We start from the raw sequence: 144,179 nt of genomic DNA, 5'->3' as shown, positions 1-144,179 counted from the left end.
CACCAGCATCCCGACTGTGCAGGAGCTTCTCGGTGAAGACTCATGTTTCCCCCTGACCGACCAGCCAGAAGCGACGGACCCGGCCCGACCCTCCAGCTGATTTTCTTTTTGTAGTCCCTTTAAGCTTTTCCTTATTTTTATCACATTTTCAAACTATTGGTTTATTTGCCTATGTCACCGAGATGTGGTGAACGAACAATTACCTTTATTTGTTTGATTGGTAAGCTATTTTAACCTGTTGAATGAATTTCTATCTATCTGTATGTTTTGCTTGGATCATGCCAGTGTTTTGGCCATTTAATGGAATGATACCCCCAAAACCTATTGCGCGGTGCTTTGGAGAATCCGAGAGCGCCAATGGTTTTAGCATTTGTAAAGGGTTAGGGTTCCCGTATGTTCGGTGATTGTGATTCTATCGAGGGTGATGTTCTGGTTTTTTTTTTTTTTTTTAATCTTTTTATTCTTTGATGGTGATAAGGCTTTCACCCGCTTGGCGAATTGAGATTAACCGAGTGCCAGGTTTCTGTCCTTGGTATTTTTAGTGATAAGGTTTCAACCTGCCCGGTGATTTTAGCCGAGCCGAGGGCCAGGTCCCTGTCCTTTGAGAGATTAGTTATAAGGTTTCCACCTGATCGGTGATTTTAATCGAGCCGAGGACCAGGTTCCTGTCCTTAGAGATTTTAGTTATAAGGTTTCCACTTGATCGGCGATTTTGATCGAGTCGAGGACCAGGTTTCTGTCCTTAGAGATATTAGTTATAAGGTTTTCACCTGATCAGCGATTTTGATTGAGCCGAGGACCAGGTTTCTGTCCTTAGAGATATTAGTTATAAGGTTTCCACCTGATCGGCGATTTTGATCAAGCCGAGGACCAAGTTTCTGTCCTTTGAAATATTAGTTATAAGGTTTCCACCTGCTCGGCAATTTTGATTGAGCCGAGGACCAGGTTTCTGTCCTTTGAAATATTAGTTTTAAGGTTTCCACCTGCTCGGCGATTTTGATTGAGCCGAGGACCAGGTTTTTGTCCTTACAGATATTATTTGCAATTCTCTTGGTGTGCAGTCACGGAACCAAAAATAGCATATACAAATAAGTTCATCATAATCTTTATTTTAGCGAAATACAAGTTCTGGCTTACACGGATGATCATGCGTAGAATTTCTTTAAGTTGTTGGCATTTCACGGCTGGGGAAGCGGCCTCTTGTCGAGGTCTTCCAAGTAGTAGGCCCCTGCACCCGCGATGGCTGTAACTCTGTATGGTCCCTCCCAGGTTTGAGTAAGCTTCCCTGCAGCTATGTCTTGCATGTTTCCCACAACCTTTCTTAGCACTAGTTCTCCGACACTGAATTCCCTCCCCTTTACATTTCGGTTGTATCTTTGGGCTAGTTTCTGCTGATATTCGGTGAGCCGTATGGTCGCGGCCTCCCTGTATTCTTCTAGCCAATCCAAACGCTCCATCATCAAGTTGGCGTTCTGGACGGGGTCAAACCCTGCGACCCGTGTGCTGCATAAGCTCACCTCGGTTGGTATCACTGCCTCTGCTTCGTACGTCAAAGAAAACAGGGTCTCCCCCATGGATCTTCTGGGGGTCGTGCGGTAAGCCCACAATACACTGGGTAGCTCTTCTGCCCATCTTCCTTTCGCCCCGTCCAACCTTTTCTTGAGCTCGTTCAAAATAGTCTTGTTCACTGCCTCAGCTTGGCCGTTGCTTTGTGGGTAAGCCAGGGTTGAATACTTGTTCCTGATGCCGAGTTCGCTGTAGAAGGTCCGAAAAGCTTTACTGTCAAATTGTAGCCCATTGTCTGTTACTAGCGAATTTGGCACCCCAAACCTTGTGACTATGTTTTTCCATACAAACTTTTTCACATTAGTATCCCGGATATTGGCCAAGGCCTCAGCTTCCGCCCATTTTGTGAAGTAATCTACAGCCACCAACACAAAAAGGCGGTTCCCCGTTGTTTGGGGGAATGGTCCGAGGATGTCAAGCCCCCATTGTGCGAACGGCCACGGGCTGATCACGGGATTTAGACAACCCGCAGGCTGATGGATCAAAGGGGCGTACTTTTGACACTATTCGCAGCTCCGAATATATTCAGCGGCATCCCTCTGCATCTGCGGCCACCAAAACCCCTGGGTCATTGCTCTGTGTGCTAAAGATCGTCCCCCAACATGGCCACCACACACCCCCTCATGTAGCTCGGTCAGAAGCTCTCTGACTTTCTCGGGATGTAAGCATAAAAGGTAAGGGCCTGCAAAGGACCTTCAGTACAATTTGTGGTCCGAAGATAGCCAGTACCGGGGACCTACCCGACGAATCTTATTGGCCTCGTCTTCATCCTCCGGCACTTTATCCTCGGCGAGGAAATCTATGATCGGGTTCATCCAACACGGATTAGCCATTGCTACCTGCGCCACCTCTACTCTGGCCTGGTCGGGGATACTCTTCACACTGATACTTGGCTCCCTTATAAGTTCTATTGTGACTAGTCGTGGCATGTCTTCGGTAGCCGATGAGGCTAACATGGCAAGTGAGTCGGCATGTTTGTTTTGTGATCGAGCTACCTAGGACACCTTTACTGTTCCAAATTGACCAATAATCTGCTTGGCCGCACTCAGATAAGCTTTCATTCGAGAGTCCTGAGCCTCGAAGTCTCCCGTGATCTGATAAACAACCAGCCGAGAGTCCGAGTAAATCTCAACATCTTTCGCGCCCATATGCAATACGGCCCTTAGACCGACCAGTAGGGCCTCATACTCGGCTTTATTGTTTGAGGCTTTGAATCCCAATCTGAAGGAATGTTCCAATCGTATGCTCTCAGGGGTGATTATGACAATACCAGCCCCGACCCCCAGAGCGTTTGAAGCGCCGTCCACAAATACCCTCCACGGGCGAATTTCTGCACTACAGATTACCTTGCCATCTTTCTTGGGTGTGAATTCTGCGATGAAATCCGTGAGAACCTGTCCCTTCACCGAGCTTCTAGGTCGGTATCTTATGCCAAACGATCCCAACCGAGTCCCCTATTTGGCAATTCGGCCTGTGAAGTCAATCTCTTTAACAGTGACTGTAATGGATACTCGGTGAGGACGAACACTGTATGTGCTTGGAAGTAATGTGGCAACTTCCTAGTGGCATGTACCAGGGCTAAAACTAACTTCTCCAAAGGCAGGTACCTTGTCTCGGCATCTACCAAGGTTTTGCTTATGTAATACACTGGCATTTGTACTCCTTGGTCCCTTAGTAACACAGCACTTACGGCATGCTCGGTGACTGAGAGGTACATAAACAAATCCTCCCCGGGCTCCGGGGCCGTCAACCTTGGCGCCTTTGCCAAGTATTCCTTCAGCTCTCGAAAAGCCTCATCACATCCCTCGTCCCAACGAAACCCCTTCCACTTCTTCAGAAGTTGATAAAACGGCCGGCAGCGATCAACAAACTTGGAGATGAATCGGTTCAGGGCGGCTAACATTCCAGTGAGCACTTGCACCTCCTTAGGATTGCTTGGTGGTTTAAGGCGGTTCACGGCCTCTATTTAGTCGGGGTTAGCCTCTATTCCCCGAGTAGAGATCAGATAACCCAGGAACTTGCCAGCCCCCACTTCGAAAGTGCACTTCTCGGCATTCAGGCGCAATTTGTGCTACCATAGTATCTCGAATACTCCCCGGAGGTCTTCCGTATGCTGTGACTCTTTTCTGCTTTTTACCACCATGTCGTTAATATAAACTTCAATCGTGCATCCAATTTTTTCTCGGAACATTCTCGTCATCATTCGCTGGTACGTGGCTCCGGCGTTCTTCAATCCAAACGGCATGACCTCGTAGTGATAGTTTGCATTCGGGGATATAAATGCTATCTTTTCTCGGTCCTCGGGTGCCAAGGCAATCTGGTGGTAGCCCTAGAAGGCATCTAGGAAGCTCATCCTCGGGTGCCCATACGTGGCGTCTACTAGTTAATCAATCTTGGGCATTGGGAATGGGTCCTTGGGACACGCCCTATTCAAGTCTATGAAGTCCACACAAACTCTCCATTTGCTGTTCTTCTTCTTCACTATGACAGTGTTTGCTAGCCATCTCGGGAAGAATATTTCTTTTATGACTCCGGCCTCCTTCAGCCGCTGGACCTCCAGGTTTACTGTGTCGACGTGTTCTTTTGATACTCTTCTCGGTTTCTACTTCTTCGGGGGAAATGATGGGTCCACGTTGAGTTTGTGGACAATGAACTCAGGATCTACGCTGGGCACTTCATATGGGTTCCATGCGAAAACATCTACATTCTGCAAAAGGAACAACATCTCTACCATTTCCCGGTCATTCATGCTTGTACCTATTTGGAAATACCTGTAAGTATCTGGAAGAATTCTAACCTTTAATACCTCCTCGGCCACGTCCGCCCCCGTTTCCCCTCGGGGCTTCTGTAATTGCTATGAAGTTTCTTTCTTGGCATGTTCAGCTTGCCTGAGCTGTTCATTTTTCCCTCTAACCGCGGTGACAAGACACTGCCTCGCCACTTGTTGGTTCCCCCTCACCTCGGCAACTCCATACTTAGTGGGAAATTTTACCTTCACATGGAGGGTGGATGGAACAGCCTTCATTGCGTGAATCCACGGCCTTCCCAGAATTGTGGTGTACGGTGAGAATGATCGGACTACTATGAAGGTAACTATAACTCCCTTGCCTTCCATGTCCACCGTGAGAGAGATTTGTCCCTCGGGAATTACGACTCTCCCGTCAAATGAGACCAGCGGCGTGTCATATTTCGCCAAATCCTGGGTCTTCAATCCGAACCCTTCGAAGAGGTCCGGGTACATGACGTCAACCCCGCTCCCTTGGTCGATCATTACCCTCTTCACTAGGAACCTGCCTATCCGGGCCGTTACCACCAAAGCATCGTCATGAGGTTGAACCGTTCCTTCCAAATCGTCCTCTCCGAACAAGATGGTTAGACGTTCAACTTTCTGCTTCTTCTCGGCTGAATCTCCTCCCGTGCAAGCCACTGTTAATACCCTTTTTGTTGCTGCCGTTCCTCTTAGTGCAGCATGGATGACTTCGATTACCCCCAATGGAGGCGGGAGGGGGTTCCTTTTCTGTTGGATGCCCTGTCCGGCTTCTCGGTCAGTGGAGTCTACTACAAACTCTTTCAGGTACCCTGCCTTTACTAGCTGCCCGAGATGATCTTTTAATACCCGACACTGCTCGGTGGTGTGTCCTTTGTCTCTGTGATATGTGCAGTATAGGTTTTGGTTCCTTTGAGACGGGTCGTCCCCCATTTTGTTTGGCCACCTGAAGAATGACTCGTTCTTGATCCACTCCAAGATTTTGTGCATGGGTTCTTTAAACGCCATATTAACCCATTCGACTTGCACCTTTGGTTCCTGTATTCTGAAGTCTTTTTTAGGTTTTGTCGGTACAATGACTTACCGAGATCTCCCAATTAATGGAGCTTTCCCCCTGCTCTGCAGCCGGTCGTCCTCCAGGCGTTTGTACTCCTCTATGCATCTCATCAGTTGCCTCATATCCTCGGGGGGTCTCTTCATCAACAACTCCCGTAATTCAGAGTCTTCGGGGAGCCCCATCCTGAAGGTGCTTGCCGCGATTTTTTCATTCCTTCCACCAATCTCATTGTAGAGTTTCCAGTATCGGCTGGCATAACTCCGAAGGGTTTCTCCGACCTTCATCTTCATGGAAAGTAGCGCGTCAACCGGTTGTTGCACTCAGCTGCATGTCACGAATCTACTGCTGAACTCTTAAATCAGCTCGGCGAAGCTATGTATGGAGCCTTTCCGTAACCCATTGAACCATCTCAGGGCCGTTGAGCCGAGGCTAGAGGGGAATACCTTACACATCAATGCATCATTGTGTGCATGCAAAGACATCATGTGGATGTAATGACTGACATGCTCCACGGGGTCTGTCTTCCCCTCGTAGGAATTGAATGGCGATCGCGTGAATCTGCTCGGCATAGGGGCCCTTTCAATTTCATCGGAGAACAGCGACCGGGCAACCATCCGTAAGGCTCGGCTCATGGCGTCCATGGCAGCATTGTGGTGTTGCCGTTCCTCTGGCGATTTTGACCCTCGGTCACCATATCCATGAGACTGTGAACGGTCCCGCTGACGACGTGGCTCCCGGGAGTGCCGGTGTGACTCTTGAGAGTGTGATCGGTCTCGGAATCGTTGCGTACCAGATCGGCTGGAGCCCTCATCGCCCCGATTTCTCCTTTGCTGGGGGTTGCGGTTCCTTTCTTAGCGCCGACCCCTTGCTTCTAGCTCCAAATCCATTACCAATCTGCGCAGCCGTTCCAGCTCCCGGTCTCTATCATCATACTGCCGATGCGCCGAGACGCCTGAAACAGTTCGGTGTGTCTGGGCCGACCCTTCTCCCAATCCGGACCTTTCCTCTCCTCTGGGGTGCCCCCTATCTTCCCGTCGTTTCTGCTTTCTCTCCCTCCACGTCGATCCCCGAGAAGATCCTATGGAACTGCTCGGTGCGCGCCCTCCTGAACGCTCCTCGGACATTTCCCTTGTTTGAGTCTCGGTCGAACCACAGCTTCGTAGGAGAGCCCCACGGTAGGCGCCAATTGTGGGACCAGGAATGAGGCTGTTGGGCCTTAACTCTCTTGGGCTCATAATTTATTTGTAGTGGGCTTAAGGATTTCCTACTCTGGGTCGTTCTCGGCAGAGAAACTCAAAGCAACACTCAGTTTCTTCTTCTCCTTTGACTGTTTTCTCTCTATTTTTCTGAACCCCCCTCTTCCTTCCAAACTTCTGCTATTTATAACCAAGGTTAGTGGTGAGATTACGATTTCAGCCTCTGTTAGTGCTATTGAAGGTCCAATATTATATGATTTAAGTGGATTTTTAGGTGAGAGTGGGGTGCAACAATTATGGCCTTGGAACTTGGTTCCAACTTAGTTGATAGTGCTCGGTAATGCAGTTTACCGAGCATATCATGATTTACCCGGATACAGTTAATACGCTTGTAAGGGAAAGCTTATGCCAAGCACACATCAGAATTCAAGGCCCAAAATTGGTTTTTGCACTAAGGCAGATCCGAGAAGGGCTTAGGGCAATGGGGCTGTTCCCGTTGGGCCTGGGCCCAAGGGCCTATATGGGTCTTCGGATCTCGGGGCCGTACAAAAGTAAATAAAAAAGATATAACAATAAACACTAAATTATCCAAATCATGCTATGTAATAGAATAATATTATTTTTATATACTATCTTTAATTATTTATAATGCAATAATAAAATTACATTTAACAATCAAAGAGAACAAAAAGAAAACTTAAAACACAAAAATAAATATCATCAACCCAAATTAGAGTTCTAAAAACCACAAAAATTTATCAACCTAAAGTAGAGATGCAAGAAAAATAAAAACAAAATCCACCAAATTAAAAATTGAGAGAGAGAGAGAGTAAAGAAAAAAAAATCCAAAGGAAATGGACAAAGAAAAAAATCAAATGTCATTAGTAGATGTTAATTGGAAAACAAAGAGGCAATAAGGAGAAGTAAAAAATGAAATAGAGATGTTCATATGGAGAATATTAAAAACTTTACAGTGTAGAAAAATAAACCGTTACGTTCACTTAAAAAATTAAGAAATAAAAATTAAATCAATAATCAACAATTAAATACAATCATAGTACTAAATTTAAACTAAAAACTAACCAAACTTTAATCATAGAAACCATATTTTCAATCATAACTAAAAAAGTGATGTTCTCCCATAATAATTGAAATTGCATAAGAAATAAAGTTAAAAAAAATTTTAAAATCCTTTTAAAATTGCATAAGAAATAATATATATATATATATATATATAATTTTCATACACTAATACTTTTTGAAAATCTCAATTAACGTCTCTGTTATGCAAATCGTCGATTAGAAAATATGCAATAGTAAGAAGCGTTACAAATGAGATCATAAAAAAAGATAAAATTAATTAGTAACTATTATTATGGAGTAGTAGTCTATGATTTTATGCATCTAAATAAGTGGAATATATAAAGTTTACTTAAAGGTATATGTAAAGGTATATTTTAAAAAACGTTGTAAGGTTTTAAAAAATATATTTAATGAGATCTTCAAAAAAAAAATTTTATCACGCGCAATGCACGGGTTTGCGACTAGTAAGTTTTAAAAACAAGCTTCTATCAATTGGAATATGTTTGTAGGGTAGGGATTTGTTGCAAACTAAGTTACAGCAACTCTTGCAAAATGCACACATGTCAATGTTTTAAATAGACTCCATTTTTGCAAAAGTTGCTACAACTTAGTTTGTAGCAAATCTTTGCCCTTTTTATTATTACTACAATTTTTTTTACCCCTATCCACGGAATCAAATAATTTTTTATGGGAATAAAAAAATTTTCACAAATTTTTTTAAATTTATTGACGTGACCTATTGTGATTGGTACATAACAAAAGTAGTGTTAGTGAAATCCCATAAAAATTGGTCTACGTCAAAGTTATGTCTCTAATATTGCACTTTTAAAAATAAGCTACGACTTTGAAGGTTTCAGTGAAATCCCATAGAAATTATATGTGCAATTAAATATCATGATAATAATGTGTAAGGTTAAATTTAATCAACCATGTGTTGGCTTTATTCCGTGCCAAATTTGCTAGTAATATAGTACTTAGAAACCCTGTATTTAGGTGGGAATCATGTAAGAGCAGTGTGTGAGAGAGTGTGAAGAAATGCTCAAGACTGTGCAGTGAAGCAGGAACTCGCGGCTGGATCTCACGGGAGGCTCGCAAGCCGCCAAAAGTTGCACACGCGCAAAGCATGTAGGGGAGCTGAATAGTCATGCCAGCTGGAGCACTATAGGACAAAAATCTAGACTGGCCATTTAGCTAGCTCGCAGCTTGAACTCGCGACTCAGTTAAGTCACAAGGTCAAGTCGCCAGCCAGCCCTGTTTGTTTTGGAAAAATTGACTCTTCGCATTCCATTCTCACACCAGTATAAATACCCCTCATTCCCACAAAATATGTGTGGCTATTCAGAAAGAAATACCCTAAGAGAGGTTTTTTCAAAACACCCACCCAATTAGAGAGAGCTACTAATTCTTAGAGAGAAATCTTTGTAGTCTCTTCTTATTCCCTCTCTCATTGTCATACCTATTGAGAGGAGATTTCTATCCAAACACTACCCACACCCATTTAGAGTGTTGAGAGTTTTTGGAGCTTTGAGAAGCATTGAAAGATGCCAAGGATGGCGGATGCTATGGATTATAGCGGAATCTGGAAAACTAGAAAAGAAAAAGGTTCGGCGCAACCTCGTTGGAGCAATAAACTTGGAGGGCTTAGGTACATCGGGTAGATTAGGCTTGGAGGGTCTATTACTGTTCATGTATCCCAACTACATTTTCTAGTGGATTATTGGCCGCTTAGAGGGCGGCGGAGAGGTTTTACGCTGAGGGCTTCGGTTTCCTCTTCGATAACACATCGTGTGTTGTCCTTGTATTTGCATCTCTCTTCCATTTATTTTTGCCTTTTATTTTCTGCTGTGGATGTGATTTTAAATTGGCTTAGATTGTTTTCCAATTCTGTTTTATAGCTTTTGTTCATTTTCCGCACACTAGTTGTTTGACATAAAACTTGAATTGGTTAATTTGTAAATTGGGGGTCTAAACGTTCAAGGATGTTTATATACATATTTGAACTTTCAATTGGTATCAAAGCGGGTACACTTGTTTTTGTTTTATTACCTAAGTGTGATCCTTGACCCCTTGTGTGTTTTGCCATGGATAATGCTTTGTATGCTTCTATGGATATTGTTGATTGTAACATGCCATGTGTTTGTGAAAATGTCTCTATGAGTGTTAATCCTCATAATTGTGATGACATGTTACTTGAATCTATGGGTGTTGTTGACAAACTCTTAAAGAAATGAGCTAAGAAGTTTCAAAAGAATTTGAGCAAGTTAGTTTGTGAAAAGGATGATTTGATTGCTAAACTCAATGAATCCAACAAATTGGTTGAGAATATAAGAATCTTGCTGAAATTTCTCTTGAAAAGCTGAAAAAGTTTGAATGTTTAAATAAGGACTTGGATGCTAAACTTGTTTTGTCTAACAAACTTGTTGATGATCTTAAATCTGAAAATGAATCTCTTAAGATGCATGCCAAGTGTTTGATTGCTAAACCTGTTGCTAAAATGGAAGAAAATATATGTTGCAATCATGTTGTGGTACCCGATTTTGTGCCTATTGTGTGTTCTACTTCAAAGGACAAATCGGTGTACATTCCTCCACACAAAAGAAATCAAAATGTGGAGAGAAAGGCTCTTAAGCCTAAGCCTCTGTTTAGGTCCCAATCTAGGGAATTGAGTGGATCTAAATTTGTTCCTACTTGCCACCATTGCGGTGTGATCGGTCACATAAGACCCCAATGCCCCAAGTTAAAAAGAGAACAAACCTTTGTTGTTAGATCCCTTCCCAAAAAGCCTAATGGACCTAAATACATTGTTTGTCACCATTTGTGGTACCTTTGGTCATCTAAGACCTCATTACTCTAAGTTTCAAGCTCTTAAGAGAATCAAAAGAAAAGAGAAACTTGAGCTTTTTGGAAGTTGTGCTTTGAAAGCTAAACCGGATTGGATGGAAAATGGTAAGTTGTTAAAGAAAGTGGTTAATGCTCTTACCTCTTTGTCTATGTGCATCTCCGGTTTTCATTCTTCCAACCCTCGTCTCACTTCCCATGAGATACTCATTCCAAACAATCATTCCGTTTGGATGAGGAAGGGTTCCTATGGTTGAGCTTTTGCTCTTTTGGTCTTTGATCTAATTCTTTCGATTTTTGTAGGACCCTTCATGCATTTAATGTCATATCTTCATGCATTTTGTGCATCTTGCATTTATTTGTATGCATTGTTTTGTTTTTTATCTTATTTTTATATTTTAGTTTTGTGTGAGTAAAAAATCTAAAACCACATAAAAAGTAAAAAATTCCAAAAAGTTTGATCGTATATGTTTGAGCACATATCACATGTGAGTTTGGCCTTGTACATTTGTACAAATGGCTTTGTGCATTTACGAGCTTAGCTTGTTAGTTTTGCACTTATATCTTTGTGGGAAAAATCTTTACATCTTTGTGTGATTGTTGTAAATCGATCTTCAAGTTTGTCATGAATGATTAGTCAATAGTCATGTTGGTTTTGATATATGCGTAGACTTGTGCTTATATCTCTTCCCACTCTTTTATTTTTATTGCTTAAAGAGTTCAATAAATGTAAATCTCAAAATGAAAAGAGATAATGAGCTACAAAAGCCGTCGCACATACTAGTATTCGACTAGGAAAAAGGGAAAGAGACTTATATGAAATTGTATGATGCCCAAAAAGCCAAAGGCTTGTTCATCAATTGAAATATCACAAATTTTAGTCATCGATCTCAAAATGAGATGTTTTGATTCAAAATGATCAAATGTTATGAAATGTAAAGAAGCCAAATGAAAAGCTTCATCGTATGTAATCGTTTTCTTGTGGGAGGTCATATATGTTCATTTTTATAATTGAGATAGACCACTTGGCTTAGTACTATTTGTATATGACTTGATTGAATTGATCATTGAAGTTTCACTCTAGACTAAGGACTATTCCACATTTGATACACACACACAACACACATGCCTAACGTTCAATGAATGTCTTATTCATTTGTTAGATTGTACTTGTCTAAATGTGATGTGTGTGTGCTCAATCTTATATGAATTAATCCAAAAAGATTTTTGATCATTTTATATGTTTTTGGAAGTGATTTTTATCACTCTTTATGTTCTTGTTTAGTGCTTACTTTGTTTTTCAATGTTTAAACATGTTCTGTTTTGAAAAACAAGTGTCAGAATTTTTGGCTACTCATTTTGGCTACTTGCGTGAGCTGCCAGTTTTGGCCACTCATTTTGGCGACTTGCAAGTTGCGAGTTTAAGCTGCGAGTTCATACAGAGGGGTTTCGCGGCTCTCTCGTAACTTGGCTCGCGGCTTGCGACTCGCTAGTAGCGAAACACCCAAAATCAGCTTTTTAAAGAGTTTTTTCGTGGGAAACTTGTTTTGAACCTCTTCCATCCTCTCTAAAACCCCTCTTTCAATATTTTTACATCAAAACCCAACCAATTTGAATGGTTTTTTTTTTTTTTTTCATTCCATTAACAATTCTAAGGTAATTATAAACTCTTTTCATTAATTTTGATCCTTAGATTATGTTTTGGAGAGTTTTGTGCTCTTGGTTGGGATTTTCATCATAGGGGTTGGGAAAACTTATTTTTTTGTCAAATTTCTACATGGGATTGGTTTCTTTTGCTGATTTGCATTAGATGTTGGCTCCTTGTGGCAGAAAGAACATGTATTAAGGGTGGATTTCATGATGTTCATGCATTGTTTCACATTATTATTCATAGTGTGCATGCTAGGTGTTTGATAAAATGTCTCTTAGACATTTTCTCACTTGTTTGGACTCCGATGAGTACCAAACTTTGGGGTTTCTCATGTTTCATCATTAGGAACATGTTTGGTTCATTGGTTGTGTATTTAATACACCTTGCCCCACATGTGCATTTTTCATGCATTGGTCATGCATTGTACTTAGCCACCTCTTGCACACACCCTTGCTACCTTTGTCATGCATTGGTCTTGACCTTGCTTCTTCATCCTAGCATGTCATGTCTACCTTATGCTCTGTAGCATTTTACATTGTCTTAGATTTGAGTTTCATTTTCTCACTCATCTCACACCCCTTATGCATCATTAGCATTGTTCGTACCTTCATCTCTTGCCCTCATTTCTTCTTGACCCTTTGTCTATTCCTGACAAAAAGGGGGAGAATATACCAGAGTATTTTGCCATTTCTATATGACTCTTGTGCACATCCTTAGGGGGATAAATTCTATTTCTCATGTACATTTGTAAGGGGAGAGATATTCCATAGGAGAGATGCATATACCAAGGGGGAGAAGACATTGAGATAATAAGAAAACTTTGTTTTGTTTTGTTTGTTTCTCTTTATGTTTGTTTTCTTGTATTGCATCATGTTTGTGTTTTGGACATGCATATATCCCTATGCTATTGTGCTCCATTGAATGCTTGTTCGGATGATAATTTGCTTTGCTATGTGATCATTGTAGCCATTTCTATTTGACTATTTTAGTGTATGATCAAGTTGCTCACATGTCTCATCATGTTTACTTGATTGTAATTTACTTGTTACATTATATTTGTCCTTTTATTACTTGCTTTACCTTGAGGGTCTAATGTATTTTGTGCAAGTGTTTCAGGTTACAAGTATATATGTTCCAAGTGCATCACAGCTTCTCATCACTTTGAAGGGGATAAACTTTATGCACTTTTAGCTTATATTGTTTAAGTTTTTATTCAGTATTTTGTGGTTTGTGCCCATGTTGTTTCTGTAAGCTTTTAGAGTTTGTTTTCATTTCTGTAGGCTTTATGGTTTGTACCATGCTTTATGCAACCTTTATGCTTTGTTAAATCAGTACTTCTATCTAAATGTCATGCATTTTCTGGTTAAGTACTGTCACTCTTGTGCCCTTGTAGGATTGTTCCTAGATGCATATACTTAGTGTATTATGCATTGGTTGAGTGTTGGGCATACAAGTAACTTGCATTGTTCTTGTTTGCTTGTATGTTCAAGTGTTCATTCCAAGTGTGAATGAGTATTGTGGTCACTACCTTGTAGTGATTGCTTTGTTGATCTAGCCATGGTTTGTTTCTTAACTCCATTTTTACTTGATCACATATAGCTTGCTTCATATGCATTTCATGCTTTTCTGCATACAATGATCATGGTGTATTGTTGTGTTTTAGGAGATTCATGTTCATATGATTCAAGAGATTCACAGCTTCTAGATTTATGTGTGAGTGAGTTTTGCCATTGTTCCCAAACTCACGTTTAAGTCTAGAGTATGTTTTAGGGTGTTTTGTCACGGAATAGCCAAAGGGGGAGATTGTAAGGTTGAATTTAATCAACCATGTGATGGCTTTATTCCATGCCAAATTTGCTTGTAATACAGCACTTAGAAACCCTGTATTTATGTGGGAATCATGTAAGGGTAGTGTGTGAAAGAGTGTGAAGAAATGCTCAAGACTGTGCAGTGAAGCAGGAACTCGAGGCTGGATCTCGCGAGAGGCTCGCGGCTTGCAAGCCGCCAAAAGTTGCACACGTGCAAAGCATGTAGGGGAGCTGAACAGTCATGCCAGTTGGAACACTACAAGACAAAAATCCAGATTGGCCATTTAGCTAGCTCGCGGCTTGAACTCACAACTCAGTTAAGTTGCGAGGTCAAGTCGCCAGCCAGCCCTATTTGTTTTGGAAAAACTAACTCTTCGCATTCCATTCTCATACCAGTATAAATACCCCTCATTCCCACAAAATATGTGTGGCTATTCAGAAAGAAAAACCCTAAGAGAGGTTTCTTCAAAACACCCACCCAATTAGAGAGAGCTACTCATTCTTAGAGAGAAATCTTTGTAGTCTCTTCTCATTCCCTCTCTCATTGTCATACCTATTGAGAGGAGATTTCTATCTAAACACTACCCACACCCATTTAGAGTGTTGAGAGTTTTCAGAGTTTTGAGAAGCATTGGAAGATACCAAGGATGGCGGATGCTATGGATTATAGCGAAATCCGGTAAGTTAGAAAAGAAAAAGGTTTGGCTCAATCTCGTTGGAGCAAGAAGCTTGGAGGGCTTAGGTACATCGGGTAAATTAGGTTTGGAGAGTCTATTGCTGTTCATGTATCCCAACTACATTTTCTAGTGGATTATTGACCGCTTGGAGGGCGGCAGAGAGGTTTTACGCCGAGGGCTTTGGTTTCCTCTTCGATAACACATCGTGTGTTGTCCTTGTGTTTGCATCTCTCTTCCCTTTATCTTTGCCTTTTATTTTCTGTTGTGGATGTGATTTTAAATTGGCTTAGATTGTTTTCCAATTCTGTTTTATAGTTTTTGTTCATTTTCCGCACATTAGTTGTTTGACATAAAGCTTGAATTGGTTAATTTGTAAATTAGGAGTCTAAACGTTCAAGGGTTTTTATACACATATTTGAACTTTCATAATGCAAAGACTATAAGGTTGAAATTAATCCACCATTTTGTTGGCTTTATTCCGTGCCAAATTTGCTCGTATTTCAGCAATTAGTAACCCTGTATTTAGGTGGGTTTGTTGTAAGGGTAGTGAGTGAGATAGAGTGTTGAATACTCAAGAGTGTGCAAGAAAATAGAGTCTCGTGGCTGGATCTCACGGGTGAGTCGCAGCTACAAGCCGCCAGAAGCAGCACACGTGTCAAGCATGCCAGAAGTTGAACCGTCATGCTAGCTGGAGCACTACAGGACAAAATAGGACAACTGGTCATTCTATTATTGCGCGGCTAGATCTCGTGACTCAATCAAGCCGCGAGCCCAAGCCGCGAGCCACCCCTGTTTTGAAAAACCTGACGTTTCACATTCTTTTCTCACCCTAGTATAAATACCCCTTATACCCATAAAAGAAAGAGAGTTTTCAGAGAGAATTTTGAGAGAGAAACCCTAGAGTAAAACAAGATTGATTCATCTACAATCTTTACATAAAAGTCTTTTCAAATTTCTCAACTCTCTTCCTCTCCATTGTTAAACCCTTGAGAGGCATTTTACCAAAACCTTTTTCTCACCATATACATTACTGTGAAAGGGCTGTTTGGTGTTCTGGAAAGCAGTTAGGAAGGAACCAATTTATATTGGTTGATGCTATGGTCAAGTAGCGGAATCTAGGAAGTTAGAAAAGAAATAGGTTTGGCGCAACCTCGTTGGAGCAAGAAGCTTGGAGGGCTTAGGTGCACTGGGTAAATTAGGCTTGGAGCGTCTATTGCTGTCCATGTATCCCAACTACATTTTCTAGTGGATTGTTTACCGCTTGGAGGGTGGCAGAGACGTTTTACGCCGAGGGCTTCAGTTTCCTCTTCGATAACACATTGCATGTTGTCCTTATGTTTGCATCTTCCTTCCCTTTTATCTTTGCCTTTTATTATCTGCTGTGGGTTGTGATTTTAAATTGGCTTAGATTGTTTACCAATTCTGTTTTATAGCTTTTGTTCATTTTCCGCACACTTGTTGTTTGACATAAAGCTTGAATTGGTTAATTTGTAAATTGGGGGTCTAAACGTTCAAGGGTGTTTTTACACTATTTGAACTTTCAATTGGTATCAGAGCAGGTACACTTTTAGTGTTTCATTACCATAGTGTGATCCTTGACTCCCTATTGAGATGGATCGATCTCAATCCCTAAATGCACCTCCATATTATGATGGCAGTAATTATGCTTTTTGAAAGGTTCGCATGAGAGCATTTCTGTGTTCCATTGATGAATCTGTTTGGGATGTTGTTGAGATAGGTTGGACCAGACCTGAGGCAACCAAATCCACATGGGATAAGGCAGCACTCGCTGCATCTAATACTAATAATAAAGCACTCAATGCTATTTTCTGTGGTGTGTCTCCAGATGAATTTCACAGGATCTCTCACATTACTGTTGCCAAAGAAGCATGGGAGATATTGAAGACCACTTACGAAAGCAAGAAGAAAGTAAAAGACACCAAGCTGCAGGTGCTAACCACTCGGTTTGAGGAGTTAAAAATGAGTGAGGATGAGTCCTTTAACTCTTTCTATAGCAAGCTAAATGAGGTGATTGTAAGCAAGTTCAATTTGGGAGAGAAAACGGAGGATTCTAAAATTGTAAAGAAGATCCTTCGATCATTGCGGAAAAGTTTTCGTGCCAAAGTGACAGCGATTAAAGAGAGCAAGGACCTTGATGACATAAAAGTCCAGGAGCTGGTTGGTTCTCTTCAGACTTATGAAATGTCACTGCCCAATCAACGGAAGAGTAAATCTCTTGCTCTTAAGACCATTAATGAAAAGGTGGAAGACCATGACTCATCGGAAGAAGATGTGGTTGACAAAGATGTTGCATACCTTGTAAAAAATTTCTGAAAATTCTTGAAATTCAAGAATAATGGCAAATTTGGTGATAAAGGAAAATTCCAAAGTTTAGGAAGAGAGAAAAGGGAATTCAAAAAGAAAGATGGAAAAGAATCCCAATCTACACAAGGTGTCACTTGTTTTGAATGCAACGGGCATGGACATTTTAAGAAAGAATGTCCGAATTATTTAAAATCGAAAGGCAAAGTGTATGCCACGACATTGAGTGACTCGGATTCATCTGACTCAGATTCTGAGGAAAGTTATGACGAAGAAGGGAATTATTCAGCTTTTATGACTATTGCCCATGTTAAGTCTTCAGACGAGTTGAATCTGCTTGTACAAGAGCTTGGAGTACATAGTGATGAAGAATCATTTGGAGCTGTTGAGGAATCAGATGCAGAAGAAGATGAAAACACAGCCAATCTTTAAGACAATTATAACTCATTCCTAGAGAGGTCGGGTGAGTACACAAGGGTAGCAAAAGCAGCTGTGAGAAAGATGAAGAAGGCAGAGGAGGACTATAAAAGTCTCCTAATTCGCTATAAGGAGGCCAAGTGTGAGATAGAAATACTAAATGGTGAGCTGTCAAAAGCCTACACAAAAGTGAGATTTCTTGAGCAAGAGGTTGTGCAAGTAAATGCCAAGATAGAGAGGGTCTCCACAAAGAAGCTAAATGATGTTATTTCATCTCAAAAGCATTTTTCAGACAAATTCGGGTTGGGATACACCGGAGGGAGTAGCTCATCTGGCAATGTCACAAAAGAAGAGAAGTTTATACCGGCTAAAGAGCCAGTTGAAGTTGAGCCTACTGCTAAGTAGCCCAAGATAGAGGAGAAGAGGAACGTGGAGAACGAATGGTTGTTGAATCCCTGCAATCAATTTGTGGGCAGGTCTGAATCCCGAGCCAAATCTCGTCCATGACCACAAAGGGGTCCTAGATCAAACTATGTGTGTCATCACTGCGGACTTCAAGAGCATACTCGACCAAATTGTCAAAAGCTGAGAGCAATGAATAGTGCAACTCCTCAAAGGTCACAAGGACCTAGAAATGATAGGAGCAATTGGGCTGGTGAACCATTAAGAGATCAAAACGGTGATCCCGAAATGATGAACGTGATGAAGATGATTGGTGCATTCACCAACTGCTTGGAAAGCTTCACACGAAAGTTTGAAAGCCCTAACTCCCGTACCCAATCCTATAAGGAAATCACCTCAAACGCAAGTGACGTGTGGGTGAAAAAGAGTACTCATGCATAAGTATTACAACATGTCCATGCATCAATACTTCCTATACTTTGTGACGGTATTTGATTGTTTGCTTATTGATTATGTTGGTGGATGTTTGTTTGTCTATTTGTGCACACTTTTGTTCTTTTTTGTTTTTGATCAATCTTTTTCTTCTTATGTGTGAAAAATCCATAAACCACATAAAAAAAAATAGAAAATCAAAAAGTTTGATTGACATTGTTGAGTTTTGTCTCAAAACTTGTTTTGCCTTGTACCTTTGTGCTAATGGCTTTGTGCATTTTCGAGCGTAACTTGTTTCTTTACACTCTTATCATGGTGGAAGAAATTTTGAAATCTATGTGACTGTTGTAAATAGATTTTCAAACTTGTCATGAATGATTAGTGAATGGTTATGTTGATCTTGAGACTTGCATAGACTTGTGCCTATATATCTTCTCACTCTTTATTTTTTTGCTAAAAAGAGCTCACCAAATATAAATCTCCAAATGAAAAGAGATATTGAGCTGTAAAAGCCTGTCGCACATACTAGTATTTGACTAGGAAAAAGGGAAAGCGAGCAAAAAATTTATGTGAATGATTATTCAAAAAGCCAAAGGCTATCTCATCAAGGTGAAATATCAAATATCACTCTCACAATGAGAAGTGATTGTCTTAAAAGGACTAAAAAGATCAAATGTTATGATTGAATGTGGAGTCAAATGTAAAGCTCCAAGTTATGTTATCAAGTTTTGTGGGAGGTCATATATGCATACTTCTATAATTGAGACGGGTCACATGATCTAGTGCTAATTGTGTATGCCTTGGTTGAATTGATTATTGAAGTTTCACATTAGACTAAGGACTATCTCATTGTTGATATCCACACACAATACACAAGTTTATGTTCAATAAATGCCATATTCATTTGTGTGATTGTACTTGATGAAATGTGTTTTCACATGCTCAATCTTTGTTGATTCAAGCACAAAAATATTTTTGAGTGTTTTAGGTGTTTTTGGAAAGTATTTTGTTCTTCAAAAACTGAAAATTTCAAAAAACATTTTTGCCCTGTTTTGGCGACTTAGTCGCGGGTAAGTCAAGTCGCATGCCACAGTCGCGAGCTCGCGGGTCAATTTTGGCGACTTATTCGCGAGTGGAAGGTCTAGTCACAAGGGGTACACAGAGATTTTCGCGGCTCAGCTCGCGGCTCCCTCGCGAGTAAGACTTCTAGTCGCGAAAAACACTTAGAAAATTTTTCAAAACTTTTGTCTTGAAGTGTTTTGGCGGGTGGATCTGGCGACTATCTGGCGACTTACCTCAGCCGCGAAAAACGCGTGTTTTGCACAATGAAGGAAATTTTTAAAATCTTTTTCAGTTTTCCCTCGAACTTTTTATGACTGTTCATCTTCTCTCTCAACTGTCTCCTTCCCAAACGCTCCGTGTAACCCATTTTGAACTCCATTTTTGCTTCCTTTCAACTCAAAATCTTCAAGTAAAAGGTATGGGTTTTCTTTCTCGAACTCAGTTTTTCCTGATTTTGTGTTTTTCCCTCTTGAATATTCGCATTTTTGTCTGATTTGAGTTAGGCTTTTGTTTCGGCTGTTGCTCTTTGTCCGTGCTTAGCTAGTGGAGGCTATTGATTTATTTTGAACTTGTTTAAGTTGTTGGTTTTGGTCTTCATCATGTGCTTAGCTAGGGTTTGTTATCTGTCGATTACCCATCTTGTCTAATGTTATTTTGATGAGTTGATTCAAAATGTTCTTGTTTTGTTTGTTCGGTTTACTGTGTTAAGTATGTGCCTGTTCATCTAGTGTGTGCATCTGTCTTATGTTCTCTAGGTCATTTTATACTCATCAAAATGTATGTATCATTGACATATATTTGTCTTTTGGGTGATTTCAATCTCTGCTGCTTTAATACTCTCCTGCATAATGCTAGTTGTTCTTGAGTATCTACCTTTAGGTTCATTCGTATGTGTGGTTGATTTAAGTTATGAGGCTTGTCCTTTCATTTTTGTCTTTGTTACTAACAAAGTACTGATTTGTTCTACACATGTATTGTACTATGTTGTTGTGGCCTTTTCTGATTGTTCACAGATGGCTCCTTCATTCCCAAAGAAGAAAACTCCTGCAAAGAAAGCAGATAAGAGAATGAAAATGGACCCTAACCTGTTCAAGTTTGTTTCCCATTTTGAGAGATACAAGGATTTCTTCTTAAAGGTAGGAATCATTCAAGAAAGGTTGTGGATTTGGAGGATTCGAGAGACACTTTTATCCCTAGCTGTTTTGAAGGGAGAGGATGGGAAAAACTTCTGTGTGATCTCCCAGTTGTGTGTGAACCCCTGATTAGGGAGTTTTATTCCAATGCTGTGATAAGGGAAGATGAACTAAGCTGCTGGGTTAGAGTTAAGGAATTCACTTTAGATGCACATGACATTGATGATGTGCTAGGTCTTGAGGGGTTAGAAGATCAAGAGTTTGTCAACTACAAGGATAGGATTCTGTCTATTGAAACTGTACAATAGAAGATAGGTGGACAGAGAGAAGGGAAGTGCCTAAATACCACAGCTTTTCCAGTGGACATGAGGTGTCTCACTATTATCATAATGTTTAACCTATATCCCATAAGGAAGTTGACTACAATTAATAGTGCAAGAGCAATTTTTCTGATGGACCTCAAGGAAAAGACATTCATTAACATCAGTTCCCACATATTTGACACTATTGTGGATGAGACTAGAACCACTTCTAGGCCTAAACTGATCTTCCCTAGTCTGCTCATGAGGATCATTAGAAAGAAGGGTGTTACAATCCCTTGAGACATCAATCCCATGTCCACACCTTCTGCAATTAACAAGCTAACCTTCAAAAGGATAAGTGTTCGGCTTCCAGGTGAAGAAGATGAAGGTGATGAAGGAGAGGGTGTCCCAATGGAGACTGAGGTAGAGGCAGCAGGCCAGGCATAAACCTCAACACCCAGGAGGAGTGGCAAGAGGACTAGAGCATCAACTTCTTTAGATACACCTCCAAATGCATTTCAGATCATTTTGGAATGACTTGATGGAATCAGAGGGGTCTAGACCGAGCACTCTGAGAGGATAGCAGCCATGCAGGACCAGATTGATATTTTGTCAGCAAAATTTGACAACTTCACCATCCAGCATGGACAGTGACCCTTTGGCCATTCCGATCAAAAATGGGGAGATATATAAAGTTTTTTGTTGAGAAGCAGAGAAGCAACTCTTAAGGGGGAGTAATATGTTGAGGGGGAGTAGTCAAAAACAGTGTCCATCTTGTTATCTTTGTTTATATTTTTGGATTTTTATTGTTGCTATGGGTTTGATACACTGTGGTTTCAGTGTATGTTGTGTTTCTAACTCTTAACACATGGATGGTTTTGAAACTTGGTTTACTCTTTATATATATATATATATATATATATATATATATATATATTGTTGATGTTATTCAGTATATATTGTTTTTGTACCCATGTTGCTTTTGTAAGCTTTTAGGGTTTATGTTCTTTTCTTGTAGGCTTTATGGTTTGTACCATGCTTTATGCAGCCTCTATGTTTTTGTTAAATCAGTACTTCTATCTAAGTGTCATGCATTTTCTGGTTAAGTACTGTCACTCTTGTGCCCTTGTAGGATTGTTCCTAGATGCATATACTTAGTGTATTATGCATTGGTTGAGTGTTGGGCATACAAGTAACTTGCATTGTTCTTGTTAGCTTGTATGTTCAAGTGTTTATTCCAAGTGTGAATGAGCACTGTGATCACTACCTTGTAGTGATTACTTGTTTGATCAAGCCATGGTTTATTTCTTAACTTCATCTTTGCTTGATTACCTTACGCCTGTTTTATATGCATTTCATGTTTTCTGCATACAATGATCATGGTGTATTGTTGTGTTTCAAAAGTTTCATATTCATATGATTCAAGTGCCTCACAGTTTCTAGAATTAGGTGTGAGTAAGTTTTGCTCAACTGTTTCCAACTCACATGTTAAGTCTAGAGTCTGTTTTAGGGTTTTGTTAAGGAATAGCCAAAGGGGGAGATTGTAAGGTTGAAATTAATCAGTCATTTTGTTGGTTTTATTCCGTGCCAAATTTGCTCGTATTTCAGCAAATTTAGATGGGTTTGTTGTAAGGGTAGTGAGTGAGATAGATGGTTGAATGCTCAAGAGTGTGCAAGAAAACAAAGTCTCGTGGCTGGATCTCGCGGGTGAGTCGCGGCTGCAAGCCGCCAGAAGCAGCACACGTGCCAAGCATGCCAGAAGATTGTTCCTCAACTCTCTTCCTCTCCATTGTTAAACTCTTGAGAGAAATTTTACCAAAACCTTTTTCTTACGATATCAATTACTGTGAGAGGGTTATTTGGTGTTCTGGGAAGCAGTTAGGAATGAACTAATTTACATTGGTTGATACTATGGTCAAGTAGCGGAATCCGGGAAGTTAGAAAAGAAATAAGTTCGGTGCAACCTCGTTAGAGTAAGAAACTTGGAGGGTTTAGGTGCATTGGGTAGATTAGGCTTGGAGGGTCTATTACTGTCCATGTATCCCAACTACATTTTCTAGTGGATTGTTTACTGCTTGGAGGGCGGCGGAGAGGTTTTACGCCAAGGGCTTTGGTTTCCTCTTTGATAACACATCGTGTGTTGTCCTTGTGTTTGCATCTTCCTTCCCTTTTATCTTTGCCTTTTATTATCTACTGTGAGTTGTGATTTTAAATTGGCTTAGATTGTTTACCAATTCTGTTTTATAGCTTTTGTTCATTTTCCGCACACTTATTATTTGACATAAAACTTGAATTGGTTAATTTGTAAATTGGGGGTCTAAACGTTCAAGGGTGTTTTTACACTATTTGAACTTTCAAAGATAAAACTTATATATAGTATTTTAGGTATTGTTCTTTAGGTTCCTCTCTTAAAATTCAGTCATGTGGTTACTTAACTAAAAAATACACTTTCATCCCTTGAGAAAAAATCCACATGCCAGAATCTTAACAGGAGAACCTAAAAAATAGCATCTAAGTAATGTACTTAAGTTTTGCCCATAATACAAACTTCTACTCTACCTTTTTTTTTTTTTTTCAGAAGGGACTACTCTACCTTTTTTAATTGAAAAAAGTATGTTGATGTTAATTGAAATTCAGGGATGTAATTAATAAGAGAGACCAACAATGTACACAGGTAGAACATGTCTTACTAAGCACCAAAGGCAATGAAAGAACATAATCTCCAAACACATGATAATCAAAGATATAGCAAATAAGAAACTACAATGCGAAAGCACTGAGAAGAAAGTAACGCAAACGACCTAGAGCAGAACAATATAATGCAAAACCACCGAAAAGAAAGTAACGCAAACCCGATCAAGTTTCTACAGGGAAAATCAGATGGAAGAGTAGAAACGAAAGATAGCTTTAAAAGAAACAAATTTCTGCAGAAAGGAATGTTTCTCTCTGTTTGCTTTCAAATGGAAATGATTCATTTCACAGTAATTAATTTTTTTCAAAATGTTAAACCACAAAAGAACAATTTTTTTTTTTTTTTTTTGAAACTATAAGCAGGCTGGGGAATGAAGTAATGACCCATTATATAATGGAAGTCCACTTTTTCTTTTACATGAATGAAAATTTTAGTGGAAAAGATAGCTAAAATAAACAAAGAATATATTACAATATAATCTTTTAAATAAAAAAAAAAAAACATGTACAGTCAGCTCATCCTCTATATATATATATATATATGAACCAAAAAATAGATGAATAATTTCATATGCACAGTCACATCAAAGATCTTACCGGTCCTCCTATCTCCAAGAGAAAGCTAAATCTACAAATTAGCAACAGCTCTTTAGAAATCCGAGGAGAAGTTTAAGAAGAGCATTCACATTGATAGAACTAAAAGTTTAGCTATTTGGTACCTATAAAAGTCATTTTATCTATTTTACCTCTTCACTTTACAATACACCTAACATCAATAGATCTATATTTTTAGCTATTTGATTAAAATAATACAAATAACTCATTAGAATAATAATAAAGAATCCACCACAAACTTCAGTAACCAACCACAACCACCTCTACCATCACCCACAACCACCACCACCACCATCAATCCACCAATCTACCCACACAACCACAACCACCACAATAGCCCAGAGCCAAAAAAAAAAAAAAAAACCCAAGCAAGGCATCCAGCCACCGAACCAATCACACCACAACCCACCAAGGGTCGACAACGAGGGCAAGATGGGTTGGTGGCATGGGTCTGCGGCATGGGTTAGTAGCATGGGGATGGGTTGGCGGCAGTGAGAGGAAGTAGAGAGAGAGTTGAGAGTTCTGAACGATAAAGAAATAGAATTAAAATAATAATAATAATAATATTTTAATAGGAAGTGGGAATAAAAAATTAATTTTTTTTTTTTTTAGCTTTCAGCTATAGTGCACAGCCATATATAGTTGTGCATTATAGCTGTGTAGGTAAAAAATTTACCTATATCACCACCAATGTAGCACCTTTTATGCATATGGTGGTGCTAACAATAGCTTTTTAGCACCACCATTGTGGATGCTCTAAGTAAAAAAACACAAAGCAACCACTAGCGGCTCCACATGCAAGCCAGGTGGTCACAAGACCACCCTGACTTGCAAAAAATTACATGTATACACTTGCCAAGAAATTATTATATGTTAAACTAACCTATTATAACCACCCTAATAAAAATGTTGAACATCCTGACTTGAGATTTACAAAAAGTTGGGTTCAACAAAAATAAAAATATTGCTACATTCACAATATTTTCACAATATTTTTACAACAAATCTAATGTGGTAAGCTGTTATTAATTCTAATTTGGACTCAACAATGATATTATTTTTTTACTCACTAATAATAGTTTTTTGCATAAAAGTTATTGTAAAAATGTTGTGGACATAACATTACTCAAAAATTAATTCTGCATCCCAAAAATAATCCTTAATCCCTTTTATAAAATTAAAAAGAAAAGGCTTAAATAACAACAATAAATATTAGCCCAAATAACAACAAACATAAATCAAACAAAAATAAGACAAGACCAAACAATATCAGGTGATCAAATTATTCAACAAAAAACCTATTATAAAATAACAAAGAAAAAAATTGCTAAATATTCAAATTTGTAATTTGTTCAACCTATTCAATAAAAATAATTTCTAATTTCATTTTTCCCTAAAAAAATGATACTAAGAAAAATATTGTAGTTGTCAGTTCTCTTTGATGGTGATGACAATTATATTCTTTTTGGCTTTATAGTTGCAACAATTTTTCTCTCCTTAGTGACTCAACTCACAGTTGTAACAAATATTCAAATTATCACTTTATTAAATTTTATATAATTTAAATTTCTTAATGACCAGTTTTAAAAAAAATTCTTAAAACCGCTGCCAAAAGAAACCCTTCTTCTTGCTAAAGCTAATCTTTTGGAAGAAACTACGAAAAGTAAAAGCGAGTGAAGGTATTATTAATGTAGCACAATAATTAATAAGGGAAAATAGATGATGAGGAATCATGTGGACTTGCTTTTCGGGTCATTGCACTTCAAGACAAGAGGAGACATCAATCACTGGAATCACCTCAACTTTAGTGGGAAATTGTCGTGGTGGGGTAAAGATGGCTGGCTTTATAGTCAAAAAGTGAAGGAATTAAACATGTATTTTATTAAAGCAGCTAATCTAGATTAATCATGAAAGGGAACCTTTAACCAACTTAGCTGGACAAGATATTACATAGTAGAATTGAAATAACATGAGATTTATTATGCTCCTCTCTTTCTTTTGTTCACTATCACTTCATTGATGTTCGGCTTAATTTCCATCATTCCATTTAATTTTCATGTCTCTCATTACTCAAATCATGGACTAATTAGCTTCATCTTTTGCCTTAAGTTACGGATATCACCGTACATTCTTGGTGCGATGGTCACTCCACAAATATAAATGCTTGTGGGGTGGGGAGAATAAGAGTTAGAGTACAAGTTTCCAAAAGAGAGCTTCACACACATATACACTTAGATTAAGCTAGACTTGTATAAAAAAAATAAAAAAATAAAAAATAAAAGTTACGGATATCAACATGTCATCTTCTCAACCCACCATAACGCGTGGTACTATTAAACACTTGAGGAAAATACAATGCAAATGAGGAAAACGCTGGGAAATTGTCGTGGTGGGGTAAAGTTGATTGGTGGAGGTCAAAAAGTGGATGAAGTGCTCGTGTTTTATTTTAGTAAATAATCAAATATTAACATGAAATGAAATAGCATGAGATTTTTTATACTCCTATATTTCTTTTGCTCCCTATAACTATCAGTGCGTTAACTGCCTTGTGCATCATTTTCTTTCCTCAAAGCTTTATTGATGTTTTGCTTTCAATTCTTGTATTTGCTTCTTTTTCAGCCTCTTTGTAGCCTGTCTTTCTCTCTTCTTCTTGCACAGCAATCTGCACATTGTTGCTGATAAACCCATAATGCGTTATGCCGTTAATGAAAATTACTTAAAATAAAAGGATTAAGGTACAAATTGGGTTTTTTTTTTTTTTTTTTTTTTTTTTTTTTTTTTCTCATAATTTAAATAGCAAGTACAAAGGATTAAAATACCTTAAAATTGGGTTTTTTTTTTTCTTTCATTTTTTTTTTCCACATTGGTATTTCATATCTACTTTTATGTGTTAAAATCATGGTTTTAAAAACCGAACCGGTTAAAGAACCATAAAAGAGACTGATTATCGGTTTTTAGGTCTAATCGGGATCGGACTGATGGTCGAACCGATGACGCAATAAATAATTTAATTAATAAATATATAATTATAAAAAATAATTTTAAATATATAATAATTTTATAGCTGTCAATATTTACTGTATATATAACATTTTAGAAGTATTTTTATGTCAAATTTAACTCAAATTAAAAAAAAAAAAAAATAACCTAAACAAACTATCAAATAAAAAAGGTTATGGTTTTCACGTTTTATGAAAATGGGTTTAAGGTTTTATATTCATATATAATTTCGTTTACTTTTAAGTTTTAACAAAACCATTATTTATTTAGAAAAATATTTACCAACGTTAACATAACTCACACCTAAATATTTCTCCCAAAAATATTAGTATTTATTATGTAAATATTTTAGGCTTGTCTTGCAAAATGCAACAAGCCACTGTTTTGTTATTTACGAAGTGTAAATAAGAATATGAGAGTCACAAAGTGCCCATTTGTTTCCACATTTTGAGCCCAAAAAGGGTTTTTTGAAAAAAGCCAGGCCTAAAATTGCATTTGGTTAAGCCCAAAACGCAACTTTTTGATAAAAGTTGCGTTTTGGGCATAGGCCAAAAACGTGTACTAAACGCGGAAATTTTATGGACCTCTGAGGGTCCATAAATGAAAACGCGCACTGCACGTTTTGATGGGTTACCGTTGCTGAAGATAAAATTACGGAAATACCCATGAATTTATTCAATTCTCTCAACGCCTAACCTCACGCCCCTCATCTCATCTCTCTGCTACAGAACAAACACTACAAACACAACAATCTTTCTCTCAAACATCTCTAAACTCAAGCATAATCAGATTACCAGAATACAAACTCAAAAACACAGTTTTAAAATTAATCAAATCATACCAATAAAAGCAAAAAAAAAAAAAAAAAAAAAAAGACAAAGGACAGAAGCCAGCTGACCCATCTAGACTGGGTTGGGGACGAAGATGAGGAACAGCACGAAGATGAGAGCTCCCTGGAATGTTCTTGAATGAGGGAGAAAAGGAAAATTTTCTTATCACAAAGAGAGTTTTGGAATCAAGTAAAAAAAAAAAAAAAGAGAGAGGGAGCTAGAGAAAGAAAGAGCTCCTGGAACGTTCTGATGAATGAGGAAGAATGAGGGAGAAAAGGAGAGTAAAAGAGGGGTAGAGATAGTGGACAGTGTGTGGAGGAGAAAAAAAAGAGAAAAAAAAATAAAACGTATGGTTGAAAGTGAAATGAAAAAAGGAAAAATAATATAAAAAATAAAAAATCCTAATTGAGAAATGCTATTGTAATATTTTCACAATATTTTCATAATAAATTTTAAGTAATAGATTGTTATTAGTTAATATTGGTTAGTAAAAAAATAATTTCAGTTGTGGGTTCAAATTAGAACTAGTAACAACTTTCCACATAAATTTTGTTGTGAAAATATTACGAAAAATGTTGTGAACGTAACACTTCTCATAATAAATTTTACACAGTAATTTGTTATTGGTTCTCATTTGAACCTACTAATGACATTATTATTTTTCTTATCTACCATTAACAACTTGTCATATAGACTTTATTGTGAAATTTTTATAAAAATATTGTGTTCATAACTTGCATTAAGAGAGATAATTAAAATAAAAAATTCACTTATATATATATATATATTGTCCTTTTTGGTAATTTATAACTCAAACCTCCACTTTTATAAGTGCTAGCCAAACACTCAGCTTTTACAAAAAAACACTTTTTAACAGTTTTTACCAAACACTCAGTTTTTTAAAAATGCACTTTTTGAAAACTCCACTTTTTCATTATGCACTTTTACAAAAAACTGAACCAAACTCACCCAAAGTGGTCTTCCACCTGACCATCAGGCATCAATGTGGCCAATCAACATCCAACCACGTTGATGCTAAACTTTTAAAAAAACATAAAGTCTTCTCCTCTGCCTCTCTTTAAAAAGTAGATCTAGAAGAAGTTAGAAAATTACTTAGAGCTCTCTCTCCGAAGAAGTACCAGTGGCAGATTTAAATTGCTCTCACCTTCAAGCCTGATAGTTCATCCTCACTCCTCGCCCAAACCAAACAGATCTGAGATATTTCCTAACCATTTTCTCACATTTCTTCTCACAACTCCTTAAACAAATATGAGATTTGAAAGTCCATAACCTCTCATTTGTCTCTCTTTCTCTAATCTATCTCTCCCTCTCACCTTTCTGCCAAGATCTAAGATTCTCAAAATGAGGAAGAAAAATTGTTTCATTCCCATCATTCAAAGCAACAAAGTAATTGCTACACCAATGAGAGAGGCCGAATGGGGAAGAAATCAAGAGAAACAAAGTCATTTTCTCTGTATTTTGCAAAACCGATTTGAACACGCTGGTTTCCAGTTTTACGGTTGAACCAGCCGGTTTTTATTATTTACTGATTTTAAACTCATTTTTGGTTTTTTACCATACCGAACCGGATTGGAGACCGGTTCCCGATTGAACCGATCGGTCCAGTTCGATTTTTAAAACTATGGTTAAAATGTAAACATTCTTGTATTAGTGGTAGATATGCATGTGTGTGAAATTCAGAATGCAAACTCGTGTGGATTTGCTATTCAGGTCATTGCACCGCAAGAGACATCACTGGAATCACCTCAACTTTAACGAGAAATTGTCATAGTGGGGTAAAGATGATTGGCCTTATAGTCAAAAAGTGAATGAATTATACATGTGTTTTATTAAAGTAACTAATCAAGTTTAATTATGAAAGGGAACCTTTAACTTACTTAGCTTGACAAGATATTACATGGTAGAATTGAGGAGAAATTATTGAATACTCATGCAGTACCATAAATCCATACTCTCTCCCCTCTTACATAATGATTCACTAATTCTAGTCATGGTATGACCCTCAATATATGTGAGATGGGGAGTATGTACTTATAGTACTTCCAAAATATTTAGTAATTTTCAAGAAAGATATCATGAGATTTATTATATATGTTCCCATTCCCGTATTTTTTTCCGTTCATCAATACCATTACTTCATGAGTTTGAATTCAGTAAGGATGGGGTGTAAAACCCATGTTTTACACTATCCAATAAGAGATTGTCACGTCAACATTTTATTTAAAATTTAATACATCTATTAATATCTCAATAAACTCCTAATTTGGTTAGATTTATATATGGGTATTAGAATTGATTGGGTGTGGTTGTACTTATTTTTAAATATGTGATGAGATAATATGACATGTTGGGATTGGAGAGGTAAAACATTGGTTTGACACCAAATCCTTACAGAATTTAATCTCTTATTTCATTGATATTTGTCTTTCCTTCATTCCATGTATCTCATCACTCAAGCCATAGTCTAGTTAGCTTCATCTTTTGCCTAAGTTTACGATTATCAACATAACGTGTGATGCTATTGATAAAAAATTCAAACACTTAAAACAAAATGAATAAAGTATATTTTAGGACTTACATAAGTTAAAATTTTGGATTGTTTTTATTTTAGCCATTTCTATTCAAAATGCTCATTTTAAACCTTTATGTTTGATTTAATTTCTCCATATATAATAATTTCTCAAAAAATAAAAAAGAAATAAAAATCTGTCACGTGTGATCATTAAAAAAGAAATTATTTTTGTAAACCTATTCATTTCATGGGTGGCATGAAATGCCACCCACCACATTTATTAGGAGGAGAAGTTTGAGGAACTTGTAATGTGCAGGAAAAATATTAGAGAAGCACCGAGAGTAATAGAGATATGTATACCAGTTTTAGGAATAATATGCTGTGGTGAATAACCACTAGACAAGAAGCAATTTATATATAATATCATCCTCATATTTTATTTCTTGCCTATATATTTTCTCTGTTTACAACACGCTATCAGCATGAAGTTCTAACCAGATCTTTATGCTTTAGCATAATCGTCTTGGACATTAGGGATCAACAATGATACGTAGAACCACTGAAAATTCCCATGGACACCCCTCAATGAATCAGAAGATTCTTTCACCACGTGATTATTTATGTAGTGCCTATTTTCAAGGAAAATTAATTATCAAACCATCACCATAAAAAATTGGTATTGAATCTCCATCTTTCTTAGAAAGAATTCAAGGAGATATTTGTAGACCTTTTGTTTTTTAGAAGATGATATTTGTAGACCTATATATCCACCTTATAGACCATTCTAATATTTTATGGTGTTAATAGATGTATCAACAAGATGGTCACATGTTTATTTAATTTCTACTAGGAATGTTGCATTTGCTAGAATGCTTGCTCAAATCATTGGTTGTGGGCACAATTTCCTGATCATCCAATTAAGAAAATTCGCTTAGATAATGCAAGTGAATTTACATCTCATGCATTCAATGACTACTACATGTCAATTAGAATTGATGTTGAACACTCTGTTACACATACACACACTCAAATGGTTTAACTGAATGATTGATCAAGAGACTTCAAATGATTACTCGTCCTTGGCTTATGAAAACAAAATTACCTATTTTTGCTTTTGGACAAGCCATATTACATGTTGCATCATTAGTTCACATTAGACCAATTGCTTACCATAAAAACTCTCCAATGCAACTTGTTTGTGGTCAACAACCAAATGTGTCTCACTTTTGAACTTTTGGTTGTGCTATATATGTTCCCATTGCACCTCCATAACACACTAAAATGGGTCCTCAATGCATATTTGGAATTTATATTGGTTTTGATTCTCCATCTATTGTTAGATACCTTGAACCTTCAACTAGTGATGTTTTTAAGGCACGTTTTCATGATTGTCATTTTGATGTAAAACTCTTCCTGATATTAGAGGGAGAAAATTCATTGCCAGAAGCACGACGAGAGATAACTTGGAATGCTTTGACGTTATCTTATCTTGATCCTTGTACAAAATCAATATGAACTTGAAGTTCAGAGGATTATTCATTTGCAAAGTATTGCAAATCAATTACCAGATGTTTTCATTGACAATAAGAAAATTATGAAATCTCACATTCCAGCTGCTAATACCCCAGCAAGGATTGGAGTGTCCATAGGACAATCCATTAATTTAGTAGCAAATGACTCTAAACCATGCCTAAAGCATGGAAGACCTGTTAGTGCTAAAGATAAAATTCCTAGAAAGAGAAAAATACAAAAAAAAAAAAAAAAAAAGCCGCAACTCCTAAAGAATCTACACTCATAAAACAGGCAACAGAAATAGTTGATCTATCCAAAATTATTAAACAAAATGAGCCTGAAAATGAGCCTTCTAAAAAGGACTCTCCTAAAAAGGAGCCACCTGAAGGGTTATCTCCTGAAAAGGATCAAGTACCTGAAAATAATGAGATCTCAATACATTATATGAGTATAGGAGATATATGGGATAGAAATAAAATTTTTGTCGACAGCATATTTTCATTCAAAATTGCCATTGACATTACCGGATGTAATGATCTTGAAATGGAACCACAATTCGTCAAAGAATGTCAACATAGAAATTATTGGCCAATGTGGTTAGAGGCAATTCAGCAAAATTAAATTCACTTGTAAAACGTTAAATATTTGGTCCTGTAGTTCAAACACTTGAGGATGTAGTGCCTGTTAGGAATGGAAATAGGTCGGGTTCGAGGCGAGTTTCTTTATACCCGAACCGCCCCATTTAATAAACAAGTTTTTTTTAAAACCCAAACCTGCCCCCATCGGGCCTTGTGGTCCCCGTGCCATCATGCCCAGCCCAAAATCACAAACACAAATTTTAGATTATGATTTTCCCTTTCAAAATCACAAACACAAATCCTAACAAAAACACAAACATAGAAATCACAAACACAAAAATTTAGATTTATGATTTTTCCTTTCAAAATAACAAACACAAACACAAATCCTAACACAAACACAAACACAGAAATCACAAACACAAACACAAACTCACATGATTGAGATGAAATGAACATAGAAAAAAATAAAAATAAATAAATAAATAATAAAAAATATGGAGAAGGAGGTGGAGACACATGGAGGAGGGAGCGAGGCTATGGGGCTGATTGAGGCCATGAGGGGGGCTGGCGATGATGCATGGATGAGGGAGGGCTTAAGGGGTATGGCCGACAACAAGGGAACGAATAAGGGTATGACCGGCAGCGGTGATGCAAGGATGAGAGTAATGAGTGAGGGTGAGAGTGAGAGTGCATAAGGGTGAGGGAGGGTGGAGACTGGGTTAAGGCAATGAGGCTGAATAAGAGTTAGGGTGAGTGAGAGTGGGTGAGAAAAGGGAAGGGAGAGGGGGGGTGGCTAAGGAGAGTGAAGGAAGATGAGGGTTAGGAAATTAGGTTTATATATATATATATATATATAGGTATTTTGGTAATTTTACTTTTAATCGGGTCGAGTCTAGGTCAGGGTGCGGCCCATTAAGGTCGAGTCGGGCTGAGTACCTGCAGGTTAGATAAAAATTGCCATCCCTAGTGCCTATCAGATATAAATAGGTATTTGTACAAAAGCATAATGAGAAAAATGAAATTAATAGGTACAAAGCACCACTTGTGGTGCAAGGTTTCTCACAAAGACCTAACATTTATTATAAGGAAACATATGCTCCTGTAATGGATGCAATTACATTCAAATTCTTGATTAGTTTGGTTGTAATAGAAAATTTAAACATACATTTAATGGATGTGGTCACAGCAAATATATATGGATCATTAAATAATGATATATACATGAAAGTCCCTGAAGGATATAAAATGCTTGAAGCATATGGCTCCACATCCTGAAGCATGTATTCTATCAAGCTACAAAGGTCCTTATATGGATTAAAGCAATCCAGACCCATGTGGTATAATCACCTCAGCAAATATTTATTGAAAGAAGGATTTGTAAATAATCCAATTTGTCCATGCATTTTTATTAAAAAATCAGAATCCAAATTTGCTATTGTTGCGGTATACGTTGATGATTTTAAATCTTGTAGTGGCTCTAGAAGAGCTCAAAAAAATCGCAAATTATTAAAGAATAAGTTTGAGATGAAAGATCTTGGTAAGACAAAATTTTGTCTTTGACTGCAATTTGAACATCTTCCAAATGGAATTCTTGTTCATCAGTCAACATACATAGAAAATGTCTGAAAACAATTCCTAATGGATAAAGCTCACCCCTTAAACACTCCAATGGTGGGTAGGTCACTAGGTCTCAAAAAAGACCATTTTTGTCCCCTAGAATAAGGTGAAGAAATGTTTTTTGTCCCCAAGTACCATATCTTATTGCAATTGGTGCTCTAATGTATCTTGCAAATTGCACACGGCTTGACATAGCCTTTTCAATAACTTTACTAGCAAGATATAGTTCTACACCAACTCAAAGACATAGGAATGGAATCAAGCATCTATTGCGCTACCTTTGTGAAACGACTAACTTGGGATTGTTTTATCCAAAAGGATTAAATCCACAGTTGATTGGATATGCAGATGCAGATTATCTTTCTGATCCAAAGAAAAGCCGATCAGAAATAGGGCATTTGTTCACTTGTGGCAACACTGCCATTTCATGGAGATCTATCAAGCAGACATTATATGCTACTTCCTCTAAACACTCAAAGATTATTTCAATTTATGAAGCAAGTCATGAGTGCATTTGGCTAAGATCAGTAATTCAACATATTCGAGAAAAATGCGGCTTATTATCAATCAAAGATAGCTCCATGATCTTATATGAAGACAATGCTACTTGAATTGCTCAAATCAGAGGAGGATATATCAAAGGTGACCAAACCAAGCATATCTCACAAAAATTCTTTTATACACATGAGCTCCAAAAGAACGGTGAAATTGATGTCAAGCGAATACGATCAAGTGATAATTTGGAAAATCTATTTACTAAATCATTACCGGCTGCAACATTTAAGAAGATAGTGCACGACATTGGAACGTCGATAAACTTCCTTGTTCTAGGGTGTGGAAGGCAATGAAAAAGGGTTTGGCGGTTTTTAAAAAAGGCAAGAGATGGATTCTGGGAGGAAGTAGTAAGCTTAGTTTTTGGCATGATAATTGGACCATGAATGGCCCTTTGAGATTAGCTATCCAAGGTCCACTATTGGAGGAAGAAGAAAATTTGCTTGTAAAGGATTTTAATGGGCCCGGGAGGTGGGATTGGTCTAAATTGTCCTTCCTTCTTCCTAATGCTATTCTTATGGAGCTGAAGTCTATTCCTCATACCACTTTGGTCTCTAGTATGGAAGATAGGCTGATTTGGAGTGGCACGAGTCATGGGGACTTTGACCTCAAATCAGCTTATTATTTGGCTATGAACTTTCAAGACCCTCCTACTCTTTCCTCGAGTCAGTGGGTTTGGAAAATGGAGACATTACCGCACATTAAGTTCTTCATTTGGATGTGCCTTCATGATAGCATTGGAGTGGGAGTGTGTCTAGCTAGAAGGGGTTTAAAGGATTTGGAAACCTATTAAATCTGCCAAAGGGAACCTGAGACTATTCTGCATGGGCTGCGTGACTGTGTGGTGGCAAAAAACATTTGGGCTCAGCTGGGAATTAAAGCTAATGATGGGTTTTTTGAGGAAGATATGCTTTAATGGTTTAGCATAAATTGTAAAGATTCATTGTGTCGTGCAGGAAGTCATACTCCTTGGAGAATTATATTTGCTTTTGCTGTTTGGATGATTTGGAAACAGAGGAATGGCATGGTTTTTAATAATTGCTCCTACAAAGCTAACCTCCACAAGGATATTCTCTTTTGTGCATTAAAGTTTCAATATTGTGTTTTAAATCCTAAGCAAGTTGGTGCGCAAAGGGTGATGCAAATTTGTTGGGAAAGGCCACAGCAAGGATAGATTCGCCTCAACATTGATGGTGCTTCCAGTGGTAACCCGGGTTTGGCTGGTGTGGAGGTGTTTTGAGGAATGAGCATGGCGAATGGATAAAGGTATTCTCAAGAAACATAGGAAAAGCTACCAGCTTTACTGCGAAGCTTTGGGGCCTTAGAGATGGCCTGACCCTCTGCAAAGTCCTTAACTTGTGTGATGTTGATATCCAAATTAATGCTAAAGCTGTTATTGAGCTCCTTGCTAACCCCCTCTATTCTAATACTGTTGTTACTCATATTGTTGATGATTGCAGGTGCTTACTTAGTCAAATTCCCCAAGTTAGGCTCAATCATTGCTATCGCAAAGCAAATGGTTGTGCAGATTTTCTTGCCAAGAAAGGGATTACTCAAGATGGAGACTTTTTTGTTTATGTTGATCCTCCTTTGGAATTGCTTGAGCTTATAAACTCGGATTTCTCAGGAATGCGTCATAACAAGCTTTGTCCTGATACTTTGTTGTCCCTTTAGCTTTGCTGTTAATGAATTGCAGTTTATCAAAAAAAAAAAAAAAACAGACATGTGTCGTCTTAAAGATCTTTGAAGATATATATATATATATATATATATATAATCATGAGGGGGAATAAATGATCAAAATGATATGTGCTTATTGTACTCTTTTTCCTTCGTTTAAGTTTTTTCCTATTAGGTTTTCCTTAGCTAGGTTTTAATGAAGCAATTTAAAGGTACTAAAAAGCTTACTAGAATACCGTACTCTTTTTCCTTCACCACTAGTTTTTTCCCATTGGGTTTTTCCTTGACAAGGTTTTAATGAGGCATATTCTTAACGAGTAGTCATCCAAAGGGGAGTGTTGTAAACCTATATAAGAACTTTTGCTACCATTGTAATGTGCAGAAAAATATTAGAGAAACAACAAAAGCAAAAGAGAGATATGTATATCAGTTTTAGAAATAATATGTGTAGGGTGTAAATGATTTATGGGCCAAGCCGAGGAGGATTATGGCCCAAGTTCAACGAAATAGACTTTGGGTACCGCCGAGGGTAGTTCAGTCCTCGGCAGACCCAAAGTTCCCCCTCGTAAAGAAGGGTAAAAATGGTATAAAACTGAAACTCGGAAAAAAGATCTAAAATATCCAGGGAAAGCTGCCCTTACTGCCATTCAATGCTCTGAACCTGACAAAGCCGCATTCTTTGGCTTTTACAACCACCCCCAACGACTTTGAATATGGGCTGATGGGACAAGTATCAATCTAGGAAAGGTTGATCCAATACGTGGACGAAGGACAATGAACGCAGGCAAATATAAAAGGAAAAATAAGCAACCTAAAGAGGAGAGGCTGGGAAAAATGGCCAAGAAACGAGAGCCACCCAGCCCACCTCCATGAGAAGTACTCTAGGGGTGACGATCATTTAACCTTGTATGAACCCCCTGAAAAACCCACCGCCTATCGATCAAGGCCTAGCCTTTCAAACCCACGCTCTACAAATGATATTGTTAGGGCCGTTTTACGTGCGAACCCGACACTGTTACGGTCCGCCACGAATCGTGACCCTACAATTGGCGCCGTCTGTGGGAAAGGCTTGCGTGTTGGCGCAGGCGGTAGGTTGAAACACTTCCTCTGTTATTTCTAACCGTTGGTTATAGAGTTCAAGTATAAAATCTCACTAGGGGCTACGTTTCTTGACGAGGGGGTTAGCTGAAGAGCTGACTCCCCTAAAAGCTAAAGCTCCTCGTACAGAACAAGCTAGGCGCTTGGTAACGTTAACCGTATAGATAAACTCAAGGGGCTTGGCTGAAGAGCTAGCTCCCCTAGAGCTAAAGGCGAGCCAAGGCCCCATACAAAGAGAAAACTAGGTTTTGGACAGAACCAAGGCATTGCATGGTCCTCGGACTCAAGCCTCTGGGGAAACCAACTACCTGGATGTAATGAAAACTAGGTTTTGGACAGAACCAAGGCATGGCATGGTCCTCGGACTCAAGCCTCTGGGGAAACCAACTACCTGGATGTAATGAAAACTAGGTTTTGGACAGAACCAAGACATTGCATGGTCCTCGGACTCAAGCCTCTGGGGAAACCAACTACCTGGATGTAATGAAAACTAGGTTTTGGACAGAACCAAGGCATGGCATGGTCCTCGGACTCAAGCCTCTGGGGAAACCAACTACCTGGATGTAATGAAAACTAGGTTTTGGACAGAACCAAGGCATTGCATGGTCCTCGGACTCAAGCCTCTGGGGAAACCAACTACCTGGATGTAATGAAAACTAGGTTTTGGACAGAACCAAGGCATTGCATGGTCCACCGGACTCAAGCCTCTGGGGAAACCAACTACCTGGATGTGAAAAACTAGGTTTTGGACAGAATCAAGGCATGGCATGGTCCTCGGACTCAAGCCTCTGGGGAAACCAACTACCTGGATGTAATGAAAACTAGGTTTTGGACAGAACCAAGGCATTGCATGGTCCTCGGACCCAAGCCTGTGGGAAAACCAACTACCTGGATGTGGAAAACTAGGTTTTGGACAGAACTAAGGCATTGCATGGTCCTCGGACTCAAGCCTCTGGGGAAACCAACTACCTGGATGTAATGAAAACTAGGTTTTGGACAGAACCAAGGCATTGCATGGTCCACCGGACTCAAGCCTCAGGGAAACCAACTACCTGGATGTAATGAAAACTAGGTTTTGGACAGAACCAAGGCATGGCATGGTCCTCGGACTCAAGCCTCTGGGGAAACCAACTACCTGGATGTGGAAAACTAGGTTTTGGACAGAACCAAGGCATTGCATGGTCCTCGGACCCAAGCCTGTGGGAAAACCAACTACCTGGATGTGGAAAACTAGGTTTTGGACAGAACCAAGGCATTGCATGGTCCTCGGACCCAAGCCTGTGGGAAAACCAACTACCTGGATGTGGAAAACTAGGTTTTGGACAGAACCAAGGCATTGCATAGTCCTCGGACTCAAGCCTATGGGAAAACCAACTACCTGGATGTGGAACCAACTATGGCACGTAAACCTCAAAATCCATCCAAGGAGGACTCCTAGTTCACAAATGGGTTAATACCTTGAATGCATAGATTCCACAATCTGCCCTCGAGTCCCTAGTGTCAAAAGGGTTGATCCGGTACGACGCAATTCATTGCCCAAAAACACAATCAAAGTCCTTCGCTACTTAGCTACCCTCTCAGACGAATTATTTAGAGATTATCGTTCTCGGACATTGGTCTAGTATGCATCGCGTAGTACTCAGCGCTTATCCCGGTTAGTTCCAAGAATTCAATTTATTGAAAGTTATCATTGTTATACTTGATAATATTTGTGAGTTTGAATTAGTAGGAACCTGTATTAAAGCATTTTTTCTGCTCGGAAAATCCTTAAGAGCAAGCTTGCATTTCATATTCATGCATAAAGTAGTTGTTACGGAGAAGAAAGATATGTATAGAGAAATGGACTCATGTTCTATTAAGAAAAAGGAACAGTACAGTGTACAATGAAAAGCTGAAACAAGCTTACACTAAAGCTGACTACATAAGTAAAGGAAAATACAAGCGAGTGGAGAGAAAGCCGTGGGGACAGCTCAGAGGAGAGGTTGGCTACTGCGCCAAGTTATTGTCTAAGGAAACTATTCCTCGACACTTCTGCATGCCCATAACTCAGGCAGCAAAAGAACCTGACCTCAGGCTAACACCGTCTACAGAAAAGGCGCAGGGAGCCGGAAGTTGGGAAGCCCCCGCAAGAATTTGCCGGTTACAAGGTAGACAGTGCTGATGGTGGAAACTCCTTCTTCGGACATACCAAAAATCTGGCATGACCAGAACCTGCTTCGGATTTTGACTGAAAGGAGGGGAGACACCCTCCCCCCTCCGTAGAAATGTAAATTTCTCTTTAAATTTATGCTTTCTTGGCCCGTGCATCACTCCTTCGAGTCTCGGGAGGACACGGCGCTTCCGCGGTGGAGAAAATTCTTTTTCCCTAACCCTCGCCTCAAACATGATTTCCTAAAGGAGGAAGCTGAAGGATTTGTGCGTAGGAAAAGTAACTTTCTCTCCTATTTATATCAAAAGATAAGATAGTGGCATTTAATTCACGCAGCGTCCCAAGGAACGCTACAGACAAAATGTCTCTGGCTCGATTTCCAACGTCATCTGCAACCCTGAAGTTAGAGGAGTCTCGAGAAGGCGCACCTCGAATACTGGGACGCCCAGAAAATATCGCGTGGCCTGAGAATACAGAAATACCCCTTAATTTTGGGCCCAGTCAACTCACGGCCCAGGCCCGATTTAGCACAAGGGCCCGGGGACAGAACCTAGGTCTTGAATGGTCCTCGGACTCAAGCCTATGGGAAACCAAGTATGAAAGATGAAAATTACAAGTGTTGGACAGAACCTATGTCTTGCATGGTCCTCGGACTCAAGCCTATGGGGAAACCAAATACTTGGGTAAGTAAAGGTTTGAATTTCGTAAGATGGGCTACTTGATAAAAACGTCAAGTCACTTCGTCTACGGCTTAAACACCATAGAAGGTTAAGGCCAATAAGGGGGTAAGGAAGGTGGTGGAACGCCCCAGCATTTAGTCGTATAAGAGGGCTGTTCATTTGGCAGGGGATATGTCCTCGGACGGATATTTCTCACACGGCGTCAAGCCTTCGGTTCTCTCCTCGGCTAGTTCCGGGTAAGTACTATTTTTTACGGGTCGGCCTTATTGTGCCAAGCACTTCTATCAAAGCTATGGCGACATCATTTTATTATCAAATATTTTGGTTTTAGTCGTCATTGAGTTAGATGCTATATTATTGTGCCGAGCAGTGCTTGCAAATTTATGAAAACATAAAGACATAATATGCGAAACAAGGTAGACAACAATCTTTATTGATATGAAAAATTGCTACAACATACAAAAAGGGGCTCAAACGAGCCTATACAAAATGTAAACTGCCTAAGCAACCATTACATCTGTAGTACAGAAAGGTAAACTGTCAAGCGTCTTTTAAACTCGTCTTCAAAGTTTCTCCAATCTCTGCCTCATTGCTGCTCATACTAAGAGAGGGACTCACTTTAAAAAAGAAAATGAATGAAGAAGAAGGAAATAGTAAGGAAGAAATCAATGACGAAGACGAAGGGGATGAATAAAGAAAATGGAGGACATGAGTAAAGAAGGAGGAGAAGAAGAGAGAGGGATGAAGAGACAAAGAGAGGAGCAAAAGATAGAAAAGAAACAGTATCAGGGCGGAACTGGTGCTGGGAAGACAATAAGAAGAGGGAGGGGGAGGGCACCAAGGAGCAAAAGAGGGAGAAGCAGAAACGCTTAGCCCCTGCCTCAGCCCTGACTCCTAACACGCCGGTGCCATATTAGGTACGCTCGTGAGGAGCCGGGTGGTAACGGTCTTGGGTGTTCCCGACTCCGTCACGTCGAAAGTTTGACGTGACGAGTCCCTGCTTCGGATTTTGATTGAAAGAAAGATGAGGTTGATTTTGAGTCTTCGCCATCCTTGTCCCGATCGAGCCATGATAAGCTTTATCGGAACGTGGCGTTTTTGGGAGGGGTGGGGCTTTTGCATCCCTTGTTGTTATGGTAAAGTATTTTACGATTAAGCATATAAACCAGCGAGTAAACCGAATCCTAAGGGAGGCTAAGTATTCCAGAGTCGCAGGTGGATGAAAAGGGATTTTTGGTAAAAACAATAACCTCCTCCTGTCCTATTTATACAGAGGGCGGAGCGGGAGGCATTTAATAGGTTCAGATCTCCAAAGGAATCAGCAAACCCAAACACGCCGGTTCCACTTCTCCACCCCATCAGAATAAACCGTCGAATTAAAGTAGTCTCGTAAATAGTGATTATTCAAAGCTCATTTTGGATACCCCAAGCGATAAGAACGCCTCAAGCGCGAAATTAAAAACTCGTAGACCGGTGAATCTCTTGGGCATATGAGGAAACGCCAGCGTGTTTAATAGGCCGAATGGATTGGGCCACAGGAAGAAGTTTGGCGTCACCAAAACCCCCCTGTCCAGCCCAGGGGTTGGACAGCCGGGTTTTGAGGGGCTAATGTAGGGTGTAAATGATTTATGGGCCAAGCCGAGGAGGATTATGGCCCAAGTTCAACGAAATAGACTTTGGGTACCGCCGAGGGTAGTTCAGTCCTCGGCAGACCCAAAGTTCCCCCTCGTAAAGAAGGGTAAAAATGGTATAAAACTGAAACTCGGAAAAAAGATCTAAAATATCCAGGAAAAGCTGCCTTTACTGCCATTCAATGCTCTGAACCTGACAAAGCCGCATTCTTTGGCTTTTACAACCACCCCCAACGACTTTGAATATGGGCTGATGGGACAAGTATCAATCTAGGAAAGGTTGATCCAATACGTGGACGAAGGACAATGAACGCAGGCAAATATAAAAGGAAAAATAAGCAACCTAAAGAGGAGAGAGGCTGGGAAAAATGGCCAAGAAACGAGAGCCACCCAGCCCACCTCCATGAGAAGTACTCTAGGGGTGACGATCATTTAACCTTGTATGAACCCCCTGAAAAACTCACCGCCTATCGATCAAGGCCTAGCCTTTCAAATCCACGCTCTACAAATGATATTGTTAGGGCCGTTTTACGTGCGAACCCGACACTGTTACGGTCCGCCACGAATCGTGACCCTACAATATGTTATAGTTGATGACCACTAGACAAGAAGCAATTTAAATATAATATCACCCTCATCTTTTATTTTCTTGCCTATATACTTCATCTATTTACAACAATTATTGTATTGTGACGTAAAGTCAAAATTGGCTGCCTCTAAAATTTTGGTGTCATAAATTCCAGGGTTCACATTAAATTGGGTCCTGCTTAGGTTATACATTTCAACAAAACCTCACTGAATAAACCCAAAAATGACGGTTGACTAATGTTACGGATAACCAAACATCTTCCTTCAAATCTCACATAGCTCTACAAATGATGTGATCCACTATGAGGACTGTATAATTTCTCCTCTACAAGGGTTCTCACAGCTAGAACCCATCTTAAAATACACCTTTCTCTTCTTCTTCTTTTTGGAGAAATTTTACACCTTTCTCTTTGCAGGTTGCATCAACAATTTTCTCGAAGCACATGTTGCTCTGCTGCCCCGATGAACATATTTTACTCTCTTTTTTTAGAAACGATTTGATTATACATTTGGATCAGTGTTTAACAAGTAATAATCAATCATAATTTGTTAAAAGTTCAGCTATGATCATAAATTTGGATGAGCTTTTGACAAAAGAAAAAAATAAATCCTTTTTAATGCTCCATAACATATCCTTAAAAGCACATCCTCTTCAGTATCTAGCTCAAATTCCCTTCAAAATCCTAGACCCATTTTTTTTTTTTTTATGTGAAAATTAGGATTTCATTTCTTATGTGAAAAAGCAATTACATCATGGATAAGAGCTTGCTCAATGAAGTAAGGGTTCTCTTCAATCCATGTACTAAAATCAGCAATTCCTTTAGCATGTTTGGCTAATAAGTGTGCTGGACTATTTCCTTGTCGTCTTACATGGGAGAATTCAACTCGTCTAAAATCACTACACAGTGCATTCACACCTACAATAATGGGTTCCACAGAGGATGGTGGGCTTGATATTTCACAGAGTGCATTGTAGATAGTAATGGAGTCCCCTTCCAAGACCAGCTCTTGAATTCCAATGTCTTTTGCGAATAGAAGTCCTGCCTCAAAAGCTTTAGCTTCTACCTCTAATGCTCCCAAAGGTGCCATAATCTTCTTGCTTAGAGCTGCCTCCACCCGTCCTTCCTCATCTCGAATAATTACGCTGATACCCATTGCACTCTGTGACGAGAAAACGGCTCCATCGACATTAACCTTGAACATCGGGGTTTGTGGTGGTGTCCAGAAGCTCCTCCACTCCGGCCTTGGCCTTGGTTCACTTGGTGACACTGTTGTAGCTGTAAACTCCGCTAGGTATGTTGTTGCCCATCGGATTATTTCACTCCCTGTTTTCTGTTTCCCTCCATTCCTTACCTCATCTCAATTACACCAAAGTGCCCAAGCTATGGTGACAATCCGAGCAAGTTTGTCTTCCTCCACCTTATCAACCATTACCAACTGCCATAAAAAATCATGGAAAGACACGCACTCCTCTCCACCCGTTGGTGCAACAACCTTTGAATATGCCTAAGTGTCCTTTGCTTTTTTACAACTCCACAATACATGCCCCGTCGTCTCCACCTTGGTGCAACACTCTTCACAAATGCCATGCTGTAATACTTTTCTTTTCATGAGATTAGCCTTTGTGGGCAAAATCTCCTTGCAAACTCTCCACACAAAGTGCCTCAATTTGTGCGGTACTGGTAGGCTCCATATTCTCCTCCAAAATTGTCGCACTTGACTATTGTCTGAGCTGGTCCCCACGGTCTCAAGTTTGCTGAGGTTTACAGCTAGGGAGTAGGTGTTGCGCACACTAAAGAGTCCATTTGAAGATGCTGCCCAGATTATCTTGTCACTTGGGCATCGAGCACTTAATGGAAAACCCTTGATTACCTCTGCTTCATGTGGATAAAATAGAGCATCAACAACCTCAGAATTCCAACTATCAAATTCAGGCTTTATCAGTTCACACACCCTTGTTTTCGGGTCCAAGAATAACCTTGGTGAGCAGACTTTATGTGTGGGTGCTGTAGGTAGCCATTTATCCTCCCAAATCCTTATGCTCCTACCATTGCCCACTCTCCACCTCAAACCCTCACGTACAATTAATTGAGCAGCCAAAATACTCTGCCAATTATATGATGGATTATTGCCAATAGAAGCATGGATGAAATCAGAGTGTGGAAAGTATCTAGCCTTGAGCACTTGGTAGACAAGGGAATTGGGCTTAGTTTGGAGTCTCCATCCTTGTTTTGCAAGAAGAGCCATGTTAAATTGCTTAATTTTCTTGAAACCCATACCACCACAAGACTTAGGCTCGCATAACTTGTCCCAACTTAACCACGCTATTTTCTTTTCGTCATTCTTTTGCCCCCACCAGAAGTTCCGGATCATGCTTGTCAAATCTTCACAAAGGGAGTCAGGTAATTTGAAACAGCTCATTGTATAGGTCGGAATAACTTGCGCCACTACTTTGATAAGGATTTCTTTTCCAGCTTTGGATAGCATATTCTCTTTCCACCCCGCCAATTTCTTTCCAAGTTTCTCCTTGATGCTTTTGAAAGTGCTTTGTTTGTTTCTCCCTACCAGAGAGGGTAGGCCAAGGTGCCGCTCATGCTGTTTGATGACTTGTGCCCCAAACCTGATTTTAATCTCCTCTTGAACCTCACTAGGAGTGTTCTTGCTAAAAAATAGTGAAGTTTTTGCTCGATTCAACTGTTGGCCAGAAGCTTGCTCATATATATGTAGAATACGTTGGAGTGAGTTGCATTATGATAAAGAGGCCTTGCGGAATATCAAGATGTCATCTACAAAAAAACAAATGGGAGAGCTTTGGTCCTCCCCTGCAAATTGCTATTCCCTCCATGTTTCCATCTGCTATTGCCTTTTTTATCAATGTTGACAAACCTTCTGCACACAAGAGAAAGAGGTAAGGTGATAGAGGGTCTCCTTGACGGATCCCCCTAGTTGGTATAATATGTCCTTTTGGACTCCCATTGATCCTTATAGCATAGGTTACAGTTGTTACACATTTCATGATTAACTTCCTCCATTTTCCATCAAAACCCAATTTTTCCATTATTTTATCTAGACACTCCCACTCCACCCTATCATAAGCCTTGCTCATATCAAATTTAAGTGCCATCTCCCCCACTATCCCTCCTTTTTTCTGACTAATATCGTGCATGGCCTCAAAAGCAACAATAACATTATCAGTGATAAGCCTACCATTTACAAAAGCACTTTGAGTATCACTAATTATTGTAGGGAGAATCTTTTTTAGTCTATTAGCTATTGCCTTTGAAGCAATTTTATATACTACATTACATAAGCTAATAGGTCTAAAATCAGTCACTAGTTTAGGATCATTAATCTTTGGGATCAAGACAATGTGTGTTTCATTAAAATTGGGAGGAAAAACACCAAGATTAAGGAAGTCAAGTACCGTTTTTGTCACCACATAACCACTTATTGACCAAAAGTGCTGGAAGAATAGAGGAGGCATGCCATCCGGGCCTAGGGCTTTTTGTGGGTGCATTTGCTTCAATGCTTGCTCCACCTCCCTTGCTGTGAAATCACTTGTGAGCATATGGTTCATTGATGGTGATACTTTCGTCTCCACTACCTCTAGTATTTCATTGAAATTTGTCAGGCTACTAGTGGTGAATAAATTTTTGTAATAATCCACCACAATTTCTTCAATAATCAGCTCCTTTTCTTGCCACACTCCATTTGAATCCATCAAACCTTCAATCAAGTTTTTCTTGTACCTTGCCGAAGCTTTGGTGTGAAAAAACCCTGTGTTCCTGTCCCCTTCTTAGAACCATGTAAGTCTAGATCTTTGGCGCCACATTGCATCCTCCTTATCAAGCCAACCATTCAGCTCTATTCTTGTATTTCGCATGAGCTGTACAATGTCCGGTGTTGTGGGTTGAAGTTCTATCCACTCAAGGCGCTTTTGCAAGTCAGAAATCTTCCTACCAACGTTACCAAAATCTGTTTTATTCCATCCCTCCAATCTGGTCCGGCATATCTCCATGCATTTTCCAAGTGTGTAATCTGCTCCCAAAAATAAACCCTCATCCCAAGCAGCTTGCACCACCCCTTCACACCGTTGATCCTTTAGCCACATCGCTTCAAACCTAAACATTTTCTTTTGTCTTCTTTTATGGGATTTTTTCACCATTCGTAGAGCCAACGGGGAGTGTTCAGAAGCTGAAGAAGTGAGGTGAAACAATTTGGCTGTAGGGAAGAGAGCCAACCACTCCGGAGTTGCCAAAGACCTATCAAGCCGTTCTCGAATCTGTGAGCCATCTGCCTTCTGGTATATCCATGTGAATTTTTGGACCAATGTAGTCAACCTCTCTGAAGCCACAGAAATTGATTGTATCTAAGAAATTCTGCATCTATTGTCTCGGCCTAGTGCTGCCTCTCTCTGTTTCTGACAAGCTAGTCAACTCATTAAAATCTCCTATTGTTAGCCATGACAAGTTTGATGTTCCTTTCAGGTGCTTTAGCTTGGACCAAGATTCGGGTCTCTTCCTTGTATCTGGATTGCCATAGAATCCAGTGAGGTGCCACTTCCCTATTCCAATTCCTCTATCGACCACAGCATCAATATGTGTTTGAGAGAAAGTTTGGACATCCACAATTGTATCTTCCTTCCACAACAAAGCTAATCTGCCACTTTTACCATTACTTGGCACGATAAAACCATGCTTGAGCTTGCATTTCTCTTGAACATTCTTCATCCAGTCATTGTTCGATTTTGTCTCCATTAAGAAGACAATTGTGGGCTCTTCTTTTTTAACAACCTTTTCCAAGGCTTTAATTGTCTAGAGATTCCTAAGCCCCAAACAGTTCTAGCTTAAGAGCGTCATTGAGCCCAACGGCGTTGTTCAACAACCTCCGCCGCTTCAAGTTGGGTGATCGTGACATCACAAAGAGTTTCTATTTCTATCTTCATTCTTCTCTTTTTACCCGAGTCCTCTGTTTCATCATGTTGGAGAGAACTACATTTACGTTTAGGGCCATAGGGCTGATTTGGATACTTCCCCACGTCAGCATTTACCTCTATTTGCCTCTGTAATTTTTGTTTCATGGTACGTGCCTGACTTTTTGTATTTTTACTCCTACCCCGTGCCTTGTTTGCCCTAGTACTACCATTACCCACATGCGGCTACTCTCCACTGCCAGCTGTGAAATTAATAATTGGGTTGAACGTTGCATCAATTGCGCCTGTGATAATTGCCTCCTCAATTCTAGCCTTCTCACCAACATCCATACTATTAGGCTTAACTACAGGCACTTTATACTCCAAATTAATTCTTTCCATCTCTGAATATTTTCCTGGTTGGATTGTATTATGGTCCAAAGTAACCACTTCAGAGTTGATAGTGCAATCAATGCCCCCATTTAATGCGCCATGATTCTGAGATTGGCTGAGCGAAACATCACTGCCCATGCGGTCCACGCCGCCGGAAACTCCGCCACCATGTTCTTCAGTTTCCATGTGCGTTGCTACGGACTGTCCACCAGCTCCACCGTGTTTATGGTTCCTATCACATCTCTTACTGCTCCAGGCCTGCCTTTTAATGACTCAGTATTGTATTGCGTGGTTGTCATCGAATTTGCTATACGCTCAAAACCTTGTACCTCCACCACCGCCCTCCTCACCGGATTGAATTGTGGCGCCCTAATCCATGGTCCAAATTGTTGGTCCACCGCTGTTAACGTGCCTTTGCTGTTGAGCCACAACACACAGTCCTTGTCGTCGTGGGATAACAACCCACACCAGTAGCAGATATTAGGGAGGCGTTTGTAGAGGAAAGAGACCCATTCCTTCTCCGTTTGATCCCATGATACCTTTCTTCCACGGCAAAGGGGTTTTGTTATGTCCACTGCCACCCTAACACACATAAAATTACCCCTTCTCATCTCCGCATCATCTTTAGGTTTAGCAATAGTACCTAAAGTTTTTCCTAAGCTGAGCGCTGCTTCAGTAGTCAACAATGAGTGTGGCAGGTTATGCAGTTGAACCCAGAATTTTGCTGTAGTGAAGCTAAGATCTTGTGTTGGAGTTGTGCCATCATATTTCTGTAGAGATACTAGGTGCCTGTCAAAAGCCCATGGTTCTCCTTGCAACACCTTTCAGCATCTACTTCTAGTTTGAATGCTATTAGGAGCACGTTATTACCTGCATCGCTGACCTCAAAACTTCTCCTGGTACGCCATAGAGGTCTGAATGTCCGTGCCACAGCCTCAATATTCAGTGAACGCCTTGTAAAAAATTTCACCGCTAGCACCGACCCTTTCTTCTTCTTATCATTTGAAAGATCAATGTTAGTTTCTTCCACCTCGGTTAAAGACAACTTCTTCTAGCTTTGGGCGAGGTCCACCATTCCTAGACCTAAACTGTATCCCAAACCCCACGAAGAAAATTCACTAGCCCTAATAGTAACGTTGTTACTATAGGGGACAAACACTTCCACTCTCAGGAGGGAAGAAGACTATGCTACAGGGAGGAGAGAAGGATAACACCTGCTCGCCCTGCTAAGAACTTAGTGTATAAATCACTTTACATTACACAATGGAATCTCAAAACCCAGACCCATTTGATCAAAATATCAATCAATCAAACCCCCCCCCCCCCCCCCCCCCACAAAAACAAAAGTCTGTTGGTTGGTGATGAAAAAAGAATAAGAAATACAAAAAATGCTCCATAACATACATGAGAAAATTGTGGCAACATCTTGGTAGATGACCCAAGAACTTCTCAACTAATTAGTCCCAAAAGAATTGAAAACATGATGCAAAGAAGTAAAGCCAAATTGATGATCAAAGAAGCTTATATCATTAGCATATTTGTCAACAGATTATCAAACAATATATACAGAACATGTCAATTAGGAATAGGTATGAAAGATATTCACAACCACTAAATATCAGCATGCCAGAAGTGTGCACTGTGCACCACTTTTGTACACAAACCACAGGGTGTAGAAAGGTGTTTCCAAGGATAGAGGGATCCTAGATCTGTGATTCTGCAACCAAAAAAAATATAAATATAAAAAGCAAGACAGATCAATTGGAATTATGGTCTCTGCAAAAGGAATGTTTTAATCCAGAGGAGATCAAGTATTTCCCCAAATTTAGCATCATAAAGTAGAACAAAATGCACCCAGGCACATAACTTATCTACTGCATGAAACCATCATTCCAAATATTTAGTAGTTTCAAAAAAAAAGCTTCACTAGTGCTCAATGTGGTAGTCAGCATAAACCTCTAACCGTAACCATTGGAAGTTTCTAACATGAGATGTGTTTGGATTGGCGTCCATGGTGCTGCATTTGCGTTTTTTTTTTTTTTTGATGTGCGCATTTCACATTTTTGTCAGTGGCGTTCACTAGAATGACACTGTTCAGTGGGTCCCATGTATACAAACCTCTTTATTCAGTAACTTTTTAATTAAAAATGGGTCCCACGACACTATTCACATATTTAAAAATTATTTTACTACTGTTGATGACAAATTTTTCACACCTCATGGCTTCATTTCATTGGCGACCCGCAACATGTCAATATTATCACGGATTTTGGGAAAACCTCTTTAAAACCCAAAAGAGCCCATATTTACACAAGAATGCATCAAAACCCATGGTTTAAGCTCATGGCACATCATCTCATTTTTGGCTCATGATCCGAGCTCATGAGTCTCATCGGGGGAATTTTGGGAGTCGTGGTTTGGAGGGCTAAGAAGTATGTTCAGTAAAGCTCTAGTGGTTCAAAGTTGATAAATGAAAGCATGTTGCTTGGTGTGTCTTCCCTAATTCCCTGAACTCTAACGGGTTAGTGTGCAATAGGTAAAATTTGGGTAAGCCTCTCATATCACATAACACTTAAAATGATAAAACTCTCCATGCTCTTTATATAAAAATTAATGTCCATCATATAATATAAGTTTAAAGATGTAATTATAGTATTTCATATCAATTATATTATTATCATCTAAATCAATTTCAAGCATATGGCTAAATATATATTAACATCTCATATCTAGCATTAAATGCTCTCTTTACTCTCCAATATTTGGTTAAAATGCAAAAGGACCATGATTACATCTCTAAAACTTCATCAAATATATTTTCCAAAAGAGAAAACTTAGCGGAAAATACCAAGAACGGCTCCAACGGAAGCTGCAAACAGCTTCTGCAGAAACTGTAACAGCTCCAGCAGGTTGACACATGTCCTAAAAATGACATCACTTGCTCATTAATGCCTAATCTCAGCAGCTTGCTGTCATACCCAAAGAAATAAAAGGATCTCATAAAGATTATCTTACCATTTTTAGCTAAACCATGAATTTAATGCCAAGTATTGTCCTCCAAGCAAAGGATGTCATCCACATGACATCATCCAGCTGTGTCACCAACATTAAGTCTCAAACTTTCTTCTTTTGGTTAAAAAACAAAAGACTATTTACTTTGTCAAAGGCTTTTCCTCATTTGCTATTTTTTCCTTCAATTAAGTTCTGATCTAGTTACAAAACTTGGCTCTATATAAAGAGGGCCAAGCTACACACTTAAGGAGGATGGATCCCTCTCTCATCTCCCATAATCTGAAACTCCCTTCATTTTGCTGCCATATCTCTAAAGATCTCCATATTTTTCTTCATCTCTCTTACAAATTCATTCTTCATAGATAACAACACAACATACATATTACAACACCATTACCCATTACTCATCTTTCCCACACTCCATTATTCTGAAGTATCATCATCTTGCTGCTCATAAACACATCCCCATCTTTTTCTCCATTTTCTCTTGCAATACCTCACTTCTTAGAAAGCAACATAACCAATGTCATAATACAAAAAACAATCCCAGCAACAGCCTTTACTACATTTAACCCTCATTTATCTATCTCATACTTCCATTTATTTTACAAAACACATTCCTCACAAAATACCCAAACATACTTCTCATATATCTCTAAACTCCATGTCTCACAAATTATACATATACAAGATCCATGTTCAACAAAGTATCTACATATAATTCTCATACATATTACAAACACCATATCTCACAATATATACATATTCCTTACCATCTCCACACATCTTAAAATATATCAAACACTCTTTCAAAAACTTATTACTAAAAGCCCTTTCTCATGAAAGGAAAAAACTTATAAAATCCAAAGCCCTTCTTATGAAAGGCAATATCACTCATATTTGACTAAAAAACTAAAAAGAGTATTACATAGAGAAAGTCATTTAAGTGTATGATGAAAGAGGATAAACTTAACCAACCTATGCACACGGTTGGACATACTCTCTCTCCCTCCAGTTGCACCCATTTTTCCCTTCAAACATGTAGTCACCATGAAAGGATTCACTTCACATGTTGCTAAAATGTTAAGTCCACTGGTGTTGTTCGGCTGGAGCTGCAAAGTCTGAAGGTTGCTGAAATGCTAAGTCCACTAATGTTACGGCTGGAGCTGCAAACTATGAAGATAAGTCATTATATTTTACCTTCAAACTTATATTATCAAGTATATTTTGTTCATTATTATTATACATATACAAGATCCATGTTCAACAAAGTATCTACATATAATTCTCATACATATTACAAACACCATATCTCACAATATATACATATTCCTTACCATCTCCACACATCTTAAAATATATCAAACACTCTTCCAAAAACTTATTACTAAAAGCCCTTTCTCATGAAAGGCAAAAACTTATAAAATCCAAAGCCCTTCTTATGAAAGGCAATATCACTCATATTTGACTAAAAAACTAAAAAGAGTATTACATAGAGAAAGTCATTTAAGTGTATGATGAAAGAGGATAAACTTAACCAACCTATGCACACGGTTGGACATACTCTCTCTCCCTCCAGTTGCACCCATTTTTCCCTTCAAACATGTAGTCACCATGAAAGGATTCACTTCACATGTTGCTAAAATGTTAAGTCCACTGGTGTTGTTCGGCTGGAGCTGCAAAGTCTGAAGGTTGCTGAAATGCTAAGTCCACTAATGTTACGGCTGGAGCTGCAAACTATGAAGATAAGTCATTATATTTTACCTTCAAACTTATATTATCAAGTATATTTTGTTCATTATTATTATACCACTCAATTAATGTCATTATACTGCTGAAATCTTACTAGCTCATCAACATTATAAGGCTAGAGCCACAAACTATGAAGCTCACCCACATTATACGGCTAGAGCCACAAATAACACGAAGAACAAAGTGATGCTACACAGTTGAGTCAGAAACATAAAAGATAAGTCAATGTTTTCTCCATCTTTGAAATTACATTATTGAGTATATGTTAACTCATTATCATTTTACCATTGTCTCACCATTTAATAAACATACACATTAATAAATTGATATACCACCAATGGACATATATTACTTGGACATAAACCATTGTTGGACTTGTATCATTTGGACATATACCACCAATGGACATAGATTACTTGGACATGGACCATTTATTATGATGAACATGAACCATGAACCGCAACTAGACATTCACTATTGAACTCATCCCATTGTTGGACATTAGACACCTAATTAAACACTTTCTAATATTGGACATCACTTAGCGAACATAATAATAACGTATCAACTCACCATTTAATCAAAGCTATCATGCTAAGCATATTATTTATTTATTTCAACTATTATCATGATTCTAAGACTTTGGGTTTTATCTATTTTGTAGGCTTAAAAAATACACCGGTAGCCATTGGTCTATGTGGCCCAATGTCAAGTTCCGGGTTGACCTTCCCAAAACAAATCCGGGCCTAGCAAAGCCACACCTCCAAAGGCATGTGGCTACACGCACAAAAACCGCCCTCGACAACTACAATGTTTTCAGTTTTCAGCTTTCAGCAAAAAAAACGCTATCCAAACGGACCCTAAGTGCTTCATTTTCTTCTTCTTCCTTCTTTTTTAATTTTTTTTCCTATTATTTTAAAAAAATAGTATTAAAACTTTTTAAAAATAGTTTATTAACAAAAAAATATTCTTTTTACTTCTTTCATGGAAAATATGTCTGAAAAAGACAGCTTAGGGATGTTGTTTTTATTTTATAAAAGTTCTTAAAGGAATTGAGTTCAAGTCCAAGAATATTTATTTATTTTTGAATTACAAGTCGAATTGAGTTTATCAATAATAACTTAATTATTTATAAATTATAACTTAATTATTATATATTATAAATAATAAAATAATTAAGTTATTATTGAACAAGTTTGAATTTATTTGATAGTTAAATGAAACAAACTTTGATAAACTATTTTTTTAAGCCTTTAAAAATTTATGCTAATAATTAATATAAATAAATTAAATTTAAATTATATTATTTCACTACTTAAATAAAAATAAATTTTTTTAATGAATTTTTAAAAATAGATTTACTATCCTTGTATTGTATAGAATTATTTATAATTTTTACTAAGAAATGAATTATTTATATTATGAATAAATTATAAATACTAATTTTGATATCTTAGAATTTATTTACAAATTTACATAACCCAAATTCATATTTATAGAAGTACAATTTATATCTGTATACATTTAAATAGAAAATATTACACATGTTTAAATTGAGTCTCATACTTACAAATTTGTTCTCGAACACGAGCAGCTCTACTTGTATGTGTTGTCAAAAAAAAAAAATTATATATGCAAAAAAAAATTATATAAATAATTATTTTAAATTAATATGTTCTAGGACCATCCTGACTTGAAAATATTGTATATATATACTTTAAAAAATATATATTATTTACTAAATTAACCTATTTTGATCATTCTAATAAAAATGTTGAACACTTTTACTTGAGACTCATAAGAATTTGAGTTCAATAAATATAAGAGTAATGCTACTGCTACAATATTTTCACAATAAATCTTATATGGTAAGTTATTATTAATTCTAATTCGGGTTCAATATTAACATGTTTTATCCACCAATAATAGGCTAATAACTTGTTACATAAGATTTGTTATGAAATTATTGTAGTCATTTTATTATTCTTATATCAGCATTTTCAATTTGCACTTTAAATTTTATTGGTCTTTTTTTTTTTCTTATTCTCATTGTTAATACAAAAAATTGTAATATTTCATGTATTTGCGTTTTTTTTTTTTTTTTGTGACGTTGATATATTCAAATTGTCTCTTTATTAAATTTTGTATAATTTAAGTTTATTAGCGACCACCCTAAAAAAATTCCTAGAACCGTCATTGTTCATGAATTAATTATTATATTTAAACTTGGATCGTTTAGTAGTGGACCATAAACTTAGATTTGAGCTTAATTCAATTGTTAAATAAACGAGCATAAATAATTTTTTTCCCAAGTCAAATCCAAGAATTTTATAAATAATTCGGTTCATTTACATCATTACATATATCAATACCAATCTTTTTTTTTTTTTTTTTTTGAGAAAATACCAATCATTCTTAAAACACGAGGACTAACCCATGCATCAGGGGTCACACATGGATGTTTTCTTTTGGTAGAAAAATAAACTTTCATTAGAAACTATAAAATAGAGTAATGATTGAGTTTCAATTCGTTTTATTGGTAAAATTTCTTATTGTCAAATAAAATAATTGAGTTCAAATCTAACTTTATTAAAAAAAAAAAAAAAATTATTAATCTCTTGGCTCAATGGTACAAAGTAAATAGACCTATTTCTCATGGAGTAAACACTATTTTGTACATAGTTCTATGTTCTAACCATTAATAACACCTATGTCATCATAAAATAAACCAAGAACAGAGAAACATCAGGATGATTTAAATAGACAATAAAGTCTACAACCTGAATAGTGAACACAGCAATATAGTGTTACAGTGTTAGATAGACTAATACAGAATCCACTTCTTTCTTTGAACACAGTACCATGCAACTAGATTGGAAATGAGTGCCCAAATTCATATATGCATATATTCCATATTTCAGCTTTGAATATGTAAGTCTTGTACTTGAGTTTAGCCAAACAGTTCAGATAATATCTGAACAACAAAACGTATGCATATCCAAGGTAGAGCACAATGCACAAACACAGTCGTAGGAGAGGCAAGTGAATTCACAAGAGAGTTCTTCTATGGACAGCTGGATGCATACTTTTGCACATACTTTGACACAGCTTCCACATTTATTAATGTACGATTAGATTACATGAGTTACACATGGGGACCCCCCACGGGTACTTGTGAAAATTAATCCAATCACCAATTAGACGTGTACCAGTTGTGGCAAAGTGTGCAAAAAGTGTCTTTGGACTTTTTGATTCACAAGGTTATCAATAATTCAAACCTATACTGAACAAGCACTTGATAGATCTAGAGCAGAATGCATACATACAAATGCTCAAAATATTATTCTGATTCTATTACAATTACATGTTGACAGTACAATTAGCGATATTTCAGGCATAAGGTAGAGCAGAATGCATATACAAATCCTCAACATATTATTCTGATTCTATTACCATTACATTTTGACAGTACAATTTGCGATATTTCAGGCATAAGGTGGAGCAGAATGCATATACAAATCCTCAACATGTTATTCCAAGTCTACTGCCATTACATTTTGACAGTACAATTTGCAATATTTCAGGCATAAGGTAGAGCAGAATGCATATACAATCCTCAACATGTTATTCTAAGTCTTCTACCATTACATGTCAACAGTATGATTTGTGATATTTCAGGCATCAAGGTCATTAAACTCATCCCATTTTAAAGCCGAGAATGAATAAAAACTCTTTTCTTATCCATTTTTGGAAGATGCAAATCCTTGTTGCCTTCGTTTGGTGTCTTCTTCTGAAGCTCTGGATTCTCTGATGTACTGACAGATTTGGCTGATATCTTATTTCCTTGCTTTGCTTTATGCATGTCTTCTTGAGTTTCCTCCATCATAGCTTGCAGCTCCTCCATTACTAATTTAAGATCTTCAGACTTCTTGTCATTTAAAGAGGGTGAAGGAGGTTGATGCTTGAACGGTTGAACCCTTCCTGCACAATCTGATGCACCTGCTTCCTACCTGCAATATTCAAGTGCGAGGAAAGAATTTAAAGGTTTGGACACAGAAATAATGGTGTATGACAATATACATCCTTATTAATTTTAAAGCTAAAGATGCCGTTAATGAAGATGACAGAGGAGATCTATTTACAAATGACAGTATTGATAGTTGCAAATTCAATAAAACAACTCTGATACATTAAACCAAACATAGCCAAAGATGGAGTGATAGCTCTACAAGAACAAAAGAACCAAAATGATAATTGTAAAGTTCAACTTGATTTGGATCATTAGTATATCCAAGTTGACTACCTGTTGTCTAATCAAAAGATGTGATCTTGCATTGTATACTTTCTAAAGTTGAACCCATAACCCATGCTAAGAAGATGTATTAGACCATACAGGTATGAAATCTACTCAGCTCAATAAAATCTATTCCAGCTGACCAGGTTTCTAGACATAAACCTTCTGCTTGGTCAAATAATGGGTTAACACATGGACTCCTCAGAATCACTAACAAGCATTATCATTTGGATAGTCAATAAATTCTTAATAATGCAACTGCAAAGAAAGCAATATCATCAAATATACACAGAAAATAACAGCTTCATGTGAAAAAAAAAATCCATTTAATGTAGGACAAAGTTTGGCTACAAACTTGGTTGTAGTTTAAGCTTACAACTAATAATAGGAAGATGACATATATACTTGTCATATGCAATGCACATGACTTACAAAACCACATTTAAGTGATTGTATACGATCATTTTATGCGAGTCATGTGCATTGCACATGTCATCTTCTAATTGTTGGTTGTAGCTTAGCCAAACTTTGTCCTTTAATGTAGAAGTAGCAGTCTTCTCATCGTTTTGAAGGTCATCCACATGGGTATGGGATAGGCTATGTTCTAAGCTTGAAATTTTGCAGCATGTCCCATTTTTAGGTTTAACAAAAATTGGGCAGCTCTCAACGATGCAATGTGCAGTGTCTGAGAGGAGCTTCAGAATCTTATAATTTTTTGAAAGTTATGTTGTAAGGAACCGAGGATTTAGGTACAGATTGGTTTCCTGAGATGATGAGTTGATGACTATGACTAAAGAATTACTACTGCATAAGACTGGCATTTTAAAACTAGTTTCAGCAAAGAAGCAGATATTCAATGAGAAACCATCAAAGAGTGCCTGGGATATACCAACATCTTGGGGAATTTATACTTTACAGAAATGCATAGCAAAATCATTAGGCTTATGCATCTCTAAAGAAGTTTATGGGGCAAAGGATTCACATTAGCCGGAGTAAATTCTTAGCCAAATTCTAGCTAAAACTCCTCTTTTTTACTATTTTTGCTACCCACTTTTTCAACTACACCCCTATTGGACTCTATTCTTTCTCTGTTCCGTTTATTAATTTTTCTGTAAATGAATATGATTTTAGAACAAGTTCATACCAACACATATATGCCTCTGATTTTTCCCCCCTTATAAGTTCGCCTCTTTCTCGCATTTTATTTTACTCACCCTCTTTCACCACCACCTCTCCCTTTCCATTTCTTTCTCAAAGTCTCTCTTATCCTTGGATGTAGCTACTTTCTAGCAATGGATCATCACCAGCACAGATGTGAGTCCCAAGCCTGAGACCAATCAAACAAAGAGCCCACAAACAAGGCCAAAAGCTAATTACCCAAACTCTCCACATCTTCAAATGTGCGATTATTACACTCCCTCCACATGCACCACATCAAACATAACAGAGATACAGAAGATCATCACTGACACAGATTTAATTAGCTGGGGCTATCGCAGTTTGGCAGCATGGGTGGAGGGGTTTCGAGTTGCTAGTTGAGTTCGTCCTTGCTGACTGTCTCTTCCACATGCTTCTTGCACCACTATAACACCATGCCAATGGAATCATGTCATAAGTGCAGCCATCCATGATCCTATTCTCGACGATTAGCATTTTAATTAATACTTATAAAGAAGTAAAATAGCTGGTCTAATAGGGGCATCAAATAAATAAAAATGATTAGCTCACAAGAAACAAAGTAAAAATAAGAATAAGATGAAAAGAAACAGATGTGTGATACCTCCAGTCCTAGTCAGTAATTGGTTAGCCCAAGTAAACCTGGAGTTGTTGAATTTGTTAAGTTATTGTTAGGCAGTTTAGTTAGTATAAAAATTGAATTTGTTGAGCTTCTAAATGTGTAAATTAGAGAGGAGAGACTCACACCCCTATATATAGGGCCAGGCTTTTCACGTTGTTTTGTGTAGTAATTGTTTCACTTCTGTAATAATATAATTTCTCTCGGCTCTTTATTCTTCATTACTCTGATTCTCTTTCTATTTGTGATTTCTCCAGACACTTGCTGTGCTATATCAATGTGAGCTTGAGGAAGAGAAACTAGACAAAAGTGGGATATTGATGACTGTGTTTAAATAAATAGAACTAACCTTAGAGTGAACAGAGCCATACCCAGTTCCTAAGAACATCTCACACTGTTCATTGAAGTTTACGCAAAGGTGAAGGATATTTTAGAACGATTCGAAAACAAAATTGAGCATAAAGCAGAATCATACAAATGCTTTTGGTAAACACTATATTATTTTACCAATATTCACCTATAAACTGTACACCAAGATGAATTTCTCTCAATCAACGCCTCACCATTTGTGGGGGGCAGAAGCTTATAAAAGAACACACACACAAAAAAAAAAAAAAAAAAAAAAAAACACCCAATAAAGAATGATATACTTTATGTTAAAATTCAGTGGTAGAAGATATATCAACAAAGACATTCGAAAAATTCAAAGAGCAAGATTAGTAACCTGAAGGGGCTATAATTAGAAAAAGGACTCTCAATGCAAAGTAAACAATTTGAACACATGTCCAAGTTGGTCTAAAATTCTTAAGGGGAAAATTTTCTTAAATTACAAATAAAAGTGTGATGGAAAGAAAGAAATTATCAACATGGGGATGTTATACATATCGTGTGAATTGACAAAAGGGTTGAAGTAAATTCTTGGCATTGGGATGGTCCCACTCCAGTGATTCCCACCATTGTTCTGGAAATGCTTTTATTATTTGAAGAGAGGGATGTGGGGATGGTTGACCATCAAGCAGGGGCAGTGAGAGAGGGATCCGCTTAAGCTTCCGGCAATAACGTACTATTATTTCTGGAGGGAATCACAAACTAGTACTGCATTATCATTGCAGATGATCTTCAATTGAGGCAGATCCCACAATTGCAAACACCTTAATTTAGGGAGAGTGAATATGGTAGTGCCAAGCCCTTTGTCCTTATTTTCTTCTACTTCATTTTCATCAGATGCTGCAGCCACTATTTCTTCAATTTGGCGACAATCTTCTACGTGAATCTCTTCCAAGTTTTGGAGGCACATCAACAACCTAGGCATGAATAACTTCTTTATATTTGGACAGTTATATATTCTAAATTCTTTGAGACAGGCTAAGGTGCCTGATGGTGGAGATTGTGATAAAGCTGTGTCACACCTAATAAAGTCACTTAAGTTTTGCAAAAATGCAAGCCGTAGTGACTCAAGGCTTTGGAGAGTGAGAATGGAAGAGGGGGATGAATAATGAGACAGCACATGCTCTACTCTATTGCACTTCCTAATTACACAGGCCTTCAAGTTATTGGCATTTTTCAATGATGAAATACCACATAAACTTCTTACATCATTGCACTCTTGAATATATAGGAACTCAATATCTTCTGGGAGCAAAAGGGGATCTTCTCCTCCACCTCTACTTGTACTTAAACTGCACCTTTTTAAGATTACACATTTGTCAAAGGTGTCACTTTCAATTGGTGTGACATCTGGGTCATCTAATCCCATTTGAAGTAGGTAATTGCTAGGTCCTCCCACTTTTAAGGATTTGACATATACGTTAAAGTTTTGGAGTTCACTGAATTGTCCGCTAAAAGTTTCCAATCTTTTCAAGTATGCTTCCTCCTCTCCATTCACTTTTAATGTTTCAGATGATCGGTAAACAACAAGATATTGGAGATGAGAGAGTTTAGTGAAAGTCCCAACAGGTAACATCTTTAGATTGGGTGCATAGAGTGTTAGAATTATGTGCCCTCAAAAACAATACTGTGCATTTTTATTTGATGATAAAATTCTATTTTCACATTCATAATTTTTATAGGTATATTTCATTGTTTAAATGTGGCATGTGATGTCACCTCTGTAGGAAAAATCATGTTAATGGTTAAGGAACCAAAGACAGGGAGTAATGATTTTTCATATATTATTAAATTGTTCTAGGCTGTGGATATTAATTGAATATTACCATTGAAGCCTACACTTATTGTGCTGCTATATGATAGGATGAGTAAAATATATAAATGCTCAACAATGAATCCACCAGTCTCTAAAGAAGATAGTATATTCAGTTGATTTTCATATTGAAGTTGGACTCAAAACAAAACCGGCCGGTGACATTTTTCAAAAATGTTTTTTCATATATATATAATATTGTATATATATATATATATATATATTTAAAGAGTTTTTATAAATATTTTGGAGTCCAATAGAAATTATGAAATCAAGAAATTAAGGGTCACATAAGCTAGGGACATAACAATGATATTTATCCAGTCCTAGTGGCTTGTGGGAATATAGTATGGTGGAAGGACATAGATATAAAATTGTATGAAATGGGACCTCATTTGTAAATCTCTAATCTTCAGGGGTCAATTGCAATGTGTTGATGGACATTATTGCAATATGTAGAAGTTCAGATATTTTCTTGATATGATTGAGAAAATTAAGAAATAATTTTGGAAAGAGTTTCAAGATAAGTCAATAACGTTCAAAAAGTTATTGATAAAATCCTACGGCTGAAGATTAGGATCCCTAAGGATCCCACGTCCAATCTCTCTCTAGGGTTTTTAAAAGTCTACTATAAAATAAGATTTTATAATATCATATTTAGTGGTTGGCCATCAGAACTACTGTGTGATACTGCAGTCTTCTGAAAACTCAAAAGAAATAGAGAGAGAGACGTGAATACCTTAGGAGGCAACACGCTTGGGTTGCTAAGAGAGGTACGCAATTTTATTCTATTTAGAATCCATGGTTGTGTGGTACAACGATCTTTAAATGAAAATATGATTTTGTTTTATATTGTTTCCGCAAAAGCTTTCAGTGGTATCAGAGCAAACCACAATTAATCATGGATTTTAAATTATTATTTAATATCAATATGCTTGCCGAGATATGTTTCTTATATGCCGTGATTGATATACATATGTGATATGTTAAATATTTTCATTCGGTGAAGTGGAGAACATCAATTAAAATACCTTGCTTTTGTGCGCCGCAGTAGTGTTGTAAGCCTCCAAATGCTTTATAGATTAGGTTTCATGTGTAGGCTTCATGGATTGTCTCTTATGCCTTATATATTGTATATTGCTTTTGTGCGCCGTAGCCTATACATGCTTTACAGATTGTCCTTTTATGGTTTCATATGTAGGCTTCATAGATTGTCTTTTATGTTATAGATTGTCTTTGATAGATTGTCTATTATGAACCTACATGCATGTATATGTGCTTATCTGTGTAACCTATATTGATATATATTGGTTCATTGACTCACCCTTTTATATTGATAAAATCTTGAGTATTGCCGAATTAAGGTATTGAATCTCAATTGGTGGGAGTTGTGTTAGACACATAAAGAATGATATTTAGTGCATTGACTCACTTTACAGTTACATCCCAGTGTTGATATATGCTAAGTGCTAAATAGGATAATTTTATAGAATAATTCCTATGGCCCTCCATTGTCGGTGAATAAAGGTTCTTTTAAATTAAAATTTTGTTGAAGCCAAAAGGATAGACTTGATTTTGGTTTAGTAGTTCCTCTTGTTTACTTCTTGGGAAGACAGGTGTGTGTATGACTGGTGGGAGTGTGGCTAAAATAGCAACATAATCATACTAGTACATATATCACACTTAGATAATGGTTTGCACTTATCCAAATAAACATGACCACTAAAATAGTGTAAAACATGTTTGATTTGGAGGCCAAAAGTAAATCGGGAGTCATAGATAAATTAAATAAAATTAGAAACATGAGATGAAATTATGATGAATAGTATCTATTTGCCTTTATATGGTGTGCACAGTATATTTCAAAAGAAATTATTGGAGCATGCAAGGTAAGGGTTCCCGATGCCCACTTCGAACTATTTATGAATATAATTGTTATATTCTGTTCTGGGAATCTATGATATTTTGTTCTTGTGGGAGGTACCATTAGTTATTCAAAAACCTGAATATGATGGATATATGTATGTGAAAATATTATTTTGTATTATTTTGCAGATTCATTATGACCAATTTTAATCCCTTAGCTAAGATTTTGGATGAAAATCGATTGTCTGGACCAAACTATGTAGATTGGAAAAGGAACCTAATCATTGTTCTTACTGCTGATAAGATAGCTCATGTCCTTAATACTGAGGCACCAGAACTTGCTTTAGCTGATGCCACTGAGGCGCAAAGAGATGCATTTAATAAGTGGCATGAGGCTGATGAAATGGCTAAATGCTACATAATGGCCTCTATGACCAATGTGTTGCAAAAACAATGCCAAGGCCTAGTTACAGCACAAGATATGATGTTGCACCTCAAAGAGATGTTTGGAGAACAAAGCAGAAGTGCACGGCAAACTGCTATGAAAAATCTCATGTCCACCAAAATGGTGGAAGGAACTCCAGTTCGGGAACATGTCCTGAAGATGATTTCTTTCATCAATGAACTGGATATGCTTGGTGCAGAAATTGATAGTGAGACCCAAGTTGATGTGATCCTAGCATCTTTACCTGATTCTTTTAATCAGTTTATCATGAACTATAACATGAATAAGATGGTAGTGACATTGTCAGAGCTGCTCAATATGTTGAAAGCAGCTGAGGATCTCATCAAGAAAGAAAAGCCTACTGTAATGTTGGCTGAAAAATCTGATTCTTCTTTTAAGTTTAAGCCTAAGGGTAAGAACTTTAAGAGAAAAGGGTCTTAGTCATTCAATAAGGCTCAAGGTGACAAAGTGAATAAGGACACTGAGAAAAAGAAAGCAAAAGGAAATTGTTTCCATTGTGGTAAGCCTGGTCATTGGAAGAGAAACTGTCGCCATTATTTGGCTTCTCTGAAGAATGACAAACCTGCAGAAGGTATGCCTAATTTGCTCGTTATTGAAACAAATTTAATGGATGGTCCATTTGATTCTTGGTGTGTAGATTCTGGTACAATCTCACACATTTGCAATGTGTTGCAAGGGTTCAAGGAGACCCGAAGGCTAAATGAAGGGGAGGTGATCCTAAAGATGGGGACTGGTGCAACTGTTGCAGCCACTGCCATTGGAACCTTTTATTTAGAATTATCTTCTAGTAGAACTCTTGTTTTAGAAGATTGCTTATATGTGCCAGAAGTGCGAAGAAATTTAGTTCAGTTTCAAAACTTGGTTGTTCAGGATATTCATTTCTTTTTACTTCTAAACTTGTTGTTAAGTTTAATAATAAATTTGTAACTTCTGGCATTTTACAAGATGGTCTTTATTTTTTGAGTTCTATTGATAATTCTATTAATTGTGTTGAGAATGATATTGCTACCAGTGTGTTATCTCTTAAAAGAAAAAGAGATGTTAATCCTACCTATTTGTGGCACTTAAGGCTTGGTCATATCAATATTGACCGAATCAATAGATTGGTAAGGGATGGGCCATTGAATCTTTTGAAGGTAGAGCCTTATCCAATTTGTGAGCCTTGCTTACAAGGGAAAATGACCAAAAGTCCCTTTACAGGAAAGGGAGCTAGAGCCACTGATGTATTAGGATTAATACACACTGATGTTTGTGGTCCTATGAATCACATGGCAAGAGGTGGTTTCTATTACTTCATTACTTTCATTGATGATTATTCTAGGTATGGCTATTTGTACCTAATGAAACATAAATCTGAATCCTTTGAAAAGTTCAAAGAATTTCGTAATGAGGTTGAGAAACAAGCTGGAAAATGCATAAAAGTTCTTCGCCCTGATAGAGGAGGAGAATACCTCTTGGATCAATTTAAGCAATATCTAAAGGAAAATGGGATTATTTCTCAATTGACTCCCCCTGCCACACCTCAACATAATGGTGTAGCTGAAAGAAGAAATAGAACCTTATTAGATATGGTTCGTTCTATGATGAGCATGTCAGAGTTGCCAATTTCATTTTGGGGTTATGCTTTGGAGACTGCTGTTTATTTATTAAATAGAGTCCCTACCAAATCAGTTCCTAATACCCCATATGAGTTATGGACTGGTAAGAAACCAAGTCTAAATCACTTAAAGATATGGGGTTGTCCAGCACATGTTAGAAAGTCTAATATGGATAAGCTAGGACTTAGGAGTGATAGATGTCTATTTGTTGGCTATCCCAAGATGTCTACTGGTTTCTATTTTTACAATCCTAGTGAGCAAAAAGTGTTTGTGAGCAGGAATGCTATTTTTCTTGAGGAAGATTATAGCCTAAATGAAAGTAGAGCAAAAGTTTCTCTTGATGAACAAATTGATAACCCAATGGCTGAGTTGAATGAGTATAATGAAGAGCAAGTAATAGTGCCTACTGAACCAAGCAAAATACAAGAAACTCGACGTAGTAAAAGGACTATCAGGCCTCCAGTTAGACTCACTTTGTTAAATGAGATTTATCTAATGGAGTCAGAGGAGCATGATAATGACCCTTTTACTTATCAAGAAGCAATGACTGATAAGGACGTTGAGAATTGGAAAAGGGCCATGGAATCAGAGATGGACTCAATGTATACCAACCAGGTCTGGACCTTAGTAGACAAACCAGAAGGTATTAAGCCTATTGGTTGTAAATGGGTCTACAAAAGGAAGATAGGACCTAATGGTAAGGTGGAGACCTATAAAGCTAGGCTAGTGGCAAAAGGGTATAATCAAAAGGCTGGAATTGATTATGAGGAAACTTTTTCGCCAGTAGCCATGCTAAAGTCCATAAGGATTCTATTGTCAATTGCTGCACATTATGATTATGAGATATGGCAAATGGATGTTAAAACAGCTTTCTTGAATGGACACATTCGAGAAGAAATTTTTATGGACCAGCCAGAAGGTTTCATATCTCATGGTCAAGAATCAAAAGTGTGCAAGTTGATGAGATCTATATACGGCCTAAAGCAAGCATCACGCAGTTGGAACATCCGTTTTGATGAGGCAATCAAATCGTTTGGTTTCTCACAAAATATGGATGAACCCTGTGTTTACAAAAAGGTTAGTGGGAGCACTATTACATTTTTAGTTCTTTATGTAGATGACATACTACTCATTGGCAATGATGTAGGAGCAATGTCATCTATAAAAATATGGTTATCTAGTCACTTTGCAATGAAAGATCTTGGTGAAGCGTCCTATATACTCGGAATCAAATTGTTTAGAGACCGAAAGAAAAGGTTATTGGGACTTTCACAAGTCAATTATATTGACAAGATATTGGCTAGGTTTAGCATGCAAGATTCCAAGAAAGGGTTTTCACCTTTTAGACATGGAATTCATCTCTCTAATCAAATGTGTCCTAAAACACAAGAAGAGAGAGAGAAAATGAGAAACTGTCCTTATGCTTCGGCTGTAGGAAGTCTCATGTACGCAATGCTTTGCACTAGGCCAGACATTTGTTATGCAGTGAGCATTGTGAGTAGATATCAATCCAATCCAGGTTCTGAGCATTGGACAGCAGTGAAATATATCCTCAAATATTTAAATAGGACCAAACATTATTTCTTGGTGTTTGGTGGTGAGGATTTGACTGTCCAAGGGTATACAGATTCTGATTTTCAATCTGATATTGATGATAGAAAATCAATTTCTGGATTTGTGTTCACTCTTGGCAAGGGAGCAATAAGTTGGAGAAGTTGCAAGCAAGATACTACTGCAGACTCTACTACAGAAGCAGAGTATATAGCTGCAAGTGAAGCTGCAAAGGAAGCTGTGTGGATTCGCAAGTTCATTCAAGAACTTGAAGTTGTTCCTTCTATTGAGTCACCCATTACTATCTATTGTGACAATAATGGGGCTATTGCAAATGCAGTAGAACCAAGGGCTCATCAAAGGACAAAACATATTGCACGTAAATATCACTTGATACGTGATATTATACAAAGAGGTGATGTAGCAATAACAAAGATTGCCTCTGCCAATAATGTTGCAGATCCACTCACAAAGGCATTGTCTCAAAAAGTGTTTGAGAAACATTTGGAAGCAATGGGTATTAAATACATGTATGATTGGTTTTGAGTGCAAGTGGGAGATTGTTAGAATTATGTGCCCTCAAAAACAATACTGTGCATTTTTATTTGATGATAAAATTCTATTTTCACATTCATAATTTTTATAGGTATATTTCATTGTTTAAATGTGGCATGTGATGTCACCTCTGTAGGAAAAATCATGTTAATGGTTAAAGAACCAAAGACAGGGAGTAATGATTTTTCATATATTATTAAATTGTTCTAGGCTGTGGATATTAATTGAATATTACCATTGAAGCCTACACTTGTTGTGCTGCTATATGATAGGATGATTTACTCCATCATTGAAGTAGTGACTTTAAGCAAACAAGTGGGTGTAATGTAACAAGTACATACACTGAATTGGATCTGATCAAGAACACCTTATGGAGTGATCATTGTTATTTAAAAGGTTGTTCTATCACAATTTTTCTATTGTCTTCAAACATGAGGGGTTTGTGTGTATTTATTTATTATGCACATAACTTTGACAATGTCAACTGGTGATGCCAATTTTAAAGGCTATATACAGACACATTGGGTTATGTATGTAATGAGTAAAATATATAAATGCTCAACAATGAATCCACCAGTCTCTAAAGAAGATAGTATATTCAGTTGATTTTCATATTGAAGTTGGACTCAAAACAAAACCGGCCGGTGACATTTTTCAAAAATGTTTTTTCATATATATATAATATTGTATATATATATATATATATATATATTTAAAGAGTTTTTATAAATATTTTGGAGTCCAATAGAAATTATGAAATCAAGAAATTAAGGGTCACATAAGCTAGGGACATAACAATGATATTTATCCAGTCCTAGTGGCTTGTGGGAATATAGTATGGTGGAAGGACATAGATATAAAATTGTATGAAATGGGACCTCATTTGTAAATCTCTAATCTTCAGGGGTCAATTGCAATGTGTTGATGGACATTATTGCAATATGTAGAAGTTCAGATATTTTCTTGATATGATTGAGAAAATTAAGAAATAATTTTGGAAAGAGTTTCAAGATAAGTCAATAACGTTTAAAAGTTATTGATAAAATCCTACGGCTGAAGATTAGGATCCCTAAGGATCCCACGTCCAATCTCTCTCTAGGGTTTTTAAAAGTCTACTATAAAATAAGATTTTATAATATCATATTTAGTGGTTGGCCATCAGAACTACTGTGTGATACTGCAGTCTTCTGAAAACTCAAAAGAAATAGAGAGAGAGACGTGAATACCTTGGGAGGCAACACGCTTGGGTTGCTAAGAGAGGTACGCAATTTTATTCTATTTAGAATCCATGGTTATGTGGTACAACGATCTTTAAATGAAAATATGATTTTGTTTTATATTGTTTCCGCAAAAGCTTTCATAGAGATCCAAGTATCTGAGGTTGACCAACATTTCCATACCATTAGGTACTTCACTAATTCCTGTATGCCAAAGATCCAACCTCTTCAAAGCAGAAAGCTTTGCTAACGAAGGGACATGTTCTATTTTATCACATTCTCTAAGCAGCAGCGATGTAAGATTCTCCAAGTGGGAGAGTGAATTTGGCAAATATTCAATGCCATTATATGATAGATCGAGAACCTTGAGCCCATGCATATGCACAAAAAAAGAATCTGGTATTCTTCTTAGACTATTATGTTGAAGCATCAACGTTGAAAGTTTAGGACACCTTGGTGATAAACTAGAAGGAATTACAGATATTTTGTTGTGCATCAAAGAAACCTTCTCTAGATCCTTTGTCCATTTTTCTTCATCTGGTATATTCTCCAACCCAATGCCAGCTTCTACCATGAATCGAGGACTCACAATCACAATTTGGAGTGCCATGTCCCTAACTAAATCATGCATCTTGACGCACTTTTTCTCATTGGGGAAATCTTCTATAATGCCCTCCAATAAGCAAGAATTTTCAAGTTTATTCAGAATAGTGTGACCCCTGTCAAACTCTACCTGCCTGCTCTTCATTCTGTCAATGAAACCTTCATCAATAAACCTTTCTATCAACTCCTCTCTTTTAATTTTATAATCTTCAGGATATAGTGAGCAGTATAGAAAACAATGTTGCACTTTTGAATCATTCAAGCTCCAATAGCTAAATCTCAGTACTTGAAAAACCTCAGTTTCCATGTCATCTTGTCCCAGTTTTGATTCTTTCAAAATCTCCAATGCATTCCTCCATTCACAGATGTCATCCACTCCTCTCATGCTTCCAGCCAGTACGGTTATGGCAAGTGGCAGACCTGCACATTCTTTTGCAACAGACCTTGCAATATCTTTTACTTCAGGAGGAAGTGAAATTTCATTTCCAACTTTCTCCAAAAATAAGCTCCAAGCTTCTTCCTTTGAAAGGGGCTCCACTTTGATTTTCACTTGGCAACCCATCCTTCGACACACATCTAATGATCTCGTGGTTAAAATCAATTTGCACCCATTGACTCTGACAGGAATTCTCACCTTCTCTAAAACAAAATGATTCCAAACATCATCTAAAATGAGCACAGATTGTTGTCTTCTCATCAAAGCCTGGGCCAATTTTGCTGCCCTTTTCTTTTCATCATCCATGTTCGAAAGGTCTAGATTCAGTATTTTTGCAATATCATTTTGCAATTTATGAATGCTAAAATCTTGTGATACTGTGATCCAAAAAACATGATCGAAAGTGTTTGGATTTTCTATAAGTTTGTTATGGATATGAGTCACCAAGGTTGTTTTCCCCACTCCCCCCATTCCATAAATGCCAATGATTAAGACCTCATCCTGCATTAGACATGTCCAAATCTTATCCATATTTGTTTGAAATGTTTGACCCACCAATTTTGTTGTCAACAATGCATCTCCTTTGGTCTCATGTGCTTCAAAGGTGAGCCCTCCAGGAAATCTTCCTTGATCCACAAGTTGTGTCACTTCTCCAGTCAGCTCTTCCACTCGTTTCCACAACTGTACACACCCAAGCAATCTCCTTTCTTCCAGTGTTTGCTCCAGGCTATGAACTTGCCTGCTTATTCTCTCTACATTTGTCAACCAATTTTCAACTTGCCGCCTTCGTTTCTTTAAATATAGTGACTCTGCATATTCTAGTTCTTTATTTATGTCAGCTTCCCTGCTGCTCAGATCTTCCAATTTCCTTTTTAGTTTTTGCATCTTTTCATCAAGGCTATTGCAATAGCATAGCTGTTCCCCCATGTCAATTATTTTTCCCAATTTCGCCATACCTAATACCAAAAAGGCAAAATTTACTCTTTCACATTGACTTGGGAATGAAATCAATCTAAAAGAAAGTTTGTACACAACAACACATTGTTTCCATGTGAGATATTCCATACACACAAACACAGAGGGATCAACATATTAAGCAAAAGAATAGGAGAAGTACTTTTTTGAAAGGTTGACAACATGCCTATTAAGAGGGAAGATGAAGTAAAACAAAATTTGATATTAAGGACTAATTCTTTATGGCTAAGATATCATTACGGCTCCAAAAATAGTCATACTAAAGAGGATATAAAGGTATAAAGAAGAAGATGGTACTATTCTTTCATAATTTAAAATAAATTTTTAGCCTATCTTAATTTTTAATGAAAATAAATTAACTAACACAGTCCTATTCTTTCATGATTCAAATATCATAATCTCTTTCTAAAGAATTGCTGAAAAGAATAGTGAATGATTGCTGGCAATGTGGCTTCAGATACTCAGTTCAACAGCTGATGCAGAAAGAGCTATCTTTACTTGATGTAATTAACAGCCTGCATAGATAAGTTGACCACAGGGCATATACCAATGGAGATGCAGTGACAACTTGGCAACATTCTAAGATAGATAAGGCTGTCTAAGATTACTCAAACGGAATTTACAGAGGACCTAGCATCAGCATAGAACAAATATTGGTCTAACGTAGATATCTTAAAAGTACTTGAATGTAGAAAAAAAATCACACATACAATCCAAAGCGAGCAGAACAAATTCTGGTCTCCCTTATAGCATGAATTAGAATGGAGCAAGATTGTGAGATGGAAATTTTCAGAATTAAATGGTGTCTTAGAGAGGGAGTGAACAAAACTACAATGTACTGATGGGAAGAAACATACTTACACTAATAGGCCAATTTCTCCTTTCAAGGATCTTTAGTTATGAGAATTTTCAATACTTTCATGTTGTAGTATTAATATTGTTTTATAGAAAAAAGGGCTAAAATTACAAATTACACCATATAATTTTAACATGTTTTCAATTCAATACTTTTATATTTTAGTCCTTAATTTTTTTTCAATTTATTATTTTTAACATTCAAAAACGATATTGTTTTGGTGGATTTAATGGGGCTGATTGGACAGAAGGACTGCATTAAAAATGAATGGAAGTTAAATGACCGAAATGAAAATTAAAGAATTGAATTGAAAACAGGTCAATGTTTATAGGACAGGTATACATTAACATTATTCCAACATCTTACGGTCATATTTTAAGCCAAGATTTCATTTTTCTTGGAGCTCAATCGCAACAACATTTAACAATATGTATTCTGCTTTAAATACTATCTGGAATGGGTAAAATAAAGAAGTTAACAATTCATGCAAAGAAGCAAAACTAAAGATGTGAACATATATAGTCAAAAACAGAAACAACGTTCATGCATGCAAGAGAAATTTTGGTGTGATTGCTTATTTCTTGAGGCACTAAAAGCCCTGGACATAAATTTCTACTCATCTTTGTGGTTAAAGGGTAACCAAATATGAGTGAATAAAAAAAAAAAAAAAAAAAAAAAAAAAAAAAAAAAAAAAAGGAAACAAGTAATATAAATCTCATAAATTGAATTGTTAACCATAATATTGATAAGTCATCTTGAAGAATAACCAATACTTCTGACATTACATATTAAAACCAACTTAGCGCAAAACAATAGAGCAAACACGAGAGAATTAAGTACTCCAATCAATAGAGAAAAAAAAGATACCCAACACGAGAGAATTAATTACTCCAATCAATAGAGCCAAAGAAAGAAACCAAACATAAAAGGTATCCAGATAATTTATTGTAATCAAGCTTGAGAAGGTGGTACTCACTTGAATTGGATGGTTCAGAGTAGAGACGATGAAGAATGAACTGTAAACTTCTATTTCTCTGGCAAGAATGAATGGAAGATTAACAGTAAAGTTGAAAACTCAAAAGGGTACAGAAGCTTTTGGATATTATATTGCGCAGATAGGGATAGCATGCGGGGTCATGCAAAGTGAACTTTTACTTTTACAAACAAACAAAAGCAGGGATTGGTCATATACTAATATTGTACGACCAAGTCAAGTCTCATTGCATGACTTTCGAAGTCAATTGGTTGGACAATCTTTACATTGATCTTTCCTTTCAATTTACAAACTGTTGAATTATATTTCAAAATCAATGATGTAATTAAAATTTAAAAAGATTTGTGAACATTTGTTTTTGAAAGAGCATAAATCAATTTGCTAAATCCTATTTCATATCCCTATCCCATTATCACAAAGCAAAATCTTTTGTATATCAAAATATAGACGTGGGTGAATTGAGGGTACGGGAGAGAATGAGATGATTGAATGTTTTTTAAAATAATTAAGTTGCAATCTGCATCCTTAAATTTTGAGATAATTTTGATTTTGTTTTTCAAATTTCAAAAGTTGGATCCGTACCTCTACCATTATTGCTTGGATTTAAGTCATTTTGTTAATGTATTGTGATGAGATATCTATTGAATACCAACTAAGCTCAAAAGAGCGTTTTTTTTTTTTTTTTTTTTTTTCATCATTAAGAACTACATCATTTTAAACCCTATTAAAGTCCTTTCAAATATTATTTTGAAAAATTGCAATTTACACGCTTAAATTTTTGGATAGCCTAAAAATTTCAAATTTTCAATTTGAAAAACTACCTTATTTTAAGTTGAGATGATACTTATTGGACACCTCATCACCACGCATCAACAAAATGGCTCATATTCAAAATATTTGTAATTTTAGCGGTACATATCAAAATTTTGTAATTTTAAAGGACAAAATCAAAATTACACCAAAATTTAAGGGTACAAATTGCAGTTTTGTCTTTTAAGAGGAAGCGAAATAGATATCCCTCCCCTTAATTTATATGTTTTAAAAATTAAAATGAGATAAATATAAACCCTCTTTTGCTCAATTTAAAACAAATAGATATAAATTGCTATCATATGGACCAAATGGACCCTTTATTTATTTTATAATATAAGTGGATTTCTATCCAAATTCCTTAAATTTGATGAATTAAAAATGAGTACTATCTTATCTTCAAACTCTTTTCCCCGCCTTTAAAAAGTAATAAAAAAGTGTGAGTTGTTTAAAAAAGTTCATGCTCAAAATAATGTCTAAAAACAACCCTCATTCTCCTTCTACCCTACTCCCCACCCCCATACATCTAATCTCACTATTATAGTGCCTGATTAACATGAGGTGATTGTAGGCCTATGCATATCGAATAATTATAGGAAAGAATTCTTAAAAATAACCCTAATATGTTGGTTAGAAGTTTATAAGATGCTCATGAATTACATAATTTAATATTTCACTAGACCAATCACAGAAATGTCTTGTTTAGGCTCAATTGTTATGATATTATAAAATAATGAGGCCAAATTAGTGCGTCATTTATTTATTGTTTAAATAACAAAGACTTAAAAGAAAGAAAAAAATGCTAAAATGCAAAACCAACCTCTATATTTAATGAAAATTCATTTTATTCCTATAACTTTGTTTTCATTCATTTTAGTCCTCTAACTTTCAAGTTTATTCAATTAAGGTTTTTCCATCAATTTTTGTTATATATTGTGGTTAATTTTTCAAAAAAAATTTTAATATTTTTCTTCAAAAATTTTAAATTTAAAAAAATTAATGGCTGAAAAATATTTTCCAGATTTTTTTTCAAAAAATTTTAACAGAAGTTGACAAAAAGACCTTAATTGAATAAATTTGAAACTTAGAAGACTGAAATGAATGAAAACAAAGTTATAGAACTGAAATAAATTCTGAAGAAACTTAAAAGATAGATTATGCATTTTAGCCAAAAAAAAGAAAGAGACCTTGCCTCGAGACCATCCCCATCTTAACAAGTAAAAACTTAGTTGGAGAGAGTAGAGATGGATATTGGTCCAAAACAATAACAATCAAAAGCCAAACAAACAACATTGGGGACACAATAGTTTACATATCTTCAACAATGGGAGAACTCCCATGGAACAAAGAGGGAAAACAAACTTGGTCTAGTCTTTCCACTATTTTTATTATTATTATTATTATTATTTTATTCATTTGATAGTTAGGGGAGAAAAGATTTGAACTTTGGAAGTCTCATTTAGAAATACAAGAAAGTGCCAACCAATTGAGTTATCAGAAGAGTCAGTGTTCCCACACCTTTTCAAACAATTGACTGATACAATCATATTAAAAATTTTCTTTAGGTTTTGCAAGGGAGAGTTTTGGGTGGATTGTCAGAGAGAGAGATGATTAGCTTCTTCAGTAGCTAGAGGGAGGTTAAATTGATTAACTTGAAGTTACCAAGTAAAGATGAGAACTTTCTTATGACTAATGCATTTTGAAGGTTCAATTAAAAAGAGTTTGCACAATCTATTTGGCAATTGAAATTCTTAGAAAATAATCTCCTAGTTCAGAACTTAGAGTTCTCTCTTGTTAGGACTCAGGATCAACCTTTTCATTAGACAACTTATTTATATACTGATCCTTTAACACATGAGTGTCTCCATCTCATCTTATCTACAAACTTGTATTTTGGAAAATAATGCAATGTACAGAATAAACTACCACATTTACGGACTTTGTTGAGTTTTAACTTTGAATGTCTTTTGAATCAGCTTTATCCTTGATACTACCCTCAAATTGGAGCAAGGAAAAGACCAATTTGGTTCAGAAAACTTAGGACTTGATTAGAGGATGACACAAAGCGCATAACCAAATCACCAAGTACACCCTTTTCTATAACAAAATTATAGTCAATTTCAATGTGTTTTGTGAAGGACTAGATTGATAGAATGATGCAAGGTGGAGATATTATCACTAAACCAAGTAGGGGGCTGAGCTAAAAAGCACCAATATCTCTCAGAACAAGGGAGTACCAAGTGAGCTTAGCAGCAGCTGAAGCAAGAGTGCAATACTTGGCATAGGCACTTGAGGAAGCAACCATGGGTTCTTTCGTATTACATCATTAAATGCAATTACTGCCACCTAAAAAGGTGCAAAATCCAGTAGTGGACAACAACCTCAGTCTGCATCTCAAAAGGCATGAAGCTCCATTGTGGAGTGAACAAGCAAGTGAATAATGACGTGAACTTCAAATATTGCAATCCTCCAACAATGCTTCGATAGAGATGTAGATCTAAAAATGGCTCATTCATAGGATTTGAATAATAATAAGGATTAACAACCATAGGAATGGAAATGGATTCACAATCGGCTGTTTGGGTATCAGTGAGAAGATCACCAACATATTTTGTAGATTAAGAAAAAGCCTACCAAAAAAGTGCTGAACTTCAATGCCTAAGAACTGGTGTGAATACCCAAAGTATTCATAGCAAACCCAGTCAGATGTTGATTGATTAAGTCATGCAAAATATTTGAGTTATCATCAGTGAGGATGATATCAGCTACATACAAGAGAGTAGAATAGCGCCATGCCATGAGAACCATGAGAAAAAAGTAGAGATGGATCAACAGAGCTGCAAAAATATCCAGAATGGAATAGGAAGGTGCTAAAGTGATCGAACCATGCCCTTGGAACTTGACGGAGACCATAGAGTGCTTGTTTTAGTTTGCATACAGGATTTGATCATAGAGAATATTTGAACCTAGGTGGTTGCTCCATAAACATGGTACGTAAAAAGGCATGGTCTATGTATTTATAGTAATATCATGATCTATGATATTCTAATATATTCTAACTGTTGGGTTAACCAATTTTAAGGCCAAATTGCTATTTAGTCAAATTATGAATGGTCCTTGGTTATGCAAACAACACCAAAACTATGTAATCAAAATAAAGTGTGATACAGAACACATAATATAGTAACAACAAAAGACTTCAAAAAATGATAGAAAAGGTTCACAAACACATGAATGTCTTTAAATTTTAAAGCATTCTGGAGTTACAGGTTTGCATAGAACAATACTAGAGTATGTAGGGAGCATATATTGATTAAAATCAGAATCCTGAATGAAAAACCTCATGAATGATTAAGCATTTTCACAACACATGGAGCATGGTGCACTACAGCTGGTGTACCGTATAAAATGCAAACAAGCATGCTTAAAACTTAATGTTAGATTGCAGTAAATTCAAGTTGATTTTCCCAGAAGCCTGCTGCTAAAAAAGCTAAAATGTAGAAAAGACAAAGAAGAAGAATGTCTTAATTGATCTTTCTCCTAAATACTCACATTGTTCTTTGGTAATGAAATGCCTTATCCCAGAAAATAGAAAGAAAAAAAGAATTAATTGCACAGTGTATGCCTTACCCCAGATAATCAAATGAAAATATTATATTTGATTGTTTTGTCACTGCTCAACACATATAAGTACACCTTTGGAAAATATTTTTAAAACCTTGTCTTGTGCATAGCAATGGAACATAGATTCTAGTACAACAGGTCTTATCAACTTCAAGAGAAAATTTTCTGCAGTAAAATTATGCAAATCTAGAAATTTACTATCTGCATTGTACTTTAAGCTTCTCATTCTCCACATAAATAGAAGAAAGAAATTCTCCGAATATGTGGGTTGTGAAAATACTTACAATATCAAGTAAATCACAAAAATTCACTAACCTAAGTGTAATTTTTAATCCTTTCCCCTTTCACCTTTTTATAATTTTTTTTTATTATCAATTATTAAAAATAGTTCAACTAACATTACTGAAAAGAACAGAACTGCAGATCTTAAATTACCAAACCACACATATAGAATGAATCATGAACTAAGTTGTATTACCGGGAGGAATCAAATAAATATAAATTCAATGGCATTCAATCACCCAAGAGGAAGGCTGGTTACCGACACCAATAGAATAGAGATGCTTGCAACATAAGCACACTAGTTCCCAGATTATCAAACCATACATATAGAACATATCTATACCCATAGTTACAGTGGATATTGATAAGTTGTGCACCAATTTTGTACATTGATCTGTAAAAGCAAGAGATATCCAGAAAGGATTAAGCATCTTCACCGAATTTAGGTGCAAAAGATTAATTAGGAACAAAACATACACATCATAAAAAATTTCTCTGTATTATTTTTCTCCACAAGCCAACAGAGCAAAGAGAAACAGAAAGTGAGTATCAACACAAATTACGCAGAGTATCGATTATTACAGAAGATTGTTCAACTTATGGAAAGAGAAACACACATTCATAACACAACAGAGTTTATAATAATAAGCAAATAAGAAGACGAGGAATAAAATCACACATAAATACTTTTTAAGAGTGAAGTTCTCCTTGCTCGCAATCTCACTCGCACACACCACAGAAACATTTCATGTCAGCTTTAACTTGGCTACATATCCTATATAAGACCAAAACAGGAAAAGAAACCGTTGGTGAAATCAGTTTTACAAGTATAAAGCATATATACATACTTATGTGGTCTGTCTTACAGAGAAGATGTGATTAATAGCTGGTTGGGAGAATTAAAGGGATTTAAAAAATAAGGAGGTAAAAGTAAGTAAACACTACAAATTGATTGACAAGTCCATAAAAGATAAATCAAAGATGTGAGAGTGAAGAGAGAGACATCCAAAGTCAGGAAAACCTATGCTCAGTGCAGAAGAGTTGAAGGACATTCTTAGTGTCGGGACAGTCCCACTCTAGTGATTCCCATTGTGCTCTAATCTTTTGAAGAGAAGGGGGAGGAGATAGTTGTCCATTAAGAAGGGGCAGAGAGAGAGGGATCCTATTCAGCTTCGGACAATCATATGTCTGAATTATTTCAAGAGGATCACAAACTATTACTTTACTGTTACTACATATTGTCTTCAGTTCCTGTAGCTTCCACAAATACAAGACCCTCAAATTGGGGAGAGTGATTTTGGTAGTGCGATTCCTTCCTCCTCTTTGTTGTTGTTGTTGTTCTTCTTCTTCTTCTCCAAATTCATCACTTGCTTCTGCTATTATTTCCTCTACTTCCCTACAACACTCCACTTGAGAGTAGATTTACCAATAGCTCTTCTTAACCTTGGAACGGTATCTGTTAGTGAAGATGGACATAATTAACTAACGTTAAGTGGGGACTTGGTGCTGGCACTAAAATTCCAATTGACCATTTCCTTGGCTTAGTTCCAGAGCTGAGACCAAAGAAATAGAGTCTGAAAAACTTAATTGTGTGACTAATCAGATGGACAAAACCTCTGGCTCTGGTAGTGGAATCAGCAACTAGCCTATTCTGCAGCAGCCAATCTCTAGACTTGGACAGTAGGATAGAATATTATGGCCATACACTAAGTCAGCTTCTTAGTTAGATACCAAGGTTTGGGATAGAATCTGGAAGCTTGAGATCCCATACAAGATTACATTTTTTGCTTTAGAAAATCTTGGTGAATGTTGTGCCTCTGGGAGCTCAACTCAACAGGAGGGACATTGTGTTCTCTGTGTAAGGCTCATCATGAGGAAACTCTTGATCATATTTGAATTATATGTCCTTTGGCTCGGGTAGTGTGGTTTGGTTCTGTATCAACAAATCCTAGTGGATATTTCCTAAACACATTAGAGCTTGGGTGTGTCTCGGCCTGGTTGACTAGCAATCTGCTGAAAGATGTGTTTTTAGATGATTTTTCTATAATCTTTGTAGCTACTATCTGGTCTTTATGGAAATTCTGATGTAAGGCAGCCATGGAAGGTGATATAGTTTCATCAACTACTGTCTGATGAAGATTATAAGTCATCCAAATGCAGGCAGGGGATTGCTGCAATAACTGAGGCTTGAGCTCAAGTGAGCTGGTTTGCAATAGGCTTTTGCATAAAGACTGCGTTGGGTGGCAGCTGCTTATGCTGGATGCTGCATATAAAGTAAGCAACGGTGCTTAGAAGAGGTTCAGTTTTGTTGGGGAAGACAGGGAAGGTGGAAATATGATAGCTGGCAGTTAGGTTGCTGACTCCAAGACTGACATTATGCTTGGCTGTCAAGGAAGCTTTAACTTTAGGTTTGGGGGAAGGCCCCACTCTGTGCTCCTTTTGAGTTTTGACTACTTGTACTGAAGGGATGCAACTTCTATGTGGGATTAGAGGGTGCAGTTCCATGTTCAAACCTAGGTTCTAGTAGATTTATGAATATAGTGTGATCTAGAAGACAGTTTAATGTGGTCTGAGTCATCTACTGACTTTGTTCTGCACTGCTATTTTGTTCTTCTTTGTTGCTCTTGTTTATTTTGACTACTGTACCAAATGGAAGGGATAAAATAAAAACACTCAATACAAGGTTTCAAATTCCAAGTAATTCCCTAAATTCTATTCGTCATCATTTAAATTGATTGCTAGTACATAATTCTCACATTTAACAATGCAACAAATCTAGAAGGAACCCATTCCACACAAAAAAACTTTTCTACCATGTACCTTAATAATTGAAGACAGAAATAAGTACACAAGCATATATCAACCCTTATACACCCAATCCCCCTCCCCCCCAAAAAAAAGAAAGAAAAAAAATACAATAATTACAAAAAGTAGCAAAATGTGAAACATACGAAACTGAGCACATGAAAAATTGATGACTAGTTAAAATCTCATTACAATAGATGATTTTACAATAGATCAATTATTACAGAAGATTGTGGGAGTCAGTCGAAGAGGAACACAACTTCGTAACATAACAGAGTTTATAAATAGCAAATAAGAATAAAATCACAAAAAAATTACGTTTGAGAGTGAAGTTCTCCTTGTTGGCACTTGCACACACCATAGAAACATTTCATTTCATGTCAGCTTTGGTTTGTCAGCCAATCCTATATCAAACCAAAACGGGAAAATAAAACCACTTGTGAAACCAATTTTACAAGACTGACAAGGAAGTAAAGAGCACATACACATTTGGTCTTACTTACAGGGAAGATATGATTAATAGATGGTTGGTCTAGACGTAACAGGGGCATTAAAGGGAATTTCAGAAATATATTAGAGAAAAGATAGGAAGATAAAGTACGAAAACTACAAATTGATTGTGAGAGTGAAGAGAGAGACATACCCGTGCTTCGTAATTAGCTACTACAAAAGAAAGGGTTGAAGGACATTCTTAGTGTTAGGACAGTCCCACTCTAGCAATTCCCACCACGCTTCTCTTGCTGAAATCTTTTTAAGAGAAGGGGGAGGAGATAGTTGTCCATTACTAAGAAGGGGCAGAGAGAGAGGGAGTCTCTTCAGCTTCGGACAGCTACATATCTGAATCCATTCAAGAGAATCACAAACTATTACTTTACTGCTACTACAAATGGTCTTCAGTCCATATAGGTCATGCAATTGTAAAACCCTCAATTTGGGGAGAGTGATTTTGGTAGTGTCCATTCCTTCCTCCTTTTTTTCTTCAAATTCATCACTTGCTTCTCCTATTATTTCCTCTACTTCCAAACAATAGTCGATATGAATCTCTTCCAGGTTGCGCAGGTGTGGCAGCAACCCAGGCGGAAGCAACTTCTTTATCTTAGAACAGAAGCTTATATAAATTATTTTGAGACGGGAAAAGGTGTCAGATGGGACCCATGCCGATGCAGCTCTCTCTTTCTTAAACAAGACTCGTAAGCTATCCGAACACACAAGCTCTAATGTCTCGAGAGTTTGAAGAAGAGGAAGGGTACAAGAAGAAGAAAAAGAAAGAACGTGCTCTATTCCTTCGCACCGATCTACACTTATGCGTTGTAATTTACTTGTATGCTTCAAAGATGGAACATCACATAAACTTCTTAAATCGTCACATCTTCCGATTTCTAGGAATTGTAGGTCTTCCAGTAGCACTAAGGACTCATCTCCTCCTTTTAAATTGCAGTTTTCGAAAATTACTTTTTTGCCAATAAAGCCAAATAAAGGTATAAAAAATACGTAGGGGCCATCCCCCCGCATCCCCACTTGAATTTGGTAACATGAAAGTCGCCTGTTCTCCAAGGATTTGATATACATATTGAACTTGTCCACATCATCAAAACTGCCTGCAGAAGTCTCCAATTCCTTTAAGCTTGCCATCTCCTCTTCATTCACTACTGTTGCCTTCGAACCCCAATAAACCTTGAGGTACTGTAGATGAGAAAGTTTTGGTAAAATCCCAAGTGGCATTACTTTTAGTTCATATGCGTTCAGATCGAGGAATTCCAAGTTGACCAACATTTCTAAACCATTAGGTACTTCCGTAATTCCTGTTTCCCCAAGGTCTAACTTCCTCAATGTTGTAAGTTTTGCTAATGAAGGCACCTGCTTCAAGTTTCCACACCTTCTAAGCCTTAATGTAGCAAGATTCTCCAAGCTAAAGATAGAAATCGGCAGAGATTCAATAGCAGTATATGATAAATCAAGAACCTTGAGCCTATGCAAATGCTCAAACAAAGAATCTGGGACATTTTCTATTGACCAGTTACCTTGTAGCAACAAGGTTGAAAGGTTAGGACAAATTGGTGATACATTAGAAGGAATTCTTGATATTTTGTTGTACATCAAAGAAACCTTTACGAGATTCTCTCTCCATTTTCCTTCAGCTGAAAAATCCAAGTGACCTTCTACCATAAATTCAGGACTTGCAACCTGCAGAACCATGTCTCTTACCAAATCATGCATCTTCACAAACTTTTCCTTATCATCATAATATTTATCACTTCCACCTTCTAATAAGCAAGCATTTTCAAGTTTCTCCAATATCGAGTAGCCACTATCAAAAGCTATTTCTCTACTCTTCATTCTTGCAATAATTCCCTCATCAATCAAATGTTCTATCAACTCTCGTTTGTTAATTTGAAAGTCTTCAGGGTATAGTGCACAATGCAGCAGACACTGTTTAAGTTTTTCTTCTTTCAATCGCTCATAACTGAACTTAAGTGTCTGAAGTACCTGCTCCTCCATATTGTTAGACCCCTGTACTGATGTCCTCAACTCTTCCAATGCATTCCTCCACTCAAAATCATGAAATAAGCTTTTGAAACTTCCAGCTATCATTATAATTGCAAGAGGCAACTGAGCACAACTTTTAAGAACCTCTTCTGCAATATGTTTCAAATTTGGAATATTAAAAACATCATGACCCATTTTATTTAAAAACAACTTTCGTGCCTTCTCTTTCAAAAGTAGCTCCATTTTGATCTCTTTGCAACTCATTCCTCGACAAACATCAAGAAGGCAAGTCGTCAATACTAATTTGCATCCATTTGTTGAAGTAGGCTCTGGAATTCCTACATCCTCAAGAGCAAATGCTTCCCACAAATCATCTAGGATTAGCACATACTTCCTATCTTTCAATGCTGTGTATAACTCTGCTGCCCTTATTATTTCATCCTCAAACTTTGGGAGTTCTAATTTCAACCTGCAGGCAATGTCATTTTGTAGTTTGATAAGATCAAATTCCTTTGATACAGTCACCCAAATTACACTTTCAAATTTGTTTGACTCATTTAAAAAGAAATTATTAACTTCTTTCATGACAGTCGTTTTGCCAATGCCACCCATGCCATAAACACTAATCTTTCCAACATCATTATCTAACAAGCATGCCAAAATATCTTCCTTTGTTCTGTGGGCTGTGCTTTCTCCCACTAAGGTCGGTGGTGGCATCATTTTCCCAATGCATTTGGGCAGATCAATAACCAAACCATCAGTGAAATCACCAGCTTGATAAAGTTCTTCCACCAATTTTGTCTTCTTAAAGGCTCGTTCTCCTCTCTGCATATGTGAGGTTAACATCCATCTGGCAGGTTCCTGTCCAATGTCTATGTCATCCTTAATTTTTTCTACATTTTGAAGCCAAAGTTTAACTTCTTGCTTTGGTTTCTTTCCTGGGTGAAGTTCTAAATCCAATTTTGATTTTATGTCTTCCTCCCGGCTTTCTAATAATTCTGATTTTCTCTTGAGATTCTTCACATGTTCATCAGCCTCTATGTGATAATTGCAATATTTTCCTACTAAAGATATTATGTTTCCAACAATCGAACCTAACATCTCCATTGGAAAGACCCTGCATGATAGATGCACCCAAGATGTTGATCAGGCATATTGAAAGAGAAGAATAACAAACAAACAACAACAACAACCAAAAAAAAAAAAAAAAAAAAAAAAAAAAAAAAGATGCATACAATTTAGTCCCCAACTTTTGATATGGAGTCAATATGAACCTCCAGATTTTGTTTTGTAGTACTAATAGCTCTTTAATTCCAGACAAAGAATATAACAGTCGAACAAGTAATATATGGTTGTATTTATATTTTTTTCAAAATTTTCTTTAAACATAAAATTTTACAACGCAAAGAATAAAAAGAGGGAGGAAAGAGCTGAAATGGAAAAATATAAGGATAGAAGAAACAAGCCATGACACTGAAAGATTCTGAACTCGGCAACAAACAAATCCAAGAATTTAAGTCATACTCCCATATCTACCACCAAATTTCACTACCCTTTTGTTTTTTTGGCTCATGACCCATTGGAGTCAAACCCTATGAAGAATTTGATAGAAGGAAGTACAGTACCGATTCCATAATTACATGATCCTGACAATAATTTCCAAAACTCAAGTAATTGACCATGTATAATTAATTCTAATGATTTCCTATAATGAAGCATTTAAGTGTAGCGGTTTGTTCACAATTAAAATTAATTAGAGCTGTTGAAATTATTCGTAACATTTTAATTGTAGCTGTGATTATGTAACTAAATTATGATTGATTTGAATTGTTTCTAGAAATATTCTTGACACTTCCCCTCAAATTGAAGCATGTAAATTAAGAATGCCTAACTTGTTAAGTAAAAATTGAAATTGATCTATGCCCAATGCCTTCGTGAAAATACCTGCACGCTGATGTTTAAAGGGGATATAAGTGGTTTTCATGTAACCTTGTTGTATTTCTCACAAAGGATACGGCATTTGAGCTAGATTATGCCCTAGATTGGCAACAATCTGAATTTGCAGAGTTGTTGCACTGTAATGTTTAGTAGGCTTACAATGAGGAAAGCCAAGATTAGTGAATAGATAATGTAATCAAGTCAACTCACAACAAGCCTTAGCAATGACTATATTTGGATTTAACCAAAAAAAAGAAAGAAAGAGAAATAGTGGTGGTTTCTTGGTTTTCCAAGAAATGGGGCTGTCACCAATATAAATGCCATAAGTGGTGGTAGAATGGTGAGTCATAGGACAACTAGCCCATCTAGTCACAATGAGCTGATATTTCCATAATGAAATGCCTTGAGCTGGGGGGAACCTTTGAGGCAACAAATACAAGTCGCAGCATCAAGATGAGGTTTACGATGCCTTGCCATGAATTGACTAAGAATATTGATGGCATAAATTATGTCAGGTCTAGTAATTGTTAAATACATTGGGTAGCCAATGAGTTTGCAATAAAGTGTTGGATCCTCAAGGAGTTGACCATCAATATTTGTCCATTGAGATTATGCTCTGTAGGAAAAGAGGAGAGTTGGTTGCTAACATACTCCAATCCTAAACAATTTCCAATATGTATTTTCTATGAGAGTGCAACATACGATGTGAAGGAAGGACTATCAAGAAATTGAGCATGTAGAAATTTTTGATAGATGAGAAATTTAGATCTTATTGAATGCAAGAAACTAAAACTCCATTTTAACAGCTGCAAAGGAAAAAGTACATACCTGGTCTGAAAAGCATACACTTCTTGATAGACTCTGATTCAAGAAAGGATACACACTAATTGAAGCAGAGGAGATAATAAGAGGCCACAGACCGTCCTGTAAATTGCAAAATATGTATGTTTGTGAGAACAGTGAAGTTTGTAGTCAAAGAATCAATAAAATCTAAAGCAGAAGCATCAAGTGTTACAAAAACTAAACAATAGGTAAGGAGTCTAAGCAAGACACAAGTCATACACAACTGTGCCATTTGGGGAAAAAAAAAAAGCTTAGGAAAACAAAAGTGGAAACCTTTTTCTGTCTTTTAAATATAGTGGAAAATCTTGTAACATTGCAGCTACAGAATTAGCTAAGCATGCACTAGTCAATGAGGGTCCTCACGTGTGACTGGAGGAATGCTCACCTGGCCCCCAAACTCATATAGTTTTCTGAATATTGTTTATAATATATCTGTTGTCTTTTACTCAAGGTCCGTTTTGCAACTGGGTAATGTCCAAATTGTCCTAAAAATCTGCTTCTAGATATCGTTCATCTCCATGGCATTCAAAAACTTGGTAATGGCCTAAGAGATACAGCATATGTGGGCGTTGGATTAAATGGCATAGACGATGGTTATAATTCAGAAAGAGAAATAAAATTCAAGATGACCGGTTACCTTTAACAATGAGGCATCAGTGACATAAGTCTTTTAAACTGTCAAGAACACACTTTGGCAGCACAAAATGTACTCAAGTTGATCATATGATGCAAGTAAGGAAGCAAATTTTAAACAAACAAGCCTCGGAGTTTGATTGTTGTCATTCACGATCTTGATCAGATATATCATAGAAGAACCTGAAAGTGGACATATAGCAACGAGATTAGAGCACAACAAGCTGATCGGTGTATTTCTAAGTCCAATATGTGAAGTTGGTAAAACTAACGTACCAATATGAGAAAACTGTATAAAAGAGGGAGAAAGTACCAATACAAGAAAAATCACATGGAAGAGAAAGAAAGAGATAGCTTTAAAGGAATCAAATTGACACAGAAAGAAATTGTTCACTCTGTTTGCTTTCAAATGGAAACCACTTTTTTCTCAAAAAAAGAAAAAAAGAAAAGAAAAAGGAAACCATTCATTTCATAGTATTTTTTTTTTTTTCATAAATTTAAAGATGCACAAAGGTACTATGACATATAAAGTCTTCTTCCATCAAGTAACAAGTAATAACTAATTTTAAATGTCTTAATATCAAAATATTATTAAATCTTCATTATAAAATAGTTTTTGTCCATCCCAAAAAAAAGGGGCGGGGGGGAGTGGGGAGCGGGAGGGGGGGTTCCTTTCTCAAAATTGACAACCCTAGCAGAACAATTTTCCTGTCAATTTTATTTTAAAACTATAAGCAGGCTGGGGAATCAAGTGGTGATCTAGTAAATAGAAGAAAGGCCAACTTTTCTTTTACATAAATGAATTTTTTTAGGCAAAAAAGAAGCTAAAATAAATAGAGAATATATTAGAGTCCTTCATAAAAATTACAAACTAATTTTTAAAAAAAAAAGCATGAGTCATCTAATCATATAAATATCTAAAACCAAATTAAAAGAATACAAATTTCAAATGCAAAATCCCATCCAAGGTCTTACCGGTCCTCTCTCTCCAAAAACAAAGCCAAATCCCCAAATTAGCAACAAATGTTTAGAATTTAGACTGATTGACTGTAGTCATGCTACTGCTCTTACGAAGGAAAAAAAAAAAAACACATGAGTAGCCAAGAAGATAATCCGAAGCAACCGTTCTTGCTAAAAATGCTAAACTTTTGGTTGGAAGAAACTAAGAAATGTAGAAGCAAGTAAAGAAGAAATTGTGTGGACTTGCTTTTCAGATCAATGCAATGCAGGACAAGGGGAGACATATATAAATGGAGTCACCTACTTTAGTGGAAGATGCTGGGAAATTAATTGCCATGGTGGGGTAATGTTGATTTAATGGAGGTCAAAAATTGGATGACGTGCTTGTGTTTTATAAAAGTAACTAATCAAATATTGATATTTATCCAAGTTTCCGGACATTGATTTACATGGTAGAAATGAAATAGCTTGAGATTTTTTATACTCCTATATATCTTTCTTTCGTTCCCTGTTACGATCGATCAGTGTGTTATGATTTTCTTTCCTCAAAGCTTATTGATGTTCTGCTTTCATGTATTTGCTTCATTTTCAGCCTCTTTTGTAACCTGTCTTTCTCTCTTCTTCTTGCACATTGTTAGCGATAAACCCATAATGCGTGATGCGATTAATAAAAATTACTTAAAATAAATGGATTAAAGTACAGTTTTAGTCCTTAAAATTGAGTTTTTTTTTTCCTCTCATAATCAATCTTAAGTAAAATTTTATCAAATTTTAGTTTAGCTAATTTTCTTTCTACATAAACAACCATAACGCGCATTGTCAATAAAATTTTGTGGACAATACATGTATTTAAAAATGAATCTAATCTTTTATATAATCAAGAATTGCTATGTTACATGTTTGAACTTCATTATAATTATTGTTTTTTGTTATTATCTTCATATAATACCATTCCTTTATCTTCTAACTTTTTTAATGAATTTCTTGTTCATTTGCAAAATTTTCATCTAATTTTATGATATTGCTCGCAACAAAACTTATCAAAAGATATTCTTAAATGAGATTGTACTAATTTTTCTATTCTTGTATATTTTTTTAAAGCTATTCATATTCATGTTGCAAAATACCCCCTTAAAGTTTAAAGGTGTTTAGATTTTACACTCTAAAATTTTAGAATTTGAATTTTACTCCTTGAAATTTTGTTATGTTTGCATTAGTAGCCCCCAATCAATATTTTCTATTAAGTGCTCCATAAGCTTGTGATGCATATTTAATTCATCTAATAAAATGATGACATCATTTTATTATACCATGTCATTTTAAATTATTTAATAACTTAAATTTTTTTAGGCTACAAAAATAATGGGAGCATCATTTTATTGGACAAACTAAGCATGCGTGGCAAGTTTGTGGTACTTAACAAAAAATATGGTTGGATGGGTAGCTAATGGAAACATAATAGAGCTTCAAAGGGTAAAATTTAAATTCTGAAATTTCAGGGTATATAATCCAAACACCCCCAAACTTTAAAGGTGTGGTTTGCAAATTTAGCCTTAAAGATTAGTATATTAACAACACAAATCATTCCTAATAACCCAATTTTGCCACATCGAAACAAAGGCTAAAGAGGTGGTTTAGAGAGAGAGAGAGAGAGAGAGAGAGAAGAATCATTACACAAAATTGCAAAATCTAAGACATCCAAATACTTAATAATAAATTCATCACTCCAATATTTAACAGCATATATCATTCCTAATCACACTCAATTCTGCCACAACTCAAAACAAACACCAAAAGAGGATGAGAAAGGGGTTCCCAAAATAATTACACAAAACCTAAGACATACAAATATTTATTATCCCAATAGTTAACAATTATTTCATCACTCCACCCATCGTGTCTCCTTGAAATGAAATTGCCTTCTACTTAGAATTCTTCCTAGTTATTATGACGGTAGGAACTATCAAATCATCCAAAAATTGCCTACCTATAGATTCCTTCATCATGAAGACTCTGATCACATCCTCTGGTTTTATATCCACATTTGATTTGAAGGAAGAGATCTTCTCTGGCTTGAAATCTACAAAAGGCTTATGTATCTCTGCTCGTCCAATTAATTTCTTGCATTCTTTGATTTCTTCCTCTATTTTGCTTATCTTAGCTTGCAATGCCTTTGTCTCAACTTCATTACCCCCAGACTTTATTTCGTTATGGAGAGATTGCAAAACAATCTTATAAAATGAAGATCCACCTACAAATACAGTAGAAACACAAGAAGATTATGACAAAAGAACAATATGTGGTAGGATAATAAGGATTTGGTTCTCTTGGATCATATGTAAACTTATTTTACTCATACAAAAGACTAAAATAATAATCTGTCCCATAGCACACAATTCCAATCTTGATATAAATGGTGGTCAAATTGTTTTAATATGATTCAGTTGCTACAAGGCTTGTAGCAAAGTATTCAATGCAATTCAAACTTAATGTGAATGCTGACATCTTGTATGAATATCTGGTGAGAGGGTTATAGTACATTTGTGTTAATGAATAATGTACTCTGAATATCTTCTCTACATACACATGTGAATCTCATCATTTACATTATTAATCAAGGAATTATGATAATGGCCATGAAGGATATTTTACTTAATGACATATGAATTCCAAAAACTAAGCATATAAGTATTTCATTTGAGATGCCAAGAGCTTTGTAGCTCAATTGACAATTCTTGGTGTTTATAATGGAGACATCCAGTGTTTAAATTTACCCTCCCCCAACTTTTGAATAATCAAAACAAATAAAAATAATATTTCACTTAAAATTGGTGTAGTTTGTATAAATCCAATTGATTTGATATTTGTGAACTTGATATTTATGATAAATAGGCCTTTTCACAAAAGTAGTTTTCTAAAATCAAAATTATTGGATTCATTTAAAGTTCTCGCTTCATTATATACATACAATTAAGAATTAAAAGGGTGTAATACATTATCCTTCAAGTATTGAGAAGTTGAAATATGGGTGTATTGCGTTCAAGAATGGAAATTGACATGTTCAACATGTAATTTTTTTTAATGAAGTAACCCAAGAAATCCTAGAAAAATAAACATGGTGGCTAAGCACTTTGTGAAAATAAAGAGTCTAGCCATAAAGCCAAAAAACCACTAGACATCCCATGTGTTGTGAATTTTAAGTTCAGGAGATTTATATGGTTGTTGAAAGGGATAAGTGACTTAATAAGAAGAGGAAGTGCATGTTTATATGATACTTTGATCATATTGTGATAAGAGATTATAGCGTATTAATTCATCCATGATAAGTAGAGACCATATCTTTCTCGAAAGCACCATGTAATTCCATGAGAAGAACGGTAACATAAGTATATATGCTAATCAAGAAACCAAAAAGTAGCAAAAGGTAAGATAGAAGAACCTAATGATTTTTCACCCAAAAACCTTGTAGTTTAGTGGCATTTCTTGATCTCCTTTATGAGGAAAACCAAGGCTCAAGTCCCCCTCCCCCACTTTTAACAATCGAATTATCAAATAACCTAATGGATTTTCACTTCAACAATGTTTATAAAGGTGGAAAATGCCTAGCGCCATATAACCAAATGTATGTAGAGTAATGATGGTGATGAAAATAGGTTGTTTGACAAACTAATTACTATCTATTATTTGATTGACTAATCCTTTATATAGGAATGGGTAAAGAGTTCTCCCTTGCAGCTTGTCATTCTCACATAAATAGTGGAGAAAAATTTCATGAACACAAAGTAAATGTACATGCATCAACAAATGCAAAATGCACCAACCTAAAAGTAATTTTTATCAAATTTTATCAACAAGTGCAATATTGAATATTGTAACTATTGGCAGAATCCCATTGTATATCAAATATTTTCATGCGCACAATACCACTCTATATCGATTATCGAATATCTTTTAAGCGCATAATACCACTGCCCTATATCATGCTGTGGCAAGAATATGTAACTCTCTTTCCCAATTCCTCCTCTTCAACAAAAATTTTAATCTTGTTATCTCTAGAATTTTTTTAGTTGATTTTTTTAATATTTATCAATTTTCATTCAAATTTGAGTCTATACAGTATACATTCAAAATAATGTTCTTACTTCACTATATTAATGCTAAATTCTTGATTATATCTAATACTATTTAATCTCACTAAAGTACCAAGAACTAGGATTATTATTATTATTATTTATTAATCATTATGGACAAGTTAGAACTATTTATAAATTGATCAAAACTAAGCAATATATATATATATATATATTTTTACGGAGCATAACAAAATTAAGAGGGGGGGGGGGGGGGGGGGGAGGGAGTGTGGTAGTTGTAGCGATAGACCTGGGATGCTTTTGAGGCCCTCCTTGCAAGCAAGAACCGTGGCACTTTTAGCGAAGTTGGCGGCAATCTGACCGATCTTGGAACGGACTTCCTCGTCTTGCATGGACTGGATCACCTTCGTCCTAACAGCGTCATCAACCTTGGCAACAGCAGCCCGGCTGTAACCATAAGAGCTCGAACACCACCCCTTCACAGCCGTTAGATCAGGTGCGTTTTGTATCGCCGAATTGCTTGTAGAGGAAATATAATCCCAAATCCCCATATCAATCTTTCACTCTCAATCAAAAGAAAAGGCAGAATGTGAGTGAAGCCTTTAAGTCTACGCTTCATGCAAGAAGAATGCAGTAGCTAAACAAAATATGTACAGAACACAACTTATTTACTGCATGAAACCATCATTCAATTTAAATATTTAGTAGTTTCAAAAATTGCTTCACTAGTGCTCATTGTGGCAATTGGCACAAAACTCTTAACCTAACCATTGGAATTTTGGAACATGAGATGTAGCCTTCCTTTCTTTGAAGCATATCATGTTTCCCTGGAGGGGCAAGATGTACGTTTAAGCATGACCAACATGCAACCAGAATTGGCAATGGTAATGAGCTACATGAACACCAATTGCACAGAATAATAACCGAACATTCTCACTTTCCCACCCTTGGACAGGTGTAATGAAGATAACAGTCCACAAAAATTTCATTTTTACCATGCAAAGGCTTGTACCTTACGGAAAAGTTTAACAAAATTGAGGTCTCTTTTGCAGAGCAAAATAGTACTGCTAGATTCTGGCCAACAAGTGTATTGATTAAGCACAGGGTTGGAGATTAAGATTAGAGAAAGTAACATAGACACACAAACAAAGACACTCATACCAAAAATACGGGTGGAAAGTGAAAAAGGTTAGAACTTGATGGCAAGAAAGTTTGTGGCAGTGCAGATGAAAAAGCGACCAAGAAGGGGGGAAAAGAAAGAAAAGGCAAAAGAACATAGGGCATATTCTAGATCATGATAGAATCATTGAGAAACTTGTTAATTTTTTTGATAGGTAAGAAAAATTGTATTAAGAGGAGACTACTTACATTAAAAAAATTGAAGTAGCCAATTAAAAAAATATGTACAGACAACACAACGACAACTCCCAAACCACAACGCCAAATCCAAGCCGATCACCTATCCAATCTCACCATCTACCTTCGCACACTAACACACTCAATATCCATATGACATTTTAGATTCTTCCGTATCTAGCTCTAATCCCCTTCAAAATCCCAGACCCATTTGATCAAAATATCAACAAAAACAAGTCTGTTGGTTGGTGACGGAAAAAAAAAGGGATAAAAAACACTCCATAGCATACAGATCAATTGGAACTGAGCCCATGGCGAATTCAACATAACAAATAGTTGGATGGAACTCATTAACGGACTATTGAAGATTGATTTGCTCTGTCTATTGAGACAATTAATAGATTACACTAGTCGTTTTTTGAGAATGACTATACAACCAATCAAGTTGTGATGAAAAAAACCAAAGTGGAATCATATGTAAAGATAGAACAAGAAAAAAAAAATAATGAATGCATAAAAATATAAACTTAATCCAATTTAATTATGCCTAACATCTTGATGAATACTCACCCAAAAAGAAGGCTGGTTGGTAACACAGAAAGAACATAGAAGCAGGGAGAAAATTGTGGTGACATCTTGGTGATAGGAATATCTACAAAAGATATCTACAATCACTAAACATTAGATCCAGAGATATAGACCGCGTCTTTCCAGGGTACACCGGAACTTTTTTAGTTTTTTGAGATATAACTTAATTACTGCATAAATCCGTGATCCATGTTATATATTTAGTAGTTCAGAAATGTACACCACTTTTGGACGCTTGTTGCCAAGCCTACCTTTTTTTTCATGAATGATGCTCTTAAACAAAAAATATTTTAATTACAACACTCTCCTTGAGTGTAGATTTACCAATATTTCTTCTTAATCTAGGAGTATCCTTTGGTCTAGAGGGACACAGTTAACTGAGGTTAAGTGGGGACTGGGGATGGTACTAACATTCCAATTGACCATTTCTTTTGCCCAGTTCAGAGCTGGGAACGAAGGCACAGAGGCTGAGAAACTTGCTTGTGTGACTGATCAGATGGACAAGACCTCTGATCTTGGAATCAGCAACTAGTATTATCCGTGTATGACACACCTTTGCCAAACTCTATTGAAGTATTCTGGCCTTATACTAAGTTAGGTTCTTAGGAGGCTTGGGTGGGATTTTGTTACATCCCAAGGCCTGGTATAGAACTTGAAAGCTTTAAGATCCCCTGCAAGATCATAGTTTTAGCATTAAAAATCATTGGTGAATGTTGTGCCTATGAGGGACATTGTTGTTTCTCACAGCTGTCCTCTGTGTAAGGCTTGTGAGGAAACTCATCTTGGTAATAAATAGAGAATATATTAGAGTCCATAAAAAAATTACAAACTAGTTAAAAAAGCATGAGTCGTCTAATCTAATCACATAAATATCTAAAACCAAATAAAAAGAAAACAAATTTCATATGCAAAATCCCATCCAAGGTCTTACCAGTCCTCTCTCTCCAAAAACGAAGCCTGATGATGCCGAAGATACCACCAGTAAGCCGCATAGTCCTCGCGCATTACAAACGGCACCTGCACAATGAAAAGAAAGGACCTAGTAGAGAGTACCGGTGTGATACCGGCCAAACACCCTCCGAAAGTCAAATCAGAATTATTCTCACTGCTCTAGAATGCTAGAGAGGGTCAATTATGCGTACCTTGGTTTGTGAGGGGGCATGGTTTTTATAGTAGTAGGGCTTGCTCCCTTTTCCTTGGAGTAGAAGTCTTTTCCTTATAGGAGTCTCCTTGGGCGTATTTTGTGGGATTCTTTCCATATAGGAGTCCTTAGGTTTCATATAGCATGGGGAGCAAGTTATTTACTTATACACGCAAACGTGGTGATCAAGCATTCAATGACTGACGTCGTCAGTCTATGTTGTTCCGTCAGATCAAGCACCATTAGCTTCAGGATGTCGAGCAGCTTTATGGTACTATATGTGGAGTTCCTTCACTCTATAACGCCGTCCGCTCTTTAGAAATGCTGACGGCGAAACATGTCCCGTCACCCTAGTCCACTTATTTTATCCTCATCACTTGCCCCCTACTCCATACCTCCGTCAGTCTTTATACTGACTGGTTATGGAGTTTACTTTCCAAAGAGGCAGGGATATTGTTCGCATGGATCTGTGTATTTAATGCTTTGGACAGGTGGCTCGTTTCTATTGGCTCTGCTTCTGATGAGGTGTCGCTTCGTCTTCCGCGCCTTTTTTCCCATATATAAACAGCACCTCCCCCTCATTTTCCACTATTTCAACCCCGCTGATCTTTTGGAGAGAGAGACCGTCGCCCACTTTTCGCTAGCTTTACTTCCGTCAGCTTATCCGTCGATGTCTTTAGAGCCATCCAGAAGGCCACCATATCAGTAAGTTTTCATCTCCTCTCTTCTTTCTTCTTCTTCTTCTTTTTTTTTTTTTTTTTTTGCCTCATTAGTGAGGACGTCAGTCTAGGTACTTAGATGGAATCCGTCACTTGTAGGTAGTCAGATGTCAAGTGACGCGTCTTGTGAGGAGTCATCAGTCCGCGAAGGAGCGGGCTACGACGAGACCTTTGGTTCTGGAATTGAGTCAGAGGACTTTTCAGTTCCGTCAAAGAGAGAAACGTCAGCCCAATCTCCTGACGGCGATGAGAGTTTCGCTGAGGGAGATGAGGATGAGGTAAGAGGGGATGGAAACGACGGGGATGAAATGGATGTTGACGGAGACAATAGAGACGGGGATAAGGGATCTAGTGAAGGAACCTCGGAGGGTCCCACAGATAACCGTCCCTTCATTCTCCCTGAGGATTGGGCCGTTAACAAATTTTTGCCTAGGATGAGTGGTAAGGTTTTTAGGGAGTTGCGTATTCGTTACCAAATCCTAGACCACATCCCAATCCGTCTCCCTAGTGAGAATGAGAGGTGTTACTCCGAGAGGACCACTGACGTTGGCATGTATGATGCCATGTTTGATGCGGGCCTGAGGTTGCCTTTGACGGCTCTACACCGTCAACTTGCTGACTTCCTGGGCATATCCATCACCCAAATTGCCCCAAACGCTTGGAGGACTTTCATAGGAGCTAAAATCCTGTGGGGTAGTTTTAGTGGACGACACCGTCAGCTTACGCTAGGCGAATTTTTTTATTGTTATAGGCCCCATCATATTGCCTCGTCTAAGGGGACATATCACTTCAATGCCAGGGAAAAAGGGTTATGGCTTGTGTCAGACATGCCAGATTCCAATAGGAACTAGAAGAGTAGGTATTTTTTCGTTGAGGGGACGGATTGGGTTTGCCGTCAGGAGGAGTGGGCAACGATGCCCCGCGGCTATTTTGACAACACCTGGGCCTTTGTCAGGGACTCAGGTTAATCCCGTCAACTATGTTCCTTTTGTTTTTTTTTTTTTTTTTGAAGTGACGCTACTAACACTTGCTTCTGTTTCTTTCAGCCTATACCCGTCCGCACATAACTGACGAGCAAGAGGAGTTCACCCAACGGATTCTGGAAATCCCTTTGGAAGACCGTAAGTGCAGGGATTTGATCACCCTTGACACCCTTCACTTATACTATGGGGGTCCAGAACCGTCAGCGGCAGCTCGAAGGTTGGAAGAGTTTGCACGTCAATGTGAGTAGACTCTTATTTTCCCCGTCAGTTTCATTCCTTCGTCCCTTGCCCTAACAGTCTTTTTTGTGTTGTAGAGATGGAATCCGCGAAGCAAAGGATAAAGGCTGCCGCAGCTCTTCAGAAGAAGGAGAGGAAGGCTAAGGAGGCAGGGGGGGGAGGCATCGTCAACCCCCAAGGCCATCGCTAAGGTGACGAAGAGGAAGCCCGACGGGAGTGACAGCCGTCCCTCAAAAAAGGCTGCCGTCTCTCCTAGAGACGAACCACTAAAGGAAAAATCCCCTCCGAAGCCTAGCCATGGCGCGGGCAAGGAGGTAATGACTTCCACTAGTCCCGTCAGCAAGGGTCCCTGCCGCCTCCTGACCCATAAGGAATATGCCGTCGGGGAGGTTGAATCCTTAATAAAACCAACGGACATTGATCCTTGTGACCAGGTGGGGACGGAGGATTTAGGGGCATCAGCCCTCTTCGATCTCACCAGGGTATATTTATTATATTTTTGGTTGAACAAGCTTTATTTTGTTTTGGTATACTTTTTGACTGACGGATATGTTCCTTTAGGCCTTGGTGCGCATTAAGGCCCTTCGTGACCGTTGTGTGGCGAAGGAAGGGGTCGTCACCCGAGTTCGTAAACATAACACGAACCTGTTGAATCAGCAAACTCAGTACAAGGAAGCCGTCTGTATCCTCAACCAGGAGCTGCAGGAAGTTAAGGAGAAGCTGACGGAGGTCACCCATCAGAAGGACAAGCTCCAGGGAGAGGTGACGGATCTGGGCGAAAAGTTGCAGACAGCGGGGGCTGATGCGATCAGAGACTTTAAAGTGTCGCAGTCTTTTATCGACTCATGTGCCGGATATTATGGCACTGGGTTCAATGATTGCCTTCGACAGGTCGCGTCGGCCTTCCCAGAGTTGGATTTGTCTAGGTTACCATGGATGATGGAGATGACGGCTCTCCTCAGCCTAATCCTACTCCGGAGCATGACGATAGTGTAGTCCTAGCTCAGCCTGCTGCTAACCCTGCTGTTTCTGATTCTCCAACCATGATTGTGGATATTGAGGACCATCAAGCTGACGGCAACCCTGCTGACGTTCCTGCTGCTTAGTTTTTATTTTGCATTTTAGCCGTGTATTTATTTTGTAAACAATCGTTACATTTTAAACATTTGGCAAACAATTGTAGTTTTAAACAATGTTTAAGTGCCCTTTTGGTTTTCTTCGGGCTTTTTTTTATATACAGTTGTGTATGCGTTTATTTCCGTTGCTTTTATATCTCTTTATTGATGATGGCCCTAGACGAAATTTTGGTAAAAATTCCCGTCTGTTTAGGAACCCGTTAGTTCTTCGAACTATTGGAAGACTCTGTCGACATGACTTCGTGCCTAGTCTTCTTACCTCATTTGTTTTATGGGTTTCCTGTTGGATTTTCGGCCTTGTTTATTATTTTCCAAGCCCCGTCAGCTTGGTGACCGTCCAGTTATCTGTTCCGTCTGCTGAAGCCCGTCGGTTGACAACTTCGTTGGTTGGTCGCACCGTTTAATGGTCGTCAATCTTCAAAAAAAAATTTTAGCCATCTTACGGGCTTAGTGCAAGTCCGTGGGCTCCATATCGGCCCGATCGTGTCTGGTGAGACCGTTAATTTTTCTTATCCGTATGGTGATTGCCTCACCATTTAAGACCGTCAGCTTTTTTTTTTTTTTTTTTTTTTAGCTTTGGCCTTGATGACTGTCATCTTTGTAGATCTTTTGGTTTGAGGGTCTTGTCCATATGATGATAGCTTCATCTATGGGACCGCCAGCTTTCTGGCCTTAGCTTTTGCTGATCTTGTCATCTTAGTGGGTCCATTGGTTTTAGGACCCCGTCCACATGATGATAGCTTCATCTATGGGACCGTCAGCTTTTTGGCCTTAGCTTTTGCTGATCTTGTCATCTTAGTGGGTCCGTTGGTTTTAGGACCCCGTCTACATGATGATAACTTCATCTATGGGACCGTCAGCTTTTTGGCCTTAGCTTTTGTTGATCTTTTCATCTTAGTGGGTCCGTTGGTTTTAGGATCCCGTCCACATGATAATTGCTTCATCTATGGGACCATCAGCTTTTTAGTCCGTGTGTTATGGACTTGGTCGTTTGGTTTGTTCACTTTTACGAACTTAGTTGCCCATTCTGTGGATTCTAAGCCGTAGATTTCTAAAATAGATACATCAGCAATTTTGAATAAACTCCTCTTATTGCCATGCATTTGTAAATAAAAGTAATTAAAACCAAATCTTGCCCTTTGGGCTAAAAAAAGTATTGTTGCAAAAAAAAAAAAAAAAAAAACTAAAGTAAATGATAATTCTGAGAAGTGAGACTAAAGTTTGCTGGAAATAAAAAAAGGGTTGATCTTCATGCTGTCACTCCTACTGGTAATACTTTCGTAGGTGCTCGGTGTTCCATGAGTGTGGTAGTTTCTTTCCTTCCAATGTCTCTAGATGGTATGTGTCTTTCCTCTGCCACGACGTAACTCTGTAAGGTCCTTCCCAATTGGGGCCGAGTTTCCCTTGGGTAGGGTCCCTAGCGGAGCCCATGACCTTTCTAAGAACAAGATCTCCAACTTGGAAGTCCCTGTGTCGGACCCGAGAGTTGTAGTGTTTGGTTATGTGGTCCTGGTACCTAGCGAGCCTTTGTTCTGCTGCTACTCTGATCTCGTCTACTAGGTCGAGCTATAGTCACATAGCCTCGTCATTTTTTTTCTCATCGTGGTTGTGCACCCTGTAGCTTGTGAGCCCAACTTCTGCTGGGATGACCGCTTCGCCTCCGTACGTCAGTCGGAATGGTGTCTCTCCTGTAGGTGTCCTTGCCGTCGTCCTGTATGCCCATAATATGCTCGGCAATTCATCGGGCCATATACCCTTTGCCCCCTCGAGTCGAGTCTTGATAATCTTGAGCAAGGATCGGTTCGTTACTTCGACCTGGCCATTAGCTTGAGGGTAGGCGGGGGAGGAGTAGTGGTTCTTTATTCCTAGCTGTGAGCAGAAATCCCAAAAGGGGTCGTTGTCGAATTGCCTTCTGTTGTCCGAGACAAAGACTCTAGGAATGTAAAACTTGCATATGATGCATCTCCAAACAAAGCTTCGCATGTTCTTCTCTGTTATTGTGGCCAATGCTTCAACTTCCACCCACTTTGTGAAGTAGTCAATGCCAACCACCAAGAACTTCAGCTGTCGTACTGCTATAGGGAAGGGTCCCATAATGTCTAACCCCCATTGCGCGAATGGCCATGGGGCCGTCATCGGGGTCAGCTCTTTGGCTGGTTGTCTAATGATATTGCTGAACCTTTGGCATTTGTCACAGGTCCTGATGTAGGCTTCGACGTCCTTCTGCATGGTGGGCCAATAGTACTCTGCTCGTATAAGCTTGTGTACCAATGATCTAGATCCTGAGTGGTTTTTGCAGATTCCTTCATGTACCTCTCTCATGACATAATCTTCCTCTTCCGTACCCAAGCATCTCAAATATGGTCAGGAGAAGCCTCTTTTATACAGGACGTCTTTTATCATGACGAACCTCGCCGCTCGGATCTTAAGTTTCCTTGCGGCCTCCTTCTCGTTTAGTAAGACCCCGTCTTTCTAATATGAGACTATCGTCGTGGTCCAGCTGTTTTCAGAGCATATTTCCTGCACGTTGCTGGGATCTATTAGCGGAGAAAGCTGAATGAAAGAGAGTACATTACCCAAGATGACCATTTGTTCTGCTGAAGCGGCCTTTGCGAGGCGATCGGCTCGTTCGTTTTCTCCTCTAGGAATTTGGACAACTTTAGCTTCCAGGTCATCCACTCTTGCCCTTACTTCATTAAGGTATTTCTTCATCCTTTCACCCTTGCACTCGTAGTCTCCATTTATTTGGTTAGTGATGACCTGAGAGTCGCAGTAGATGACTACCCTTGCGGCTCCTGCTGCTTTGGCGAGGTCGAGCCCTGCTATCAGCGCTTCATACTCCGATTCATTGTCGGTAGTGGGGAAGTCGAGACGGACTATATATTCAATGGCGTCTCCTTCGGGCGATATTAGCACAATGCCGGCCCCTCCGGCTTGTTTGTTGGACGATCCATCCGTATATATGCTCCAATGAGGGGACTCTTCTACCCCCTTGTCTTCATCATGGGTGAATTCAGCTAAGAAGTCTGCGACGACCTGTCCCTTGATGGCGATTCACAAGCGGTACTAGATATCAAACTCGCTCAGTTCTATAGCCCACAATGCCAATCAACCCGCAGCTTCGGGATTGCTCATTGCCCGTCGTAACGGCTTATCGGTCAGAACGTTTACCGTATGGGCTTGAAAGTACGGTTTGAGCTTGCAGGCTACCGTCACTAACGCAAAGGCGAGGTTTTCCATAGGTGGATATCTTTCTTCAGCACCGCGAAGCGCTCGGCTTGCATAGTACACGGGCCTTTGTACTTTTTCTTCTTCTCTGACTAAGGCAGCACTCACAGCTGCAAGGGAAACGGCTAAATAGAGAAAAAGCTCCTCTCCTGGCTGTGACGGGCTCAGCAGCGGTGGAGAGGAGAGGTAAGCTTTCAATTCTTCGAATGCTTGCTGGCACTCGGCAGTCCACTCGAAAGATTTCTTTAGCGTTCGGAAGAAGGGTAGACACTTATCCGTTGCCCTTGATACGAATCTATTTAGTGCTGCTATTTTTCCGTTAAGGCTTTGCACCTCCTTCACATTCCTCAGTGGTGTCATCTCCATGATCACCCGGATCTTGTCCAGGTTTGCCTCAATTGCCCTTTGGGACACCATGAATCCTAAAAACTTTGCTGCCGTAACTCCAAAGGCACATTTTTCTGGATTGAGCTTCATGTTGAAGGAGAGAAGCGTGTCGAATGTTTCTTTAAGATCTGCCAGATGATCTTCCTCCCTCTGGCGCTTTACTAGCATGTCGTCCACGTAAACCTGGACATTCCTCCCAATCTGTCGTGCGAACATTTTATTCATTAGTCTTTGGTATGTTGCTCCTGCGTTCTTCAGGCCGAAGGGCATCACTTTGTAACAGAAGAGGCCTTGACTGGTGACAAAAGACGTCTTTTCTTGATCAGTTCGCACATTCTGATTTGGTTGTACCCTGAGAAAGCGTCCATGAAGCTCAGCAACTGATGTCGGGCCGTTGAGTCTACAAGTACATCGACTCTGGGGAGGGGTAGCTATCTTTGGGGCAGGCCTTATTAAGGTCGGTAAAGTCCACACACATCCGCCATTTCCCGCTCGCTTTTTTGACCATTACCACATTTGCTAACCAGTCGGGATAGTACACTTCCTTGATGAAGTTTGCTTCCTGTAGCTTTCGAACTTCTTCTGCTATGGCTCGGTCTCGCTCGGGGGCGAACATCCTCTTCTTTTGTCGGATAGGTGGAAAGGCAGGCGATACGTTCAATTAGTGCACCATGACTAAAGGATCTATCCCCGGCATATCTTTATGACCCCAGGCGAACACATCTCGATTGCCTCTGAGGAAGGTAATGAGTTCCTGATGGATAGCGGGGTGAGCGAGTGTTCCAATTTTGGTCGTTCGGCCAGGATCGGAACTGTCAAGGTATCTCTTCTAACTTTTCTACTGGCTCTGTTACTATCTGGTGCTCTTCTATGCTTAAAGCCTGAACCTGATCTTCCATTTCCATCATGGCCATGTAGTATTCGCGCGCGGCCATCTGACTTCTGCGTAGCTCCTCTATTCCGTAGTTGGTTGGGAACTTAATCATCAGGTGGTAGGTGGAAGTTACCGCCTTCCATGAATTAAGCGTGGGTCGTCTGATGATAGCGTTGTAGGCAAACGAGCAATCGACCACCAAGAACGTCACGTCCCTGATTATCTGCTGAGGGTAATCACCTCCTAATTACGGACAATGTGACCGCACCTAGAGGGAATACCCAGGCTCCCTCCGAAGCCAAAGAGCTGGGCATTTGTCGGAACCAACCGCTCCCTGTCGATCCTCATCTGTTGGAATGCTGGGTAGTATAAAATATCTGCTTAACTGCCGTTGTCGACCAGCACTCGGTGCATGTTGTATTCTTCCACCCGCAAGCTGATGACTATTGCATCATCATGTGGATGGTGAAGGCGTCGTGCGTCTTCTTTTGAGAACCCGATTATGGGGCCTTCTCTTCATGCTATCTTCGGCACGACTCCCGTCAACTGAACATTCTGTACCATCCGAAGGTAGGTCTTGCGGGCCTTCTTAGATGACCCGGCAACAGTCGTTCCTCCTACGATCATCCTTATGTCCCCTATCGAGGGACTCGGTCACTCGTTATCCCGTCGAGGGTGTTGGTCTTGTGCAGGAGGATCCACCTTCTCCTTGCTAACGAATTTCTGCAGTTTTCCTTGTCTAATAAGGGCCTCAATTTGCTGCTTGAGGTCATAGCAATCAGCCGTATCATGACCATGGTCGTGGTGGAAACGGCAATATTTATCCCTGGAACGTTTGTTGGGATCACTCTTTAGCTTTCCCGGGAATGTCAGAGCCTCCTCGTCCTTGATCTGCATAAGGACTTGATCTATCGGGGCTGTCAACGGAGTGAAGTTCGTGAATCTTCCTCCCAGGGGCTTAGGGCGCCTCTCGTCCCTTCGGTCTCCTGTTCTTGTCTTCTTTCGTCCTTGGTCCTGCCGAGTTTCTTCTTGCCTTTCTCTTTTCCTAGGCCTCTCTTCTCGGGCTAAGAGCGCGTCTTCAGCGTTCATATACTTTGTGGCACGATAAAGTACTTCTGACATGGTTTTTGGGTCGTTTTTGTATAGGGAGAACAAAAACTTACCCTTCTTCAAGCCATTTGTGAATGCCGCAACAAGTATCTTATCGTCGACTTCGTCGATCGAGAGCGCCTCCTTGTTGAATCGGGATATGTAGGCTCTTAGAGTTTCATCCTCTCACTGCTTCATGCTCATCAAGCAAGCCATAGACTTCTTGTACCGATGGCTTCCAATGAAGTGTGTGGTAAACTGAGCGCTAAGCTCTTTGAAGGTGCTGATGGAGTTCGGTGTCAGTCGGCTGAACCATATTCTCGCTGCGCCCTTCAGCGTTGTAGGGAAGGCCCTACACATGATGGCGTCCACTACTCCTTGAAGGTGCATTAGGGTCTTGAAGGTCTCCAAGTGGTCCAGTGGGTCCTTGACTTCGTCATAACTGTCTATCTGCGGCATGCGGAACTTACTCGGTAAAGGGTAGGAGTTAACGGTGGCGGTGAACGGCGAGTCAGTTCGGTTGACAAGTTCGTCAAGATCGCTTGATACTCGCCCCTTGAGAGCGTTCATCATAACCTCCATTTGCTCCTTCATGGCCTGCATCTCCGCGATAATAAGTGGCGAAGTGGTTTCTGCGAGGGAGGGGATGCTTATGTTATGTCGTTCTGGTTTACTCAGGGCGTTGCTGGCCTGGGGTCCCTCCTGGTTTCTTCTATCGACGCTGGTTCCTTCTTGATCTGCTCCTTGGTTGTCTGGTGCAGCATTCTTTTGGCGCAATTGCTCTTCTAGGTCGCGGTTTTGTCGGGTGAGGCGTTCCACGGCCGCGACGAGAGTCTTGACTCGCTTCTCAAAGGCGGTCGTGGGTGGTTCTTCTTCTTAAATGTCGTTAGTGGTTGCCATTAAGCCGGTGAGCCCCATGTGACTTTTGTGTGGGAAGCGGTAATATGACTTTACACTACGCGGTTCCCACAGACGGCGCCAACTGATGATGCCGAAGATACCACCAGTAAGCTGAATAGTTCTCGCGCACTACAAACGGCACCTGCAAAATGAAAAGAAAGGACCTAGTAGAGAATACCGGTGTGGCACCAGCCAAACACCCTCCGAAGGTCAATTCAGAATTATTCTCACTGCTCTAGAGTGCTAGAGAGGGTCAATTATGCGTACCTTGGTTTGTGAGGGAGCATGGTTTTTATAGTAGTAGGGCTTGCCCCCTTTTCCTTGGAGTAGAAGTCTTTTCCTTATAGGAGTCTCCTTAGGCGTATTTTGCGGGATTCTTTCCATATAGGAGTCCTTAGGTTTCATGTAGCGTGGGGAGCAAGTTATTTACTTATACACGTAAACGTGGTGATCAAGCATTCAATGACTGACATCGTCAGTCTATGTTGTTCCGTCAAATCAAGCACCGTCAGCTTCAGGATGTCGAGCAGCTTTATGGTACTATATGTGGAGTTCCTTCACTCTATAACGCCGTCCGCTCTTCAGAAATACTGACGGCGAAACATGTCCCATCACCCTAGTCCACTTATTTTATCCTCATCAAAGCCAAATCCCCAAATTAGCAACAAATGTTTAGAATTTAGACTGATTGACTGTAGTCATGCTACTGCTCTTACAAAGAAAAAAAAAAAAACACATGAGTAGCCAAGAAGATAATCCGAAGCAACCGTTCTTGCTAAAAATGCTAAACTTTTGGTTGGAAGAAACTAAGAAATGTAGAAGCAAGTAAGGAAGCAATTGTTTGGACTTGCTTTTCAGGTCAATGCAGTGCAGGACAAGGGGAGACATAACTAGAATCGCCTACTTTAGGCTGCGTTTGTTTCGACTTCAAACTGATTCCGGAAATGATTTTCCGGAAAATAGGTGTGTTTGGTTGGTCCGGAAAATTCTATTTTCCGGAAATTGAAATCCGTTGACTGAGAAAAAAAGGGTTTGACCACGGAAATGAATTTCCGTCTCTATTTTCGCTTCAAACGATTTCCAGAAAAAGAGAGAGAGAGAGAGAGAGCGCGCGCGCGCGAGGGAAGGAGGAAAACACAAACCCAACAACCCAGAAAACCCAACAACCCAGATCGCGCGCGATCGGACGATTTCGCCGGGCGGATCGACGATCTCGCGACGGCGCGATCTCGCGTTCGCGAGATCGCGATCGACGCTTCGCGAGATCGCGCCGGATCGAGATCGCGATCGACGGCGCGATCTCGCGAAGCGTCGTTCGCGAGATCGCGCCGTTGATCGCGATCTCGCCTTCGCGAGATCGCGCCGGATCGAGATCGCGATCGACGGCGCGATCTCGCGAAGCGTCGATCGCAATCTCGCGAAGCGTCGATCGCAATCTCGCGAATGCGAGATCGCGCCGTCGCGAGATCGCGCCGTCGCGAGATCGCGCCGTCGCGAGATCGCGCCGTCGCGAGATCGCGACGTTGATCGCGATCTCGCCTTCGCGAGATCGCGCCGGCGAGATCGCGATCCGCCGGCGAAATCGCGATCGCGCGATCTGGGTTGTTGGGTTTTCTGGGTTGTTGGGTTTGTGTTTTCCTCCTTCTTTTCCAAACACTAGAAAATATTTTCCGGAAAATTTTTTGAAACACAACCAAACACACAAAAATATTTTCCTTTTCCGGAAATTAGCATTTCCGGAAAATATGTATTTTCCGGAAAACGTTTTACGGCAACCAAACACAGCCTTAGTGGAAGATGCTGGGAAATTAATTGCCATGGTAGGGTAATGTTGATTTGTAGAGGTCAAAAATTGGATGACGTGCTTGCCTATTAATTATATAAAAAGCGACAATACTGCTACAGTATTCTGTACTATAAATTTTGGTTTTGTGAGTCATTCTCTTTTGTCCGTCTGTGGAGGACTGAACTCTGCTATCTACACTTTACTGTTTTGTGTTTATCTCATCATTGTTTTATTATTATTTGGGCTTATCATTGCTTTATTTGGGCTTAAAAGAAAAACTTTCATCTTACTAATTGGTTTTGTGAGCCACCTTTTTTTTTTTTTTACAGTAACTACAGTGCCAAGTGGCACTGTAGCTACAATAACTACAATTTTTTTTTTTAATATTTATGTAAGCTAGTATATATATTATTATATTGACAAAATAAATTTCACAATATTTTCATAATTATTGACGTGCGTGAATACGCTAAAGCACTGTAGTTACAGGGTTTTGGTTTTGTGAACCACTTTTTTTTTCTCTCTCTCTCCAGGTTTTGAACAGTAACTACAGTGCCAAGTGGCACTCTACCGTAGCTACAATTATTTTATTTTACTTTATTTTATTTTATTTCAGTAATTGTGTTTTTTTTTTCCAAGTTTTGAACAGTAACTACAGTGCCAAGTGGCACTGTAGCTACAATTATTTTTTTTTTTTCAGTAATCGGTTTGTGTTTTTTTTTTTTCCTTTTAAATATTTATGTAAGCTAGTAAATATATTGTTATATTGACACAAAAAATTTCACAATATTTTCACAATTATTGACGTGTCAATTTCTTACAAATCGAAATAAAATAATAAAATATGAGACTGTAACCAACCACAACTAAAAATAAATGTTTTGAGAAAATGTTACAACACTTATTGTGCAATGCTTTTGGTTTATTCAACAAGCACAGTAGCTACAGTGCCTAAAGTTTTTTTTTTTTTTCCCAGTAATTGGTTTGTGTTTTTTTTTTAAAAAAAATATATATATTTATGTAAGTTGGTATATATATTGTTATATTGACACAAAAAATTTCACAATATTTTCACAATTATTTACGTGTTAATTTCTTACAAGCCGAAATAAAATAATAAAATATGAGACTGTGACCAATCACAACTAAAAATAAATATTTTGAGAAAATGTTACAACACTTATTGTGTAGTGTTTTTAGTTTATTCAACTGGCACGGTAGCTACTATGCCTAAATTTTTTTTTTTAAATATTTATGTAAGCTGGTATATATATTGTTATTTTTACACAACAAATTTCACAGTATTTTCACAATTATTGACGTGTCAATTTCTTATAAGTCGAAATAAAATAATAAAATATGGGACTGTGACCAACCACAACTAAAAATAAATGTTTTGAGAAAATGTTACAACACTTATTGTTATCACAATATTTTCACAATTGTTAAGATCTTAGTTTCTTTTAGATCAAATAAAAAAATCCTAAGTCCGCAACATTTTAACATTAATTTCTACGGTGCCTAATGTTGTTGTTGTTGTTTTTTTTTTTTTTTTTTTTTTTTTTTTTTTTTTTTTTTTTTAATATTTATGTAAGCTAGCATATCTATTTAACTATATAAAAAGAACCAGAGGCTCATGAATAGTATTTTTTTGGTTTATTCAATTAGTGAGGTGTACTTTTTTTTTTTTTCCCTCAAGTATGCCAGTGGTTTGAACTTTGTTTTTGTTTTTGTTTTTTGTTTTTTTTTAAGATCTTTATATGTTTACTTTGTACTTGCAATGCAAGTTTACATTGTAAATATATAAAAGTGGTTAATATTATACATATTTGCACAAAAAATTGTAAATATTGTACAAATTTTTGAAGATGTGTACAAAATTTGCCAATTTTTTTGTGACTACAATATAAATTTACATTGTAATTAAGTACAATGTATACATAAAGATATTATGAAAATGTTGTGATATGTCAATTCTTTATGGGTCAAAATAAAATAATAAAATATTAAACTGAGATCTGTCACGATTTTATACGAATGAGATTAACTTTTTATGACATAATTATCAAAATTTTTAAAATTAATATATCTTTTGATTAATGTAAATCTCTATATATTTTAAAAATCGAATGATTTATATTTTTATTTTGTGATACAAATAAAATCTAAAATTGATCATAATCATTACTTTTTTTTTTCCCATGGCTAGCAGGTAGCTTACATGTGCTGCCCTGACTAGTGTTTTATAAAAGTAACTAATCAAATATTAATATTTATCCGACTTTCTGGACAATGATCTACATGGTAGAAATTAACACGAGATTTTTTATACTCCTATATATCTTTCTTTCGTTCCCTATTACGATCGATCAGTGAGTAACCCCCTCGTGAGTCGTGCATTCTTTCCTCAAAGCTTCATTGATGTTCCGCTTTCAGTTCATGTATTTGCTTCATTTTCAGCCTCTTTTGTAACCTGTCTTTCTCAGTTTCTCTCCTCTTTTTGCACAGCAATCTGCACATGGTTAGTGATAAACCCATAACGTGTGATGCGATTAGTGAAAATTACATTAAAAAATGGACTAAAGTACAGTTTTAGTCCTTAAATTTGGGTTTTTTGAGCGTTTTTATTTTTAATTATCTTATTAGAAAATGACATTAATAAGTTAAAATTAGAGTTTTCAGGACTTTTTAATTCATCTAATAAAATGACGACATCATTTTCATCATACCATGTCATTTTAAATTATTTAATAATTTAAATTTTTAGGCTACAAAAATAATAGGAGCATCATTTTATTGAACAAACTAAGTACGCGTGGCAAGTTTATGTGGTACTTAACAAAAGATATGGATGGATGGGCAGTTGATGCAAACATAACAGAGTTTCAAAGAGTAAAATCTAAATTCTAAAACTTCAAGGTGTATAATCCAAACACCCCCAAACTTTAAGGGTGTAGTTTACAAATTTAGCCTTAAAGATTAGTATATTAACAACATAAATCATTCCTAATCACCCAATTCTGCCACATCGAAACAAAGGCCAAAGAGGTGGTTTAAAGGGGAGAGAGAGAGAGAGAGAAATCCCTATTATCCAAATACTTAATAATAAATTCATCACTCCAATACTTAGCAACATATATCATTCCTAATCACACCCAATTTTGCCACAACTTAAAGCAAACACCAAAAGCGCGGGGGGGGGGGTGGGTGGGGTTTGTTTTCACAATAATTACACAAAATCTGAGACATACAATATTTATCATCCCAATAGTTAACAATTATTTCATCACTCCACCATCTTGTCTTGCCTTCTACTTAGAATTCATCCTAGTTATTCTAATGGTAGGAACAATCAAATCATCCAAAAATTCATGAAGTCTCCAATCACATCCTCTGTTTTTTCATCCACATTTGATTCGAAGGAAGAAGAGATATTCTCTAGCTTGAAATCATCAAAAGGCTTATGTATCTTTGCTCGTTCAATTAATTTCTTGCATTCTGTGATTTCTTCCTCCATTTTGCTTATCTTAGCTTGCAATGCCTTTGTCTCCACGTCATTACCCCCATACAACTTTTCATTATAGAGAGATTGCGAAACAATCTTATAAAATAACGTCCCACCTACAGATACAGTAGAAACACAAGAAGATTATGACAAAAGAACAAAATGTGGGAGGATAAGAATTCCAAAAACTAAGCATATAAGTATTTCATTTGAGATGCGAAGAGCTTTGTAACTCAATTGATAATTCTTGGTGTTTATTGGATTCATTTAAAGTTCTCACTTCATTATATACAATTAAGAATTAAAAGGGTGTAATACATTATCCTTCAAGTATTGAGAAGTTGAAATATAGATGTATTGCGTTCAAGAATGGAAACTAACATGTTCAACATGTAATTCTTTTAACGAAGGAACCCAAAAAATCCTAGAAAAATAAACATGGTGGCTAAGCACTTTGTGAAAATAAAGAGTCTAGCCATGAAGCCAAAAACCCACTAGACATCCCATGTGTTAAACCTCACAATTCTAAACTGTGAATTTTAAGTTTGGGAGAATTATATGGTTGTTGAAAGGGATAAGTGACTTAATAAGAAGAGGAAGTGCATATTTATGTGATACTTTGACCGTTTTGTAATAAAAGATTACAGAGTATTAATTCATCCATGATAAGTAGAGACCATATCTTTCTTGAATGCACCATGTAGTTCCACGAGAAGAATGGTAACATAAGTATATATGCTAATCAAGAAACCAAAAAGTAGCAAAAGGTAAGAAAGAAGAACCTAATGGATTTTCGCCCAAAAATCTTGTAGTTTAGTGGCATTTCTTGATGTCCTTTATGAGGAAAACCAAGGTTCAAGTCCCCCTCCCCCACTTTCAACAATCAAATTATCAAATAACGTAATGTATTTTCACTTCAACAATGTTTATAAATGTGCAAAATGCCTAACGCCATATAACCAAATGTATGTAGAGTATTGATGGTGATGAAAATAGGTTGTTTGACAAACTAATTACTATCTATTATTTGATTGACTAATCCTTTATATTGGAATGGGTAAAGAGTTCTCCCTTGTAGCTTGTCATTCTCGCATAAATAGTGAAGAAAAATTTCATCAATACAAAGTAAATGTACATGCATCAACAAATGCAAAATGCACCAACCTAGAAGTAATTTTTATCAAATTTTATCAACAAGTGCAAAATGCATGAATTTATATTTTTGTATTTGGAGTGTTGAAGATTTAAACGTGGAAACCTAATGGTTGGTTAGATAATTTTTGTTTTCCTTTTTGCGTGAGATTGAGATTTGTCTAAATCTAGATTTGTGAACATAGATATTTGTTTTGGTTGTTGGGATATAGATTTGAGGAAATCTGCTGTATTAGATTTGTGTTATTTTGTTTCTTTTTCTTTTTATTGGAGTACTTTGCCCATGTGCATAGACCTTAAACCTGGTCACCCGTCCAATGCTAGCCATCCAACCAAACGTAAGGTGCGGATAATTTCATTCAACCCTTTATTCCAGTAGCAGGTGAAAGAGTGTGCCATCCAAAAGGATCAAGTCGAGTGGCTGTTGTACACAAAATCCGATCTAACTCAACCCGTAAACATCCATATTTTTTGTTTACAACATTTTTTTTATAAATGATTAAACTTCATTGGGGAAACAAAATGATGGAATACAAAGAACCCAAGCACACAGGCAATGTGTGCTAAGGAAACAGGAAAACACCAAGTCGAAGACTCATGAATCGTACGTTTGTCAATCAAATTAAATAAAGAGATAAAAGTGAAAATACCTGCACTTATCCATTCAAATAAAATTTGGAAATAAGGATAGTTTATTTTTTCTATTACAATTTGCATTTGCAAATCGCAACTATTGGCAAAATCCCACTGCATATATTTTCATGCGCACAATACCACTCTATATCGATTATCGAATATCTTTCAACCGCACAATACCACTGTCCTATATCATGCTATAGCAAGAATATGTAACTGTCTTTCCCAATTCCTCTTCTCATCAACAAAAATTTTAATCAAGTTATCTCTAGAATTATTTTAGTTGATTTTTTTAATATATATCAATTTTCATTCATATTTGAGTCTATTCATTCAAAATAACATTCTTACTTCACTATATCAATGCCAAATTCTTGATTATATCTAATACTATGAAATCTAACTATAATGTACCAAGAACTAGATTTTTATTTTATTTTATTAATCATTATGACGATTTAACTTTTAAAAAGTTAAGTATGGACAAATTAGAACTATTTATACATTTGATCAACACTAAACAATTTAGAAAGCAATATAACTTTCGATTCCAATAATGAATTTTCAATTCCCAAATAGTGTCCTTTCAAATCTATGGTTTTTTTTAATAGAAAATGCGGTTGCCTATATTAAGAGAGAAATTGTTGAGAAATGAAAACTTTAACTCAAATTTGATACTTGACTATTTTAGTTTTCTAAAAGTATTAAAGTTTAATTTTTTTTTTTTTTTTATTTGGCCACCAAAGTAAATTCTTGAGTTTATTATTAGAATGACAAGGACGACACCCGGACCAGGAAACCTACTTTTTCAAAGGTAAAATTATAAAGAAAAATGAAAAATATTTTACCAATTTGACTATATTTTAGCTGCAAACAAACACTTGAAATGGGAAAACACTTTCCCAAAAATATTTTAGGAGCATAAAAAAATTAGGGAGGGGGGTGATACTGTATGTAGTTGTAATGATAGACCTGGGATGGTTTTGAGGCCCTCCTCGCAAGCAAGAACCGCAGCGCTTTTAGCAAAGTTGGTGGCAATCCGACTGATCTCGGAACGGGCTTCCTCGTCTTGCATGGACTGGATCACCTTCGTCCTAACGACGTGTGATAGTGTATGTAGTTGTAATGACAGACCTGTGATGGTTTTCAGGCCCTCCTCGCGAGCAAGAACCGCAGCGCTTTTAGCAAAGTTGGTAGCAATCCTACCGATCTCGGAACTGGCTTCCTCGTCTTGCATGGACTGGATCACCTTCGTCCTAACGACGTCATCAACCTTGGCAACAGCAGCCCAGCCATAACCATAAGAGCTCGAACCCCACCCCTTCACAGTCGTTAGATCAGGTGCGTTTTGTATCACCAATTGGGTTGCAGAGGAAATAAGGTCCCATTTCCCCATATGATCTCTATCTTTCTCAAAAAGCAGAATTTTTATTTATTTTTTTATTTTTTTTGAATACGAAACACAGAATGTGAAGGTTTTAATTTGGTCTAATGCTTCATGCCAAAGAAAAGTCTTATTAAGGAACGAATGAGGAATCACTTTATTACCACCACTCGCCAAAGTAAATATTCTTTTATTATTATAATATTCCCACTTACCAAAAAGATAAAAATAAAACCTCACTGAATTTTCTTTTTGATAAAAATATTAAGTTAAAAAAGAAAAAGAAATCGGACAGACTTATAAGAATTCAAATTCGGCCGCCCAAAGTTCTAGTTGATTAGGGTCAGATTAATTGTACCTTCCAATTAAGGATCTTTTCACTTTCGTTTATTATAGTTTCAATTTTTTTTTTCACGTACAAAAAAAAAAAATATATATATATATATGCACATCTTTTGAATTTATTTCTTTCTATACAGATAAAAATAGTATAAAATAAAAGTTAAATAATACATAATACTTAAGTTTATAAGAATGTTTAATTCCATAAGTCTACTAGTATGATAATACCACAAAAGGAGAAAGAAATGTGTACACTTGTTATAAATGAAACAGAAATAAAGTTTTTACTCAAAAAAAGAAAAAGAAAAAAGAAATAAAGTTAAATCACCTAAAAGTATAACTATTTGCATAAAGCTTTAATAATAAAATAAATAATTAGGGAAAAAAAATCTATAATAAACTTAAAAAAAGTAGATCTGATATTGAAAATATTTATATTTCAAAATTGTACATCAAATTGATAAGAAATTGCATTACTATTTCATCTATTAATATGAAAATTTTAATTTAACTGTAGCATATAATAAAATGGGCTAATATAAAATTAAATCTTTAAATTTTATTATAGAGATTTGACATATAGATAGGATTGGGCTGGGTCAAAATTGCGTACAAGTAAAGAATGGGGCAAACTAAAGATTGCTAGTCCTGAGTCCAATTTATAGATCTATTCAAGCACACACATGCACTCAATTTAATCCGATGACAACTTAGATCCATATTTTATTTTGCTCGAATTCTCCTTAAAATCCCAAACCCGTTTAATCAAAGCATCAGTCAAGCAAATGATCCCACAAAAATTAAGTGGTAATTAAAAAAATATATATAAAAATAAAAAAATAAAAAAACATTCCATAAGAGAAGGATCATTCCAGTGCATTTGGTTTTTGTAATAACTTTGGCTGCTGGGTTGTGCTTGGATTTGAGCTTGGACCACTTTAAATCCTGTATGTCACACAAGTTCGTTAGTCCCATGGTATGGGTATTGAAGGGCCTAATGTTTGCGAGATAAAGTTCCAATTTGAGTTAAGCCGCACGATTAAAACACTTCAATGTAAACAAAATGAAGTTATGGGACTTATTTTTAAAAATTCCAACTATTAGGTAAAAAATTAAGACATTTAGGAACCATCATGATTGAGCTTATTGATTGAAAAAGGAAAGGAGGTAAATTATAGAGTTCAAACCAAGTTTAATATACCGACTAAACAGTTAAAAGGAACGTCTAGTGGAGATTGATATTCTCAGTCTCGAGTCAATTTATTGGTTGCACCAATCATTTTGAGAGTGATTATACGGAGATCAAGTTGTGATGAAACCAAACTTGAATCAATTAGAATCATATATTAAGATAAAAACAAGAAAAAAATTGAATGGATATAAATATAAAGATAATGCTATTTATAATCACGAATAATATCTTGATGAATACATAGGAATAACAGAGATACCAGTAGATGACCCAAAAACTTTTAAACTAATTAACCCAAAAGAATTGAAAACATGATGCAAAGAAGTAAAGAAAAATTGATGATTAAAGAAGCTTGTATCATCAGCATATTTTTTTCCACAAATTATCAAATTATACATACAGAGCATGTCAATTAGGAATAGCTACAAATGATATTCACAACCACTAAACACCAGCATGCCAGAAGTGTGCACTGCTTCTGTACACTAACCACGAGGTATAGACAAAGTGTTCCCAGGGAATAGGGATAGATGAATCCCAAATCTGTGATTCTGCAACCAAAAAAAAAAAAACCAAATTAGATCAGATCAAATGGAATTATGGTCTCTGCAAAAAGTATGTTAAATCAAGAGAAGATCAAGTATTTCCCCAAATTTAAAATCTTTTTTTTTTTTCTAATAATTAAGAAAGATTTTATTAAATACACTACTTCATGCAAGAAGAATGCAGTAGCTAAACAAAATATGTACATAACACAACTTATCTTCACTAGTGCTCATTGTGGCAATTAGCACGAAACTCTTAACCTACCAATTGGAATTTTGGAATAATAAGCAAACATTCTCAGTTTCTCACCCTTGGACAAGTGTAATGAAAGATAACAGTCCACAAAATTTTCTTTTTTACCATGCAAAGGCTTGCACCTTACGGAAAAGTGTAACAAAATTGAGGTCTCTCTTGCAGAGCAAAATAGTATTGCCAGATTCTTGCCAATAAGTATATTGATTAAGCACAGGTTGGAGATTAAGATTAGAGAAAGTAACGTCGACACATAAACAAAGACACTCATACCAAAAATACGGGTGGAAAGTGAAAAAGGTTAGAACTTGATGGCAAGAAAGTTAGTGCAGATGAAAAGGCGACCAAGAAGGGGGGAAAAAGAAAGAAAAGGCAAAAGAACATAGTGCATATTCTGGATCATGATAGAATCATTGAGAAACTTATTAACAATTTTTTTTTTTACAGGTAAGAAAAATTATATTAAGAGGAGACTACTTCATTAAAAAAATTGAAGTAGCCAAAAAAATATGTACGGACAACACAACGACAACTCCCAAACCACAATGCCAAATCCAAGCCGATCATCTATCCAATCTCACCCTCTACCTACACACAGTAACACACTCAAAATCCATATGACATTTTGGATTCTTCCGTATCTAGCTCTAATTCCCTTCAAAATCCCAGGCCCATTTGATCAAAATATCAACAAAAAGTCTGTTTGTTGGTGATGAAAAAAAAAGGAAAGATAAAAAAAGCTCCATAGCATATAGATCAATTGGAACTGAGCCCATGGCGAATTCAACATAAGAAATAGTTGGATGGAACTGATTAACTGAAGAATGAAGATTGATTTGCTCTGTCTATTGAGACAATTAATAGATTACACTAGTCCTTTTTTGAGAATGACTATACAACAAAGCAACAATTATCTTGTAGATAAATACTCTAAAAAAATCTTGATGATCCTCAATTTTGTAATTATCTAATTATCCCCTTTATTCCCATACAAACAAGCCTATTTTTGACACTAACTAACAATCAATTACAAAATTATTTAATTAATTTTAATTGTTTAACCAATCAGAATTAATTTAAATTAATCATGCATGGTTGATTCTACCTAAACACAATCCATGCTGACCATGCAAACTTGGTTATGCGATATCTTTCGATCTGACGGTCCGATTTGGAAACCATGCATACCGTCACAACCGTTAGAATCTTAAGATCATTTTTATGATATGCAATGAATAAATTTAATGCATGTAATGCAATCATGATTTTTGGGTAAATGAATGGTCATTCTAGTCATCTTCCACGATTAAATCATGAGTGCAAAATCGATTATCTACAGGTTCAATTACATGCAATGGCGTGGTAAGAAAAAAAAAATCACCAACTAAACTAAATGCAGTAAAAATTAAATTTGGCACGGTAATTTGTTTATAAATGGGGAAAACCACTAAAGCAAAACCCCACCAGGTGATTTTAAGGTCACAACTCCCAAGAATCCACTATTATCAATCACAAGCGGTACAAGTATAAGGAATCTTACCAAACCCTTTGGCCTATCCCGAAATACCAACTTACAATTAAACCCTTAACCCAATACCCAATTGGACTTGTATTGTAGTGGCAATTTTTCGTTCAATGCACGAATCCCAATACGTGACTAACCAATGATGCATGGATCCCAGTACGTAACTAACTCCTTTGCACGAATCCCAGTACGTGACTAAATCCACAGCAACCCTTTGATTGATGTAGTTGATTTGCAATAGCTTCACATAGAAACACCAATAAGATCTTCAATGATGGTGTGAGAGACTTTGCTTGGTTACAAAACCCAAAGGCGTACAAGAAACGCAGCAATAACTCTTTCTTCTGTAGGAGGAGGCTAGGGTTTCAAAATGAAAAACCTTATGAAGCTCTCTAGGGTTAAGTTTTTCTTTTTCCACCTCCTTATTTAAATAGGAGTTCAATGGGCTCTCCTATTCCAAATAGGTATACACAAACCTTGGGTTTTCCTAGTCCAATAAGGATTATACAAACCCATAAACAAATAGCCTTTTAGAATTAAAAAGTTGCTAGTTATAGTCTGAATCTCGTAAGCTTGATAGATCGAGACATGTGTCGAGCTTTAATGAATCTCGACAAATCGAGCTTCTGTCAAGGAGGTATCGAGACCTGCAAATTGCACTTTTCTTAAGCAGTTCTTGAGTAATCTTCATGTCTTTAATGTAACCACTTATACTGATCATCTTGAACCTACTTAGATTTACCCAAATACAAATAAAGTGCGTTTTGTCAAAAGATATGCCAATTACATAAAAATATGTCCTTTACAATCTCCTCCTTTAGCAATCCATGACAAAACCATAAGAGTACATTGAATGTCCTAGAATACAATCTACTCAAGATTACAAAATAAATAAGCCTGGTCTAAAAGATCTGAACCTTGGAAGTTGCTACAAGAAGAAGATTCGGAATCTTGACTTGGCTTTAACTTGTCTTTCCTTAAAGGCATTAAACAAAACACATCAAGGTACCATGTGTAAAATAATGACAAGTTAAATAAACAAGAAACATGTGTATAAAGAGAGAAAAGAAATAACACGTGAGTTAAAGAGTGAAACACATACATCATCATCAAATATAGAAACAACACATGATGTATGTAGAAGGTTACAAAACCAAAATATACACAACACAAAATATATATCAATATCAAAGTGTATTAGACTAACTCTCCCCTTAAGTCTATTACTCCCTCTGAGGAATGACATTCAATTCTCAAAATTCTCCCCCTTTTTGACACGATTGTCAAAGGGCATAAAATGCCAAAAAACTTGACCGAAGACAGACAGAAAACTGATATAGAGGGAACGAGGAGAACAAGGAACCATAGACCTACAAGAAAAAGAAAAATAAGGTGCTATGGACGCAAAGGAAAAAAATGCAAAACAAAGAAAAATGAAATGCATGCAAGGGTATCTCGATCAATCAAGGAGGTGTCGAGAATCTATTGAGAAGAAGCCAACCTCGAGAATCTGTTGAGGATGTGTCAAGCAAACAGAGAGCACAAGATTTTGGCTCGATGGATCGACCTATCTGTTGAGAAGTTGTTGAGGTCAAACCCAGAAATCTCGATAGAAGTGGTATCTGTCGAGATTCTGTCGAGAAGCTATCAAGGATGCAGAAAAGAGGTTTTTCAAGGGGGGAAAACACATAAGATGAGAAAGCAACAAGATGGCTACTCAAACAAGCATCCAAGCAACATGTTAAGCACTCAAACCACACCTCAACTCTAGATGCAAAGTGTTCCTAGATTCACAAACACACTAAACAAATCTAACCAATTTTATATTTCAAAAACAAATTAAGACAGTTTAGCAAGTATATATTAACACATGCATCCGTTTTGATGGCCAAAACACATTGTACCTACACATATATCAAGAGTAGCAAAGAGTATGCGCGTTGTGTGTGAAAACATAACAAGTGTGCACAAGTTTCTCATATTATGACAGTTTGAGATATGAGAACATCTAATACACTCACACACAATCATAACTGTTTGATGGGAACTATCACCTTTGAGGTACATCATATAACTCCCACATCTCCTAGAAACACACTTACAATGATTTTAAAAGCATTTTGATTCTTTTGCCTTTTATATTCTTTGCATATTTTCTTTTTGAACATATCATGCATGGGCATATAAGAAAGAAAAGAAATACCCAATTATGTAAGCCAAAACATAATAATTTTGTTATACTGAAGCACACAGATGTTATACATGATTGGCGGGCTTTAGTGGTGGGATGGTTATTTATGCTTTTCTCTTAGTATTTTCTAGTCCTTCCCATCACAAAGAGTGATATGAGTATTAAGTATAAAAGATTACTTAATCGTACTCATCACCAACACGAGCCACAAAGCTCACTTGCTTAGTTGTGCATTAAAATGCTCATCCAAGGTACACAAGTACCAATATATACAAACACACACTGTTTTTGTATTTTTCAATTTTTTCAATTTTTTTTTTTTTGAAAAAAAAAAAAAACAAAAACTGAAAAAAAATAAACAAAAACTAGCAAACAACTATAAAGCATAAAAACTAGATGCAAATGCATGAAAGTATGATTCCAAAAACAAATAAGAAATCAAGCAAGAAAGTCCAACTTTAGATAGAAGGAATTAAAGCAAAGAACAAACAATTAAGTCTTAGGATCCTTCATTACCCACACAGCACGAGTCTTTGGCCGTGAAGATGAAAAGGCACGTGTCCTAATATGACTACTAAAGGACATAGAGGAATTAGAATTCCCCTGAAATTGAGTTAAAAAGCTTAAAATTTTTAATAACTCACCAAGAATAGGTACAAAGCCTTTAGACAAAGGATGAGACCTATTGGACACTCGCTTATGAGAAAACAACTTGAAACAATTAGGGCGAGTGTGACTAGAACCACCACAATGGTGATAAACGTGAGTAGCTTTAGAGCTACTCGACTTCCTAGAAGGAGGTCTAACCTTAGAGGTTGACAACTTAGGACAATTTGGCCTAATATGACCAACAATATGACAATGATGCCAAGTGGGGACAAATTCAGAATTTTTATTCAACCTAGGAGGAGTTTTAGACATAGGTTTAGAAACTTTAGCGTTAGCATCAGATTGTTTACCTTTGTCTATCCTAGCAATATTAGCATTCAACTCTTCATTATTCCTTTTAAATGGAGGAATATAAAAATCTTTTTCTTTTGAGTTAGGCTCAACAACAAGTTTGGCACTAGTTAATTTTTCAACTTCGGTTTTAGATTCAACTAGTTGCTCTTCCAAACTCTTAATTTTTTCCACTTGAGATGAAATTTGATTTTTAAATTTCTCATTCAAATTATTAGCTTCATCCAATTTTGCAATCAATTCATCTCTTTCAAGTTTGTCCTTTTTAAAATTAGCTTTTAATTTTGTAGAAAATTCAAGAGATTTCATACAAAAATTATAAAGCTTGCAATAGGTATCTTGAATATCATCATCATCATTCAACACAAGATCATGCAAATTAAAACAATCAAGAGTTTCCATAACAATGGGGGTCAATGGATCACACAGCAAAAATTAAAACCAAATCAGAGTGTGTTTGCTTTGATACCACTTGATAAGTTAAAATGAATTGACCCCTTACAAATTAATTAATTACCCAAGTTAATTAATTAGGTTCAATTACATGCAATGGCATGGTAGCACAAACAAATCATCAACTAAATTAAATGCAGCAGAAATTAAATTTGACTCAGTTATTTGTTTACGAATGGAGAAAACCACTAAGGCAAAATCCCACCAGGTGATTTTAAGGTCACCACTCCGAAGAACCCACTATTATCAATCACAAGCAGTTACAAGTATAAGGAATCTTACCAAACCCTTTGGCCTATCTCGAAATACCAACCTATAGTTGAACCCTTACCCTAATACCTAATTGGACTTGTATTACAGCAACAATCTTTCCATTCAATGCACGAATCCCAGTACATGACTAACCAATAATACACGGATCCCAGTACATGACTAACTCCTTTCCACGAATCTCAGTATGTGACTAACTCCACCGCTACCCTTTGATTGATGTAGTTGATTTGCAACAACTTCACATAAAAACAACAATAAGATCTTCAATGATGGTGTGAGAGACTTTACTTGGTTATAGAACACAAAGGTGTACAAGAAATGCAGCAAGAACTCTTTCTTCTGTAGGAGGAGACTAGGGTTTCAAAAAGAAAAACTTATGAAGCTCTCTAGGGTTAGGTTTTTCTTTTTCCACCTCCTTGTCTAAATAGGAGCTTAATGGGCTCTCCTATTCCAAATAGGTATACACAAACCTTGGGTTTTCCTAGTCCAATAAGGATTATACAAACCCATAAACAAATAGCCTTTTAGAATAAAAACATTGCTAGCTATAGTCTGAATCCTGTAAGCTCAATAGATCAAGTCGTGTCGAGCTTTAATGAATCTCGATAGATCAAGCTTTTGTCGAGGAGGTATCGAGACCTACAGATTGCACTTTTCTTGAGCAGTTCTTAAGTAATCTTCATGTCTTCAATGTAATCACTTGTAATGACATCTTGAACCTACTTAGATTTACCCAAATACAAGTAAAGTGTGTTTTGTCAAAGGATATGCCAGTTACATAAAAATATGTCCCTTACAAATCGAGAAGAAAATTTATTTTCTAGTTTTCTCACCTCGGCTCTACATACTCTTTATGACTACCAAATTTCCCACAAGTAATGGTAACTAAACTAGAGATGAATATAAACTAGAGTGACAATATTGCCAAGGGCAGATGGGAATCTTTTTCAACAATAGACATATAAGAAAAGGGTGCTCATTGATTTCTAGTTTTACACATCTTTGACTTTTTGCTCCCTCTGTTTCAAGTTCAAGAAAGAACCATATGCCCCTCTACTCCCTTCACGTTAATTTCTTCTTCTTTTTGTCTAAACATTAGGTATTTTTTTATTATAAAATATTATTTTATTTTTTTATGTAACAGGAGCGTGTATCAATTTATACAATTACCATTTTCTATGTTTAATTTTCTTTTCTATCAAACAAAATTTTTTTCATCATTTCACCTTTTCAAGTCCAACCATATGCACATAAAGAAAAACTAAATCCTTTCTATGTCCACCATTTTCTATTCCCCCATCTTCCATTCCCATTCTTATCCTGATTTTCCTTGCATGTCATCATCATTTACATTATCCTCATATTGTGCACACCCTTGTCACCTTAGGTCTATAACACGTTAAATTTGGGAATGCAGGTCACCATTGCGTTGATTCACTTCGGTGAGGTGCTAGTGCAACGTATGTTTGGTGTATGAACAGGAATATACACGTGGTCAACAACTATTTCACGTAGTGGGAGATGTACGTTGTTGGTGATTTAGTTTCTGGGTTTTACTTTCTACTGCTCTGCTATACCCTAACGCCAATATTTTTTTTTTTTTTTTGGTTTTCAGTGTACTTCCATTTTTTTAAAAAATTTAGTATGAATGTCACTTATTTATTTATATATTGGCAGATATATATTTGATTTGGATCTGTTCATTTTCTTCCTTTTCAAGATTTGGGTTTTTCTTCCTCAAAAAATGATTTTTTTTCTTTTTTTCTAATGGAATTTCAGCTTTTTTTAAAAAAAAAATCCAGAAAAGAGTAAGAATAGCATGAATGACTAACACAACATAAAATGTTTGTTTGTTTTTGTCTTTCAATATAAAATTTACAATTTAACACAAATGAACCTCTCAATTATACATTTCAATGTAAAGGTAGATATATAGTTCCCATCAAGATGCTTGAGAGACCTCCTAGAGCTGAGGATGATCATGAAGATAGTTTAGTTTTGTTAAAGAATGTTGGAAACAATAACTTTCAAGGTACAACACTTGTAAATGCTATTGCAGGTAATGGCCTCTACCCTTTGCTTTATGCGAAATATGTTGCTATTATAAGCACTTTTTTCTCTGTAATAAGTTTGTAATCTTTTTATTTTCCCTCTCTTTCTCTTGTTTTCATAAAGAAAAATTTACCCATTTCTATAATCATTGCATGTCACTTGAAAGATTCATTTATAATGTGGAAAGTTTAAACTAATTTATCATTTGTATCCCTTTTCTATGTTTGTTTGTGATAAGTTACCAATTCTCTGAAAAGCTTAAACTATTAGGAAATTGTGAATTTAATTATTTAACTATAGTTATAACACTCTCTCTCATATGTGGGCCTAAATTCCCCCTTCAATAAATGGGGCTCAGAAACAATAAAAGGTACTTGGAAAACACCAAATTTAATTTGCTTGCTTAAGTGCCAATAGGCACCCTGTTGATTTCTTAATCCTTTCCATTTTTCACGTAGCTCCATTACCACTAGATTTAGCTAGCCATTTTAAGGGGGAGAGATTTTTAAATGACAACTTGAAGTCTCAATCAAATTACTTCTTTCTTTTGTAAAAAAGTTGGTTAAATGGATTATAAGTAGTCTCAAACCTCTTAAATATTGAAGAAGCCATTTTAGGTCTTTAAGGTTCAAATAAGACTCATGTCACATTCTTAGAGATTATAAGTGTACAATTTGCAAAATGTACAAATGTAAAATATTAATCACAAAATATGTAATATAATCAAATTGATATGATGCTTGACTATCAACCATCTAACAAGGTAAAAGTAATTTCATTGGTTGAGGATGATTGGTTCTTGCTTGACGAAGGTGATTTTTTTCCCACATAGAAACCCGGCTCTTTGGGTTCTAGTAGTGAACTCTCACTGTGCAACATCATAACTACAAATGAAATGTTAGGCCGATCCTTATGATGTTGTTGCAAACATAAGAAACTAATATGGAGACAACGTTCAAGCTTCGATAGGATGCAAGAGTCCTTTAAGCAAGTATCAATTAGCTCCAAAGTCCTTCCTTCTTTCCATGATTTCCATGCCTAAAACATTTGAAAATTTCTTGTCATTGTTTGTATCATAATATGTAGAAAAAATAAATAAATAAAAAGGAAGAAAAAAAAAGCTAAATCTTTTGACAACTCACATGTCCAACAAGGTTTAGACCATGTTCTGGATGGAAAGACCCTCGATTTTTCTTTCCACATATTATCTCCAACATTAATATTCCAAAACTAAAGACATCAGATTTTACTGAAAATAGGCCATCAATGGCGTATTCAGGTGCCATATAACCACTGTAAGAATGGAAATCTTTGATTAGAAAATTTTTCAATAACAAAACATTTTAGAAATAGGCAAAATTACACTGTTGGCCCTTGAATTTTACCTTGTAATAGGAATTGGTCCTTCAAGTTTTAAATGTACATTACCGGTCTCTCATGTTTCAAAATGAGCACTGTTAGTCTTTTAGTCAACTACTATTAGTGTTATTGCTTATGCAGGTAACGTAATAGTGACGTGACATCTTTTTATAGACTTGGGCCAACCAAAATAAGGCAAATCAATTAAAAATTCAAGTCAAATCCATATATGTAAAAAAAAAACGAAACAATCTCTTTTCTATATCATTCATCCCTCATATCTTTCCCTCCTCTATCCCAAATAAATCACAACCTTCTCTCCATCATCAACCTCTGAACCTTCGCCATTCCTAGACCTATGGAGCTCTTTGGACCAAATGAGAAGGTCTTGTTTGTGTTGAAGAAGGAATTGAGTTTGTTGATTACGTCAGGAGGTCAAAGTCGGAGCATATCTCAGTGAGGATGTGGTTGGTCTCCTCAATGACTCTATAACTAAACTCATAGGCTCAACTATGGCAGAGGGTGAAAGAGGCGGATATCCATCATGATCTTTGATGGCCATGATTGACAAAGGTTAGGATGTGTGGGTTTAGGTGCAGTGGAGGATGACAAAGGAGATGATTGGGAGACTCTATAGACATCGTATTTCATTTCGGCCTTTACCTGAGATCCCCAACCCCAATGACGAAGAACTTAATCACTACCAAAATTATCAACATCATATATGAAGCCCACCAACATACAAGCCTAATTTGTGGCCATAAAATACCCAGGCCCTAACCCAAAACACTTTTTCTATCCCAATTTGCAAATCTGCCCAGGGTGGCGTATGCTAGGAATTGGTGGCGTACGCACCAATTTACTAGCGTACGCCAATATGGGACAACAAGCCCCATTTTACTCTTTTTCCATTTTGGTGAGATTTCGGGTTAAGCAGCCTAATCAACTAGTTGGTTTGACGTCCCATTGAAATCTCAGAGCCTAAAAATTTCTCTAGCAAAATCACTTGAAAAATTGGCCTCCTAGCTTCAAAGAGTGCAAGAATAGTTTTAGTGATCATTTGATTTAGTTTTCTAACATTTAGTTGTTGTAAAACTAATCTCCTTCTCATTCATTCTCAATTGCACACACCATCAATTCCTTGCCCATATACCTGTGTAAGGACTTTCGTCTCCTAAGACGTTTAAGGCTAAATTTGTCTTGAGTTATGGCTTTACACACATCACTATCGTAATTGGTAGAACACATCCCTTTTAAGGTGTTAAAAGTTAAGGTATGAATCCATCCCATGATCCATATCCTCTATCTTAGTTTTTTTTTTTTTTTTCTATGCTTTCACATGTTTACATGTTATTTCATGATTTTTGTTCTTGAAGTAATGTTGGTGTAACATATTGCTCAATGATTACTTGCTTCATTCCTTAAAAAATCATGTAAAATTGTAAATCTGCTTAAGAGGCATACGCTCGAAATGATGGGCGTACACATTCTTACTCGGTGTATGCTGGGTCTTGACAAATTAGGGTTTTTCTTCCAATTGCTTTTTTGGAAAATGGCATGAGACCTAGGTACCTGAAGAATTAGGTTTATGCCTGTTAAGTTTAGACCCCTAGAAAACATAATCTGTTTAACCTAATTTATTAGCCAAGTAGTTACTTAGGTTAATTATTCAAATCTAGGTTAAACATTCATCACATGAAATAAACACAGTGGAAAAGTAAATGATACAAGATGTGATGACCCAAGAAAACCAATGAAACAAATCATTTCAAGGTAAAAAACTTGGGGGGAACTATCCCAAGAGAACAATTAACTATATCAAGTTGAGATTTACAATCTAGAATACTACTTCGTAGTACATCTAACACAGTTAACAAATTGGGCTCTAAGCTCTATAGACTTCCTTGATCTGGATCTGTTCTCACATGAACCAACTGTTCATGCTTTGATCTTCAATATGCTTGATAGCTGAAGGCTTCGTAGTAACTTTACTCCACCGGTACTAGCAATATGAATTTAATCTCTGGTAGGTGCTTGTAGAGTTAGAAGGTTACAAAACCTCACAGATCTCACAAGAGTAACTCTCAAGACTTGAAAAACGTGTATTAGGGTTTCCCTTTTATATCTAGTAGTGTTGGACTCAAACCATAAACATTTCGCGGGCTATTGGGCTTCAGTTAAAATTTTGCATATCTCAGTTTGATCTGTCGAGCTTGACATATTTTTACTTCTTCTTTCTGCAGCTTGTTCATTCTTGAATCTTGACTTGTATCTACTTGAGCAATGTATAAAATAGTTCAAAGAACCTAAGATCTAATCCTAGACAAGTTTTTGTTCTCGGTTTGCCAAACTACAATAAATTTAATTCCTAAACATTTAAGTCTAAATATTTAGAACCTAACAATGCCGATTTCATCTAGCATGCTCCTGCCTGGGAAAAATCTAGATTTTGACATTTTTTATTTAATGCTATATAATTGTTTTTACTGCCTTATCTTTCTTTATTGGACAAAACTTAGGTACAATACCTTAGGTGCAATTCTTTAGGTTCCTCTCTTAAGATTCTAACATGTGGATACTTAACTAAAAAATAAAGTTTCATCCAATGAGAAAAAATCCACATGGCAGAATCTTAAGAGGGGAACCTAACGAACAACACCTAAGTACTGTATCTAAGTCTTGCTCTTCTTTATTCATGTATATTTGTTTCCTTTCTTACTATTCTTTCCTAATTTGTTTTAAAACATTTAATAAAACCCAAAATACAAAAATATATTCGTTGCTTTTTTAATAAGCCATTTAATTCTTCCCTTCGTTTCCTATTTTTTTCCTTTCCAATCAAGAAAGATAACTGAGCATAAATTGTAAAAGTTTCCTAAAAGTTTCCAGTCAACAGTTATATAAAATTCAAAATCATTTAAAAAAAAAAAACTTAATTGTTCAAAATAAGGAAAGTCTCTGTCGTTTAAAACTCTTCTAATATTTTGAAAAGGTAATTAAGCCTAACAATTGATTCAAAATTAAATACTTTCCAAGTCAAATGAAGCAATCAAGATTTAATTAAGGGATGAGAACTAATTACCTTTGCAGAAAAAATTGATTAAATTAATTAGTCTTTTAACTTTAACTTAAATCCCATTTGAATTTGAATTAAGAGTCTAATAAGAAAACCTCTCACTTCTTTTTTAAAAGACTACAATATCTAGATTTTAATTGGTTTAAGGAAAGTGGGAAGTTAATTAAAGCATGGAAGATTATCAATGAAGAATGAAGACCAGTTAAGTATAATAAAGGAAAACATTAAAGATTTAATAAATACTCCACATCAATTAATTCTTCTTTCCTTCATAAGACTTAAGCATTCAACCTTAACAAACATTCAACTCTTATTTGATATCTACATTTTTGTACATTTATGCATTCACATGATTGGGTATACACAAACACACTTCAGTGCTTCTTTACTCTTTGTGTTCACATGTTTGGATGATATCATGATCTTAGACTTATACAGTTATACTCATATTCTCAAATGATAGATCGCATGCTTAGGTGCCTTTTACATGTCATGAAATTTATTTATTCACATGCTTGCTTGCTCCTCCCATGACTCGTTTTTGAACTCTAGCCCTTAGATACAAGCGTGCATTCACTATAGCTTATTTGTGATACCTCAATTTGATTGATAGTGTGATGTGTGTGGGTGTGTGATGAATCCCACATCGGGTATTTACTAGGTAGATCTGGGCTTTATTAACAACTACAAGGAGTCTCAATTGTGACTAGTCCTTTTGAGGTATAGCGCAATTGTGGCTAGCGTTTTTCCTTGGGTCGTTACATATGGTATCAGAGCTGGTCCGGTAACCCCGTGTGGGCTCAGAGACACTACCCCACAAAGTGGGCCCTAACGAGGATGTTAGGGATTTAAGTGGGGGAGATTGTGATGCCCCAATTTGATTGATTGTGTGATATGTGTGGGTGTGTGATGAGTCCCACATCAGGTATTTACTGGATTGAACTAGGCTTTATTAACAACTACAAGGAGCCTCAATTGTGACTAGTCCTTTTGAGGTATAGTGCAGATGTGGCTAGCGCTTTCCTTGGGTCGTTACACCACCATTTACCCATTAAGCAAAAAAAAAAAATTCCAAAATTCAACCATTTCATAAAACCATGTCATTACACAAAATCCAAAACCCAAACCCTAAAAAAAAAATAATAATAATAAATAAATAAAAACCAAACCCTAAAAACCTAAACCCTAAACAGAGCCCTAAACCTAGAGGTCTTAAATAATTCCTAAACCTAAGAGTTTCACATCAACTTTTAAAATAAACATGTTCAAAGCCAAAAAAATAGGAAGATCATTTTTTCTTCAATCTTTTCTCCTTTGGTTTTTAATTGATTCCATCTATGCTAGGTACTTTGTCATCTTTGTCCCTCCTTCTAAACTCATAGTTTTCAGCCTCATGTCTTTCTCGGCTACCTCTAAGAAATTGTTTTCTCATAGCAACCATGTCAACCTCCTTGTCCGCAATCTTGTTCACCAACCAATTAGAATAGTCTGTGGTCATCCTTTGGAACTGAACCTTAACAAAGGATTGATCCACTTGGTCAGCCATCTCCAAGCCCAACAATATATTCCTTATAGAAGTAGGATTTGTCTCCACAGGAGTGAAAGGTTTTCTTCCTTTTCCACTAGGCATTCCTTGCTCATATTGGAACTGCCTTAAGAGTCTATCCGCCTTATGGAAAGTTGCTCTCCTTAATCCAACTAGGAAGATGTGATCTGATTTCGAGGACCGCAACAAAGGAGGTGGGCACTTCCTCCAATAACAATTCCAACAAATGAAGACACTGGATTTCTTGTTCAGAAATTTCACCCAGTCACTTTCAGTTTAACACTCGGTTTTAAGGATAGTCCTACTAAGGAAATTGCCAAGACCATAATTAACAACAGTAGACGTGGCAATCATGTCCAGTCTTTCCATCAACCATATCTGCAAAGTAAAGGGACTCCCAAGAAAGTTTTGTAACTCTCCACCATGAAATACAGAGTCCAATCCTAAAAGAGTTTCTGCTAAGATCAGAGAAACAGGATTATCACCATCCTTAACTTGACTCACAATACCTATGGCTCGTGCATCCACAATACCAGGTCTTCTAGAGCAAAGCAAAAATTTTCCCACGAAGCAAAGAGCTAAGCCAAAATTCTTCTGCTTGTTGTCAGTCACTCCATGAGTACGTTTATTAATCAGTCTTGAAAGAACTGCACGTAGATTCACCATGTGCCCTTCAATCATGCTACTGGTAATTGAAGTAAGAAGTCCTAGAGCATCAGACAAAATTTCCCTTTGTCTAGGATCACAAGAAACTGTTGCGGACTTCTTGCTAGAATCACAACCCAGAATAGCTGAAAATTCTTCAATTATGGGACAAAGTTCAACAGTTTTAAACTGGAATACATGATCTTTAGTATCCAGAACTTCATAGTAGCACAGAGGAGATCCCACTTGATCTTGACATTCCTCAAAGCCTTGATTCCCTCCAGTTTGTAGGCTGTAAAATTGGTCTTGGTACCAAAATCAAAGCTACGAACCCATCTATTGATATCATGAATTGTTGAATAAGGAAAATTTTGATGGTTAGCCATGGATAACTCTTGTTGTGATTATTGTGTCTTGCTAACCTTGATGCAGAGATTTGTTTGCAGGATAGATGCTAAAATAAGCTACCTCAGTCCTTAACCAGGTTTAAATAAGTTTCAAGAGTTTGTAGCTGACTAGGAAAGTGTTTCATGGTCTCAAACAAAGAAAACATTTTTCAAAGAACTCAAAAACACAACAACAACAAAAAAAAAGGCGTTGGAAAAGTGCGAGGAATCGGCTCGAAATTGGGTGTGCCAGTCGAGTGTCGATTGGCACCTAGCTTAACCGAGTCCCACTCACCCTATTTAGTGTTTTTGGGCACTTCCTGGGTCCTTTTTTACTCTGTTCTTCACTCAAAAAAAAAAATTGGTTGTGCAATAAAGTTTCTCAAAAATTTCTGTGGATTGTCAAATTGGGGCATTTAGACATGCCTTGTCTATTTATTTTCAAAAAAAAAAAAAATCACATACATCACTATTTTTCAAAAAAAAAAAAAAGGGGGAAAGGAAAGAGAAAAGTAATTAAATCAAGATTTTCTAGAGTCAGGCATTCATCTCTTAAACTAGGGGCATTCGGCTATGCCTTATCCCCTCTTTCTAGAACAAGTAAACATCACTCACTCGTTTTCAAAAAAAAAATAATAATAATAATAAAAAAAATCTTTTCAAAAGGTGAAGGGTTATCATGCATAAAGTTTTCAAACTAGGGGCATTCGGCCGCGTCTCATTCAAGTAAGTGCAAATCCCATCAGAAGTGGGCAGATAAGTTCAAATTTTTTACTACAAGACTTCATCAAGTGAATTCTAAACTTGTCTAAACTAAAGTTTCAACAAGATCAAAAGCAATCCAAAGGTAAAGAGCTAAAAGCTAAAATTAATACAAATTGTCCAAGGAATACTTTATTGTTTTTGCAGGAAAAATAAAATATAGGTCAAGCATCATTAAGACTCCAGGTCCACCTATGCGAAGATCTCCTAGACCCATCTCTAGAGGAGCCACATTTAGTGTCTCCTTCTTGACTTGCATAAAACTGAGATTCTTGTTACCAGTTCTGAAGTTCAAGATTTCTGATCCTCTTTGATAGGCCAAAAACGAACTGACCCCTTGTAATAAATTAATTGATTAATTACTCAAGTTTATTAATTAATCAAATTAACATACAAACGCGTAGTAGTACAAACAAATCATCAATTAAACTAAGTGCAGTTGAAATTAAATTGACACGATGATTTGTTTACAAATGGGGAAAACCAACACGACAAAAACCCCACTGGGTGATTTTAAGGTCACCACTCCCGAGAATCCACTATTATCACAACAAGCAGTTACAAGTAAAGGAATCCCAGTACCTTATACCAACCTACAATTGAACCCTTACCCCAATACCCAATTGGACTTGTTCTGTAGTGACAATCTCTCCTTTTGATGCACGGCTCCCAGTATATGACTAACCAATTGCGCAAATCCGAATACGCGACTTCAATCACTAACTAGAGAAGGTTGTTGGCTGCAAAGTTCTTCAATTCATCCAGACGATGAAGATCAAGAAGATGCTTGGTCACAAAACCCTACGGTGCACAAACACAGCAACTTCATAACAAGAACGATGAACTAGGGCAAAACTCTGTCTCCAGTCACAATTTACTTGAACAAACTTTGCTCAACACTTGTGCAACTTGTGTCCACTTTGACAGCCCTTAAATAATCCTTTCATATGTCTAGGGTTGTGAGAAAAGAAAGCCCAAACACATAATCACGGATTAGAGTCAAAATAGAACTGAAATGCTGTTTTTCATAAACCTCGACAGATACCCTATCTGTCGAGTTGCTATCGAGCCACGGGGCTAGAATCTAGGACCTTTAGCAAAGGTCGAACATGGTATAAATTGATGATCACCCCAATCAGAAGGGCGCTCGTAGAAAGTAGAGATCATCTCGTCTTTGGACACAGTCCTCAAACGCTCACATCCGGGGTAGTCAGGATGCTCTACCCTCGAGACACAGAGCCCATCGGTTACCAACTCCGGTGTGACAACAATGTGCGTACCTTGAACGCGAGTATGAAAGAGAGGTATTAAAGAATCAAATACATGCATGTTGGAGTAAAACTCCTGGATCAGCACGGAAGGACATGTGACCAGGACGTCACACAGTGACTCCTAATCCCGACTGTGAATGACATCGGGTAGGTCAGTGTCGGCGAAGTCCGCCAAAATGACTTGGCGTTCCGAATGAACACCTCGTCGAGAAAAGTTCTCTGAGAAGTCCTTTCGGGTGTCCTCATCATGGAATCGAATAGAAGAGGAGGTACGATCAAAAGAAGACGATGCCCCGGAACGAAAAGGGTTCCGAGACTAAGTAGATTTACATTTTGGCGCCATTGATGCACTAACGTAAACTAGAAAGTGAGAGGGGAAGAAAGAAACACTCAGAAAAGTCCCAAACAGTTCAAATATACACAAATTTATTGAATGTAAGGTACGTATGCAAGAAAATGCGTGAACATGTGACATGCAAAGTAAAAACATCATGGGCTCAGCCCAATTCAAATCTACCAACAAACAATCAGTTTAACATATATAACACACATCTAAATGCATGAAAATATAGTTATAATGCATGTGTGATGCAATGCATGAGGTTTAAAGATCATTTAAACAAAAACCCATCCCAAAATTTCAATAAACACTTAACAATTTTGAAAATCCCCAAAACCTAGGTCTAAATGCATGAAATGCATGAATAATGAGAGAAAAAGAGATCATACCAAGTGATTTGAAGCAAGGAAAGGCCGAAAATCACGTGGGTTGAAGGTTTAGAGAGAGAAGAGAGTGTTTGGGAGGTGAATAGGCGCGGATAGATTGAGAGAGATCGAGAAAATGAGGATTGGATCGCGCTGAGACCTATTTATAGGTGTTCAGTAATTCTCGACAGATCGAGGTGTCAAGAGGTATCGAGGAAGGTGTCGAGCTTTAAAAGCTTTGACAAATTCAGCTATTGAGAGGTGTCCAGGTAGGTGTCCACAGCAACCAAAGCTCGATGGATCGAGGAGCTATCGAGGGGACATGAGATTTCTCGATCGATCCACCTAGCTATCGAGAGGTGTCAAGATTGTGATAACAATCAACTGAAGAGCTCGACAGATGGGCTAGGTATCGAGAGGTATCGAGGAGGTGTCGAGATTGCTTAAAAACAGTTTTTCAAGAAGGGAAAAAACACAGATATGAATGCAATCAAACACGCAACTCAACCAAGGATCCAAACATCATTTTGAACTCTTCAAAACATCTCTCAACAATAAAAATGATAAGCATTTTGATCCCAAAACACACACACACACACTAAACAAGTCTAACCAATTTAATATTTCAAAAACAAGTCAAGACGGTTTAGTGAGCATACATTAACACATATAAACCTTGTAATGGCCAAATCACATTGTACTTGCACATGTATCAAGAGTAGCAAAGAATATTACGTGTTGTGTGTGAAAAACATCACAAGATTGCATAAGTGTATACATGTTATGATGATTTGAGATATGAGAAAATCACTTTAACTCACACATAATCATAACTGTTTGATGGGGACTATCACCTTCGAGGTACATCATATAACTCCCACATCTCCTAGTGTACACGCTTGCAATCATATTTAAAGCATTTTATTCTTTTTTCTTTTTATTTTCTTTGCATATTTTCTTTTTAAGCAAACCATGCATGGATATATAAGAGATAGAAAAGAAATACCCAATGATGTTAAGCATTTGACATTGCACTTTTGCTATGCCGAAGCATATAGATGTCATTGACATTGCACTTTTGCTATGCCGAAGCATACAAATGTCATTTAATGATTGGCGGGCAACAATGGTGAGATGATTATTTATGCCTTTCTCTTAGGATTTTCTAGTCCTTCCCATCAAAAAGAGTTATACGAGTGTTAAGTACAAGAGATAACTTAATCTTACTCATCACAAACAAGAGCCACAAAACACACTTGCTTAATTGTGCATAGAGATGCTCATCTAAGTTACAAAAGATACAAAGTTTAGAAAACTTTGTTTCAATGGCCATCCAAGGTACACAAGTACCAATGTACACAAAACACACACTGTTATTGTATTTTTCTGATTTTTCAAATTTTTTTTTTTTTAGAAAACAAAAAAAAAAAAAACAAAACAACAAAACTGAAAATAAATAAACAAAAACATGTTAAGAAAAGCAAAGCATAAAACTAGATGCAAATGTATGAGGAAGAAGGAGCAGAGAAAGAGATCAATCCATGGAGATAACACCAATATTTGAACGAAGGAATTCAAAACGTTTGCTATCAAGAGATTTGGTAAACAAGTCAGCCTTCTGATCATCGGTGTGAATAAACTCAAGAGAGAGAATACCATCTTCGACAAGCTCCCTAATGAAGTGATGTCGAATCTCTATGTGTTTGGTTCGAGAATGTTGAACTCGGATTCTTAGAGATGTTAATGGCACTGGTATTGTCACAATAGATGGTGAGATACTTTTGACAAATACCATAATCATGGAGGAGTTTTTGCATCTATAGGAGTTGGGTGCAACAACCACCAACAGCGATGTACTCAACTTCTGCAGTGGATAATGTGATAGAATTCTGCTTTTTGCTCATCTAGGAGACAAGATTATTACCTATATAAAAAAAAAAAAAACCCCTAATGTACTCTTTCTATCATCAGCATTCCCAGCCCAATCAGCGTCAGAATATCCAACTAAGACATCATTTGTGTCCTTGCTATACCACACACCAAAGTCGGCTGTGGTTTTGACATACTTAATGATTCTTTTCAAAGCAATCATATGAGACTCTTTGGGATTAGCTTGATATCTAGCACACACTCCCACACTGTAACTAATGTCAGGTCTACTAGCAGTAAGGTAAATAAGGCTACCTATCATGCTTCTATAAAGAGATGAATCAACACTTTTACCTAACAAGTCAACAATGAGTTTAACATTTGGACTCATAGGGGTTCTGACAAAACTAGCAGATTCTAAACCAAACTTTTTCACAAGATTTTTAGCATATTTAGATTGAGAAAGGAATATACCTGAATCTTGTTGATGAATTTACAATCCAAGGAAGTGAGTCAGCTCTCCAATCATGCTTATCTCGAACTCGGCTTGCATGAGTTTTGAGAAGCCATGAGCAAGTTCATCCTTAGTCGACCCAAGGATGATATCATCAACATAGACTTGAGCCATGATCAACTCGCCATCTTCCCTTTTGATGAAGAGAGTTAGATCAGCCTTTCCTCTTGTGAACCCATGTGATTGTGTGAGCCTATCGTACCAAGCTCTAGGGGCTTGCTTCAACCCATAAAGTGCCTTCTTGAGGCACAACACATGATCCGGGAAGTGTGGATCAATGAATCCGTTTGGTTGAGCCATATAGACATCTTCTTTAAGTAGCCCATTTAAGAAAGCAGTCTTTACATCCATCTGGTAAAGCTTGAATTTTAGGTGACAAGTTAGGGCAACTGGGGCAAATGTTTCATCATAGTCTACTCCTTCCATTTGTGAGTATCCTTGAGTTACAAGACGAGCCTTGTTGCGGATCACATTACCTTCCTCATCAGTCTCATTGCGGAATATCCACTTTGTGCCAATGATGTGCTCACCCTCCAGTCTAGGTACTAAAGTCCAGACATCATTCCTCTGAAACTGAAGCAGTTCATCATGCATTGCCTCAACCCAACTTTCATCCTGAAGGGCTTCCTCAACTTTAGTGGTTCAACCTGTGACAAATAACAAGAATAAGACACAAAGTTAGCAACACATTTATCAACTGTTCACTTTCTTAATGTGAGTTCATTCATGCTTCCCACAATAACTTCAGGAGGATGATTTAATTTAATCCTGGAAGAAGGTCCTTTTTCTTCATGGGATTCAGAATCTGGTGATGTGGGTATATCTGCAGAATCTTCCACAACACTACGAGTACTAGGAGTATTTGGAGATGTGGGCTCTTGTCCAATAATTTCTGGAACTTCCTTTGGTTCAAGAGGAAGAATTTCTTTGGGGAGCTCCTCACTAACCTTCTCAGAACCAAAATCTGAAGACTCATCAATAACAACATTCACTGTTTCCATTACCTTCATGGTTCTTTTGTTGTATGCCCGATAAGCCTTGCTTGTGGAGGAGTATCCTAGAAATATTCCTTCATCGCTTCGAGAGTCAAATTTTCCCACATTCTCTCTATCCTTGAGATTGAAACAAGTACTTCCAAAGATTCTAAAATACTTCACATTCGGCTTCCTTCCTTTCCATAACTCATATGGAGTCTTCTTGGTACCAAGTCTGAAGTACACCTATAAACCGCATGACATGCAGTATTAACGGCTTCTCCCCACAAGTTTCTAGCCACATCCTTGTTATGCAACATGGCTCTGGCCATCTCCTGAATAACCCTGTTCTTTCTTTCTACTACACTATTCTGCTGAGGAGTAATAGGAGCAGAGAATTCTTGAGATATACCTGATCTTGTGCAAAAGAACTCCATATAAGAGTTCTCGAATTCTTTACCATAGTCACTTCAAATTCGATCAATCTTCAGGCTTTTTTCATTCTGCAGTCTTGTACACAAAGCTTCAATGTACTCAGAAGCATCAGACTTAGATCATAAGAGAATGACCCAAGTGTACCTAGTGAAGTCGTCTACCACAACCACGATGTATCTCTTCCCACCAAGAGACTCGGTTCTAGTTGGACCCATAAGATCCAGATATAGAAGCTTCAATGGTCTAGATGTAGCTGATGTCTGAGTGCCTGAATGCTTAGCTTTCGTCTGTTTCCCAAGCTGACATGGTCCACACACCACATTGCTCATTCTACTGAGCTTTGGTATCCCCAAGACTGATTCATGCTTAGATACAATAGAAAGATGTTTGTAACTAGCATGTCCCATCCGTTGATGCCATAGATCTTCATTTTACAAACGAATGTTGTTGCACACAATATCAGCATCAAGGAACCAATCTATAACAGTTGTCTAGAGTGCGAACACCACTTATGAGTTTCTTTCCAGACTCATCCATGATTAGACACTTTCCCTTTGAGAATAGCACCATGAAGTCTTAATCACATATCTGACTTATACTCAACAGATTCACCCTTAGACCTTCTACATATAGAACATTTGCAATGTCTGGCAGTCCAGGTAGAGAGATGATTCCCTTCCCTTTAATCTGTGATTTGCTCCCATCACCAAAAGTAACATTACCACCTTTCTTAAACTCGAAAACCTTGGAGAGAGATCGGTCTCCAGTCATGTGTCTTAAGCAACCGCTGTCAAGGTACCACAAACACGTGTCTATAACTTTAAATGCTGACTTCATCATAAAACACACTTCGTGCTTAGATGACAGATCGGTGGGAATGGTGCTTTCTCTCATCTGCCTTTTATGAGCTAAGCCTTTAACTTTCACTCTTCTCAGACAAACTCCTTTGCACATTTTCATTTTGAGACAGTCTAGTTTCTTCTTAGTCAAACTGAGATATTTTCCAATAGTCATCATAAGAGAATTCAAATAACTTTTAGACTTGTGTTTTCTGAGACACTCAAACAAATAGAGATTAGAAAAACAAGATGTATCTAAAAACAAAGATCTCTTCAAGCCGGCTACAACCATGACAATAGGGGTCAATGGATCAACACAGCAAAGATTAACCCTAATCAAAGTGTGTCTGCTCTAATACCACTTGATAGGCCAAAAATGAATTGACCCCTTGTGATAAATTAATTGATTAATTACTCAAGTTTATTATTTAATCAAATTAACATACAAAGGCGTGGTAGCACAAACAAATCACCAATTAAACTAAGTGCAGCGGATATTAAATTGACATGGTGATTTGTTTATGAATGAGGAAAACCAACATGGAAAAAAACCACCGGGTGATTTTAAGGTCACCACTCTCGAGAATCTACTATTATCACAACAAGCGGTTACAAGTAAAGGAATCTCAGTACCTTATACCAACCTAAAGTTGAACCCTTACCCCAATACCCAATTGGACTTGTTCTGTAGTGACAATCTCTCCTTTTGATGCACAGCTTCCAATACGTGACTAACCAATTGCGTAGATCCTAGTACGCAACTTCAATCACCAACTAAAGAAGGTTGTTGGCTGCAAAATTCTTCAATTCATCCAGAAAATGAAGATCAAGAAGATGCTTGCTCACAAAACCCTAAGGTGCACAAACACAACAACTTCTTCACAAAAACGATGAACTAGGGCAAAACTCTGTCTCCGGTCACAATTTGCTTAAACAAACTTTGCTCAACACTTGTGCAACTTGTGTCCACTTTGACGGCCCTTAAAATAATCTTTTTATATGTCTAGGGTTGTGAGAAAAGAAAGCCCAAACACATAATCACAGATTAGAGTCAAAACAGAACTGAAATTCTGTTTTTCATAAACCTCGACAAATACCCTATCTGTTGAGCTGCTGTCGAGCCACGGGGCTGGAACAACTCTTCAAGCTCGATAGATAGCTAGCTATCAAGCTTTAATGAACTTGCACTTTTCAACTTGAATCTTGAACAGACTTGCATGGCTTTAACACTTGATCTTGAAACAAAGTTTCTTGAAGTATTAAACACATCCTAAATCTACCCAAATACAAGTAAAGTGCGTTTTGTCAAAGGATTAGCCAATTACATAAAATGGTGACATATGTTTCTAATAAGTGAATCACATATGTCCTAACACTCTCCTCCAAGGATCTTGTGTTGGCATCAGCTAATGCCATTCAGTTGGTCTGAAGAATTAAGAAAGACAAGTGTTAGATCCATTATCATGAAAGTTCAAGCAAAAACACTCGGAAAGCATCATCATATACCCAATTCACATCATGGAGCACATATTGAGAAGATTGGGTGCACGCTACCAGTTGCAAACCTCCAATCATCCGCATGCTTTCTTCCACAAGATTAACGCCGACTTCAAGCACAGATTCACCAGTTCACAAATAACCTAACAATTCAAAAAAGGCCCCAAAGCCAAGAGTACAACATGATCACACAAGGGTTTCCAACCAAATATTCCAACAAAATTTCCACACTCATCAAAGGCAAAAACCCAGGTTCTAAGGAAGAGAAGCTCGTTGGTTACCTTCAATTCAAATCGAGGTAGAAAAGCCTATTGGTCATCACGATTCAAGATTGAGATAGAGAAGCCTCTCAATCGCCCTAGGTTTCGAGTTAAAGAATCCCCTTGGTTACCTTCCCTTCAAATCGAGGCAGATAAGCCCTTTGGTCGACACAATTAAAGATTGAGATAGAAAAGCCTCTCAATCGCCCCAGGTTTCGAGGTAGAGAAGCCCCATAGTTACCTTCCATTCGGATCGAGGTAGAGAAGCCCCTTGATCGTCATAGCTCAAGATTAAGATAGAGAAGCCTTTCAATCACCCCAGGCTCCAAGGTAGAGAAACCCCTTGGTTACCTTCCATTTAGATCGAGGCAAAGAAGCCACTTGGTCACCACAATTCAAGATTAAGATAAAGAAGCCTCTCAATTGCCCCAAGTTCCGAGGTAGAGAAGCCCCTTAGTTACCTTCCATTCAGATCGAGGTAGAGAAGCCCCTTGGTCGTCGAAATTAAAGATTGAGATAGAGAAGCCTCTCAATCACCCCAGGTTTTGAGGCAGAGAAGCCCCTTGGTTACCTTCCATTCAGATCGAAGTAGGGAAGCCTCTTGGTCGTCATAATTAAAGATTGAGATAAAGAAGTTTCTTAATCGCCCCAGGTTCCAAGGTAAAGAAGCACCTTGGTCACCCACAATTCAAGATTGAGATAGATAAGCCTCGCATTCACCCCAAGTTCCGAGGTAAAGAAGCCCCTTGGTTACCTTCCATTCAGATTGAGGTAGAGAAGCCCCTTGGTCGTCCATAATTCAATATTGAGATAGAAAAGCCTTTCAATCGCCCCAGGTTCTGAGGTAGAGAATCCCCTTGGTTACCTTCCCTTCAAAATGAGATAGAGAAGCCCCTTGGTCGTCACAATTAAAGATTGAGATAAAGAAGCCTCTCAATCGCCCCAAGTTCCGAGGTAGAGAAGCCCCGTAGTTACCTTCCATTCAGATTGAGGTAGAGAAGCCCCTTGGTAGTCATAGCTCAACATTGAGATAGAGAAGCCTTTCAATCGCCTCAGGTTCCAAGGTAGAGAAGCCCCTTGGTTACCTTCCATTCAAATCGTGGCAAAGAAGCCACTTGGTCGCCACAATTCAAGATTAAGATAGAGAATCCTCTCAATTGCCCCAAGTTCCGAGGTAGAGAAGCCCCTTAGTTACCTTCCATTCAGATCGAGGTAGAGAAGCCCCTTGGTCGTCGAAATTAAAGATTGAGATAGAGAAGCCTCTCAATCACCCCAGGTTTTGAGGCAGAGAAGCCCCTTGGTTACCTTCCATTCAGATCGAAGTAGGGAAGCCTCTTGGTCATCATAATTAAAGATTGAGATAGAGAAGCCTCTCAATCGCCTCAGGTTCCGAGGTAGAGAAGCCCCTTAGCTACCTTCCATTCAGATCGAGGTAAAGACGCCCTTTGGTCGTCATAGCTCAAGATTGAGATAGAGAAGCCTTTCAATCGCCCCAAGTTCCTAGGTAGAGAAGCCCCTTGGTTACCTTCCCTTCAGATCGAGGTAGAGAAACCCCTTCGTCGCCCATAATTCAATATTGAGATAGAGAAGCCTCTTAATCACCCCAGGTTCCGAGGTAGGGAATCCCCTTGGTTACCTTCCCTTCAAATCGAGATAGAGAAGCCCCTTGGTCGTCACAATTAAAGATTGAGATAGAAAAGCCTCTCAATCGCCTCAGGTTCTGAGGTAGAGAAGCCCCTTAGTTACCTTCCATTCAGATCGAGGTAAAGAATCTCCTTGGTCGTCATAGCTCAAGATTGAGATAGAAAAGCCTTTCAATCACCCCAGGCTCCAAGGTAGAGAAACCCCTTGGTTACCTTCCATTTAGATCGAGGCAAAGAAGCCACTTGGTCACCACAATTCAAGATTAAGATAGGGAAGCCTCTCAATCGCCCAAAGTTCCAAAGTAGAGAAGCCCTTTAGTTACCTTCCATTCAGATCAAGGTAGAGAAGCCCCTTGGTCGTCGCAATTAAAGATTGAGATAGAGAAGCCTCTCAATCACCCCAAGTTTCGAGGTAGAGAAGCCCCTTGGTTACCTTCCATTCAGATCGAGGTAGGAAAGCCTCTTGGTCATCATAATTAAAGATTGAGATAGAGAAACCTCTTAATCGCCCTAAGTTCCAAGGTAGAGAAGCCCCTTGTTTATCTTCCATTCAAATCGAGGTAGAGAAGCCCCTTGGTCACCCATAATTCAAGATTCAGATAGATAAGCCTCTCATTCACCCCAGGTTCCAAGGTAGAGAAGCCTCCTGGTTACCTTCCATTCAGATCGAGGTAGAGAAGCCCATTAGTCATCACAATTCAAGATTGAGATAGAGAAGCCTCTCAATCGCCCCAGGTTCCAAGGTAGAGAAGTGCCTTGGTTACCTTCCCTTCAGATCGAGGTAGAGAAACCCCTTCGTCGCCCATAATTCAATATTGAGATAGAGAAGCCTCTAAATCACCTCAGGTTCCGAGGTAGAGAATCCCCTTGGTTACCTTCCCTTCAGATCGAGATAGAGAAGCCCCTTGGTTGTCACAATTAAAGATTGAGATAGAGAAGCCTCTCAATCGCCTCAGGTTCTGAGGTAGAGAAGCCCCTTAGTTACCTTCCATTCAGATAGAGGCAAAGAAGCCACTTGGTCGCCACAATTCAAGATTAAGATAGAGAAGCCTCTCAATCGCCTAAAGTTCCAAGGTAGAGAAGCCCTTTAGTTACCTTCCATTCAGATCAAGGTAGAGACGCCCCTTGGTCGTCATAGCTTAAGATTAAGATAGAGAAGCCTTTCAATCGCCCCAAGTTCCAAGCTAGAGAAGCCCCTTGGTTACCTTCCATTTAGATCGAGGCAAAGAAGCCACTTGGTCGCCACAATTCAAGATTAAGATAGAGAAGCCTCTCAATCGCCTAAAGTTCCAAGGTAGAGAAGCTCTTTAGTTACCTTCCATTCAGATCAAGGTAGAGAAGCCCCTTGGTCGTCGCAATTAAAGATTGAGATAGAGAAGCCTCTCAATCACCCCAGGTTCCGAGGTAAAGAAGCCCCTTGGTTACCTTCCATTCAGATCAAGGTAGGGAAGCCTGTTGGTCGTCATAATTAAAGATTGAGATAGAGAAGCCTCTCAATCGCCCCAGGTTCCAAGGTAGGGAAGCCCCTTGGTTACCTTCCATTCAAATCAAGGTAGAGAAGCCCATTGGTCACCCATTATTCAAGTTTGAGATAGATAAGCCTCTCAATCACCTTAGGTTCCAAGGTAGAAAAGCCCCTTGGTTACCTTCCATTCAGATCGAGGTAGAGAAGCCCATTGGTTGCCCATAATTCAAGATTGAGATAAAGAAGCCTCTCAATCGTCCCAGGTTTCAAGGTAGAGAAGCCCCTTGGTCACCCACAATTCAAGATTGAGATAGAGAAACCTCTCAATCACCCCAGGTTCTGAGGTAGAGAAGCCTCTTGGATACCTTCCATTCAAATTGAGGTAGATAAGCCCCTTAGTTGCCCCCCCCCCCCCCCCACATTCAGATCGAGGTAGAAAAGCCTCTTTATCCACCCCAGATTCAGACTGTGATAGAGAAGCCTCTCAGTCACCTCAAATTTCAAGATTCAAATCAAGTTTATCAGTTGTCAAGTAGGTCATGTATTCACAATTTTCATTTTTCAAAACAGTAAAGCACTAATTCTATGTTCCAAGGTTTTAGGTTCTAATGCTAGGAAATCTTTAAAAAGTCAAACTCGATTAAATCATGGCTGCTAAAATCAGTGTCTTTATTTTACATTGACATTCACTTTGCAAGCTCTGTCATTGAGGGGCATTCTGTAAACACTCGATTTACCCATAATTTAATCTTGGAAGATGACTAAAGTAACCATTCATATTCCCAAAATTTAGAGCAGCATTACATTCATTAGTTCATTCATTGCATATCATAAAAATGATCTTGAGGTTCTAACGGTCGCAATGGTATGTCCGATTTCCAAATCAAACCGTCGGATTGAAAGATATCATATGATCAAGTTTGCACAGTCTGCATGCATTTTGTTTAGGTGGAACCGTCCATGCATGATTAATTTAAATTAATTCTTATTGGTTAAACAATTAAAATTAATTAAATAATTTTGTAATTGGTTGTTAGTTAGTGTTAAAAATAGACTTGCTTGCATGAGAATAAAGTGGATAATCATATAACAAAGAAGTTGTGGATAGTCAAGCCTTTTTGGAATGTTTATCTATAAGATAATTATCACTTTAAAGACCTGAATATCCAGAAAAAGGGATTAATTTTTAGAATACGGATTAAAAATGCGTCTAGGTACAATTCCCGGCTCAAAAATCCTCAAAAAAGAAGTCCAAATTGGACCAAAACTCAAACACGGGCTCAGCACCTAAGAGGGCCATTCGACACTCTTGGAGTGCCGATCAGCACTCTCCAAGTGCCGATCGGCATTTCCCAAGTGCCGATTGGCCCAAATTTTTAGCCCAGCCCAAGGACTCCCTAATTGAGATAAAACTTATCTTTTTCGACTCTTTTAAGATAAGGATGCATTCCAATTCGTATTTGATCTCATTCAGCTGATTTTTTGAAGCATCCCAACCTCTATAAATAGAGGAAACAAATCAGAATTAGGGGCTCTTCTCTTCTGACTTTTCAATTCCCCTTACGTTAAAGGCGTTCTAGAGGCTTTTGCTTTAGGAACTTCTTTTTAGTAAGTAAAGTATTTTAGGCTTCAAAGAGGTGAACAAACTTCTTTGATTTAAAAATATTCTTTTATTAGAAGAGCACGCTCATGCAAGAGGTATTCTGTTTTTCTTCTTTCTTTTCTTCTTCCATTAATTTTTGTTATTGTTTGATGCATGAATATATTTAGCATGTTTTATTATGTCTTGTTCTTGATATATAATTACCATGCTTCGATACTTTGCTAGAATTTTCTTTAACATGTTCTTAGATGATTGTTTATTATAATTCTTTTTCTTAAGTTTCAAAATCTGCTAATGACTATCAAAGATTATTTTAAAATTCAAACACTGATTTGTATTTTTAGATCTGATTTTTTTTCAGAAAAATTTTTCTTTCTTACAAATTGCAGATTTTGAAATTTAAAAGAAGGGATTGAAAGTTAGGTTGAAGTCTTTTCTTTTTTAATATGTGATGCATGCATAATAAATTTACCTCATGAATGTGAATCCTCTTTCAAAAAGTCTTTTTTTTTTTTTTTTTTTTTTTTTTTAAAAACAGATTTGATTTTTCTCTTACAAACCTAAAATTATTTTTTACTTTTCAAAGCAAATCTGGTTCTTTTAACAAAATCTCTTTTTTTTTTTTTTCCTTTTACAAAAACAGATATGATTCTAACAAATCAAATCTTGTTTTTTTTTTTAATTGTACACAAAATAGATCTGATTTTTTTTCTTGATAAGATTTTTCTTCTTAACCCTATATAAAAACGAATCTGATTTTTTTTTAACAAAATCTTATTCTCCTTGTTTCTAAAAACATATTCGATTTTTTTTTTAACAAACCAAGTCTTATTTTTTATCCTCAAAATAGATCTGAATTTTCTTTAAAAAATAGGACATATTCACAAGGTAAATTTATTTAAATTAATTTTTGTCAAGTGTCTGTCATGTGTGTTCAACATATCATTCAACATTATGCAAAAAGCGTATATTGGTCATTAGAGTCTAGAAGACTAGACTCTGTCTGGGCGAAATAGGTGCCTAACACCTTTCCATTCCGTAACCTAGCCCCTGAGCTTAGGATTTTTGGATAGGTAGATTAGTGCTTTGTCTTTTAATTTTGGTAGATTGTAACTAGGACCAAAGCTTTGTATTCTTTTGCATAGATTATAACTAGGACCCAAAGCCTTGTAAGGTTAATTTACCAAAATTTTATTTTTTTTATTCAATCAATGACATTCGACGTATTTTGAATATGTATTTTGTATTTAGTTTTTCTTATTTTTTATATAAAAAATAAGTGGCGACTCCACACCACTACCCCAAAAGAGAGGTGCTCTTACAAGCACTCGAATCTCTTTTTTGAAAGGCCCCAAATTTCACAGCCTCTCACAGGTATAATCACCTCAACGAATATTTATTGAAAGAAGGATTTGTAAATAATCCAATTTGTCCATGTGTTTTTATTAAAAACTCATAATCTAAATTTGCAATTGTTGCGATATACGTTGATGATTTGAAATCTTGTAGTGGCTCCAGAAGAGCTCAAAAAAACTGCAAATTATTTAAAAAATAAGTTTGAGATGATAGATCTCGGTAAGACAAAATTTTGTCTTGGACTGCAAATTGAACATCTTCCAAATGGAATTCATATTCATCGGTCAACATACACAGAAGATGTCCTAAAACAATTCCTAATGGATAAAGCTCACCCCTTGAACACTCCAATGGCAAGTGGGTCAGTAGGTGTCAAAAAGGACCATTTTTGTCCTCGAGAAGATGATGAAGAAATTTTTTGTCCCCAAAGTACCATATCTTAGTGCAATTGGTGCTCTAATGTATCTTGCAAATTGCACACAGCCTAACAAGGCCTTTTCAATAAATTTATTAGCAAGATATAGTTCTACACCAACTCGAAGACATTGGAATGGAATCAAGCATGTATTACACTACCTCCGTGGAACAACTGACTTGGGATTGTTTTATCCAAAAGGATCAAATCCACAGTTGATTGGATATGTAGATGTAGATTATCTTTCAGATCCA

At 37.3% G+C, this 144,179-nt stretch overlaps 5 protein-coding genes and 1 pseudogene across 15 annotated transcripts; all 6 read right to left on the bottom strand.

The window, feature by feature from the left end:
- Positions 1 to 4,168: 4,168 nt before the first annotated feature.
- Positions 4,169 to 5,341, bottom strand: LOC115956544. The gene is made up of 2 exons (XM_031074887.1): positions 4,675 to 5,341; positions 4,169 to 4,323 (listed from the first exon to the last, which is right to left on the bottom strand). The coding sequence occupies exons 1-2, from the start codon at positions 5,339 to 5,341 to the stop codon at positions 4,169 to 4,171; spliced, it is 822 nt and encodes a 273-aa protein (XP_030930747.1).
- Positions 5,342 to 43,193: 37,852 nt separating this feature from the next.
- LOC115956543 lies at positions 43,194 to 43,673 on the bottom strand. Its single transcript, XM_031074886.1, has one exon. It carries the CDS (start codon positions 43,671 to 43,673, stop codon positions 43,194 to 43,196), a length of 480 nt encoding a protein of 159 aa, XP_030930746.1.
- Positions 43,674 to 59,347: 15,674 nt separating this feature from the next.
- On the bottom strand, positions 59,348 to 72,081 carry LOC115956542 (annotated as a pseudogene). The gene is made up of 4 exons (XR_004084299.1): positions 71,928 to 72,081; positions 68,220 to 70,076; positions 63,166 to 63,383; positions 59,348 to 60,591 (listed from the first exon to the last, which is right to left on the bottom strand). The product of XR_004084299.1 is annotated as a disease resistance protein SUMM2-like (transcript).
- A 5,060-nt stretch (positions 72,082 to 77,141) lies between these two features.
- Positions 77,142 to 86,590, bottom strand: LOC115958266 (probable disease resistance protein At4g27220). 7 transcript variants are annotated; one of them, XR_004084492.1, is made up of 7 exons: positions 86,343 to 86,590; positions 85,372 to 85,550; positions 85,120 to 85,278; positions 84,720 to 84,815; positions 79,952 to 83,070; positions 79,785 to 79,870; positions 77,142 to 77,436 (listed from the first exon to the last, which is right to left on the bottom strand). XR_004084492.1 is itself a non-coding variant. In XM_031076675.1 (6 exons), the coding sequence occupies exon 5, from the start codon at positions 83,058 to 83,060 to the stop codon at positions 80,130 to 80,132; it is 2,931 nt and encodes a 976-aa protein (XP_030932535.1). In that variant the 5' UTR covers positions 83,061 to 83,070; positions 84,720 to 84,815; positions 85,120 to 85,278; positions 85,372 to 85,550; positions 86,343 to 86,590; the 3' UTR covers positions 77,142 to 77,436; positions 80,110 to 80,129. The 7 variants fall into 7 exon arrangements, 1 of the variants encoding a protein (XP_030932535.1); XR_004084494.1 differs by having other exon boundaries at positions 79,970 to 83,070; XR_004084491.1 differs by having other exon boundaries at positions 80,110 to 83,070.
- A 1,422-nt stretch (positions 86,591 to 88,012) lies between these two features.
- On the bottom strand, positions 88,013 to 103,950 carry LOC115955188. Of its 4 annotated transcripts, none has more exons than XM_031073245.1 (4): positions 103,703 to 103,950; positions 93,294 to 93,319; positions 90,708 to 90,983; positions 88,013 to 88,578 (listed from the first exon to the last, which is right to left on the bottom strand). In XM_031073245.1, exons 3-4 carry the CDS (start codon positions 90,967 to 90,969, stop codon positions 88,250 to 88,252), a joined length of 591 nt encoding a protein of 196 aa, XP_030929105.1. In that variant the 5' UTR covers positions 90,970 to 90,983; positions 93,294 to 93,319; positions 103,703 to 103,950; the 3' UTR covers positions 88,013 to 88,249. The 4 variants fall into 4 exon arrangements, with proteins under 4 accessions (XP_030929105.1, XP_030929106.1, XP_030929107.1 ...); XM_031073246.1 differs by having other exon boundaries at positions 90,708 to 90,975; XM_031073247.1 differs by lacking the exons at positions 93,294 to 93,319; positions 103,703 to 103,950 and adding an exon at positions 92,345 to 92,777.
- Positions 103,951 to 108,084: 4,134 nt separating this feature from the next.
- LOC115958442 lies at positions 108,085 to 111,595 on the bottom strand. Its single transcript, XM_031076855.1, has 2 exons — positions 111,108 to 111,595; positions 108,085 to 108,463 (listed from the first exon to the last, which is right to left on the bottom strand). The coding sequence occupies exons 1-2, from the start codon at positions 111,529 to 111,531 to the stop codon at positions 108,195 to 108,197; spliced, it is 693 nt and encodes a 230-aa protein (XP_030932715.1). The 5' UTR covers positions 111,532 to 111,595; the 3' UTR covers positions 108,085 to 108,194.
- Between the last annotated feature and the right edge of the window lie 32,584 nt (positions 111,596 to 144,179).

This window comes from Quercus lobata, chromosome 8 (assembly GCF_001633185.2).
Source record: "Quercus lobata isolate SW786 chromosome 8, ValleyOak3.0 Primary Assembly, whole genome shotgun sequence".
Lineage (NCBI taxonomy): Eukaryota > Viridiplantae > Streptophyta > Magnoliopsida > Fagales > Fagaceae > Quercus > Quercus lobata.
This window is presented reverse-complemented; position numbering and strand designations above follow the sequence as displayed.

Excerpts from the sequence above, each read along its gene's own strand:
- LOC115958266 (XM_031076675.1), bottom strand. The coding sequence starts at position 83,060 with ATGGAGATGTTAGGTTCGATTGTTGGAAACATAATATCTTTAGTAGGA.
- LOC115958442 (XM_031076855.1), bottom strand. The coding sequence starts at position 111,531 with ATGGGGAAATGGGACCTTATTTCCTCTGCAACCCAATTGGTGATACAA. Across the intron at positions 108,464-111,107 it reads GGGCCTCAAAACCATCCCAG|GTGGGACGTTATTTTATAAG; the intron begins GTCTATCATTAC and ends CTGTATCTGTAG.
- LOC115956543 (XM_031074886.1), bottom strand. The coding sequence starts at position 43,673 with ATGTTCAAGGTTAATGTCGATGGAGCCGTTTTCTCGTCACAGAGTGCA.
- LOC115955188 (XM_031073245.1), bottom strand. The coding sequence starts at position 90,969 with ATGGGGATTTGGGATTATATTTCCTCTACAAGCAATTCGGCGATACAA. Across the intron at positions 88,579-90,707 it reads GGGCCTCAAAAGCATCCCAG|GTGGATCTTCATTTTATAAG; the intron begins GTCTATCGCTAC and ends CTGTATTTGTAG.
- LOC115956544 (XM_031074887.1), bottom strand. The coding sequence starts at position 5,341 with ATGGCGTTTAAAGAACCCATGCACAAAATCTTGGAGTGGATCAAGAAC. Across the intron at positions 4,324-4,674 it reads TCTCACGGTGGACATGGAAG|GTACAAGCATGAATGACCGG; the intron begins GCAAGGGAGTTA and ends ATTTCCAAATAG.